Source organism: Hippocampus guttulatus, chromosome 1, assembly GCF_054856545.1.
Source record: "Hippocampus guttulatus isolate MCC_2025c chromosome 1, RoL_Hgut_1.0, whole genome shotgun sequence".
Lineage (NCBI taxonomy): Eukaryota > Metazoa > Chordata > Actinopteri > Syngnathiformes > Syngnathidae > Hippocampus > Hippocampus guttulatus.
In genome coordinates, this window is record NC_141261.1 from 28,587,608 (window position 1) to 28,731,786 (window position 144,179).

The 144,179-nt window shown below is 42.1% G+C and overlaps 3 protein-coding genes and 1 long non-coding RNA gene across 6 annotated transcripts; 3 read left to right on the forward strand and 1 right to left on the reverse strand.

Annotated features, from left to right (window-relative positions):
• Nucleotides 1-4,917: 4,917 nt before the first annotated feature.
• Nucleotides 4,918-62,952, reverse strand: samd10b (sterile alpha motif domain containing 10b). 2 transcript variants are annotated; one of them, XM_086124693.1, is made up of 5 exons: nucleotides 62,762-62,952; nucleotides 37,152-37,336; nucleotides 21,783-21,951; nucleotides 11,851-11,991; nucleotides 4,918-6,379 (listed from the first exon to the last, which is right to left on the reverse strand). In XM_086124693.1, the coding sequence occupies exons 1-5, from the start codon at nucleotides 62,772-62,774 to the stop codon at nucleotides 6,357-6,359; spliced, it is 531 nt and encodes a 176-aa protein (XP_085980819.1). In that variant the 5' UTR covers nucleotides 62,775-62,952; the 3' UTR covers nucleotides 4,918-6,356. The 2 variants fall into 2 exon arrangements, with proteins under 2 accessions (XP_085980819.1, XP_085980811.1); XM_086124685.1 differs by lacking the exon at nucleotides 62,762-62,952 and adding an exon at nucleotides 44,299-44,422.
• A 3,175-nt stretch (nucleotides 62,953-66,127) lies between these two features.
• Nucleotides 66,128-67,473, forward strand: LOC147211265 (uncharacterized). Its single transcript, XR_015102400.1, has 2 exons — nucleotides 66,128-66,199; nucleotides 66,690-67,473. It is a non-coding gene; the product is annotated as an uncharacterized LOC147211265 (long non-coding RNA).
• An 11,444-nt stretch (nucleotides 67,474-78,917) lies between these two features.
• On the forward strand, nucleotides 78,918-88,831 carry prpf6 (PRP6 pre-mRNA processing factor 6 homolog (S. cerevisiae)). Its single transcript, XM_086124714.1, has 21 exons — nucleotides 78,918-79,157; nucleotides 79,713-79,875; nucleotides 79,966-80,084; nucleotides 80,180-80,258; nucleotides 80,371-80,547; nucleotides 80,731-80,859; nucleotides 81,298-81,392; nucleotides 81,485-81,641; nucleotides 81,821-81,983; nucleotides 82,056-82,174; nucleotides 82,259-82,477; nucleotides 82,715-82,837; nucleotides 83,138-83,259; nucleotides 83,346-83,484; nucleotides 83,837-83,956; nucleotides 84,587-84,763; nucleotides 84,832-84,965; nucleotides 85,067-85,158; nucleotides 86,931-87,045; nucleotides 87,125-87,251; nucleotides 88,065-88,831. The coding sequence occupies exons 1-21, from the start codon at nucleotides 78,970-78,972 to the stop codon at nucleotides 88,215-88,217; spliced, it is 2,910 nt and encodes a 969-aa protein (XP_085980840.1). The 5' UTR covers nucleotides 78,918-78,969; the 3' UTR covers nucleotides 88,218-88,831.
• Nucleotides 88,832-100,005: 11,174 nt separating this feature from the next.
• On the forward strand, nucleotides 100,006-105,387 carry aar2 (AAR2 splicing factor). Of its 2 annotated transcripts, XM_086124739.1 has the most exons (4): nucleotides 100,006-101,427; nucleotides 101,507-102,274; nucleotides 103,272-103,501; nucleotides 104,908-105,387. In XM_086124739.1, exons 2-4 carry the CDS (start codon nucleotides 101,509-101,511, stop codon nucleotides 105,073-105,075), a joined length of 1,164 nt encoding a protein of 387 aa, XP_085980865.1. In that variant the 5' UTR covers nucleotides 100,006-101,427; nucleotides 101,507-101,508; the 3' UTR covers nucleotides 105,076-105,387. The 2 variants fall into 2 exon arrangements, with proteins under 2 accessions (XP_085980865.1, XP_085980872.1); XM_086124746.1 differs by having other exon boundaries at nucleotides 100,006-102,274.
• Nucleotides 105,388-144,179: the final 38,792 nt, after the last annotated feature.

Here is a 144,179-nt window from a genome sequence, read left to right on the forward strand (position 1 = left end):
AAGGGCCACGCTGTTCGGTAATTGCAAAAGAGGTTTGTTTGTGTCTTTGATTGGTGCCACTAGTCATGACCTAATACTCCCATGTCCGAATGGGCATCATTTGAGACCATGACGGCAACATTGTTTATAGTGAGCCAGGAGACACTAAATTTTGCACGAGATTTGCTCTCAAGTGAGAAATAAAGGTATTTATTAATTAATCAATATTTGAAAAATATTTTATATCATATACAGGTCACCTGACGCCTCAACAGCATTCACTACTTTGATGTGTTTGCTATTATTTTTAATGTATGGAAATGAACGTTTTATTAACTGTGGTAATAAAATGACAGTTCGTCATCCATTATTGGCCTTCTGGAGATATTTTTCATTTTATTTTTGACTGCAATCCTGTTGTTTTCCTTGTATGCATTAAAATTCCACTAAGGGGCAGTGTTGTCTTGTACAAACAAAACAAAAAAAAAGCAGGAGGCTCTGTTGAAAATGTTGCCACCGTCGCACACTTCACCCACAGTAATGAGCATGTTAAATTAACACCGAACTGACAGTGTCATTAGTACGCTATCCCAAAAGATGATTCTCTGTGACGTGGTCAGAGTTACATTTTCTTTCTTTTAATGACTGAGTGCATTATAATTCATTAATGTTGTTAGTTTTCACTTGTCAAAAATATACTTCTTAATTAGCACTAATTTTACAAATATTACTGCAGCTAAATAGACAGTATTCATTCACTTAGCATATAGGCTCCAAAAAATGCAACATCTAAATTTGTTTTATGATTTATTTCAATCTCCCCTTAATACTGCGACTGTATCTGTTTTTGTTGGTTCTTTGTTTGTTTTGTTTTTTACAAATGTTTATGCATAAAAATTTCTGCAGTGAGGATTTAATTTACCTCACTGCATGAAGTGTCTGCCTCTCTGTGTTATGGCTCCTGACCCGAGCCTTATGTGGGTAGTGACTGTACAGTGCAATAAAATATTGTGTGTGGGGGGGGGGGGGGGGCAAACACATACAACACAGCCTCTTGCTGATATGAGATGCTGGTTGAACTGTGATTTGTTGATTTGGAATCAATTTCCCAATTGCTGTGTCGCACTGTTACACACATTCCCAATCATCATTTTATTGAGTGGAACATCAGGAATGTTCTTATAGATGTCAGACTTGTGTTATTTGATCCAATAAAAAACAAACCAAAAAAGATCTACGTACCACATTCCGTATCGGGAAAAGGTTGAGAGACATAAAGTCCACACACCCCTGTTCAAATGCTAGAATTTTGTAAGATAAAAAAAAAATGCAACCAAGATAAATCGTTTTATGTGATTTATAGCCTGTACAACTCTATTTGTATGAATAAAATGAATTTAAAAAGGGGTTGTGGGGGGGGGGAGTAGGATGATAATGATAATAACCTGTTTTCTAAATATGCTTACCCTTAAACCGAGATTTTCTTGCAGCACCTTTGACTTTTATTGCAGCACTCAGTCTCTTTGGACAGAGATCTGTGGCAACTTTGACCATTCTTCTGTGCAAAAATGTTCCAAATCTGTCAGATTACAAGGGCATCTCTTTGTGCATAACCCTCTTCAGATTACCCCACGGGTGTTGGGTATACCTGTTTTGATTCTCTCCTCCTTGATAAAGTTCCAGCTGAAGGAAAATAGCCCCAAAGGATGATGCTGAACCACCCATAATTCACTGTGGGTATAGTGTTGTTTTGGTAATGAGCTGTGCTGTGTTTACAATTACTGTATGGTCAAAAACTTCAACCTTGTTTTTTTCCCACCATAACACACTTCACATTCCCACGTGACCTAAACAATTTCTTAATACCACAACTATCATGTTGCTAATCTGCTATTTACACAAATGAAATATGACTGTAGCATTACAGAAAGGGAGAGACATTTTGTGTATTTGGAATGAATACTGGACCATTATTACTGAAGTTAGACACAGAGTTAACCCTTTATCTTCCGAACCTCTGGACCAATGATTCCCAACATCTTGCCATGAGAACTGTAACGGCGTACCATGGGAATTTATCAAATTTCCCTTAATTGGTTCTTTACAAATATTGTATCTTTGTCCATTTACCTATGCCAGCAATTTATAGTGAGAGAAAGGAGAAATACATGATCTTCCATTAGATGGAAAATAGTATGAAATTGACAAATGAATGCTCTTTCTGTGACAATTGTGTATGGTGGTGTGCCCTGCAATTATCAAACTTAAAATATGTGCTTTGTCTCAATAAAGGTTGGGAATCACTGCTCTCGACTACAATAACATTTGGAGCAGTTCACAATTAATATAAGATAGGATAAGAAAACCTTTATTAGGCTCGCAATGGAATATGTACCCAATAACACCACGAAAAATATAAAACGTTTAAATAAAATACATCTGAATATTTATAGATCTCAAAATCCATCCTCTTTTTCGCTCCTCGTACAAAGTTGGTTAACCAGCCAACTGCGTAGTCAGAGCGAGGTCGTTTTCACACACATTAAGTGTGAATCTGGAAATCCTTCAGGGGGATAGAGTGTAGAAATGTTCGACTTTTAATGTCATCTAGTGGTAAACTAATAGAATGCAAGTTCTAAGAAGCGCACACACACTACGGTGAGTCAGAGACCACACCTCACCAAGGTCTTTAATAGCGGTGCGAGCAAAAGATCACTACACGAACAACATCAAGTGTTCCGCAAGTGAAGAAGTTAGTGCAGTGCATGATTTAGAAATGCTGCCGTCAGTGGTCAGGCAAATTTTTCATCGGACTATAAAGCAAACTGTAAAGTAAATAGACAGAGAGATAAATAAATAAATCATAGTTAAATAAGTGCTACACTAATAATGTTTATAAAATATTAATAATTATTAACAATAGTGTAATAATAGTTTTAAGTCAACAATATGAAAGTCATACTCTGACATCATCCCACTCATCCTTTCTAAATTCCAGCAGTTGATCTGGCACAGGTATACCACACAGTAAAACGTAATCTGAGCTACAACCGTGCTAACTGTGCACACAAGCTCAAGCAAAAGATTCTCCAAGATTCCAAAGTTGTAAAGAAAATGCATTTGGGGACAACAAAGAGGCACTGTTAAAAGACGTCCTGGCTCCACAGGCAATGGGTGATGTTTTGAAGACCTTAAAATCATCCCTCCCATTCTCCACACAGACAGATGCCTCGAATAAAGGCAACAGGAAGATGTTTCCCCTTGTTGTCCAATACTTCAGTGTAGAGTGTGCCATCAACAGCATATACAGTCTGCTCAAATTCAGGCAATTTAAGTGTTTCCTAATTGTTAAAAGTGTTACACTGCCAATCTTTGTTTAATTTGCAGCACTTTTTAAGAGCCCATAGGCTATGCTCAGGTGCAGGCTACTTCAGTCTATAAGAAATAACAATGCTCATTGCTAATAAAGCACTCAAACTTTAAGTGGCTCTAAAATGCTTCCTTGAATTCTCCTTCCTTACTGACCACCAAATGACTCCAGGGCCCACAAGCTACTATGGCGTATTAAATAATATCAATTAAATCAAAGCATTTTGTTTTTTCATTTTAAAAAATGCATGTTATTCTATGCATTTCAGGGCTTTGGGGAGCCAAACCCTCATAATTTCTTTTGCCCGCTTGGTTTTGACGTGATGGCGTTAGGAGTGCCCCTGATTTCCAGATCTGATTGATGGCAACCTAACATAGCAGAAAGATGGCAGCAAAACATGTCTCCTCTAAGGGAGTAAAATTAGCGATTACCAGACCTACGATTATATAAAAGAATGCATTTTGATGTGAGAGAACATATTTTTGCATATTATTTAAATCAATTGTGGGTTTTAAAAATGAATGAACATTGACAAATGAAAACTTTCCACACACTCAGGCCATACTTTTCTCTCAATGTTCAAGTTTTTTTTCTTTTTTTAAAGCCTGCCTTGAAAATGTATTTTTAATAATGTTCGGTATTGTCATGATTCGGTTTAGGGACCAACAGGTGGCACTGTAGGGCTCCCCCGGCAGCTGCACACCTGTTGGTCATAACTAATTAGGGCTTTAAAAGGACTCCCAGCCCAAACACTCACTGTCGGGTCATTGTTTGCTTATTGCTACTGTCATGTGTGTTGCTGTTTGCTCTTGGCTTCGGTTATGTTTAGTTCATCGTTATGTTTTAGCTTTAGTCATGGTTTTTGTTTGATACTTTGGACTTTGTTTGTTTGGGATTTAGTTTTCTTTGTTTTAAATACAATTATTCAAATACACCCTGCTCCTCCCTCCTGCCTGCTTTTTGGGGTCCACCACCACCTCGCAACGTGACGGGTTTTCATTGTCCTCCATTACCCATTGCCCGACTTGTAAGACTAAATAGCTCTGATCATTCGGTAAGAGGATGGAAACATGCCCATTTCGCGAATGCCAACAGTGGTGAATCTGAAATCTGCTTGATTAAAAACAACAGCCGTTGGTTATAGCGTCTGTGCAGTTTAAAACGGGCCAGCGCTCCTGATTGTGAAGGCCTCGGGTAGATGACACAGCAACACATAGAAGCCTAAATCTATTTGGACAGAAAAATAATAATAATAGAAAACATATACAGTACATTACTGGAAGCTGAAGATAAATGAGATAAAAGACAGCTGGGAACAAATCAATACAATTTCATGTTTGTTGTTAATGTAGGTCAGTACTTCTCAGTGTTTAGGCCAGCAGAGAAAGCCTTGGTAGCCCTGACTGCATACCAATGAACCATCCAACCGAATTTTCATCATTGTTGAATGATCATTATATTTCTTTTTAAATTAATTTATATACTAAAATGTTAAAAAACAATTCAAATAAGAGTGGAGCAAGAGACCAACATTTGTTCTCCAGAGAGAGAGACAGAGAGAGAGAGAGTTCTTTTGACTTGAGTAGTTTATTACAGTTTATTAAAAAAAGTAATCTTTTATTTTCCTTACATCTTTTCTATACCTAAACACACACCAATGATCAGGTACTTCAGCGAACCCACAGCAGGTAATCACCCTTTTAACAGTCAGTCTCTTGCAGTTTGGTGCATCTGGCTCTGAAGCGCCAGATGGAGGGAAGTTGTCTGCAGTGTTATTTGTTGGACGTTTGTCTCTTGATGTATGCAAATATAGCATCCTCATCAACTTACAGAGATATCTGCGCCTAACACTGACGTCAAACGCGCTTACTCGAATCAACTTGGGTATCTGTAGCTGTCACAGTATTACACCATTTTGTAGCTTTTGAAATCACAGTGTCACAATAGGATAGCGGTGTGTTAAAATACATTTGGGCTTTGTTGTATTGTTTGTTAGGGTGATGACTTCCACTAATGCTCCTGAACAACAGTGCAAGGCAGTTAAATGCTGCCTCTATAACGGGCAAAGCATAATTGGCATTCTCCTCAGCACACAGACGACAAAATAACGCCTTTCAATATGTCTTACTTAGCTCTAACAGCTCGTCCTCATGGTGTAATTACATTTAAATTATTGCTTGATCAAGCGTAGACAACGAGATCATCACATTACACTTGGATGTCCTTGGATTTGCCCCATGGGGGGTGGGGGGACAAAAAAAAACCCTGCCAAGCTTCTGTGAGAATACACTTGTTTACTAGTACATTGCATGTTATTTTACAATCCTCAAATGTACTGTATATGCTGTCTGGCTGCACAGTTAATCTACCCTAATTCAATCACAATATAAAACGTCTGATGATAGACTGTAGACGACTGCATCTGCTTTTAGTCATCCACCAGCGATCTCAAATCCTGAGAGGAAAATGTGCACGAGTGATGGATTTGTATATATACACAAAGGTTAAAATTCATTTAAAAAAAAAACACCAACTACAACCTTCACCACACCGCCATGACGATTAAGTAGACATTGCGTTTCAAAATAATGCTCAGTTGTAATTGACACCCTCAAATTATTAGCTGTAAAAGCAGAAGTTTTGATCCAACTCTTGTATTGGATCTCATTTTGAACTGGTGTACCCAATACAGCCCATATTCAAATGTGACAGCCTATACAAGGATGGAATTGCTATTAAGACCTAAACCAGTTTCAGACCTAGATGATCACCTTGTTATTGCAACGGTAAAGTTGCTATCCCGGCCTTGAATGAGGCTTTGTGTCTTATCCGGAGGTCTGGTGAACCAGCGTTGAATGAGAATCCCGGAGATTGGTTGGCATGTCGTCAACAAGCTTTTCCTCGTCTTGATTCTCCATCGCAAATGTGAAGGCAGCATCTCTGTGGTTCCTGGAGTTTTTGTGTTAGGTGCTGAGGGCAAGGGCTGCCAAATGGACCACACGATGAGCTAAGAGAAATTTCCAAAGGAGGCTAAGGGAAAGGAAGAGGAGAGAGACAAGAGGGCAGTACATGATTAGGACTACTCCAGAAGCATCTGTACTTTGAAAAGTATCACCCAATAAAATGCATTTCCTCTCTTTTGTAAAATAAAATAGTCAAATGATGCTGGGTGATGTTTTGTTTGGCTTTTTATTAGTGAATTGTTGAGCTGGGTGCTCAAATCAAGACAAACATTTTTTAAAAATCCTGGAATAATTCTTTGCATTTTGTTCTTGCTTTTGGAAAAATATCAATTTTGGAATGTGCAACTTCGAAAAAAAATGCAGGCTATTTGGTCCAGTTCTGCCAAGTCAAACAAAAGGCAAAAATCCGGGATATACAGAGGATAAAATATGCAGACATAAAATAGAAAAAATACACAAAGAATTTTTTTTTGTGCCGATGCTAGGCTTTAATAAGTGGGGAACAACTTAGATTTCATTTTTAACACAGCAAGCTTTTGCATTTGTGGTTTGTTGCTTGCTACTACGCAAAGCTCGGTTGTGTGACAGCATGACACAACAAGCTTCACTCCACAATGTCGTTAACTTCCTCTCAGAAAACTACAGATGACACCAGCCAGTTTCCCTGGCGATCATCCAACTCCCGACATCAAGGCGTCCCCCGTCATTAGGCGGTCACACTTTCCCCGCCAAAACTGTCTGCATTTTCAACTGGGAGTTCCTCTCTCTCGATAGCCCACAACAACGCGGCACCTGTTTCCCGGGTACGCACAGATGCGAGCGTGGCACTTGAGTGAACCTGAGCCACGACACGCAAGCGGCAGAAGAATGAAGTGGCTGGAGATATGATTTCTCGGATGGATATTTTAAATGAGCTCCCAGAGGAGTCCTCACAGCATAGGTGGCACAGGAGGAAGTGGATGGAATGGGAGGTGCGCAGAACCCCACCGAATGTGTGCAGAGGAGATAATACACGTCCCTTCTTTTACCTTGTGCGTCACACACGTGTAGCTCGTAAGTTCAACTGTGATGCAAACCAAATCAAACTAACCGCAATGGTCGGCAGCATCTTCTTTGTGTTATTGCAATAGAAGGGGTCAAAGGTAGCATTGGGGGGCGGGGGGAGGGGGTGCAACCATCATCTGGCTTCAGCTAATTACCAGTGAGACGCTGAGGCATGGCAGATGGCTGCATGCAAAGAGAGACTTTGATGAAAATTTTATGTGTTGAGACGGAAAGAGGAATTGACAAGTCGTTATAATGATAAACCAACAAGCACGAGATGATGAGGAGGAGGAGGAGGAGGAGGAGAAGGCTTTATAATAATCTTCGTTCTGAACACGGCCCCGAACCTTTCACCCCATCCGCCCAACCCTCCCAGCGCTCTTCGGATGTTACAGTGACCCCTGCAAAGCTTATGCTGCATTGGAAAGCTAAGAGGCTTTGGGCTCGGCATGGAAGACTCCCCTTTACCTCATCCTGCACAGGCGACACAATCCACCATGCTACATGGACCGTGGAAAGTGAAATCTAAAAATACACGCTCATGCTGAAAATGCGCCGAGCAATAGATTTCAAAAATGAAAGGGGTAAAAGTACTGCAGTGAAGGTTGAACTATTTTTATGTATGGTCGCTTACATACATTTGCATTCTACTTTGATGCTCTGATTTAAATTTTCAACACACATAAATTTTCAGCTTGCCAGTGTAGTATATGGCTCATTTAACCGTGACCTGAAAGTTTGCTCAAAGTTTTGTTGAAAAAATAGGATGCTTTGACAGCGATATTTCCTTCTGCAGACTTAACATTTTTATACGCTGCATGGTGAAGTCACTGAAGAGTCAAAGGTCTGTCATTTTCCATGTCCTCGTCCTATAAATGTTTTATGGATTTTCTCAACTTCTCTACCCCTCGTTTCATGTGTAAGCCAAGTACAAGATGAGCTCAGTATAGCCACATCCATCGCTTACAAAGTTCACTTCAGCAACCATTTGACACCGATTATACCAAGTCCACGATGAAAACACATCTCACAAACAGAAACGTCCTTTTTCTTAGCGTAACTCTCTGTGTTGCGCGGTGAATAACATCTTAAACTCCAGTCTGTTGTCTCGCAATTAGTATGGTGACTCAGTATCGACTGTGAAGCGTTATTACGGGGCTTTGAGCACGTGTGTCTGTCGCAGACTGATTAGCACGTAATGGAAGGCATAGACATGCAGCCAGTGAATAAATGTAAAAAAAAATCTCTGTGCACTGCTTCATTATCCTCCGATCTCTCAATTTCGGACGGTCGCGTTTCCTGTCAATTAGCTCAAACAAATCACATGCCTGGCTCCTTTTTTTTTCTGTTCTGCTGCACACGGTATTCAAACGTTATTCCAACACGCTCTGTCCAGGAACAAACTTTCATCACATTAGAGCAAAACACAGTTTAATCCGGGCAGTGCGCCTTGGAAATTTACAGGGCACACAAAACACTCCATGACGTCCCCATTTCTCTCCAAATGTTATAATTTTCCTTTGAACAAATGTATTATAGACCACGGGTGCCCACACTTTTTTTTTTAGCATACAGGCCACTTATCAAATGACAGAGCAAATGACCTACCTACCTTAGCTACAGTATTTATTGATTTATTTATTTGTGAATATACACTACTTTAAATTCTTTATACGCACCATGGTGAGGTATACTACAGGGATATGACTGGCTGCTTTGTAATCAAGTGACAAGTTTCACAACGGATGATAGGAAGGAGTCTCTATTTTTTTTTAAAGTCATTCACTGATGTTGACAGGCAGCTATATCAATAGCACAAAACTTGGAGGGATGGCAGCGATAGAGTTAATGTTATGAGAGCTACCGACACTCCCTTAGATCTGGTTACTCTGCATAATCAATGTAATAAGTAGTGTGTAGCTGAGCTCTGTCTATTAATGTATTAAGGGCCATAATCCCTGTTTTGAGCGGGCCCTGACGCAATGGTACTGAATACCAGCATGTAGGCCTCTAACGTACCGGGACTATTTGTAGACCTCACATGAGCTCACAGTAACATCTCTTGTTCTGTTTCTCTCTTGGTCTTTGTGTAACTCATACGACTACATCAGTAATTCGGGTACCCCCCCCCCCCCAAAAAAAGGAAAGAGGATTTATTTTTCCATCTCCGGTGACAGTCCGGTGTCATTGAGACATCTTAATGAAGCTGCAAACAGACTCACAAGTCATAATATAACACACTACGAACACAAAAGCTAACTTCAAAATAAAGGTTTACCCAAAAATACATTAGCTACAAGCAGTTTGCATAATGGATGGATGGAAATAATACATTGACACCAATGCAACAAACTGAGGAGGCTTTTACTTTGAAGTGTACTGGCATGGTGGCGTGACGGCGAGCTTGACTTGTCTTTTTGACATTTTGCCTTGCCTTAACACAATTATTACATAGATGCTGCCAATATCAACACAGCGTCATCCTATACTCATCTCGAATTGCGAATTTAGGATGGGAAGAAAACAATAGGTAATTACTATGCTACGACCCTTCCGCATGATGGCAACAGAGGAAGGGTCTAACATGGGCGTGAGTAAAAATGCGTCCACTAACAAGGTATGGGCTGTCTAAACAGAAATGAATCAGCACATTCAACTGAATTGGGGACACAATAAGGTTGAAAACTGTTGAACCCACAAAATGGCCCAAAAAGAACCCGAACTGGTGATGTAGCAGGTGATGATGACACATTAATTTTGTAAGTGAAGTGCAGCGAGCTAAGAGTAATGTATGCATTTCTGATTCACTTGTTGCTTGCGATGTCAACAGCATTTGAACAGAACAAGAATGGCCAGAGTGCTGGTCAAATGACCAAATAAGGTATTAATTGAACTTTTTAAAAATTATAAACACAAACAAAAGTTCTCACTTTAACTCAATTCAACTCAATTATAATATAAACGTGCATTTTTGAAACTCAATGAATGACAATTCATTAAAATGTTGATTTACTGTCTGCTTATTTTATGCAAATGAGCGCGCCCAACCATAGTTCCGTTTGAATTGTAATTGCAGTTTTCCCAAAGAGTAATTGTCAATTATTATCAGTAACTGGATCTTATTTGTATCAGCAGCAATTTTAAGTGAATACACAAATCTATAATTCGATCTTAATTAAAACCATTCATTTAAAATGTTAATGTCTTACAAACACGGTGATGTTCTGTGTGTCTCTTGTTCCTTCATCCAAAATGCTTAATCAAGTGTTGCTGATTGGGCTTATTTGTTAATTGTGAAGCCGCTTAATTGGAAAAAGCTTTGCTTCAGTTGGACTGAATTTATATAGCACATTATCTTCATGTATGTACTTATCTCAAAGTTCACTGCTATGAGTGGTTACTGTGGAAAAAAAACCACAGGCGTCAGTAAAAGACAAAAATACAGGACCAAAATACAGTGGCATCTTAAGATAAGAGTTGAATTCATTTGGTATAGCCTTTATTTATTCAGCATTATGCTGTCAAAAAATGAAATGAGATGCACCAGATAATCAAGCGCGGTTTCATAAATCCCCATCAATCTGGGAGCACAATATGTATTTTTTTGACTGTTTTCTGACAGAGTTGAAACAATTTCTGCATGCTGCTGTATATCAGTGCATTGTTACCTTCTGCATGTATTTGTTTTTTTGTTCATTTGAAAATGTTGGTTTGCCTGTCCCCATGCCTGTTGAGTATTCTGCGACAAATAAAGTTTCAGCTCCCCGTCCTGCTCTCTGTGAATTAAGACAAAAATTAATTCTGAGCATCCGTGACACGCTGCTTGTGGATTACTTTGCCCCTGTCCATAATTTCTCACCATCTCGCCGTTTAATCTAACTGCCCTGTCGGGGCTCTGAAGTGACTGGTCGCAGTTGGTATTAAAGTCATCATTAAAAATAATTTCCAACTATTATGGTGGTTTGGCGTGCTGCACTTGCTTCCCATACCACACTTGCATTGTTTCAACGAGTCACGATGAGAATACCCACTAGAAGGAATAGAAGACCCAAAGTGGCATTGAGAGTGGAAGAAAGGTTACTTGTAAAAAATGGTCGTTCTACTAGTGAGAAAATATTCAAAGGGTGTATATCAAAGCAAACAAAAGTATTGTGCTGCCATGTGATCGTAAGCCATGAAATAACAGAAAACAATGGCTGACGACAGTGGAGACAGTATTGCAAGGAAGCCTCTGCTGGATCCAAGCCAGCTTTGAATAACAGCGTCATTTTATTGATGACTGACTGGTGAAAAAGTTGACTGAAGCTGTGACTCTGAGGCAGAGCATCAAATTAAGTGCTGCCGTCAATGAAAGCACATGCTGCCTCTTCGACGTCCATTTCCATCTATGTCACAGCAGGCACACCTGCTCCCAGGCTGTCAATTTAGCCAAAGTTAAATCAAATCTGACCGTTTCTTCTCAGGCAACCCAAGCGTGATGATTTTGTTACTTACTCCGACTGAGGAGCTGAAGGTTGCGGACCTCTTCTCGAACCTGAAGCTGGAGGACCTGTTGGAGGACTTCCTGTCTCAGCGTGTCCTGGATAATTCCCATCCTCTGGAGCTTCTCCCCGTTCAAACGCAGCAAGGCTCGTCCTGTCAAGAGAAGATGGGATTTTCGTTTGAACACCCTCAAGGTAAAGGATGAAAGTGGGTAAATGCTAAATGCAGTTAACGGTCAACTGCACATCCTCAATCGCTCGCTCCCACATACTCAACATGCCAGGCCCTCCTTTTAAAGACACACACACATTGACTGTCACAGAAACTATGGCATAAACTGTGAATATATGAGCCCTAGTGGACAAAAACAATTCCTGCACCTCACATGCATACTGTACATTGGCATTTCAATGCATTAACGGCGATTCTTTGAGGATTTCATTGTTATCAGTGTTATTTCATTGTCATGTATTGCGAGCCTGGTCTTGAGGGGAAAACCTGCGGATTACTGTACTGTATTTTCAATTCATATTTAGCGATTTTATATATCACCAAATACAGAATATAGAAAACCAGTTTTAATAAACAGGATTGAAGTCATTTGTCATGAGAAGGAATGTGGAATGGAGGTGGATTTGCTGCTAGTTAAGGGAAACTTTGTTGAATAAAACTGGTGGGCGTGTTTGTAATTCAGCCTGGAGATTCACAGCCTAATCCACATCCACGCTGCAGATTTCCAATTAGCAGCAGCAAAACGTATGGAATGACCATGAAAGCATTTGTTCTGGGTCAGATTTATTAAAGAGCTGGCATTTAACGTAGGGGAGACACTCATTTAACAAACCATTTGCCATAACAAGCACATTGTATGAGCAGCCTGCATTTGTATCACCAAACAGAAAAGAAAGTGCTTCTAGCAAGAGACAGGCTCACACGCGCACACATGTGCACGCATGCACACACACGCACACACACACACACACACACACACACACACACACACACACACGCACGCACGCACCCACCCACGCACGCACGCACGCACGCACACACGTTAGTACAGGCAGGTATTGTCCTTCACTGCAGAAAGAGAAATTCATCATAGCTGTCGCAGCTCCCAAATTATTAGAGTCATTACTCATAAAGTTGTCATCTCCCTTTTTAAAAACATGCTATCTATCTATCTATCTATTCATCCAATCATCCATCCATCCTAAGCCTGCCTTAGCAAATAGCATGTCACTGTGAAAGGTCATCAGAGACGGAAACAAAAGAAAATGCAGCAAGATCTAACAATCAGTACTTTCTCCACTGCGCCATTATCGACCTGATAAAATAATAGAGAGCTGGCCGTCATATTTTAAATGACAAGCAGAATAAAAGATGGAATCATGTGTTCCCTTCATGGTAATGAAGGCCCAGAACTCCATTATTTGGCTTTAAAAATCATCTGCAAAGGCAAATGAATAGTTTGAGTTTATATTGTTTACTGTTTGCTGACGAGTCCACACGACTACCGCATGCGCATACATCACAATCTATTGAAACCTCCATTTCCCGCTTGAACCCACTCCATTGTTTGTGAACTCTGATGTTGGCATATATTTCAAATGCTAAACAAAATTCAACTCTGAATCCATTCTATGGTGGTGCTTGTGTAAATAAAATGAGGACATCATGCATCGGTTCCTTCTATTACAGTTGCTACTTGGAGGCAAGGAATTTCAATTTCAACTGTGTGTGTGCAGGTGAATTTAGTTCCGAGCATAGAGTAAACCAAGCGATTCTGTGAATAAAATAACAATAATATCCTATTGGTCATATTTTTTTCTGACACAGCTTGGAAAAAAATCGCACCAAACCATCTTCCCCCCACAGCCGTCCTTTATGTGTGCTTGCACCAGTTTGTCCTCGAGACACAATGCCCTTGCTATATGCATGCATAAATGAGACAAAGCAATAGAATGGAATTCAAATCAATTCTCCACAGACGTGCTACGGCTCTCGTTAATTGCATGCAGATTGGGAGAGGAGCGAGCACCGTCAGAAGAGGAGAAAGACAGAAACAAAAGCTGCTCAAAAGAGATCACGACTCACAATTAGGCTTCAAAACAAATTGCATATTAACACTTTCAATGGCAAATGAGCGGCTTTTGCAGCCAGATAGGCACTGTGAAGAGCATGAAAATGAGGGGTATTTTATTTTATTGTTTTTACTCTTCACAAATACTTCACTCGGAAAACGGCCAGTCATGATGAAGCTTTGCTAATGGTGAGTAATATTTTTTAAAATCCGTTTCTCTGCTGGTCCACAATATACTGTGTGTGTGTATTACACACACACACACACACACACACACACACACACACACACACACACACACACACACACACACACACATTATATATATATATATATATATATATATTAGAGCTGTCAGTTTAGAGCATTTTTATCGGCATTAATTTAAATGACTTTTAAAATGATTACATTTTTTCTCACGAGATTAACGAGGCACACGTCATAGTGGATTTTACATTGATCTATAAATAAACCGGAAACAAAACAACAAGCGCGCTGCAGAAGTCCACGCCCATGTCTGTTTTGCCAGCCACGGCAGCGCGAGACACCGAAAACAGATACTTAAAGAGTTTATGAATGGAAAGTTTACTTTTAAAAAGTTGCCAGATTGTTCCACTGACAAGACCAAAGTTACCTGTATGTTTTGCAGTCGTAAACTGAGCTATCATCACAAAGCAGGTAGCCTGTTGAGTACGATGTATGCCACTGACACGGTTGTTATTGTTTGGAACTACAGTATTTTGTGTGGAAGGTTATCATGTTCGGTGTCCATATAAATAAAAGGGGTGGAGCTTCTCTGTGTTCGTCTGACAGCGACGGTGCGCTGAGGCACGTCGAGAGTTCAGCGGTGCAGTGGTAGCGACCTACCGACCACACTGAAAATAAAACGTCTCCAGTGTTGTCATCGAACCAAGTGTAGTTATCCGAAATGATGTCTACACCAAACCATAGAGAGACTTCCGCGCAAGGACCAACAGAATCAACATAGCCTGACTGCTGTGTTCAAAGCAAACTTGAGAAAAACAAAATATGCAACCATGGCTTAAATCCACTATAGGCTGAGTACTAGTTTACCTTAGATGTGCACTTTATCATTTTATATTGCTCTGTTTTGATTCCCTAAAAAGAGCTGTTAAAGGATGCTGTTGTGTGGCAAAATATTTTTTTCACTGTTGTTGATAGACAGTAATATTGTGTTACAGATTATGTGTGAATAACTGCTCCAAGTGAAAAATGTTCATGTAAAATTGAAATTGTTATTTCAGTAAATATTTGCATTTTGCACATAGAAAACTGATTCATGATTCCATGTTGATGAGAGCATTAAAACTGGAAAAAATAGGACAAAAAAATAGAAAAGGAAATTCAGAAAAGATGAAAAATGTGTGAGTAATCCCGATTAATTTTGAGTTAATTATGACATTTGCGTTTTTAATTCGATTAAATATTTTGATCGTTTGACAGCTCTTATATTTAAAAAATATATATATACACTGTATATATATATATACTGTATATATAAATAAAATAAAGCAGGTAAATCTTTAACCTGCGTGGCGCGTGACCTGCATCACCGGCAGTTGTTAGCGCTCAGCAGTCTGGAATTGCAGCTTGTGATCAGAGCTGTTGCGCTATATCTTTTATCGATGTCATTTTTCTCATTCAGAGTTTGTTTCGTGTACAATTCACCGAGGGCACGGGCAAAGAATAGGAAATGATAGAGCCGAGGGAAGCACTTTAAATGGTACATGTGAGCTACGATAGTTAACAGGCTGAAAAGTGTGTCACATGCCTCCGTGTCAGGCTGTCGCTCATCATGGCGTGCTTGTGTATGTGTGTGCGCGGTAATGGGTTGGGTCAACAGGAGGTTGGTTGATTGAAAAGTCGATCTAGAGCAGGGGTGGGCAATTATTTTCCCGGGGGGGGGCCAAATGAGAAGCAGAAAATATTGTGGAGGGCCGGGCCAAAAGTTAGAAATCTACTCCTGATTTTGATTTTATTTCTACATTGAAATAAGTTAATGCCATTGTTTACAGAAGCTGATAAGAGTATGTATTATTTCTAGATAATGAAAGTGCAGTTATTTTACAGAGAAATGATTTCTTCAGTGAAATTATGCAAAACAATTCTAATCGTGTAACACTTGTAACTCTTTTTCAGATGAACACTACAATGCTTTCTGATTTTAAATTTCCCATGAAGATAGCACAATGTCTTTGTATGCCAGTAATAATGTAACAGAACTCACATTTTTTTTGTCCCAACTGCCAAACAATGTAGAAAAAATATAAGCAAGCATGTTTCAGTGTTTTGATTTTTTTTCATGTTCAGAAGAGATCAATCTAGCCCAGGGGTGGGCAAACCTTTTGGCTCGGGTGCCACATTGATTTCGAAATTTGACAGGTGGACCGGGTCAGCACAAGATACGGTACATATAAAAAAATGTACAGTATATGTTGACAGTCCATACCAAACATCAACAGAACAAAAGTATTAAAGTATGACCATACTTTTTTTTTTTTAAATGAGAACAGTGAAACAACTGTGATGAACGTCCAAGTATGTTAACAACATATTGTACATGTGTGACAACACAAGCAACAAAGTGCAAGTCAAGTCAAGTCAACAGTATTTATAGAGCACTTTCAAACAGCCATCGCTGCATACAAAGTGCTGTACATGGAGCAATTTAACATGCACAATAAACAGTAAGACAAATCGGTAGTAAAGGCGGTAGAAAGCACCAAACAGTAAAACCAAGAACAAATCTAAGTCATGCTGAGTCGAATGCCAAAGAATACAAGTGAGTTTTGAGGAGGGTTTTGAAGATGGGCAGCGAGGAGGCTTGCCGAATGTTCAGTGGGAGGTCATTCCAGAGAGAGGGACCAGCAACAGAAAAGGCTCGATCCCCTCTGAGCCTCAGTTTAGTTCTTGGTACTTCTAATAATGTCTGGTCCACAGACCTGAGGCGCCGGGCAGGTGCGTAGGGGCGGATGAGCTCAATATAATGCAACAATATATTGCCCATAAACTGCAGCATACAGTACAGGTATATGACAAAATATAACAAAATTAGGACTATTTTCTCCCAAATGAGACACGTAAAAGACCTGGTGGCTTTCTTTCCACTCACTGTCTCGAACTTGACCTCCCCTCGATCACCACACAAGACAGCGTTGCTCAGCTGATGTCGTGCATCGAACTTTTGAAGCCAGCCACGGGACGCTTCGAAGTCTTCGATGCCCATACCGCTATGGAAATCGATTGCTCTCTTATTAGCGGTCCAGTTTGCGGAAAGTTTTTAGCACGATAACATTCAAACCATTTCAGGAAACGTTTATTTACTCGACTGTCCATCGAGCCGCATACAATTCACCCTGAGCATGGAAACACCCAGAATCGGACTGAGCTTCCTTGTTTTTCAAAGTCTCGTAGATTTGAGTCTTTCAGACTCCAAGCGTCTCTTGAATGTTTCGTACTTTGTAACCCGCTTCGTTTAATCAGATTCACTTCACTTACTGTTCGTCTTCGTTTGGATGCCAAGATCTACAGGACGTAAAAATGTTCGCAATTCCAGTAAAACTCACTGCAATAAAGAGTCACATGCATGTCGTCGTTTTGGAATCAATGGTTGAAAATAGCGGCGCGGACACACTTATTCCGTCGTATCGAGCGGAGTTACTTAATTTAGCGCTACTACTGCGGGCTTCCGTATCCTCTCCCCTTTCCTCCCTGTGCTCTGCAACTTCAAGTAACTGCGCCACCTGGCGTTGAAATGCCTGTCATTACAAGTCCAAATGAAATGAATGCAATCATTTACATCGAACCTTAATTGTGTACTGTGCCAACCATCGGCGGGCTGGATTAAAAAGACCAGCGGGCCTTAATTTGCCCAGGTTTGAATAGAGTATACCTGACCAAGACAAATGTGCGTGTGTGTGTGTGTGTGTGTATATTTTATATATGGTATATCATATATAATATATATACTGTGTATATATATATATATATATATATATATACTCTGAATGAGAATAATGATAACGATAAAATATATCGTGCCACAGCTCTAATCACAAGCTGCAATTGCAGACTGCTGAACGCTAACAACTTCCAGTGACACATGTCACGCGCCACCGCAGGTTAAAGATTTACCTGCTTTATTTCATTTTATTTTGTTAATACTTTCTGTGAAAATTAGACTGATAGGATGATTAGGGTGCAGTGTACATTAACACAAAAAATATGTTATTAACATGCACAAAGACACACAAATGGTTGTGTGTTTTTTTCCTCCTCTACACCCCTCGCGATTGACTTGGTACCAGTCCGCGATCTACCGGTCGATCACCATCGACGTAATGGGCACCCCTGCTCCATGCACCCAACGCTGTGTTTTGTTCTCAGTCCTTTGCACCTCTGGCGGTGACTCTTGCATTTCCAAATAATACTGTGCCATAATGCTGCGTCGTGACGTTTCATATGCCCATTGGCTGCATGAAAGCCGGTATTTCACGCTATAGTCTTGTGTGCAAATAGTGAGAGAAATGAGCATTGATAGTGAGAGGGAGGGAGATCCAAATAGCGGAGATAAAGTCTCATGTAAAATGGAACTTGAAGCTGTGAGAGAGTTCATTGTTATGATGCAGGTCAAGAGTGACTGATACTCACGCCTGAAAGCTGAGGCCCTCTCTGACCCAGTTGTACTCACCTGACATCTAACACTTTGATCCAAGCAAAACCATTGACTTCTGGAAAGCAGTTTGCGCTCACATAGGCCTGAGTTTGTGCGCAAACACCGAATTAAAGGGACTGAGGGTGGCTCCGATTCAGATGGGGGCTCTGAAGAAATCAGTTCAAGAGAGATTTCGACATTTGATTGATTGTTGGCACCTTCAGTGCATTGTTGTTTTTCATGTGTTATACTTTATGCGTTTTTCATGCCACACAATCAAATTGCATTCATAAGCTCTTATTTTCGCCTTAAAAAAATCGACTAGTGGAAATTATGACTGGCTGGTAATTTTAGAGGGTAGTTTCGAACCCTGATCATGACCAACCATCAAAAACAAAGCAACGGGTTCCGTTTGTTAAAAGTATATTTTATGTATTAAAAAAATATATACCGGTCGCAAAAAAAAAATGAATGTACTGTATTGCACATAAAATTTGAAAAAATCTTTACATATACTCTTGTAGATCACTTCAAAACATGGCTTCTTCTGTAAGAACTTGCAATGCGACATCGTTCTTTGTGCAGTTTACCCAGAACAAAAAAGGGATAGAGTTGTGATAAAAGGATTAAATAAAAAGCACACAAAATGATGTCCCCAATGTTCAAGTGCAAATTGAATGGCGACACTGATCTCCTCGGGCAGCTTGTTCCGCTGTGATGGTGCGCTTCCTGAGAGACTGTGAGAGACATGATTATGTGTGGGTCACTGAACAAAAGATGATACCGGCAGAGAATTCATCGCGGGGCCACTGCTTGGATCCGCCACCCTTTGGTGAATGCGCAAATATGACAATTCATACGCAAAACATGTATTGATACTTGCCATATGCATCAGCAACAGCAAACCAAAAAACCCCCAAAAAAGAACACATTCAGACATTGTTTTCATAGTGATACAGGAAAACAATGTGTGTGTGCGCGTGTGTGTTTGTGTATTTGAGAATATCTATAGAAATGTTCAGATCTGCGAATCTATATTTACAATTATGAAGGGCTACAATAGTCTGCTTGTTCCCAGACATTGCAAATAAAATGGAAAACAGTGTGAGAGAGAGAGAGAGAGAGAGAGAGAGAGAGAGAGAGAGAGAGAGAGAGAGAGAGAGAGAGAGAGATTGAGTGTGCGAAAGAGAGTGTCTAGTTCATCAACATTACAAATTTCCTCTCAGGACTAATAAAGGTTATCTTTTCTTAATAATATTTTGTATCGACTTGGCTCAACTTCTTGACTACATTATATTGAACCATCAGTTAAGCACCCTGTAAGGCGAATTCTGAAACTTGATTCTGAATTCATTATCCACATTTGAAGTTAATATTACAGTACTGCCGTACTGAGAAGCCAAGAGGAGCTGAACCTCCACTCCAGCTTATAAGGTCATCTGTCTTATACCACCCCCAGGTGGCCAAGGTGCACACACCAGAATGAGGAGCAAAATTGAATGATAAATCATAACAAAGATGGCTTGATTTAAATTTATTTCTCAGTGGTAAATGGGCCGTCACCCTGCTTTTCTACCTCCAGTACTCAAAGCGCTTTACACTGTTACCACATTCACCTACTGTTGACACTGCATCTGGAGCAACTGGGGGTTCAGTATCTTGCTCAAAGAGAATTCGACAACCACTCTACCACTATTTAAATGTGTAATTCCTGTATTTGCAGCATATTAATAAAGTGCTATTTTTCTCATTAAATAACACATTTTTGGGAGGCTGGAATGTATAAATGGCATTTTCATTCATTTTAATGGGGAAAGATGATTGAAGATAGGAGTGTTTCGAGTAACGAGCTTGGTTAAAGGAACAAATTACACTTGTATCTCAAGGCACCACTGTAGTTTGTATTTAAAAATGTAACTTTTTTTGACACAGCTCGACTGTCTCTGCTTGTGGGAGGCAATTGTTTAAACTCGGAATCATGACTGACTCAACATTTGCCCCCCACACCCCCAGCTTTCTCTACCCAAAATAGTCTGCAGTTCTTTTATGACTACACATGAATGCTTTCTCAATCTCCTTTGGAGAAATTTGGCTGCAAACGTGCTTCCAGTTGAGCAGGCTAAGCTGTGGAGCCACAAACCCAACTAAGCTGTGCGACCTTAAAATAAAACTTGCAAAACCAGATATGCCGAGCCCTTCATTGCACTGATTCACAAAGTCTTGATGAAACAGGAACAGTCAAGCAACCTTTCTGTCCTTCCTAGACATGCCTGCGCTTGAGTTGGCACGAGCTGAGAGCGGAACTAAAGATGCAGTGCATTAGAGGTGTAACAATATGTTTTCTAACTGATACGATAGGTATTAATGTTAGACCTAACGATTCGACAAAAAGCGATATATCGCTTTTTTTTAATGATAGAATTGGACTCGATAAAGGCAATTTCTATACGATATTTTGATACAAAATTATGATTGAGTAACAATGGCTTTTCTCGACATAAACCTATCATCACAGTCCTGTGTAAAACACATATGCCAATTTTTGTGATTAAAAAAAAAAATTAACGTAAACATTTTGAATTTGACAAAAATGGACATATGTGTTTTTCACAGGACAAAGAAAGTAATTCTTTGAGCAGGATGAGAGTCATGATTGGGTTTTTGACTCAATAAGGCAGTAACAGGTTTTTGGTCTGTCCCACTACTTTAACGGAACTCAGTTGCTCTTTGTGACGCTAGTTGAGATGCGTTGACAAATTTTCATGTTCCTGTTACATTTCACAAGGGATTTTCAAAGGCTACACATGGCGACCGTCTTGTCAAAGTGATTATCTTTCTGGCTAAATCCATAACGCATTTCATTGTCTTAAAAATCAGCTCTTCCACGCCACCATGATCTATGTTGCCTGCTTGAAAAAAACTAATAATAGTTGACCAAAAATAACTTTCAAACGTGTATAAAAAATACAGGGGTATTAGGAATTTGGAGTATGAAGTTATTTCTTTAATTATATTACTAATTGAACTTAATCAATGACTTCTAAAAATGATGTGTCAATGTATGGTCAGCATCAATGTAAACAAGTCCACTGCCTATCGATGTTGCCGGATTGTAATCCAGACACATAGAGAGTTGATTAAACAGACGCATTGTTCCATCCCTGCCGTGCATGTTTTGGTGAGTACCTGTGATGGCGTGATGGGAGAAGGCTTCGACATAGGTCAGGTAATTGTGAGGACAGTGTTTCTTGAGCCACTTGCAGACGTCCTGCTGAGTCCACAGCACCACAGGTTTGGACAGACTGGACAACGTCGGGCTTGTGTGATACACAGTGAAGGCTTCACCTGGATGGAGCTGAAAACAAGCAGGCAATTTTGGATGAACAGATTTGTATTGTCTGCATGCTTTGTGGTGCTTTAAGTCATACAGAAATAGCAAGTCAATTAAGCCATTGAATATTTTGGTACCATGATATCCACCTGAAAATTCAATTGAATAATAGGGCATTCGGATAAAAATAAAAAGTCCGGACTTTGACTCGGCCCCTCCAAAACTTTAATTTTGTTTTGGCCATTCAGAGGTGCACTTGTTTCTTGAGATCTTGTAGCCTACCTCACTTTGTCTGACAGATTCTATTTATGTGATTTCTTGAGTCAACGAATGTGGTGCTGGGGTGTTGCTTGTCTACTTTGTGATTTAACATTGGGGGGAGCAATTACTTTTTCACATAGGGACAGGTAGTTTGGGGATTTGTTTTTTTTTTTTGGTGTGTGCGCCTTTCTAAATAAAATTGGCTTTTAGAAAGTGTGTGTGTGTGTGTATATATATATATATATATATGTGTGTGTGTGTGTGTGTGTGTGTGTGTATATATACACACACACACACACACACACACACACACACACACACACACACACACACACACTCACGGCGGCTGGATAGCTCAGTTGGTAAGGCGTCGGTTTGGCATACGGGAGACGGTGGTTCGAATCCCGCTTGGGGCAAAAATGAGCACATAACACCATCCAGTGTGGGTCCTTGGGCAAGATCCTTCACGCTAATGCCTACCTCATACAATGATGAGAGACAATAAAATGAATGACATGCCGGCTCAGACGTCGCCCGGCCAAACAAGGTCTGCGTCAGGCGCTGGGGAACCAGAGCACCTTGATGAAAAATGGGCTACTGGAACAAAGCGGAGATGGGCGAGATGCGATAACATGGCTCTGTTGGAATGCTACTACTCAAGCAACCCTAGTCAGAGGGGTTACATGCAGATGGTTACTTCGAAACCCACAGTCACGGTTGACCACGAAACAACTAGTAGCTCAGTGTTCCAACATCCACAAACGGCAACTGCTGTCACAATTTGAGATTGATACAACTCCAAGCATTCAGTGATCCATGTATGTGGCATCGAGTAATCAATCAATCAGGCTTTCTTGTAATCAATCCAGGCTGTGCACAGGTTGGTGTGTCGGGACCTGCAGTCTTGTGCGACTGTTCTGTCAACCAGGAGCTGATGTTTGGCTCCTCTGGTATCTCTACCAATGCCCTTCTGTGCCATGTGTCCACTTATCTTAGCCGCAATGATGCCTGACATGAGCTTCCATGTTGTGGAGAGACAGGTTATTGGCCGATAGTTGGATGGCCAATAACCTGTACAACGCAGGTTCCATGGTGAAGGGCCCCAGGCTGCCAGATTAGAGGAGGAGGTCATACCAGAGATTGGGAGGCAATGCAGATGATGATATTGGGAGGCCAGCCCCAATGAATGAAATGCTGAGCGAGGCAGCAACTGACCTGAAAGCTAAGATCATGGCGAGAATGAAAGCTGGGCAACCTAGAAACCGATTACAACGGCTATGTGAAGTACCACCTGAAAGTCTCATGGAAAGTGTGAATGCAGCACTGAGGGCGATCCCGACCGTAACGATCACGGAAACCAATGAGCTGATATACGCTTCAGCATCAGTGATCCTAGAAATGCTTGGCTATAAGAGCAACCATGGAAGCCATGAGATACGTTACCCACTATGGAAAAGACGGTTGGAGGCTAAGATCAAGGCGGCTCGGAAAGATGTGAGTCAATTGACGGAGGCCCAGAGAGGTGTGATGAAAAGGCCGATACCCGAGAGGTACATCCAGATGACCATACCTGAAGCACTCGAAACTGCCAAACAAAGGCTCCAAGCCTTGTCCAGCCGCCTAAAGCGGTACACGAAAGAGAATGAGGCCAGACGAATAAACAGGCTGTTCGCAACACAACCTGCGAAGGTGTACGCTCAGTGGCAGGGTCCTAACAACAGAGCTGACCCACCAAGACTGGAAACTGAAAGGTACTGGAAAGGCATATGGGAGAAGGAGGTTGCACATAACAGCAGTGCACAATGGCTGGTGACCCTGAGAGAGGAGCACAGCAACCTCCCTGAACAGAACCCAGTTACCATAACAGTGGCAGACATACAGGAAAGAGTCTCAGATATGAAGAACTGGACAGCACCACGCCCGGACATGGTCCACACCTACTGGCTAAAGAAACTCACAGCACTCCATGAGCGCCTAGCAGCACAAATGAACCAGCTGCTGAGGGATGGGACTCACCCAGGATGGCTAACTGAAGGGCGAACGATCCTGATCATGAAGGATCCCCCAAAGGGTGCAGTCCCATCCAACTATCGGCCAATAACCTGTCTCTCCACAACATGGAAGCTCATGTCAGGCATCATTGCGGCTAAGATAAGTGGACACATGGCACAGAAGGGCATTGGTAGAGATACCAGAGGAGCCAAACATCAGCTCCTGGTTGACAGAACAGTCGCACAAGACTGCAGGTCCCGACACACCAACCTGTGCACAGCCTGGATTGATTACAAGAAAGCCTGATTGATTGATTACTCGATGCCACATACATGGATCACTGAATGCTTGGAGTTGTATAAGGTGAACAGGACCCTAAGAGCCTTCGTTGCAAACTCGAATAGGATGTGGAAAACCACACTTGAAGCCAATGGCAAGCCACTTACCCAAGTGTCCTGCAAATGTGGCATATACCAAGGTGATGCACTCTCCCCACTGCTGTTCTGCATAGGACTGAACCCCCTAAGCCAAGTAATCACCAATACAGGCTATGGATACCGCCTCAGAAATGGAGCTACGATCAGTCACCTCCTCTACATGGATGACATAAAGCTGTATGCTAAGAGCGAAAGGGACATAGACTCCCTGATCCACACAACCAGGATCTACAGCAGCGACATCGGGATGTCATTCGGGCTTGAGAAATGTAGTCGGATGGTGACTAAGAGAGGAAAGGTATTCCGCACTGAAGGGGTCTCACTCCCTGAAGGAACAATAGCAGACATTGAGGACAGCTACAAGTACCTCGGTATACCACAAGCCAATGGCAACCTCGAACTGGCAACAAGGAAAGCGGCTACGGCCAAATACCTCCAGCGAGTGAGGCAAGTCCTAAGAAGCCAGCTCAATGGCAAGAATAAGACCCGGGCAATAAACAGCTATGCCCTGCCAGTGATCAGATACCCTGCATGAATAATAAGGTGGCCAAAGGAAGAGATTCAGACCACGGATGTTAAGACCCGAAAGCTCCTAACCATGCATGGAGGGTTCCATCCCAAATCCAGCACTGAGACTGTGCGCAAGCCGAAAGGAAGGAGGCCGGGGACTAGTGAGTTTAAGAGCCACTGTCCAGGATGAAACATCCAAGTTCCATGAATACATCAAGGAGAAGGCTCCAACGGATGACGTACTCAGAGAATGTCTCAGACAATGGGGAACAGAGGATGAGGTGCTGGAAGAGGGACCATCATGGGAGGACAAGCCCCTACACGGGATGTACCACCGGACCATAACTGAAGTGGCTGATCTCAAGAAGTCCTATCAGTTGCTAGAGAGGGCTGGCCTGAAGGACAGCACAGAGGCACTCATCCTGGCTGCTCAGGAGCAGGCCCTGAGCACCAGAGCCATTGAGGCCCAGATATACCACACCAGACAAGACCCAAGGTGTAGGTTATGCAAAGAGGCACCTGAGACGATCCAACACATAACTGCAGGGTGTAAGATGCTGGCAGGGAAAGCCTACATGGAACGTCATAACCAGGTGGCTGGCATAGTCTACCGAAACATCTGTGCGGAGTATGGACTGGAAACCCCAAGGTCAAAATGGGAAACACCTCCGAAGGTGGTGGAGAATGACAGAGCGAAGATCCTGTGGGACTTCCAGATCCAGACTGACAAGATGGTAATGGCGAACCAACCAGATATCGTGATCATAGATAAAGGGCAGAGGAAAGCCGTTGTAGTGGATGTAGCGGTCCCAAGTGATCGAAACATCAGAAAGAAGGAACATGAGAAACTCGAGAAATACCAAGGGCTCAGAGAGGAGCTGGAGAGAGCCTGGAAGGTAAAGGTGACAGTCGTGCCTGTGGTGGTCGGAGCACTCGGGGCAGTGACCCCCAAACTAGATGAGTGGTTGCAACAGATCCCGGGAACAACATCGGACATCTCAGTCCACAAATGTGCAGTGCTGGGAACAGCAAGGATACTGCGCAGAACCCTCAAGCTTCCTGGCCTCTGGTAGAGGACCCGAGCTGAATGAGGGACGGACACCACCCGAGGGGTGAGAAGAGGATTTAAAAAAAAAACATTTATACAGTATATATGCACACACCGACACACACACACACGCACAGTATTTGATGTTGATTTACTGTTCAGCTGTAGGTGGGTTAAAAACACTCTTGCACTCCATCCATTCATCCATTATCTGATCTGCTTATCCTCACAAGGGTCACGGGCGTGCGGCAGCCTATCCCAGTCAGTAGGTGGGGTACACCCCAAACTGGTAACCAGCCAATCGCAGGGCACACATACCTGTAGATGAACAACCATTTGTGCTCACAATCACACCTCGGGACAATGTCACATTTACAAGACATTTTTACTTGAAAGGGACTTTAACCTCAGGTAATTTGTATACAGTATGTCTCAATTCTTTCCTTTCTCAAAGGGTCAAATTTATTTGGCGAATAAACAGTGAACAGTTACTGCGGGCAGAGAAAACCATCTTTTCACTCTCCTCGTTCATAATGTCGTTCCCTCTCATTTGGACATAAAATCCATGGATTAATGTCCTGAATGAGTCGAGCATAAAACAGGAGAGAGACACAGAGCAGCTGCCAAAATCTCGACTCCACTGCCGAACTACATGTCATGGGGATTATTTATGCAGACATGTCATGCAAACAAGCACAGTGTGCTTGCACTCTTGCGGCTTCATATAAAATGTTGATCTCATAGCCAGTTGCCAGAACATGTTTTCAATACAGTCCATATTAGATGCTGCTTTTATATTACCAGCCAGGATAATTGGAGCTGTGTCTCTGGATGCAAATGACATGCAGAAATATCAAGCTCAACCTGGTCCCCTTAGCTCTGCTGCAATTGATCATTTATAAGTACCAGTACACACATGCATCCATCCATCCATCCAGCCATCACCTCATTCCTCACTGGAATTGAGGTGGGAAGGGTGTTGAAAATTTCCAATGAATGCAGACAAGGGAAGGGAAAAATTATTTCCTTCGGATACTACACTGAAGCTGCAAACATGCAAATGTAGTCTGACCCAATGTTAAAATCCCCATAATGAAGCTTAATCACAGTGATTATTTAAGTGATCGAGGCCTGCAACTGCCTGATAATCATCCGCTATTATCAGCGTAATAAGAATAATACACCATTTACCTTGTTAACCCTTCTCTCTAATTTTGATGGAATCATAAGTGAATTTTACATCGGATATTCAGTATTGAGTATTTGGCAGCACATTGCAACTCAGTTTTACTGTTTATTCAAGATTCTGCTTCATTTCAAGGCACCTTAGGGGAAGAAAGTAACTCAGTTTGGCTCTCTGGATGTCATGAAAGCCGACAAGATGAAAGGTTTGTAGTTGTTTCTTGCCTATGAATATTATTAAAATAAAGATAAACTGTGCATTAACGCTTGAACATGAAGGCTTTAATTTTTATTTAATTGCTTACATCTGTGGGACTGCAAAGTGGCATCAATAAAAGAATGAAGTACACTTCTGAAAAAGGCAGGCAAGAGACAACAACAACAGAATTGTAAGGCAGCCTGCATTAGTCAAAGAAGCCGGCAGAAGGCACAGTGAAAGATAGTTCTGCATCAACCCTCCATTCTGCATCCCCGCCAACCCCACTCCCACCCCTTTGCTCTTGCATGCCTTTACGACCATCCATCAGTGTCTATGTCCTCTGGCCAATTCTGTTTTGATCCAGTTCACACTTTGTCGACTCCCCCACTCTTCCCAAGACCTAATTCTGTCTGATGGGAGGAGCTCCCTCATTCATTACATGCACAGGGAGAGGGGGAGAGATGAGAATGAGGAATGGAAGGCCAAGTTGAAACTCAATATGGAGCTTGGCGTATGAGAGATGGGAGGATGGGTCATATATATTGCAGTTATAGTCTTCCTGTTGTCCATCAAGACAGTAAAGATTTTACGCTGCATAGTTTGGGTTGACAGCACAAAATGAATTTTAACCTCAGTGCCTGCAAGCTTCAAAAAGTCAACCTACTCTGATTTGGCTTTCGCTATGGAAAATGTCAGGAAAGTATTTCTTGGTACTTAGAAAATATACAGTATGTATTGTATTCTATCTGCTCCAGGCTTCTATTTCAATAGTGTGGGATTTTTCATTATAGTTATTGTTTATTTAGTCTTGACTTTTTTTAAACTGACTTGTTTTTTTAATTAGCTTTTAATTTTTATTTTCTCATAAATGCTTCATTTTAGTTGAGTTTTTCTTCATTTTAGTTTTCCTCTTCTTGTGTAATACGGTAAAGTAAACTACAAATCCTATTGAGCATTCGTCCTCTTCTCTATCATAGTGTTACAGAACCGAGAAAACATGATATTGTATGTTTGCGTCAAAGGGATGCAATTCAAATGTTTTCTTCTCTCTTTCTTAAAACCTGACTGTATACGAGAAATATTTAGTTCTTGAACAATTAAACATTTTTCTAGTTGACTGTTATGTGATGAAAGTCAAATTGAAGTCAATGAATCAATGAGATAACAGCTATTTTTTTCAGCACAGTCGAGCGGTCCCAAACCATTTTTGTGTCACCTAATGTTGTCCCATAAAGACATATTTGGTTGTCATTTGCATGTGAACAGTGACAGTGTAAGACGAACTTGCAAAATATATTGCCAAGAGGTCAGATGGAGATGATAAAGAGGAGGGGTCTCTGCGGAACACCAGACCAAACAGGGAACGGATGGGCTTTGAATGATTTCATTTAAACAAATTGGGGATGGCTGAACAGGTAAAAATGAAACACTTGAAGAGGTGTCTGTGTCATGCCAATTTTATTGAGTCTGTTCATACCGATGTGGTTAAAAAGCTCCTCGGTGGCAGGGCCCCAGGGGTGGATGAGATCCGCCCGGAGTTCCTCAGGGCTCTGGATGTTGTGGGGCTGTCCTGGTTGACACGCCTCTGCAACATCGCGTGGTCAACGGGGAGAGTGCCTCTGGATTGGCAGACCGGGGTGGTAGTTCCTCTTTTTAAAAAGGGGGACCGGAGGGTGTGTTCCAACTACAGAGGGATCACACTCCTCAGCCTCCCTGGTAAGGTCTATTCAGGGGTGCTGGAGAGGAGGGTCCGTCAGGAAGTCGAGCCTCAGATTGAGGAGGAGCAGTGTGGTTTTCGTCCCGGCCGTGGAACAGTGGACCAGCTCTACACCCTTAGCAGGGTCCTCGAGGGTATGTGGGAATTCGCCCAACCAGTCTACATGTGTTTTGTGGACTTGGAGAAGGCGTTTGACCGTGTCCCTCGGGGAGTTCTGTGGGGGGTGCTTCGTGGGTATGGGGTACCGAACCCCCTGATACGGGCTATTCGGTCACTATACCACCGATGTCAGAGTTTGGTTCGCATTGCCGGCAGTAAGTCGGAATCGTTTCCAGTGAGGGTAGGACTCCGCCAAGGCTGCCCTTTGTCGCCGATTCTGTTCATAATCTTTATGGACAGAATTTCTAGGCGCAGCCGAAGCGTTGAGGGCGTCCGTTTTGGTGGCCTCAGTATTGCATCCCTGCTTTTTGCAGATGATGTGGTGCTGTTGGCTCCTTCAAACGGGGCTCTCCAACTCTCACTGGAGCGTTTCGCAGCCGAGTGTGAAGCGGTTGGGATGAAAATCAGCACCTCCAAATCTGAAACCATGGTCTCAGTCGGAAAAGGGTGGAGTGCCCCCTCCGGGTCGGGGGAGAGATCTTGCCCCAAGTGGAGGAGTTTAAGTATCTTGGGGTCTTGTTCACGAGTGAGGGCAGGAGGGAGCGAGAGATCGACAGGCGGATCGGTGCAGCGTCTGCTGTGATGCGGACGTTGTATCGGTCTGTCGTGGTGAAGAAGGAGCTGAGCCGAAGGGCGAAGCTCTCAATTTACCGGTCGATCTACGTTCCAACCCTCATCTATGGTCACGAGCTATGGGTCGTGACCGAAAGAACGAGATCCCGGATACAAGCGGCCGAAATGAGTTTTCTCCGCAGGGTGTCCGGGCTCTCCCTTAGAGATAAGGTGAGAAGCTCGGTCATCCGGGAGGGGCTCAGAGTCGAGCCGCTTCTCCTCCACATCGAGAGGAGCCAGATGAGGTGGCTTGGGCATCTGATTCGGATGCCTCCTGAACGCCTCCCTGGTGAGGTGTTCCGGGCATGTCCCACTGGGAGGAGACCCCGAGGAAGACCCAGGACACGCTGGAGTGACTATGTCACCCAGCTGGCCTGGGAACGCCTCGGGATCCCCCGGGGAGAGCTGGAAGAAGTAGCTAGGGAGAGGGAAGTCTGGGCTTCCCTGCTAAAGCTGTTGCCCCCGCGACCCGGCCCCGGATAAGCGGTAGAAGATGGATGGATGGATGGATGGATGTTCAGAAGGTTGTTGTGAGAAATTGTAACAAAGGCTGCAGTCAGATCGAAGAGGATGAGGATCGTGAGTCGGCCAGAGTTGGCAGCCTGGAGGAGGTTGTAGGTGATCTTAAATGAGTGCTGTTTCTGTTCTGTGGAGGGGGCGGAAACCAGACTGAAATTGTTCATCGAGGTTCATGGACGGCTTTCCAATCTCTGTGTGTGTGTGTGTGTGTGTTTTAAAAAATTGGGATGTTGGAGATAGGATGATGGTTACTTTAATTATTTGGATTAGAATTATTTTTTCAGTTTTGGGGGTATGCCCGCTGTTTTGACTGTTAGTAGTGTAGAGAGATGAATGATTTCGGTTAGAAATAAAGGGGGCCAAAGACAGGAGGCAAGCTTGAACCAGAGCAGTAGAAAGGGTATAGAGTTGGCAGGTAGAGGCTTGGAGCAATTCGAGTTTTAGAGATGTCCATGGCAGAAGGCAGAATAAAATTTGAGGGTGTGTGCATGGGTAGGACAGGGGGAAGGAGTGAAGATGGACTAAGAGAGGAGGAGGACGTAAGTTGCTGATGGATCTGTTTGATTTTTGAATCGAAAAAGGAGATAAAATAATTATAGAAAACTGATGAGTACAAGCGGAAGGAGTAGAGTCTGGTGGGTGTGAAATATTGTCAAGTAAGGAGAATAGTGCCTTGGAGTTACCTTCATTTTTACGCATTAAAGTTATGTAATAGCTCATTTTTTTCATGGATTAAGCAGTTTTCTTTGTTGTGAATGAGATGGTGAATGCACATGTCCTTGTGGATGGTTAGTCTGGTTTTCTTATGGTTGACGTCTTTTGAGTTTGAACTGTCACAGAGCAGGAGTGAACTAGAGTGCAGATGTGGTGAGAGCTACTGATCGGGTTTTTAATGGTGCGGTCATCTTGAGGAAATGGTGGAGATTGTTATTGTAGTAAGTAACCAGTTCATCATGGGTAGTGAGAGAGCCTGGCGATAAAAGAGTAGCAGGTAAAAGCTTCCACATAAGAACCGATCAATCACACAGGATTAATGATGGAAATGCAGTGGGAAATAAGCCAGTGAACAGCGGCAGCAGAAAACACCAGCGGGCACTCAACCGGAAGCTGGATTTGAAAGTGAAACCCCAAAAAAGTATACTGACATCAGTGTCATGAAATGACTGTCCTGTTGGACCCCATTTGAAGACTGTGTCGCCTTGCTAACCGGAAATTTTGCTGCTCAAACAAGTGTTGTCATCAGGTGTGAACATAAAGATTTTGGTGTGGTTCTAAGATGAGCTCCAGAGGTTGATCTTTGGGGCTCATTTTTTTTACGGACGGTGCTCTTTTTTTTTTTCCTGACTTAACGACCTCATGGATGAACAGAAAAATGTACATCATATTTGGGCAGAGTAGGGCCCGTTGGCCACATGTGGCCCAGTCACTGCAGCTTTTAGGAATTCAAACCAAAACGTCAAGCATGTGCTGCTTTTATTTTGATGGGTGCATGAGTCAGCAGTGCTGGAATGTATTGTCACTGTCACCAGTGATTTCTCTGACCATTCTCGTAAATATTTAAAAAAAAAAAAAGAATAGCGCTGTCATGATTCGGTTTAGGGACCAACAGGTGGCACTGTAGGGCTCCCCCGGCAGCTGCACACCTGTTGGTCATAACTAATTAGGGCTTTAAAAGGACTCCCAGCCCGAATGCTGTCGGGTCATTGTTTGCTCTTCCTTCTGTCATGTTTGTTTGTTTGTTTGTTTGTTTGCTTGCTTGCTGCTCCTTTGCTGCTGTCATGTTTGTTCTAGTAGTGTTTTGGTTATTGATAGTTTTTGTTTAAGTCATGGTTTTTGTTTGTTCCTTTGGACTTTGTTTTGGATTTAGTTTTCTTGTTTTAAATACAATTCGTCAAGTACACCCTGCTCCTCCCTCCTGCCTGCTTTTTGGGGTCCACCACGCAACGTGACAAGCACCAGCACCAACTGTGGTCCCGCTGTTAGCAACAATTTCGTGTTAGCAGTAATCTTATTTCCTGCACAATGGAGGGAAGAGAGGAATTTGCCCTGGTTTTGGTAGTCAGAACAACAGCTCATACTCTTGTGGTTTGCACTCATGTCAGCACACTATAAAAATATACATATGGTAACAAAAAATATGTACACTGTTGACGTGGCTTTTTTTGTGTGAAAGTTGATTAAGTAGTGATTTAATGTTAGAATGTGGAGATAGATACATTATTTAGATCTGACTGATTTTAATTGTTTTCACCAGTTTTGAATTTTCATTTTCGAACGACCGGTACGTATCTGAAGAGCTTGCTTACAGCTAAATTTAAATCAAAGTGGAATAAAAACATCTCTGCCTTTACCCTTTGAGTCTGCTTGGCAAAGGTAAATTTTCCTTGCGCTTGTTTCTCCTGGAAAAAAAAGAAAAGAAAAATGATGATAGTAAATTCCTAAATAGTACCTGTGCTGTTTCCCCAATTCCCTTGCCTCATCTAAAGGTTCTCCTCCATGCTGTGTGTCACGCAGCATTATGGGGCTACCCACCAAGGCCTCTCCTCGCCTCAGCTGACAAATAATGTGTGCTCTAAGGATGGCACACTGAGTATAAAAACAACACTTTCATTGGAGATATCTGTTTAGTAGATGGGTCAATTTGGAGGCACAGCTGCAGCAATGCACAAACAAATTTGATCCTTTCATGGTGGTTTGCAAAACTGCCTTACCAACACTAAGAGTTACAAAATCCTAAATTATTGTATTCTTGGATGAAATCTACTGTGTGCATGCAGAGTCAAAACTAAATTAAATTAAGAACTTTGGGCAGTAAAATAAATTCTAACTTCTAAAGACATTAGGTGTGCATTCGTTTGACCTCTTTCAACATTAATTTGTGATAGTATTCTTTTTTTTTAAACACCAGAGTATAAGACTGAACATTATTAGGCTTCTTCTTTTCCCTTCCGCTTGTCCCACAGCACGTCATTCTTTTCCAGTAAAGACTATTTTCTGCACTTCTCCTCTCTAAAACCATCTGCCCTCACGTCCTCCACCACTACATCCATCAACCTTTTCTTAGGTCTTCCTCTTGCTCTCTTTTCCCAGCAGCTCCATACTAATGACACTTCGACCCGACATATTCGCTGTCTCTCTTCTGGATGTGTCCAAACCATCTAAGTCAGCTCACTCTAACTTTTTCCACCAAAACATCTAACCTTGGCTGTTCCTGTGATGAGTTCATTTCTAATCCTATCGAACCTGGAGACTCCGAAAGAAAACCTCAACATCTTCATTTCCTCGACCTCCACCTCTGCTTCTTTCTTTAGAACCACTGTCTCCAATCCACACATCATGGCCAGCCTCACCACTGTCTTAGAAAATGTCCCTTTCATCCAAGCCAAACCTCTTCTCTCACATAACACACTTGACACTTTATACTATTATTCAGGCATTCGGGCACATATAGTCTGTCTTACTTCGGCTGATATTCCATTCTTCTCCTTAGCGGTGCATGCCTCCACTTTTCTAAATGTTCCTCAAGCTGCTCCCTGCTTTTACTGCAGATCACAATGTCATCTCACAAACAACTTAAATTCCTCTGTCACACCTACAGAACACCTCACCACCGTTCTGCTACCCTCGTACATGTCCTGTGTGATATGAGTTTTGGAGGGGGTTGCATAGCTTTTTCATCACTATCTCCTTGTCTGGCAAATATCTCAGCTTCTTTACTGTCCACCCTGTTATTCATGACAAAACATATGTCTTGTTTTTTGGCCTTTGCCCCCTCTGCCTTTGCGCCGTCTCATCTCATTTCCTTTGTCAAGTCAAGTCAACAGTATTTATAGAGCACTTTCAAACAGCCATCGCTGCATACAAAGTGCTGTACATGGAGCAATTTAACATGCACAATAAACAGTAAGACAAATCGGTAGTAAAGGCGGTAGAAAGCACCAAACAGTAAAACCAAGAACAAATCTAAGTCATGCTGAGTCGAATGCCAAAGAATACAAGTGGGTTTTGAGGAGGGTTTTGAAGATGGGCAGCGAGGAGGCTTGCCGAATGTTCAGTGGGAGGTCATTCCAGAGAGAGGGACCAGCAACAGAAAAGGCTCGATCCCTTCTGAGCCTCAGTTTAGTTCTTGGTACTTCTAATAAAGTCTGTGCTATGATGTTCATTTTGACTTCTTATGAGTTAAATAGTTTTTTTTTTTCTAGACAATGGTCTTTTTTTCTTTTTTTTTTTTTTCTGTGAACCCGCATCCCACCTCTTCTTCTCTGTCTTCAACCACCAAGAGCTGAATTTCCACTGCTGCCCTGTAGGTTAACATCAAAGATGGCGGTCGTTGTAAAACCATACCGATCTGGTATGGATTTCTTTGGCTGAACCCTCAGAAATGTTCGGCAAAGTTTTAAGGAGGATGCCCTTCCTGATGCAACTTTCTGTATTTACCAGGGCTTAAGACCAGCCTACAGCACTCGTTTGTGCACACAGTTGATCTGAATTTAGATTTTTAAGAACATTAGCATCGCAAGAGCATTTATTATTATTATTAATAATAATAATAATAACAATAACATTATTAAATGAGCAAAAATGGAATCTGTTTTCTACTTTGACACAGAAGAGGGTTGAAATACTCTAGAATATATTGTGATAAGAAGGAAGCATGAGGAAGCTAAATGTACTTAGTCAAAAGTGCAGTCAATGAAATAGGGTGTCGCAAAGGCCACTAATCACTACAGTTTTTGCAAGTATAGTATTCCCTTGCCCTGGAGTGACATGGCAAAATTACTGCCTAGAAAGAAGATTTTCTATTCCAGGCTGCAGTCCAGCACCAGTTTGTCAAGTTTTTTGATCGTGACACTTCCCCCAAAGGAAGTACACGTGTATTGGCTCTGATTGGTGTCTGCTGTGATTTGTGTTTGGATGTGAGTTTGCAGAGTGTACAAGTATACAGGTGTGCTCTATTAACACAGTTAAACTGAGAAGGACGAATCCCAAGGTTGCACCTGAAATCCAACAATGCTAGCGTCACATAACTGCTCCCTCATTAAGGCTGATGTGTACAGTGTAATGGAGAATAATCTAATCATTACTCATGACAAACATGAATGCCAGCACAAGTCTGCACGCTGCGTGCAAGCCAAAAGCCTCCAAAATGCAGGCACAAGCAATGAACGTACAAAGTGTGAATACAGAATCAAGTACACCTCAGAGTTAAGGAGAGCTATTTTTTAATAATGTATGAGGTGGCATGTTGCCACAAGGAAACGGAAGGCCTCATGGTGTAGAAGTTTAATTATCTGTCCGCCGTGTAATCATATGAAAACAGCTTACCACTCGTCTTTTATTAAACCTCTTCGAGTTGTTAAAGCTGAAGGGGCACGCTAATGAATTATTGAACAAACTTGCAGAGAACGTGTACATTGCACAGCCTCCCGCTTGCAAGTTTTCTTAAGGCCGGTGGGAATACTCCTTTGGACGATGGGGCTCGCTTTCATGTGAGCAGCTGGACCCAGAAAAGGAGTCAGCAGTGTCGTGTGCAATTTTGGGTCAAACACGGGGAGGAATGCTCTGATTTTTGTTTTTCTTTTCACACTTTGTTTTGTCCCCCCAATGGATTCTACAGATGGGAATCAATTCTGCACAAAAGTGACATGTGGACATTAGTGGTGCTGAGGCTGCTGTGCTTCATTTTACCTCTGGGACAACAAGCATCGCCAATGACTTTCGATCGCTGCTGCTGAGCATTTAATAAAACACATCAGAACCGTAATTGTAGGACTAGAGAGAACAAGGTCTGAATTTCCAAGTGTTGTTACATCACAAGTAGTGAGGCTCTCCTCTGTTACATAACAGCTTTCTCTCAGGTGAGAGCAGAGAAGCAATTAATGCTTCTGCCACTTCTGAAATTCGATGTGTCACTAACTCTGAGCACACGTTATCTGCTGTGTGTGTGAAACTAACAGACGTTGGACCTTTGGAGTCCAACCTTTAACGTCGGAACAGCTTCATGTAAAGTTCTCACACAGCTACTATGAACACAGCACTTATGAGCTACCAGTGAATACACAAAGCTTTAGTGTTAGTCAATCAAGTCAGTCAAATCTTTGTTTCTTGCATGCATGGTCAATAAATCAGATTCTGATGGACATGGATGGATGTAGAAAACATGACAATCGAGAGCATCTGGTTTAGGTTTGTCATTTTTTTATTGTGTGTGGTGCAAAGAGCAGGAAGCTTATTGCTGCCTCCAGCAAGGCGGAAACAACATTGCAACCAGCCTTTGCAAACGGAAATTTCGAATTGCACCTCCAGCAGTTGTCCCATGGGATTCTTAAAACATAAAACTCGGATCTGAATGGATCCGCGGCATGCTTTTGATATAACATCAAACATCATCAGCAGGAAATCAGTGCGTATGGACTTAAGTACAAAAGAGAGGGAATGCCCCCTGAATCGGAATTGCATTCTATTTCACCTCAGCCAAGATTTAAAAGCAGCTTTACCTTTTGAATACAAGCATATTTTGAATGAGTAACAAAAATGTATTGATTTTAGATTTTAGATTTCAAACAAATTGGCTCCCCGCCTTCGTACCTGGATGCCCTCTGTGCCGGGCTGCTGCAGCAGTTTGACTGTGCGTGTGTGTGCTGTCTTTTGACCGCGGCCATCATGCCAGGTTAGGTTGCTGCCTCCGGAGCGACGTGGCAGCTGGTAGCTCAGCTCCTCAGCCGACAGCGTATGCTCCAGGGAGGCGCGGCAAAAGCTGAAGCTGGACGCCGCTGAGAAACGACATAAGAAGAGGGAAGTGACCCACGGTCATATTACAATGACCTTGAATACCGATTTTCCAAATGAGCAACAAAGGCAGCAATATAAGGAGTGATTATCTTCTGAAGCAGAAAGGGCCACATTCACTCTTGATTTCATGCTTTGTAGATTGAGGGCTGAGAATTTGAGCTACATTATGTAATCAAGCAATTAGTGCTTGGCTAAGCCACGAAATTCCTCTTGAATCACAATTATTTAATTTGCCATAAATTGTGGACAATTCTGTGGTTTGTAGGACAAGTTGAAGGAAGATTCCTGCGTACACCGTCCTCCTAGACGTACTGCACATCATTGTCAGTACACACAGACAGACACACAAACACGCACGCAGGCACGCACGCACAGACACACACACACACACACACACACACACACACACGCCTCCAGTGGTTTTCCGGCCACACCCAGTTCGTTCAAGTTAAATCTTTCAAATCCCATCCATCTCTTTTGGTGTGCCGCAGGGCTCTGTCTCAGGCCCCCTACTCTTTATTGGCTACATTTTACCTCTTGGCAATATTTTCCCTGAATTCAATCTACCCAGTGTGCATCTGATGTCAATTCAACATCAACATGACCTCAAAATTCAATCTTCAACATCATATTGATGTCAAACTGACGTCATGAGCACGCTGGGTCCACTTTCACTGTTACTGATACTCAGCCCTACCTCTCCACTAAAACTCATCGTCACACTTCCTCCTTGCTTGCTAGCTGACTACTTGTTTGGAATCAAACACTGATTCTCCTTCAACATTATACAACTCAAAAGTGATAAATTCTGGTTTTGGGTACCAAGTCTACACTATCCAAAATTGTCAAGCATTCCAATATACTTGACCGTTCACTTACATTTGAAAAAGACATCAACACTCTTATCCGTAAAGTTAAAAACAGATTAGGCTTTCTCTACTGGAATAAATCCTCATTAAAGCAGTTTAGTAAAATGTCACAATGACTCTCCATCCAATCTTGAAGTCATATAGATCTGCTTCAAAAGCCTCCTGGACTTTGTATACCATACTGCCATCCGTTTTGTCACCAGTGCTGTCTTTCACACTCACCACTGAACTATACACCCAAGACAATTTGCCCATTCTTTGCTCACACAGACAAATTCACTGGCCTGTATTTATATGCAAAAACACTCATTGGTAAGGCTCAACCCTATGTTTGCTCTCTGCTCACCATATGCCCACACGCTCCCTTTCAGCAATTTCATTAACCTCTTCTTACCCAAGTCTTCTTTTAAATCATCTATCCCAAATGACTGGAACACTCTGGAAGAAATAAAAAAATGTCACCTCATTTCCCCCAATATCATAATTTAAAAAATGAGTACATCAGGGTCGCCCAACCTGGCCGAAGATCTACTTTTCAAGCAGCTAACCTCCCGCGATCAACCCATTACCACACGTGCATGCATCCACACACACAAACACACACAAATGTACCATGATGAGCAACAGCCGTAACAGACCCCAACATGAACGAAACTGAAAATCAAAATGGAAATTACCGCAGACCAAATTGGGAGACCTATTGTACACCCTTTTGCAGCGTGCTAAGTACAGAAGAACCACCATTGTAGCTCGTGTGTACCGTTTTAAAATGCTGCTCCAGATTCCCTTACTTTGCCAGTGAAATTGATGCATTGCAGATCACACAAACTTTGAATGACACTAAACAGAAAATAGCGATATCTCAATGGATCTGATCATTAGCTGCAATTGCTGATGACTTTATTGTCAACGTGAAACTGATAGGATCCTTCGGGTGGAGAGTACACTAGCGAAAAAAATGTATAAACATATCTGCCCTCCTATATATTGAAAATGTTCTCCGTTTTATTTTGTTTTACGCAAGTAATTTTGTTCACTGCTTTCCCATCTCTCCATTCATCCGTTCAAAAAAATGGAAGGCAAACTAGATGCAAGTTGTCCAAAAGATATATGAAAGAAGAATGAGTAATCGAGCCATTCTATCCAGCAATAAAGGATATTTCTCTACACACCATTGATACCTGATGTGTGATATCATAACTCAGAAGGTTCTTCAGTCAGCAACTGCAAGATCAGAGCTTAGCCATGATGGAGGCAAAACAATAAAAAATTAGAGTGAAGATGAAAATAAGAGTTACAGCCTGCAGGAATTACTGATCTGATTGCCTCACTACTGATTCGCTACTATCTATATACGCGGGTTTTTGTAACTTTATCTGACTTTTCCTTTTTTCCCCCCACTGGATTTTTCTCTGCCTTTTTGTAGTTGGCAGGTCTATTGGGTCATCAGGACAAACTGGAGTAATTACCACCAGCCAGACTGTGACGAAGGAGTCACAGGAGGGAACATGGGAAGCTGAAGTAACTTGCCAGCCTCAAGACCTGCCAATCGGAGAGAAAGAGCCAAACCGAGACAGACAAGAAAGACTGCAAAGCTGGTTATCATTTTCACAATTATGTGACATATTCTGACATGTTGGGATAACAAATTTTCCTTTTGTCTGTCTGATGCATCTAGGATAGCTTTGTGAACCTAAGTCAGCTCAGTTAGCTTCATAGTTTAGCTCACCAATTGCTGGTCAAATACTTAATGTCGCTTCTGCATTTAATTGAGAAACTGAAAAAGCAATAGATTAGACACCACGGAGACTGTAATTTTGAACCTGTAGCATTTAAAACAGCGATCATTATTCGAGTATAGACATCGATAAATAGTCTATACCAAGAGTAGAGTACTTCTCTGTGTCCCTAATACTTGATATTGCTGTTATGCACTTTAAAATCATGCAGCCTCCTGCTTTGATGTCGAACTGCAATCCGTAACATTCTGAAGAAAAGTGGTTGGAAATATCGAGCTGCTAGAAACTTCTTCAAACACAGCGGGCACAGTGGACCAGGGCCAAATCCTGCATCTGGTCATGTTGTTTGGCTAGGACTACAATGGAAGTAAGTAGAAGCCACTCATGTCTCAGAGGTGATTAACATCTTCACTGGTCAACATCATGAGTCATCCGTCACCTTTCTGTCTCAACACTCAGTACTTGATGAGCTTGGACAACTGCCAAATATACTTTGCCCTATTTGTCAGTAACTGATGTTGAATTATCTCTCCCTGTCCTTGACAGCATGCCCTTAACCACTTCCAGAAGGGAGACGTCATTGAATGAAAAATGGCAAAAGGAGGCAGGAAGAATCATGAGGAAGCGTGTTCTGTGTCAAAGACCAAACAAGTATTGGGAGGTGTAATGGATTCCAGGCATCTGGTAAGACTTTTACTCTGTACAATAATTGCCCCACCGGAAGAACACTTGTGAACCAACCTAGCCCGAACCCCACTCTCCTTATTTTCGCCTGTTTCCTCTTCTTTGTGGCCATACGCTTGACAATGTTTTTGTGGTTCATTAAAAATACCACACTATAGTATGTTATAGATGGAGTGTCAAAACCTGATACATAGTCAGTTTTTCCATTGCAACGCACTTGGAGGTGCTCAATCACATGGTGTGTTTTGAAGAAATTCCAACTGTAATACATTTTTTGAAGGACGACTTCGGACATGCTGTCTTGTGTGGGGCCAAAAGGGCTCAAGCTGAATCCATGTAAAATTCACCAATTAAGCACAATCTCAAGCCTTTATCTATGGATGTGGGTGCATTTTTGAAAGCTCCACAAAAATCAGAACTTAGCAAGAAACACAGTTGAGAGGCCTAGTTCAAGGTAAAGAGCACTAAAATTCGACGGCAAAGTCATAGACAGGTGTTTGCGTGTGTGTGTGTGTGTGTGTGTGTGTGTGTGTGTGTCTGGATGTGTGTGCAGACAGACGGTAGAGAGGTCATAGCACCTCCGCCCACTGAAGTGTAACCTCATATCAACTCTTCATGGCAGCAAAGCAAATCTACTATGCAGAGCAGAAGCGAAATCTCAAGGGTGTTTCTTCACAAAAGGTAATTAAGCAGTTTGGCACATCATTGTCGAAGGTCGTTCCGAGCCAAGTCCCACCTTCGATTAACATTACTCATTTGACTCCAAAAGAGAACATTTACCTTGGTCTGTACAGTTTTTGTTGGATTTCTGCATAACCTTGGTACCAGCTTAAAGGATAGAATTGGACAGGATTTTGCAGGCCTCGGTAGAAGAATGCAGAGGTGTATTTTAGCTGCATATTGCCATCGTCTTCATCCCCAACAACTTTCTATTCAACTCAAACATCACATTTCTCTCCATTGCCTGAGTCATCGTCAAAATCACTGTCATTCCACTGTGACTTGAAAGTGTGTGAAACTTCATCACAAGGTGATTTCATGCCTGCAGATAGAGCTGATTCAAAATGTATAGTACAAGCAGAGAAATTCCGTCAATTCCCAAAAAGGCCATGGTACATCTGCAAATGAATAGCATTTGTTTGTGCTCTAATATGTTGGAGGTGAAGCACGGGGTTATCTGTGATGGCTCCACTCTTCAATACCTGGCGCTAAGCCCAGGAATGAGCCATGAAATTACTCAATTTTGAGAACGTGCTTTGGGATAAATATAAAACCCAGAACCCAGGCTTTTACCCATGAAGCATTGCAGTCCATTATCCACTCTGACACGAGACAATGTTGCGGAGGCTGGGTCTGAGGTTTACTTTTCACTAGCTATCACTGTCACTCAGCCAGGCATGTTTGGGCATCCACAATGGAGGCTGATAGAAGATAACAACACACCAACTCTCATCAGGACACAGGCGAGGAAATGCCGACTAAATCTGTGTATAAATGCGTGCGTTAGTCAAAGCTGGCAGGCTCATGCATATGTGAATATGACTCACAGAGACAGCATGGAGACTCAGACAGCCATATATCTGTAGAATTCTCTTCTGTGTTGGTTTGGATCACATGGTCTGAACGAAGTTCGTTGCTCAGACCCCGCAAGCAAGTGTGTGGACGAAAGATGGATTCTGCATTCACTCTGCAGGCAATTGGGGCTCACAGTTCACCGCAAGGTTGAGAACTCAGGTGGATTTGTCATTTCTGTTATGATTCTTTTAGACACCTTTACCCTGAGAGAATTCAGTCTCAGAAAACCAGAGGATGCCCGGTTCATCTGGGGCTCAAAAGGGAAAACTAACAGTGTACGTTCAATGTTCACTTTAAATATGACAGTGTCTATATATCATTACATTATCTGTGACTCTGAGCTTGCGACACATCTACTTGTGCCACTCGCAAAGCTAAATAAAAAACAATTTCACTATTTTTGGAGTTGTGAGAGCTACAATGCTGCGCGAGGGCTGCAACAATTAATCGAATAACTCGAACGATTTGATTACAAAGAAATGCCAAAGGCACTTGGGATCATTTCAGATGGAACAATGAAGATAAAATGCAATGCGCTCCACAACAGCATGTCTGCAATCACCAACTCAAGGCAACATATCGATGTTAGCGGATTTATTATAGCCTACACTCACTAGTTAGAGCAGATAGGAATGGCCCCACAAGTGGTCAAGGACAACTCACAGTATATTTTCAATTACTTTATTGAACAAGTAGGAAGAAATCAAACACAAAATAAGCACATTAATTCACAAGCTGTCAATAGCCATAACTCAAGAGGTGCAATCAACACGCAGCCTATCAGCCAATCGACTCTACACTCTCATCTCTTGACACCCATTTCACTCGCCAAACCAGACCCCACCTTTTAGTTGCGGATACAGTACTACAGTTGAATGTGAGCATAAACCCCAACTGGACTAAAATAATACATGCACATGTTTTGTTTAATAAAGCACCATCGATTTTTATTCGATTGTTCGATTCACCCATGGGGCGATCAATAGAAAACACAATGCTAAAAACATACAATAGTTGCAGCAATGCGCGTGTTTGCATGTATGCTTGTGTAACTTGCAATCTGTCCATCTTGGACTGCAGTGACATTGGCTGATTTAAATCAGATTTTTAGTCAAGCCTGATTCAGATCGAAGAAAACAATACCGTTGGATACAAACTATTCCACTCATTTGATGTAATTCACTCATTCTAAACCACCACGTTGTTGCGCATGCACTCAAGGTCAATTCTGCCTTGAGTGAATTTGCATAAGGCAACAACTCAATTTGTCTCATTCTATTTTGAGATTTGATCAACTTCATTTGGAACTAATCAAATCACCCGTTTTTATATGCGACCACTGTGCATGCATGACCCAGTAGCCACGTTAAATCTTCTCATTTGTCAAATCCATACAAATTAGCCACAGACAGTGCATGTACCGTGGAAAAAGACATTATAAGCGTGTATCAGCCAGAGCAGAACTGTTAACGATATTGGAAAGGTCAGGCTAACTTATACTAAATGCAGGTGGTTGAATAGTTCTGACATGCACCATTCACATCAAGGACAATCATTTTCATTAGGTATTTCATTAGCGATGCCACCTAAAAAGAGCTGACCTTATTTTCCAGCTTTCAAATTACAACAATGAGATATGATCACATTTTTGTTGGAAAAAAAAAATTCCATGTTCTCCATCCATCCATCCATCCATCCTCGACAGCGCTTATCCTATTCAGGGTCACGGGGTGCTGGAGCCTATCCCAACTGACTTTGGGTGAAAGGCGGTCTCCATCCTGAACTGGTCACCAGTCAGTTGCAGGGAACAGATGGAGACGAACCACCATTTCCACTCACATCCACACCGAGTCGGAACTGACCTCATGTTGCCTGCACACTCAGGCGAGTGTACTGCCACACCATTCACAAGACCAGATACACTCTCTGTGTAAATTAATATCTACATTGCAACAACATTAAAGAAAGTTCCAGACGGTATTTGGGGAGTACACAATTAATCACCAAACATGCTGATAGATTAAGTCATCAAGATATCAACTATATTACCAAAGCACACGTTAAGAGTAAAAATACCTTCAGTTAGAGCCTGCCAGGTAGCCAACACACTCAGTCTGGTAACCATTGAGAAACCAACAACGTACACGATCATGTGATTTCGTGTTAAGAGTCCAAAACAGATGATTGTCCTGTGCAGAGCTTAAACTTGCCAGAAAGAAGTGACCGCTTTTGAGCATTCCACTTTCATAGACTTCTCTTCCAAAGGATTTGTCACATGTGGTCTATAAATCATTTGGCCGCACTGATGATGTGGCCTGCTGAGTGATTGGCATGCAGTTGGGTGCACGGATCGATATTATATTGAGTGTCCTTAGCCAACGCCGACCACACAAGCATGCCACGCCATTGATGCATACGTGTCACAGACCGAGGTGACAAATGAGAAGAAATGTCTGAGTGATGTAGCGTGTCTAAAAAAACACCCAGTCAATAACGCTAAATGTAGCAGCGCACACAGACGCGCCCGCTCGCACAAATACAAATGCAATCGATCATTGTGGGGTTTGCAAACAAAGACGTGAATAAATGGGCATTGTTAGAGTTCGTTGATGAACTGGTCAATGCTTTACCGGCATCCACATAGAGACACGCTAAAAGGAATATAAAAAGACGCCATTCGCGCTTTAAAATAGCTTTGTAATAATTTTGGTGGAATTATTTTTTTTTCCATTTTACTTTTTAAAAATAAGAACAGGGTCTATCAATTGAACATCTAGTTTCATGGGTTGTAATGCCGACAAAGCAATCCATAAACCTGTCATGATTTTAGCATTGCGCTGTAGTTGACACAGGGGTTCATCCACTTCCAGTCACGAACGATCTCGGCGGAAGGTGGTCTCCAAGTCACCACTTCACAGATCAAGATTGAGAAAGTACGTGGTGCTCCATGAAAATAGAACCCGTAATGTCAACATTTAAAAGTGTGCTACCTGCATATGCCATACGCTTGGTTTCAGTCTGGACAAACAAAATAAATATACTGAAAGTGCTTCGAAAACAAATCACTTTCCCGTTTCTTCTCTAACAAAAGCTCGCTGAAGGAGCACAACAGGGAGTGGTGGAAAATGTGCCGATTCGGGTGACGTTGAGCTAGACTGTCCCAGTGAAACGGGCAAGCAGAGTTCATCATTCCATTCACATAAGACCCACGAAACAGCAGCTTTGGTGTCAGTGGTGCTTGTTCTCCACTAAGGGTGCAGAATATAACTTGAAGCTTTGAAGTTGCCTTGAGTTTGTTGTGCTCCTGAGTGACTGGATGCAAGTGGCTCTAATCTTTCCCAGAGGGGGAGGCAACAGACAGACTGAAAGACCAAAGAGGAAGAGATGCAGAAGGTGGCGCATTGGACCACACAGCAAATGTGAGGCAGTACTGCTGACACAGGTGAGTGGAGAAATGCGGCAATGGCCACTGGCAAAAAAAAAAAAAAAAGCACAGACATACAGCTTGTTTTCATGCAAACTGTCCAAGAATTGTATGTACAATATAACAAAGGCAAACTGTCACCATTTTGTTTTGTTACCGCTCTGGATTTTTGGTTTCTCCCTTTGCAATTTCCATGGAGAGTGTTGGTGGGCGCAGTCTCCTGTGTTACATCTGTAGGCAATTGTCATCAGCACAGTAAGTAAATGCAGTAAAGATGGAGGGAGGATGCTGTTATTGTTCTTTGCTTGTCGTCAATGTATTTTGCTACTTTCATGCTTGTCCCTCACCAGTTCCATTCGTGGTTACTTTTCGTCAGACGTTTTGCTAACAAGTCCTCCTCTGATTTTATCTTTTATATTGTTGCCTAGCAGAGGTTTTTGGTTTTGTGGAAATATGCAAAAACAGATTTGTTGTCATTATTTGCTTTTGGATTCTCAATCAGTGTTCTTACATAAACAGGTATGACTGGGCTGACAGAGAGCAAATCACGCAACTTTAGTTCGTGTGTTATTCCCTAATTTCTGTGTAACTCGTCTTCCCCTTCAAATAAGAAAAAAAGTCTTACTCTTCTGCTGGGATTTCATGCAAACCTTTGTGCAAACCCCTATTTGAGCTTGTTCTGTGTAATTTAATCTTAATATTAGATGACATATTATGAAATGTAGATATCTTTCCTTAATTTGACATTGCATTTTCAATGCAAATTTTGCATTTTAAGATTGTTTTTTTTTTTGTTTGGCAAAAAATGGTGAAAAAAAACATTTCTTAGAAACAAGTGCTTTGTTTGCAGTATACAACCCAAGGCATGTCTATGGGTACACTTACGACTGGCTCATTAGTCAAATTATTGGGTCAGACTGTTTGTTTGTTTTTTTCTTCAATAAAAAAACTTAGGCTTGTCAAAACAAAATGACTCTTCCGTGAGCCAATGTTTTGTTTCGTGTTTCAACTTCATAAGTGACACACACTTCAACGTGGTTTTTCGCTTCACCTTTTCTGTGCATGCTTTGGAAGTGACCAAAAAAACCTTTACGGTTAATGATTATAGCACAATTTGAATGTGGATGAATGGTAGTGGGAGATTTATTGAAGCACCAAGGGGTTTTGTCTCTCTCGACTTAAATGCCATGTTGTCAGCTGTACACCTGCTTTGCCTCCTCATCGAGCCAGTTCATTCAGATTGACAGGCACCTCCTCGCCCACTCACAAGCATCCTGTCAGGTTGAAAAAGAGACAGCTGCTTGAAAAAAAAAACAGTTTAAGAAGAAATAGATCAAGCAATTCAACCTCGTTTGGAGTACTTCTGCACCCTTGCAGACAAATACACGTATCAATAGATGCAAAGTGCTGAAAGGAGCTTCTTTTTCAAGGCCAAACGATCCAGAGGGAACGGCTGTACCCCCACGCAGTGAGACATCTCCTTCAGATCAGGTATTGTCTAATTAAGTCTCTCTGTGAATATCATCGCAGTACATTTCACTTAAATTGCCTGGCGAACATCCCCTTCATTAAAAGCGAATGTTGAAAAAATAAATGAGATGATTTATTGATTTTCCCGACCGATTTTCTCTTTGCCTTGCAGTCAAGTGAGCGTTGACTGTTTTCACACCACGACTGTACAGTGTAACCTCATTTCCACTAAGAAGTCAGTCCAGTTTAGAATAGTCAATCTGCACTTTGTCACACCAGTTTACAGCGCTTGGTAATGACAGATGATGTGCAGTTCTAAGTGTCTAATACAAAAGTTGCCACGCTATGAGTCCATCATTCTCCTAAGCAAGTTTTAATAAACAAATGCTTTGACATGACAACAGTCATACTCTTATTGCAACTTTTACCTTAAAGTATGTTTCCTGTAAAAGAATGTAAGTTGATTGAATTTACAGAATGCAAAATTTAAGATTAAAACCTATTTACTGGATGTGTAGGCATTATGAGAAGATACCCCTCCCCTGAAGCTTTTTAGACCGTGGACACTATATGTGATTTGTGTCACTTTTCCCAAACTGAAAAGCATTCTCTTTGTCACAGGCAGCCCTGCAGTGCGAATGTATTACTAAAATGTAGTTATACTTTGCACATGTGCTCGTATATGCATGTGCGTGTGCGTATGCATGGGTGTGGACGTATTCTCTTGCAGCGCAACGGTGACCTGGAACGTAGGGCGAGATGGCGAATTGACAGCATATAGTCTGCCGTGTAACTCTGACTGACGGTTTTGTGACCTCAGCAACCTCCCACTACACTCTGGTCATGCATTTGTGTTAACAGCTGTCATTTCTAGCTAAATCCAACAACATGTATTCAACCTAACTGCATACAATTAACCACAGACTGATGGAAAAGAGAGAAAATGGTGACTCGAGATTGATTTTAAAAGAATATGTCGGTTGCTTGATTTTAAAACTCAAAAGTCTCAAAGGCCCTCCGTTAACTTTGTTTCACAGATTATAAAAGGATCTTTTTTTTTTCTTTTCGTCCCATTGCAGCTCGTTGGAGACTCACTCTCTCCCACTCTTATGGAACAAATCCCTACTAATCTAAGGATAAGGGACAGCAGCCACATATCATAATGGCTTTCTACAAAATCAGGTCAAAAGGGTGCAGACAAGCAAAAGAGCATGATTGTACATGGAGTACGCAGGGTACACCGAGGCACAGGCATTCGAGTCACAGACCAAAGCTTGTAAAATCTTTAAAACAATGTAGACAAAAGACAAGTGACATCAAAGGATGGACTGAGGTATTATTTTCTAAATGGCCAAGCATGTGCACACACAGCAGTATAATGGTAAGTCTCTGAAAATGGTCCTTCTTTTTTTCCATGTCCCACACATACTGCTCTTCTACAAACCCAATCTAATCAAGTTGCGACCTTGTGTTAAACATAAATAAAACCAGAACACTCCTTTTTTGCAAATAATCATTAATTTAGAATTTTATGGCTGTAACACATTCCAAAAAAGATGAAACAGGGTCATGTTTACCACTGTGTTATATCACCTTGTCTTTGAACAACATTCAATAAACATTTGGGAACTGAGGACACTAATTGTTGAAGCTTTGTAGGTGGAATTCATTCGCATTCTTGCTTAATGTACACTTCAGCTGTTCAACTGTCTGGGATATCCATTGTCGTATTTTGACCGACATATCGCGCCACATACTTTCAATGGGAGACAGGTCGGCAAGTCTAGTACCAGTACTGGTTCACTAGGAAGCCACCCTGTTGTAGCATGTGCAGAATGTGGTTTGGCATTGTCTTACTGAAGTAAGCAGGAGCATCCATGAAAAAAAACCAAAAACGTTAGGACGGCAGCATATGTTTCTCCAAAACCTATATGTACCTTTCAGCATGAATAGCATCTTCACAGATGTTAAGTTACCGATGCCACTGGCACTAACAGAGCCACATAGTATCTCAGATGCTGGCTTTGACCTTTGGCATCTATAATGTTTCTTTTCCTCTCTGCCCGGAGGACAGAACATCCACAATTTCCAAAAACGATTTCAAATGTGGACTCGTCAGACCACAGAACACTTTGCAACAGGTCATCTGAGATGAGCTCGGGCCCAGAGAAGACAGAAACTGTCGACTTCAAGCCACATTGTCAGTGAATGACAGGACTGGCACAGAGAGAAAGAGAACCATCACATGGTAACTGTATGTTATTTACTGGATCTGACAATCATCATCTCTAGGGTAAAAGCATATCAAATATTGTTTGTGTGTGCGTGCGTGTGTGTGTGTGTGTGTGTGTGTGTGTGTGTGTGTGTGTGTGTGTGTGTGTGTGTGTGTGTGTGTGTGTGAGAGAGAGAGAGAGAGGAGAGTAGTTAGAACTGCATTTAAATCTCCCGAGTCCGACCTCAACCGCATAGCTGACACGCAGACACTTTGTCGCCCGTTGAAATAATTGAGGGCTCATTTGAGTGCCACTGGGACAGTCAAAGCAGTATTTTCGTCATTCATCACTGCCCCGCGCACCAGGCTGCTGGATAGCATGAGGTGAGGAAGGTAACTAGCAGGAAGCAATTAGAAGAGGAGCAGAAAGAAAGATCGTTCTAAACTGCCTCTCACAACCATGGCAAGAACCACATATCATGTTGTTAAGCTTGTGAGAGCCAATTGCAATTGCTTTTCAAGTGCATGAATGTGACTTGTGCTCCCTGAGTCATGAGAACTGAAACCGAAGCCAATAGCCATTTGGTCTAATGGGCAATCTGCAGCACAGACTGCAGTGACCCCCAGCACTGAGTAGGAGGAGAAGGCGAACCTATTAACAACGAGTGGGAAGCTCCAGGCCCACCCTATCACACAAGGCCGCACTTAATTAGACTGTTTGTTTAGCAGGCACTAATGGGAAGATTGCAAATGGTGGGGAAATGGCGGATGCCAATTGCTCTCCTTGAAACCTGTCAGCTGAAAGTCATGTGGCCAAGGATGAGGCTGAAATGTGTGTTTGGGGCTTTAATGTTCTGGTCATGGTAGTTGCTGAGGAGCTGGACAGATGGTAGTTGCTGAAGAGCAAAGGATTAAACTCAATAAAAGGGGAAAGTGAGTAACAATGTGCAAACAATGCACAAACAAGCGCATCCATCCTTAAATTAAGATACAGACATTTGAGGTTCCTGGAGGTTGAGTTGGCAAATAGATGGAGGTTGCCAATTTAATTCTCCCCCCCCCCCTCCATTGTGGGGGTTATGTTCAAGTGGAATCTTTAATATAGAAATACTTGATCTAAATAATCTTTAGGCATGTTTTTATCCACCCGAAGTCTGAGGGCTCTGATGTAGAAACATTTATGTGCGTGACCTCCTCTAAGACACCGAAAGTTTCAGGGAGCCATTTGTCCAAGTGGCTTACGTTTCACAGAGCCGTTTATTTAAAGGTTTGTTACACCCCCACACTCCCACTCCCCTGTTTCTAAATGATCATAAGCCCTGATGGCATTTAAAAATGTCTTGCACAGCTAAGGAATTTGTTGAGCTGTTGGTGGTTTTACAAGCAACCAAAAGTTGAATCCGTGGCTACAAGAGCAATGTTTTGAACGTGCACCCAGGACGAGGAGAAAATGTTGTGATCATTGGTATAGTTTCCAGCGCCTACCGATATTTCAAAAGAGAACCTCAACGTTGTACCTGTGCTCCTTTGATTTAGGTACAACATAAGAGGCGCATCGAACTTTTTGCTTGCATTACGACAAAACACTGGATGTCATTACAATGTATTTGTTTTAAAGTACAATACGGAGTCCATTTTTTTTCCTTTCATTTGGGGAGGCTGGAATGCATGAATGGTATTTCAATTCATTTCAATGATGACGTTAAAGTATTGAAAATAATTTGAAATATGAGTGTTTTTAGTTAAGACTGTGCTCGCAGAACCAATTCAACTCATCTCAAGGCACTGCTGTAGTTGGTAAAGTCAGTATCAATAGTGTGGTTCATCAAGATTATAATACTCACATGAAATTTTACCCAATTAGAAATACCTTCAAAAATATGGCACCCATTTTTACCATCAAACCGACACCTATTCAGACCCTTTCTCCCGTCTCCTTAATTAAAGGGGAGAAATTGGATACGGACCTACGAGCACAATTCAGAGAGAAGGAACCGGGGTGTGAGTTGTTGGACTTAAATATTCTGGCACTGAATATGAGAAGTGAGGCCTTGTCACTTGAAGAAATGTTGGAGGATGCCAAGGTTAGCAGTGAGGTCAGACTGGATGAGACAGTTGAAGTGTGACCAACGGAATCCAAAATCCAGCATGTGCGCTGGGGCTAATCCGCTGCTGATTTTTATTGAACACTGCTCTTTCCTCCTCCTCCTCATCACACCTGAAAGGCCGAAGCGTGTGGATGTTTATCCACTGATTCATTTATTCATCTGTCGTGCCACAGGTCAGAGGCACGTTTCATAAATGGATCTTTTGCATAACACAGCAAATTGAGAACTTTTTGGATGAAGAAGCAGCAGTTAATGATAATAATAATAATAATAATAATAATAATAATAAAAAGAAATACAGGAGACTTCACAGTTTAATTTGTTCCACAACTACACAACAACCCAAAACACAGATTTCTCAAATCATCTTTTCCCACAGGAATGAATGGAAAAAACATGAATGAAATAAAGTGAATCAGCACTCATAACATTGTACTTTAGGGGAAAAAAATCTTACAGTAATGACATACAGTATTTAAATACAGTTAAAAACAATAAAGCATTTTTTTCCAATAACACATCAGTTAAATGGCAGTTGAAGACAGATGGTCATAATGTTTATTGAGACTTCTCAACACCTCTCAACTCATCAGGAGGAACTATTAGTCGTTCCTCACAGATGATAAAGAATACTAAATATGTGTGTACTGTTATATTGTAGAAGTGTTGCTGCAATCTGTGACCTGTTGCCTAAATAAATTGGTAATGTACCGGTAGTGAGTGTTCTTTTCAATTACTGTACTTAAGATTTTTAAGATTTTTTTTTTGCAGTTTTTGATTTTATTCAAAATTAAGACACCGATTTATATTTAAGAACGTAGGACACTTTATGTTGATTATTTTTATGTGCATAAATATTTATTCATAAGTAAAGTTAGCTATTTCTTTCTTTTTTAAATTAGCCTTTTATTTCCAAATAGTTCTAAAGATATCATGATGGTATCAATGGAGTTCCAAAGTTGAATAAACCAGACACTGATAGCACATCACTCTGTTTTAAAGGGGCCACCACCTGAGATGGCTAAAAACTGGAAGATTTTACTGCTTAACTCATATTCCACACAACACAACATTAATCAGAATGCTGACTTTAGACTAGTCGGGCTGTATGGAAATCATTATTGTAAACACAATGTTTGTGTTGACTGCCCTTTAAGTCTTATTGTTTTAATATTTTTCATCCAAAATGCTTTGCGCTGGTTATGGAGTACTTGGATGGAAAAAAAAATATTTCACAAGGGATACATCATTGAAAAAGGGTTGAGTATCAGTGGATTAAATTGTTCCATATAACACCGCATCATTGATGAAACACGATAAACAGTTGGGTTCTTTCATTAACTCAATGTTTGGATTGTTTGTGTTGGGTCAAAATTCTGGTTTATTTCTTTTGGAAAATAACCAAATAGTTGGTTCAAATTAAACATTTATTGGGTTATCTGCCTGTAATGTTTTCGTTGGGTCAAAAATCAACCAATCAAGTCTGACTGGTGGCCATGACACCCATCTACACGCTCAGTACTGTGTTCAATTCAAGACTTTTGGCATTTGGATTTCTTCATTTATCGCTGTTTTGGTAAGTACACGTTTTAATTTTTTCAAACCATCACACTGCCTTGTAACTGCATGTATGTTGGACAAGGCGTGTGCAGGAATCATAAAAAAACGCCTCGTGACGCTAAGGCATTGTGAGCTGGGTGAAAATTCAATGACCCAATTTTTTTTTGGGCTCAAATTGACCCAAGTGTGAGTCGGTCCTTTTTTAACACAGAAAGTGGCTCAAATTTCACCCCAAATTACTTATTAGTGACCCAAGTGTTTTTAAAGTGTTACATTTAATATGCCCATTGACTGTGCAAATGACGACATTTAAAAATACAGTCTAGAGTGCAGCCAGGGCAAGAAACAAAGCTTTTTTGAGTTATCTAGATAAACACAGGTGAGCTGAAGTTTAAAATAAATGGCAAGTGCATATTCTATTTGGCTCGTATCTTTCTAGAGTCACCAGGCAATGTGGATTTAAAAAAAAAGTTAATTTACAACCCTGATGCAAAAACATATGTATTTGAGGTTCCTCTTAAACAATCTTCATTAGCGAAGCCTACACAAGCCCAAACAAATCTTTTCTCAATCGTCGATCTTTTTGTCTGCGGTGTCATTATCCTACTCTGGCCAGAATACTGGCTCAAGCTAGGTGGGCCAGCTGTGCCAATCAGAATGGCATGTGCATGCATGTGTGTGGCTTCAACAGGCTTCTCCATCTCCAAACATTAAACAGAGTGACATATCGTGTGCTGCGAGGATGTGGAGGTGGGCGGATGGTTGGTCACTAGCTCGCACGCTCTTTAAAAAGCATGCAAGAGATCCTGCAAGTGGGCTTCTTGACAGATTTCCAGCATATTACGATTGACAACCGAGGCCAAAAGGTGGTTTGCCATCAGCGCGGGGTCAGCCAAATGGAGGTTATTCCCGGCAGGCGATGTAACACACGCCTGGAAGGCAACAAAGGGTGTGTTTGTCTGCTAAACTAACAGCCCCACAACAACACCTACCCTCGTCCTCACACCCACTGGGGGTGCTGGCTGCCCTTCTGCTTCATCTGCATGTTCACACAAACACACGCGAGCCGCAATGCACACAACCACATGACATGCACATTCAAGAGCTGCGGCATATCGAGAAAGTCTCACTGGGGGAGGCACAGTATCACGCAGGCTGAATGAGCAAAAAGCTATGTGACACAATCACGAATTTATTAGATGTATTTTGTTTCAACATAACCTTGGATGCAATTCCTCCTGACAAATAAAAGAAATCCATTTCGAAAAATGTGAATAATGTGGGTTGTAACCAACTTGAGTCCTTTACTGCGAAAACTGTTTACCTAATCGCTAAAGTATTTTTTTAGTACTTGTACCCAATAACCAATTAATCAACTGATCAGTTTAAAAAAAATCACATATATATATATACATATATATATATACTGTATATATGTGTGTGTACACACACACACACATATATACCTGTAATGACAAGAAAACAGACCCAATGATTCCACCTTTTTGTGCAAAAGTCTATTATTATTTGTGGTTTTGGTTAGATTGGGTGTAAATGTCATGTATAACAAAGAATACTTCCTATCCTGTATAATTCTTGCTTTATTCTTATTCAAAGAAAAAACATGATTAACAGTAATAGGATTATTCATTATAAACATTTTGCAATATCCTTGTTTATGTCACTAACTAATCTTTTTTTACACGCTTAAGCACTATCGATACAAGTTCCTGAAGGTAAAAAATGTCATCTATCAGACATAATGTTAAAATAAAAGCCCTACAAATGGCCGACAATGACCCACAACCATGTACCACCATACGCCATGGCTGACAAAGTTCAAAATACCAAAATTGGAGCATCACAAACTGCAGTGCATTAAATCAACAGGTGATAATGTAAACTTTTACACAGCGTGTGTTTTCGTCTCATTGACAGTGAAGCTAGGTCAGCAGAACTGGAGATAAATAGATGGTTCGCTTTTGTGCTTCGATGCAGCTCTGTGCTTGGCTCCATGCTGCTCGGGCTGATGTACTGTATATGTGCGTGTGTCATACATATGTCTTGTGCAAATGGATGGAAGCAAGCCAACATGCATTGTAAGGAATAGTAGAGGTCTTGGAAAGCCTGCATGCAGAGCTTGGCCACGCGCACATATTGTGAGTGAATACACGTTCACAACGACACATTCACAAACGTATAATCCTGCTGGAAATGAGGGATGGAGCTCTCCTCTGAAACAAAAGATCCAGTACAGTGCACAGACTTGGCATTGACCACAATGTGTCTGGTGGCATTGTACATACTGTTGTGGCACTGCATGCCAGTTTTCCTGAGCAAAAAAAAAAAAAAAAAAAAGGCATGATGAATTACACCATCTCTGGCGTGTGGCTATGAATCAACCATAAAGACACTGAATGTAAGCAGGCAGTAATGTCTCTCATTAATTTAGAAGTAAAGCACATGTCAACTGTAAATTCATCACTTTGCTGTATGTTGTATCAGCCCCACCAAACAAAGAAAGTGCATCCTTCTCACAAATAGAAATCAATGCATTTGGGGTGCTCTGATCGATCGGTGGTCGATAATTATTGGTCGATATTTGTGGGAAAAGTGCATGAGCGGTGAAACCAGTCAAAGCCTCTGAAGGTCGGTGGATCACCCTACGTATATAATTGTACAGTACTGCTAAGAGACACACAATTTTTAAAAAAAAGTGAGACATGTTAGCATTTAAATATGACACACCTTCAGCTCCTGGTAACAGAAGCACAAATAACTTTATAAATGAAATGTATTGCCTCTCGCAATGCTTTCTGGGAATCGAGTGGCTAAATCATATGACACGCCTGTGCAGTGTTGCTGCGTTCTGTTCATTGGCGTCACAAAAACAAAAGGAAAAACAAACAAACAAGGACGTATGCTCTGTATTGATAGCACGGGTTTTGGTCTGGACACAAAAGTCAGTCTTGTAAAAAGTCCTTGAGAAATGAGCAGGCTGTGTCTTATTTGCAATCCACATGCATAAGCTTTGCCTTCTCTTGGAACAAGCGTCACCACCGGCAGAAGGCAACCATTAGCAATCGCATCTCGCTTCGTTTCGCTCGTCTCAAACCTTCAATGGCCGCAAAGAGTTTGAGAATGGGTGGCAGTTGCTGGCTGGATTTGTTGAGTTTGATCGTTGCAGTAATCTCAATAGTCAGTCTCATATTTATCTATTGCCGTATTTACAGTGTAGCAGAACACTCATGATATGACGGCACGACAGATTTCTTCTTCTTCAAGGTTACGTCGGTGTGATCCAGTGTTCACTTGGAAACCTAACTTGAAGTTAGTTACTTGAAGCACTGTCATCTTCCTTCGACAACTTTTAGTCTACTTAATGAAATTAATTATTAATTATCCATTTCATACTCCAGCAGATTTGGCAACAGGAATATAACACCCATTTAAACCCAAATGAAATTTCATTGTATTCTGTAATTTGGTTTAATTCTAACTGGAATACAAGGCTCTATGTAGACACGTGAGTCATGGTTATTTTTGGGTTTAATCTGGATCAGACATTTGCAAACAGCTGCTTTAACTTGGGAATGAGAACATTTCCCGCTTTTTTTCTGACATGTTACAGATCATCATGGTAACTGAATCATCATTTGTGCATTTTATGCAACGTCTATATGAAGCAACGTCTTGTTTTTGAATAAAAGCAGGATGGAAATTTGACAATGTTTTTTAATCCGATGAATCAATTTAAAAAACAAAAAACTGACGAATCTATTATTTAAGAAAAATCAGTAGTTGTAACTCTAAAATTTAAACCGAATCCACTTGACCAGCATTGGTATTGGTAGCTCACACACAGGGATGATCGGTAGCAGCAGCTTAAAACCTGGGTCAGAACATCCCTGCAATGCTTAAGAAAAGAGAAAACTGTGTGCAAAACATCTCTTGTGTATAAGAAAACGAAGATATCAAGTTTTTCATAAACAAATTGGGGCAAAACTGTAACCAATGCTGCTCTTCAATGCATCACCTAAAGAGACTACACACAAATCTAAACGGATGCTCGTCAGCAACTTGTAAATAAACTTCTTCAATCTTTTTGGACAACCCCCCCCTTTCATCTTTAAATAGAACAACACACTGTAAAAGGGTTTCAGGAGTACCGAGGGCACTCAATCAATGATGCATAAGCAAACTATGGATTAATTAAAAACGAGCCCCGTGTTTGACTAAGCGAGCAGACTTGTGTGTGTGTGTGTGTGTGTGTGTGTGTGTGTGTGTGTGTGTGTGTGTGTGTGTGTGTGTGTGTGTGTGTGTGTGTGTGTGTGTGTGTGTGTGTGTGTGTGCCATCTGTAGTAGGAATGAACCTTCAGTTGACAAGAAAGACACAGTAAAAATATCATGCACAGAGGGAGGCTTTAATTCGGCCTCACTCGCCTGTAGCAAACACAAGCTAGCTAGCCTAGCACAAGCATGACAACAAATTGATAAATAAGAGCACCCAGGAAGCACGTTCTGTGCCTCCACCAAGATACCTCTAAAATCAATGCAGAAATGGCCACCACTGTGAGCTTGGTATAGAGCAGGGGTGGGCAAACCTTTTGGCTCTGGGGCCGCATTGACTTTTAAAATTTGACAGAAGGGCCAGGTCAGCACGAGCATTGGTACATTAAAAAAAAAAACTGCATTTGTTGACAGTCCAAATCAAACATCAACAGAACCAAAGCATGAAAGTACGGTATTAATATACTTTTTTTAAATGACAAAAGTGTTGTTGATGACCTATTTTAGCCTGTGCATCGCTGCAGATGGGTTGTGATCAGACCAGTAGAAGTAGAGCGATACAGAGGTACTAGGTGGTCGAAAAGATTGCCCCGCCCCCCCGTGTTCTGCAACTTCAAGTCAATGCGCCACCTGGCGGTGAAATGCCTGTCGTTACAAGTCCAATTGAAATGAATGCAATCATTCACATCGAACCTTAATTGTGGACCAACCTTCGGCGGACCGGATTAAAAAGACCAACGGGCCGGATTCGGCCCGCGGGCCGTAGTTTGCCCACCACTGGTATAGAGTGTTAAATTGGTAAGTTGCGATCAATACCAGGGCCGTGTATGTGTAGACTAAAGCAAACAAACAAACACTTGTTAAATTCTTTTCCATTTTATATCTGTTCAGTGCTTTCGGTTGATTTTCTTTTTCAATCCAATTATGCCAATTATTTGCTCATTAAAATTAATAAATTGGGTGCTTATTTCCTGTTCACATACACGGGCGGGAAGGAAACAGAGGCGTAGCACTTTCAGTGCCTCCAACAAGCATGTGCACATTCATTGTCGCAGGCAGTTATAGGCATCGCTGCTGTTTCTCATATCGTCAATATATGCGTTTTATCATGTACTCCACATGCTGACATTCAATAGTCTGTCCAATATGTTTAATGAACGTGAGGGACCTATTCACTCTTTCTGACTGGCCAGAAAAGTGACTGAAAATGCATGGTGGAGTCAAGAAGGGGCCGTGCTGTGCTCCATTGGCGTAATGCGTAGAAGAAGTGCGGTGCTCTTTTCAGAGAGAGATATACTGCATAACCACTACAGGAAGCCTCGGCAGGTCGAGGACATCCAGACCTAGCCATCATTCTGAACCGGAGGTCGCCAGCGATCTCTTCCTTGCACTTGCGGTAACTGTGTTTGGCTCCAGTAAATTAATCACACTCTAACTAGTCCAATTCTTGACTGATTTTGACATGGATTGCTTTGTCAGAAACATCAGGCATGCAGTTATGATACATGGGTATTTTTATAATTAAGACTTCCATAATAGTAGAGATAAAGGCAACACCAAATGCTTTTTAATTTAAAAAAAAAGGGGGTCAGTAAAAAAGAACAACAGCAGTGAACTTAGAGTAAAGATCCATCCATCCATTTTCCGAACCGCTTGATCCTCACAAGGGTCGCGGGGGGTGCTGGAGCCTATCCCAGCCATCTCCGGGCAGTAGGCGGGGGACACCCTGAATCAGTTGCCAGCCAATCGCAGGGCACACAGAGACGAACAACCATCCACGCCCACACTCACACCTAGGGACAATTTAGAGCGTCCAATTAGCCTGACATGCATGTTTTTTGGAATGTGGGAGGAAACCGGAGCCCGGGGAGAACATGCAAACTCCACACAGGGAGGCCGGAGCTGGAATCGAACCCGGTACCTCTGCACTGTGAAGCCGACGTGCTAACCACTGGACTACCGGGCCGCCCTCTTAGAGTAAAGATGCTTTTGTTTTTTCTTGCTATCACATTATGGAACAGTGTGGCATTGAGTGAAGCTTTGAAAACACTTACGGTCAAAATTGAAACCAAGGCTAATCTTCTCTTCTAGACTGGTATTTTTATATCCAACTCCAGAGGAAACAGTGCCTCACCCACGTTCATCTTTTTGCTATGGCTATCCGTGTCAATGCAAAACAAACAATGAGTATTCAATTTAATTGTGTTCTGTCACATTTTTCAAATCTGATTCGAAATTTGAAGATTTTGGTGATCGTGTGATGTAAGAATTAAACTTTTTTTTCCATTGCTACTCAAAATATGTGTAGCCACCGCCGTGACCAGGTGCCCAAATTTACTGAGCAATTTGACCTACAGCAGGGAAAACATGAATAAATCAAGCAAAGGTTTCTGAAGAAAAGAGAACATTTAATGTGACATGCTGTAGTAACTATACAGCAGGGGTGGCCAACCAGTCAGAGACGAAGAGCCAATTTTTTTACCGTGTTAATGCAAAGAGCCACACACACACACACACACACACACATACGACCATCACAGATTCTTGCACGCCACGACGAGCAACAGCCTGAGTGCCCGAACATAAATGAAAGCTAAAGACACAAACACACAAAGCCCCCCCCCCCCTCCCCGCCCCATTTCCTCCTCCCACCGCTCGCGGTCAACTTGGGACCAGTCTGCTGACTCTTGATCGATTGCGATCGACGTATTGGGGCACCCCTGCCTTAAAAACAGAGGTAATTCGCTGATTAGCTAAGCACTTAGCGCCATTGTCTGCGCATGAGCGGTGATTCAGTCCTCTTATTGGTTGCCCTCTATGTCAATCAAGTAACGGGATTGGTGATAGGCTGACGTAGTACATTCTATGTATTAAGCACCGTTGTTTTCATGGCAGCGCCATCGCCGAGGCGTTTTCGACAATTGTCGTTTGAAAGCCCGGGAGCCGCATTGAACCAGCCAAAGAGCCGCATGCGGCTCGCGAGCCGCGGGCTGGCCACCACTGCTATACAGCATTAAACACTCACACCTCACATTTTGTGTTTGTGTGAGGGTGAAGGTGGTGTCTTACGGCCCTGACATGTTGACGCTCTGCGCTCACGTTCAGGAGCAAAAATCACAGTAACCAGGTAAAATCAATCTTTGAGTTGCCTGTTATTTTGCAAATTTACAGTATTCACTGTGACTGTGAGTAGAATAGCATTTTTTAGCCAGACGGAAAGCTGACATGGAATAAAATCATGTAAAACAGAAGGAGACAGAAGTTTTGGTTTCACATTTTTGCTTCTCTGCAGGTGGATAATTTAGCATTGTTAATAATATGAGCACTCAAATAGACATTTACTACTTTATTTGAAAGTAAGCCTCAACTAAACATCTTTTTTTCCTGAGTTTTTGTCACATGCAGGAATAAACCTTTGCACCCGCTGTACTGAGTTCATTAAAACACGAGAGCTTCTAACCATACAAGTCAAGGTTTAAAAAAAAAAAAAACGACAGCTGCGGCGTTTTCCTCACCTCGGATGTCAAAAGGGTTTTGTGGCTCCTGGTGTTTGTTTGTTTTTTTGTTGTTTGTTTGCTTTCTGTGGGAGATGGTCCAAGTGGCTCTTGAAGTACTCAAGGTTGCCAACCCCTGGTTTGTAGTAAAGACTATTGATTCTCATGTAAGATCATTCTGTGTGCTGCGAGAACGTTTTCAAACTTTACTGACAGTAATTGGTCTAAAAATTATAATTCATTCATTACAAATAATATGTCTTTGTTTTTCAAACTATACAAGTGATGTAGAGATGCACCGATTTGTTTTAAACCAAGTATGATTACAAGTGTTTACATCTGAGTACATGTCGATAAGTACCGATATTTGATCAAGCCATTACATCTTGAAAACGTGTTGGCTTTCAGCAAATATTGTTCAAAAACGCAAAACACAAACTTTTCTCAAACATGCCAGATTTCAACACAAAAGAAAACAACATTACTGGCATTTTTATATCCGAATGCATGTTTTTCTAATAGTCTGGCCACTCATTTCACTCACAGTAAAGTAAGCCTGTAACACAAGGTATTTCAGCGATGTTCTTTTTCCCGTCTCAACAGTAGGGCACACGACATGAAAGGAGTAGAATCAAGAATAAAGAGAGAAACTCGGAGAGGAAGAAGAATGTAGAGTCTGGTAGATGTAAACCAATAGGAATAGGGAGTCCACAAAACCTGTGTGTTAACCACCGAATGAACTGAGTAAAAAGAAATGTAAGACTAGTTCCTTCGAATTCCTCGGCTAAAAGTGTTGCCATTTGTGTTCAGATGAAGCTACTAAGTATTGGTGCATCGCTGCGTGATGGATTATGACAGGCAGAACAATTAAACGCTCTTCTACTGGCACCAGATCATCATTATTTCATTTTGTTTGGTGGTGCACTGTGGAATTTAGAATCTGTGCCTTGGCTCAATAAAAAAGCACGCAAAGGACTGGATTCGACAATGGTATTGACTCACATTAGTGCTAACAATGCATGAGCAGTGTTCGGAAGGGTCGACCAATTTTCAATCGATCCAGGGTTACCATTCAATTGTCCTTACTGCAAGAAAGTGTAATATTAAAATGAATTCTGAGCCTATCCCACCTGATTTCGGGAGGGAGGCAGACTACAATCTGGACTGGTCACCAGTCAGTCATAGGGCACACACTGAATGTATGTCTGCCTCTACAGGACACACAAACACGCTAGCTCTCTCTCTCTCTCTCTCTCTCTCTCTCTCTCTCTCTCTCACTCATGTTCACCATCACCGTGTAGGAACCGAACCCACACTGCTTGGACCCCAATCAGGCGAATGTAACACAGCACCATCAGTGACTTGCTTTCTGAAATATTCAGTAGAAAAAAAAAACTGTACACAGTTTTTTTTTCTCAATTTCAAGTGAATTCAAGTTCATGCTTCACATTTAACTTCATACTTTGAAAAAAATGAACACGAAAGAAAGCCCTCTCTGCTATGAGCTCATTCATACAGAAGAGAAGACGTGTTTATACTGTTTGATCTCTATTTATAGCCAAACAAAAGAATGGAGAGCAAATAAAAGCCAGCTCATTACTGCATCCCTCGAATACTGGCTGCCAACTATTCAGCTGAGGGAGGTGTAGAATTCTGGTGATACTTTATTCTGATAATGCTGACAAAAGGCCTACTTCACCAAAATCATGTAAAAACAACAAAGTTCATACATTAAAAAAAATAGGAAACTTGCTTTTTGATTAAGTGATGATGCTACACAGTTTTGAGTGAATATTTTCAAGAAAAAAAAGTGCTGTCAAATGATGCACTGTTACAAGCAAATATATGAGACTCCCACGAATTTTAGGAAAAGCCAACCCGCTTTCCCTCTTCTTCTAGCGTCAAAACGGCATCCCTGCCATCCGTGTGAAAGAAGAAAAAGTGCCGCTGACCCGGTTACGTCAAGACAAAGCGCGCCTACCGTCAACGGCCATGCTCGGTCTCAGCGTGGGTCTCTCCGTGATGCTGTCAGCAGGGTTCTTCCATTCTGCTGCCGGCAATGTTCGGAGGGTGTGGAAGTTGAAGAAGGAGGAGAAGGAGAAGCGCTTTCAGCCGGACGACACTCTTCGCTTGCCGCGACCATTTGTTGTCACAGAAGCCGGCAGCCCGCACACACGAGACGGCGAGGGCTGAAGCTCCGCCCACTCCCCCCGCACCTGACAGCCCTGTGCTTGAAAGGTCACGACCGGACGGACACTCTGCGCTCGTTTCTGTCTTTCCATCACTCATTTTTAGTACTGTACTCAATATGGGGGGCTGTTGAGTTGTCATACTTTACATTGATGTCTTATATGAAATAATTTATCTCTTTGGTCACGTGCCTGTATTTTTTTTATTTTTTGCATTGGAGCACATAGAACAAGAGTTTGAAAGAATTTACAACCCAGGTGTCAAACTCAAGGCCTGGGGCGAGATCCTTTCACCACATCATTTTAGGTGGCCTGCAAAAGCAAATAATGTGTATCGACTGCATGATTCTTTACTGAAATACAAAATTGCAAATTGTCTTCAACATTGAGAAGTTGCAAACATTTTGTTACCAAAGATGTATGTACTTCTCTGTTGTGGAACGATGATACATTTAAAAGGTTAAATTATGATTTGTTCAATAAACAGCTGAAAGTGGATCGTTTTTGTCGGTTAAGGCACCCCTCTCTCCAAAAGTCATCTGGGATACGCCTCAGATCACTGACAACTCTAAGAGGTATGGAAATGAATGGACATACACATACTAATTCTAGTCCCACAATGGACAAAATAGCGAGCATCCAGCCCTGCACATCTCCCCAGAATGTAAATATAATTTCCCCTTTGCATGAAAATTACAGGACAGTCATTATGATCATTTCTCTGCCTTCATGTGTCAGCTCTGCAATTGACTGTGACTGTCACCATGATGAATGCGATGGAAAAGGGATGGCGAGTCATTTCAGAGCAGTGGTTCTTAACCTTCTTAAAGGTACCGAACCCAACCAGTTAAAATGCACATTCACCGAACCTTTCATTAGTGAAAAACAAAAATGTGACTTTTTAAAAATTCAAGATATTAAAAAAAGGCATTTATTAAAAACTGAAAAAAGTTAATAAAATTTCAAGACATAAGTATACTTTTTTCTTTTCTTTTTTTAATTGTATGACATACTATCACGACAGTCACACTTGACAACTAAGCAAATTTCCCACAGCACCGATTGGACAAACAGTGTAATGTAATCATCTGTAGTCAGTGATGGCCAAGCGTATGGCAAGCCATTTGAGCATTTATTCCAAATCCCTGATATCAAACATACGTGTGTTACACTAGTTCGATCTCTTTCAGCACTAGTTCGACACTCGGCCACACTAGTGACACACTTTGTCGAACTAGTTGCATACAAACTCCAACTAGTCATTCATTTTCAGGAACATGTCAACTTGTCAATCATGGATTATTCTAACATGTGAATTTGTGACCCGTGATTTCCTGCGCGAGTAAACAAGTGCGAGCTGAAATACTCACTAGTTTACTAGTGGCGGATAAAACAGTAGCTAGTTTACTAGTTAAAGCCCCTTGACGCCTTGATATCTAACTAGTGAGTGTCAAAAATGTTACTTGTTCACTGGTGATGCCCCAAATATTTACTAGTTGCACTAGTGTGACATTTAATGTCGCACTAGTTCAACTAGTGAGGTCTAAAATGTTCACTAGTAGAACTAGTGGATGCCAACCTGCTCACTAGTAAGCTAGTTGCACAAAATATAATGAGGAGGTGGGGCAGAAATGTGGCTGCAGGATTCCTATTGGATCTGCAGTTAAAATACACCAATCGGGATTCAGATTTTGTCATAATCACACCCACTTCATTTGCATGTTTTACACTAGTTTACAAGTTGTCCTGAGGATTTGCAGCTAGTTCACTAGAGGATGCCCATTATTGGTTACATGTCGACGAGTGAATCCAGAAATCCAAACTAGTAAACTAGGTGCAATCGATTTGACCTTACATGTTAACTAGACGGTTTCAAAATGTGAACATGTTCACAAGTCAATGTAGAGATATCCACTAGTTACACTCGTTGGGCTCATTTTCACTGTACTTGTTAACTAGTGATACACATGTTTCCTCACTAGTAAACTAGTTGGGTTCAGTGTGACATACTAGTGAGCTAGTGACACAGATTTTCATATCACTAGTTAACTAGTGGAACGTATTTTGTCTCACTTGTCAGGCTCAATGCTGAACATGTATAGACTTTGACTGAACATGTTTGACAAAACTGGGCACTAGGTGACATGTGCACACATCTAGTTTACTAGTGAAATAATCACATTTGGCTAGTTTACGTGTTTGGCAGTTACAAAACTTTACAAGTTCACTAGTTGTGCACACATGTCAACTAGTAAGCAATTTTATTTAGCTAGTGCGATGTGCATGCCAGCTAGTATGCCAAAAACATGAGCTAGTGCAACAAAAATCCCTACATGTTAGATATTTGTTGCACTCGTTGTGCACAGTCGCTCACAAGTGCTGATTAACACCAACAAGTGAAAAGAAAAGCCCAACATGTAGGAAAAATGTCAAAAATGTTCAGTCAAACCTTGCACAAGTTCATTTCTTGGTCTGACTAGTGAGACAAAATGCCTCCCACTAGTTAACTAGTTGAATAAACACGAGCGTCTCTAGTGAACTAGTGGGCGTTTTGTGGCTTACATGTCAACTAGTAAGCCTCAAAATGATCTTACTAGTGAACTAGTGGGCGTTTTGTGGCTTACATGTCAACTAGTAAGCCTCAAAATGAGCTTACTAGTGAACTAGTGGGCGTTTTGTGGCTTACATGTCAACTAGTAAGCCTCACAATGATCTTACTAGTGAACTAGTGGGCGTTTTGGGGCATACATGTCAACTAGTAAGCATCAAAATGATCTTACTAGTGAACTAGTGGGCGTTTTGCGGCTTACATGTCAACTAGTAAGCTTCAAAATGATCTTACTAGTGAACTAGTGGGCACATTTATGGCCTTACATGTTCACTAGTAAGCGTCAAGATGATCTTACTAGTGAACTAGTGGGCACATTTATGGCCTTACATGTTCACTAGTAAGCGTCAAAATGATCTTACTAGTGAACTAGTGGGCGTTTTGTGGCTTACATGTTCACTAGTAAGCGTCAAAATGATCTTACTAGTGAACAAGTGGGCAATATGGAATAAATACTCAAAGGGCTTGCCCGGCAAGCCCTTTGAGTATTTATTCATCCGTGTTGTATTGTAGACCAATGAGAGCACGTCCGACAGACACGTGGACTTCGGGCAGCCAATCATGATGCATTTCGAGCCAAGAACGGAAGAGAAAACTTTCAGACGCATTGAAAGCTTTTCGGGTAAATATTACTCTTGTTGTTACACACAATGTTGTTTTACGATTATTTTAGGCGGTAAAGTTATGGTGTAAATGTCAAATATGTGGTCAATTTATCAAGATGAAGCCTGTTTAAAAATTTGCTCCAACGATTTCGGAGATGTGTCTGACTTTGACAGCAATGGCGGCAGTTCAACGCTGACAGTCGCAGTCGGGTGCAGATTTATTTCGGCAGGACTTTCTCAAATCTGCCGTTTGCTCTGACAGTTCTCTGTCCGACAGTCACATTTTGTCTTATTACTCACAAGCTAATTGACATTTAAAAAAGAGTTAAAGTTAATGTTTGGAACATGATTTTGCTCTTACTGTTTGCTGCCTTAGTTCGTTTGAATTATTCGCTGCCCGCATTACATGAAGTACATTTTTTAATATTCACAAGACTGTAACTGTGCATTATAAATAATGTAACATTTGCACTATGTTTTACTGGATCTACAACTAAACTAAACTAGGTCCTCGTTTCTGGGAGAGTCCACAGCACCTCCTGCATCACAACCATTCTGCCGGCACACCTTCAGCAGCACGATGTTTCTAACGGGAGCTGGAGGGTGATCAGCTTCATTGAAGAACAGGAGGAGGAGAGGCACAACGTTTGTCATCTGTGATATGTTTTTAGACTTTTCTCCTCATTAAAAAAAAACGGTGTATGTTTTGTTAATTTCTTGATATAGTTCTTGTATTTAAATATTTTAACAATCAAATATTTTTCAACTGTGTTTTGGATATGAATTGTATGAAATAAATCAGTGAAGCCCCAATCAAATTCTACTCCATCTAATCTGCTCGATCACACTGCTGTCAAGATGCTGTAAATAATGCCTTCATTCATGATTGTAGAAACCCCAGAACGGTAAACATGTGATTATTTTATTTTAAAATACAAGAAGCCTATGTTTTTCAATTGTGCTCATTTTCGTTGTATTGCACGACAAATATAATAGATGAGCCGGTTTGGGGACATCATCAACCAAGCTGCTGCTCCAATTGCAATGCGATGTCCTGCTCTCCTAGATTCGCATCTACACCACAAATGATAGCATCCTAACTGATTTAGCAACAACTGAAAATTCACATCATTATTTAGGGAGAATATGTTGCAGAACTGCTGCATTATATGGTGCCGTATTAATTTTATTTAGTATAGCATACATATATAAAAGTGGAAAGATACTGTAGAGCTGTACCATTACTCTTTATCTCCGTGTACATAATAAATAAACATCACCTACAGATACATTGACTGGTAAAAATTGCTTGATTCCTTCTGTATACTGCAGATATTACGCAAATGGCGGTAAATAATTGTGAAAGCTCAGAATCAGGTTTTAAAGGGTTAATTTTTTGCTGGGTGGTGCTCTTATCGTGGAGCCAATAGGAGGTGTTCACTTCTGGCACTGTCCTGCCTCCTGATTAGCATTTAGCGTAACTAGTGTGACCAGTGAGCCATTAGTGTTTCACATGTTGTACAAGTGAACATTTTGCCATCACTAGTTAACTAGTTAAATCAAACGACCATTTAACTAGTTGACTAGTGAGTAGGGTGACATCCACTAGTGCGACATTTTGACTTCACTAGTCGAACTAGTGAAGTCAAAATGTCGCACTAGTGGATCTTTGTGGCATCACTGGTGAGCAAGTAACATTTTTGGACTCACTAGTTGGATATCAAGGCTTTAACGGTCTTAAACTAGTGCACTATCAACGTTTTATCCTCCACTAGTTAACTAATGGATATTTCAGCTCCCACTAGTTAACTAGTGCAGGAAATCATAGGCCACTAGTTAACATGTTAGAACAATCCACGTTTCACTAGTTAACACTTTTTAAACCTTACTAGTAAACTAGTAAGACTTTGAACCTCACTAGTTTGGTCTAGTGGGCCACTAGGGCATAAAAAAGCTGACTAGCTGGGAAGTTCCCTCTGCTTGTGTGCTTCCAGGTGTCACTAGTTAGAATTTTGTCAGCACTAGTTGGACAAAAGTGGCACTAGTTGCCAAAAATGAGTGGCTAGTGAGGATTTCTGTGCAACTAGTTCGACATTCGGTGTCACTAGTGTGGCCGAGTGTCGAACTAGTGCTGAAAGAGATCGAACTAGTGTAACACACTTATTTTTGATATCAGGGATTTGGAATAAATGCTCAAATGGCTTGCCATACAAGCGGGCTTGTCAGAATTAATTGACATCTTGAGTCGGGTGTGTCTTAGCCTCCATGGCAGAGGCGAAGTCGAACCCATGAGACCGATCGAACCCAGGTTAAGAACCACTGTTTTAGAGTGAGTTACATTTTGTCAGTGCACTACTCTTACTTTCATCCAATATGGAATCAATAAAGTCTCTTTCTCTCTCTCTCTCTGTCTGTCTCTCTCTCTCTCTCTCACTCTCTCTCTCACACATTATGGAGAGTATTTTATCAAAGGCAAAAATACTATTTTGGAAAAAACTGCAGAAATAGCAACTGAATTTAATGAGTATTTTGTCAACATCGGCAGTAACCTAGCAAAACAAATTCCTGATCCAACAAACTTGTTTGAAATAGATAGATATGTAGAAAAAAACTCCTCCACGATGTTCCTTACTGCTGTAAAACAAGAAGAAGTATCAAATATTATAAAAACTTTTAAAAATAAAAAGTCAACTGATTGCTTTAATATTGACATGACAATAATAAAGCAGATTATAGAATATGTAGTGCGACCTTTCACGCACATATGCAACCTGTCATTCAAAGCTGGTATCTTTCCATCAAAAATGAAAATTGCTAAAGTTATTCCAATCTATAAAAGTGGAGAAAGACATCGGTTTACAAATTATAGACCAATATCACTACTACCACAATTTTCAAAAATATTAGAAAAACTATTTTCTCGCAGACTTGATAGCTTTATACAAAAGCATGCGCTGTTAAGTGAGAATCAATATGGCTTCAGGGAAAAACGGACCACCTCAATGGCAGTTATGGAGTTTGTGGAAGCAATAGCCACTAATATAGACAACAAAGAATTTACTGTTGGGGTTTTCCTAGATCTAAAAAAAGCTTTTGACACAATAGATCACAGTATATTATTGAAAAAACTAGAAAGATATGGCATTAGAGGTGTAGCTTATAAATGGATAAAAAGTTATTTAGAAAACAGATATCAGTACGTGCAACTCAACAATAAAAAAACGAATCAACTAAAAATCACTCACGGAGTTCCTCAGGGGTCAGTGCTTGGTCCAAAACTATTCATCTTATATATAAATGATATCTGCAAGGTCTCAAAACAATTTAAATGTGTCCTATTTGCTGATGATACAACTTTCTACTGTTCTGGAATAAATCTGAAACAGCTCCTGACAACCGTAGAAAACGAATTAAACAAATTAAAAAACTGGTTCGACAGAAATAAATTGTCACTTAACCTGAGAAAATCATGGCACAAGACCAATCAAACACCAAGCTAAAATTATGGTAAACTCAATTGAGATAGAAAGAGCGTATGAAACCAAGTTTCTCGGATTAGTAATAGACTCAACACTATGTTGGAAGCCACATATCGATAACGTAAAAAGAAAAATAGCCAAAACCGTAGGGATCCTCTACAAAACCAAGGAAGTGCTAAATAAGAGATCTTTGTACACATTATACACTTCATTATTATTACCATATATGACCTACTGTGTGGAAATATGGGGAAATGCCTGCAAAACAAACACACTCCCTATTCTCAACCTACAAAAAAAAGCAATTCGAATTATTAATAGATCAAAATATACGGAACCCACAAATCCACTATTTATCAAATTAAATACGATGAAATTTTATGACCTGGTTGACTTTAAAATCGCCCAATTAATGTACAAAGCACACAATAACCTGCTCTGCCAAAACATTCAGAAGTTTTTCGAAATTCGAGAAAGCAGCTATGATTTAAGAGGTACCAATTTATTCAAAAAACTCAAAACAAGAACAAACATCAAGCAAAGAAGTGTATCTATCAAAGGTGTTAATCTGTGGAATAATCTCGAAACTGACCTGAAAATGAGTAAATCGCTTGCTGAGTTCAAAAACAAATTCAAGAAAATAGTACAAACAACCTACATCAATCAGAGTTAAAATGATAAATTCAAAACATTAAATATAATGATAAATCAGAACTAAGTTGATAAATAGAGAAAGCTATATAAATATCCATTATGAATACAAGAGAAAATTGACACAAGAGTGTCAGGGTGTGGAAGTATATAATCCCGATACAAACCAAAAGTTGTAAAAATATCACGGTTAAGGGTAAAGTATGAGCCTTAATGGAGACTTCTTTCTTCTTACTTTTTTCTTTTCTGATTGATATAAAAATGATTTATTAGATACAATCACATAACGGGGTAGGACTAGATAAGTTTTTTACTTCTTCCTACTCCCTTGAACATAATAACTGTGTTGTATGAAGATTGATTTCTTTCTTTTTTTATCTACCTTATTTTCTGTCAAATTATTACTGTATATATGTTTTATGTTCAATAAACAAACAAAACAAACAAACAAACAAACAAACACATACACACACACACGCACACACACGCACACACACACACACACACACACTGTTGAAAAGACAGCACAATAATGATATAATTATGAGTTCTGTGATAATTAGTTACCGGTACATTTCCAGAAGCAGATTTGGTAATGAAAATGCAGATGTAAAAACAGCTTTGATGAGTGTCAGGGCTTTGGGAGTTCATCAGAACTTTATTCCAATTGAAGTACTGCTGTTAGTCACATTTTTTGCTCGTTATAATTAAATTACAGACATAAAGAGGTTCCCTCAAATCCTCCAATTACTTGACTACTTCTTGGAAGCTAAAATCAATCAGTTATTTTTACAGGCTGCAGTTTCGTACAAACAGGTTAAATTATGGGTGTCCAAACTACAGGCTGTCTTCCATTTTTTTAGCAGCCCACAGCATATACCAAAATGCACAAATTCGATTCATATCACCCTGATGAATGAAGAGAATTCATTGAGAGCAGCAAATAGTCCATCAATTCATCCGTCCATTTTCTAATGTGCCTATCCTGACAAGGGTCATGGACATGCTGGAGCCAATCTATCTCAGCTGCCTTCGGTCAGTCGGCCGGGTACACCCTGAACTGGTTGCCAACCAGTCACAGGGCACACATACACGAACAACCATTCGCGTTCACATTCACAACTAGGGACAATTTGGAGTGTCCCTTTAACCTGCCATGCATATTTATTTTTAATGTGGGAGGAAACCCGAGTACCCCGAGAAATCCACGCAGGCCCGGGGAGAACATGCAAACTCCACACATTGAGGCCAGAGCTGGAATTGAGCCCGATATCTCTGCACTGTGAGGACAACGCGCTAACCTCATAGTGGGGAGGTGCAGGGTTCGTTTCCGGCTCCAGCCTTCCTGTGTGTTGATTGCATGTTCTCCCCGTGCCTGCGTGGGTTTTCTCCGGGTACTCCGGCTTCCTCCCACATTCCAAAAACATGCTTGGCAGGTCAATGGAACACTCTCAATTGTCCCTAGCTGTGATTGCGAGTGTGTAATGGTTGTTCGTCTATGTGTGCCCCACCTGCTGCCCAAGCAGCAGGTGGGGCACACATAGACCCCCTCCCCGCGACCCTTGTGAGGATAGGCGGAACAGAAAATGGATGGATGGGAGTCTGCATTACTTCTTTTAACCAAACATGTCCTTGTTTAGATAAGATATTTATTTGGGGACAATATGTTAATATGTCATTGTGAGAATCCAAAATCAAATTCACAATTACATCGCATTTGATTACATTTTTTTGCACAGGCTCCTGAAAATACATCATTTTATAGAGGTCTGTTTTTGTAGACATGTTCATGTGCACTAGGTGTAAAAACTGGCACATCTTCTCTTTAAAAGAATCGTTTTTTTCAGCGTTGAAATAAAAAGGTTTTGTTGAATAGACAGCAGGCCCCACAAAACCATTCCATCTAGCCAAATGAATATAGTGCCATTCATTGACCCATAGATGATTTATTGGTTTGGAAAATCAAGGCAGAGAGAAATCCCAACATTCAAGCATGTATGGTACCACAAATTCCTGCAATGCAATTGTTTACATTTTACTTTCCCTTGTTGGATGTCATAATTCCTTAGATTTTACATTCATCATCCTCCTGTTGTGACATAACATAACCCAATTTGAGGGAACTTGATTATGACTTTCGGGTTGAGTGAACGCTGGCGCGTTTTGGCTGCCGCTGCTCAACCCGTATTGTTTTGTGTTTTTTGTTATTGTAAAGTGTCCTTGGGTGTCTTGAAAGGCGCTTATAAATAAAATATATTATTATATTATTATTATTATTATTATTATTATTTCATTGACTCCATTACCCCCAGGAAATCCATCATAAGAGCTACGGAATATTCCATACTTCATATTATCCCTTTAGGAATAATAATCTCTACTGTATCTCTGCGTGCGTGTTACACATGCTGTGTACACTCGATCAGTTCCACTCACATCACAACATGATCCGACAGTACATGTGTCCTAATGGGCAGAGTGAGGTACACTCCACAAACATATCACGTCAGAGAGTCATTTGCCTTGATTATGTGGGTCTTGTCGGGGCGCAAGGTATGTCAACTCATCCAACACCACTGCGACATTGTTAACATTTTATTGATCGGGCTGCTGCTTCACTGTCGTTTACGGAAAACAAATGTGTGTACTGCGGACGATAACATCCATGCACACATTTGACCATCATGAATGAGAATTAGTTTCCTGCAAAAAGGACTAAACCAATCAATCCAGCCAGCAGATGCCATGGTCAGCCAGCATGTTCCAACAGGCACTTCAAAGAGGATCATTCGGGAGCAAATGCAGATTGCGTCTTTGTTACTATAATCTCACCATATCCCTGGCTAACCATCTCCAGCATTCAGAGGCTGCTTGGCACCAGTTCACCAAAATTCCTGTCCCCAAAAGACCTTCAAGAGGAGAGAATGGGAGCACATGCAATTTTAGAACGCAAATGTTTTGCTTTGCACCCCTCCCTTGGATATTGTGCGGGAAACAGTGGAAGTCTTCACACCCTGTTCAAACTCCAGGTTATTGTGATACTAAAATTATCTAAAAAAAAATTCCCACCATAAGTCAAAGTCATGCAACTCGCTTGACATTGTTTTTTTTGTTTGTTTGTTTTTTTAAAGACGAGAACTTCGTTTATTTTCCTACGCTAAGTAAAATGATTAAAATCCGTGAGTCATCTTGTCTGATCTGAAGCGAGTTGAGAGGATTAATAAAAATAATGCGTCACAAAAATAACCTCATATAACTGACTCTAAACTCATGTTAAATGGGATCTGCAAACATCTGTCACAAATAGTCGATTCACCCCGGCTCTGGCAACCCACACAGCTGACTGTAGCCACTGTCTTTATTTTTCACTCACTCACTCACTCGCTCGCTCATTCACCATCCCCTAGAGACGCACACATTTGCAAACGTGTTTAATCTCAGAGACAGATCTTAATTTAGAAGTGTGCTCATGTACGCCTGAAAGGACATTTGATCCTGTCTAACAGCGAGCAGTCAAAGCATGTATCTTTAATTCAGATGATGGTCAGCCCTGTGAATAATGAAGTAGACTTCAGCGGATTGCCGGGAATCTCGTTGTGCCAACCGGACGGCAAAGTCAGCAGCACGAATGCATGTGATGTTCCCTCTGAGTTTGTTCTAACACCCATACCGTCCTTATATTCTTGAAGCAACAGGTGACACCATGTATTTTATCCTGTTCATTTCATAGCACTACAAATAGGCTATCTTCTTCTTGCCAAGAGGGTGTTTGATATGACCACACAGAATACAGAATCAACTCAAGCACCCAATTTCACGATAACACCTTATATGTGGGTTGTAGTATGCTTGTGCTCAAACGGACTATTGTGGTCTTATAGCGGAAAGAAAACGGGAGCTTAATGGGCTCTAGCACCATTCAAGGAGAGAGGAGCCCTTTCTGAAAAGACACAGAGAAGCTATTGATGCTTGGAGTGTGGCATCAGCCTTCCCAAAGCTGGTGTCAGGGTGAATGGCTGTCTTTTAGTGGGCACTGAGAAATCACGGTGGCCAAATACAACACAACGGGGAAAGAAAAGCGGCCAAAAGGAAAAAAAAAAACCCTGGAAGGTGAATTTAAGCACACAGAAAGTGAAGTTTGAAAGAAGTGAGAGCTCAATGGAGCTTCTTAATCTGATATGAAAGGGGTGGCTCTTTCAGGTGAAAGTGAAAGAAATCCACTAAATTCCCAAAGGGAGCTGCTTTCACTGCTGAGTGCAAATGATTGAGAGGAAGTCATTTAATGTTGTCAGGTTGTGCTCCTGAGCTGTTTTCCTCATCAGTGAGCTGGGGGGAGATCTTGTTCTTCTCATGTCGACAGGCCCTTCTCTGTAACAATGCCATATCTCCTCTCATTTGTTTCAAATGGAGAGCAGAAGGTGACAGAACCTATTTGAGGAAATCCATTTGCTATCTTCTGATCATCTTTCCATGCCCCATTTGCGGCTGTCATGCGTGTGTGCATGCTTCCATAGGTACAGGACCGGTAGTGTATTTGTACTGTATACACAAACAAGCGGTGAGATGCATATCACCATGGAGCATATGTCTTTGCCCTTCCATACACATCCCTCTGCTTTGTGCACTGCAACAACACAGGCTGAAAAAATCGGCCTCCGGGCAGGAAACAATTGAAGTGAAACTCCAAGAGACATAGCAAAAAGAAGAAAGGAAGGGGGAAGAGAGGATGTAAGATTTGCACCATCGCTCATCATCTTTTCTCATCTTGAGTTTCATCTTTGAAAGTCAGTGGTGTTCATTCCGGTGGTCACTCCACCTCTGCCCACATTGACAATTGCGCTGGCCTTGTTACGTTTCAGTGAGGGCTTATTTTCTTCAGAATTTAGCTTTGTTCACTGAACATATAGTTTCTTCATTTTAGGGGGTATTTTATTGCTTTGGAAAAATCATTAAAATAATCATCTATCTGTTTTGGCTTTTTTTTGTTTATCTCCCCTATGCCTTTCTTTCTTCATGACATACATACGCTGATAATCTGTTAAATGTGGACAGTTCTTCTTACATGATTTTTAAAATCTGTGTAAAGCGAAATGTCTAGATTTGACACCATGGAGAACAGTGTTGTTGACAACCCTGCCAAATGGAATGATTAAATAAAAAAACAAAAAACAAAAAACCTAATCACAAGGTACCTTGAGATACAAGTAACACGAAACACACGTTTTTCATGATATGAGGCATTGTTCGGGCAATTTTTGGTTGGAGACTTGAGATACGACTGTTGTATGGTGGCTGTGAATTCAACCCAAATCACTCACTTTAGAATAAGCAGCTAAGAGTTTCATGCAAAGACTAAATAGCATCAATGTTGCAATGCTAAAACCACATAACTCAATTAATACCAAACTTTAAAAATACGTTTGCAAAAACCCAATCATTTAGTGCCAAAAAATACAACTACGTTTTGTGTGTGTTATTTTTTAATATTAATAAAGGACTTCGCACACCTCCTCAGTCAGTGTATTACTGTATATGTTTTATGTTCAATAAACAAACGAAACGAAACGAAAGTGTTGAGGCTGTGGGAATGATTTAAGTATGATGAATCACCACTAGACAGCAGGAGATCTTGGCCGCACGCAGTGTGAGTGGGTGTGCGGTGTGGTGCGTCGGCGAGGTGTCGTGCGGAAGCAGTGCGGTGTTGCGAAAATACCGGTATCTACACCGGTATACACCGGTAGCTACACACACACACACACACACACACACACACACACACACACACACACACACGCATGCACACAGATCAATATTCATGAAAATCTTAGATGTGTGGTTTTTAAACTGGGGTTCGATTGAACCCCAGGGGTCGACTCAACATGTCATTTAGTTATGACACGTCCGCTTGGCCATAGCTGGCTGCAAATGATCACATTACGTTGCTTGTCCAATCAGTGCTGCGGGAAATTTAGTTTGCTCAGTAGTCAAAGTGTGACTGTCGTGATTGTACCTTGTGTGATTTTTTTTTTTTTAATGTTTTAACACGTGCTATGTTGAGCAATGTATGAACAACCTGGATTCACATGCATCACAGAACGTGATGGGACTCAGCGTCCTATCTGCATGATTTGTCATGCCAAATTGAGCAACTCTAATCTCGCACCGGCAAAACTGAAGGAACACTTCTTGAATCTTTTTTTTTTTTTTTTTTTTACTAAAGGTTCGGTGGATGCGCATGTGAACTGGTTGGGTTCGGTACCTCTAACAAGGTTACCTTGCTTTTGATATTTTCTGTATCATAAATACAAAACAAAAAATTGTATCAAAAGCTGTGCTTGAAATGCATCCTTTCACAAAAAAAGCTCTTTTTCTCAGATTTTATTCTTGGAAACGAATACTTTCAAGAAACTTAAACTGCTGTTTACTAAAGAATGGTAAAAGGTAGAAATGTACTTTTTTTCGAATGAAAGAAGAGGGTTAAAGCTTTCTTTTGGTAGGTTCCATACTTACGTAGCTAGAAACATTTTCTGTAGGCCTTCAAAAATTTGTCAAAATGGTCAAAAATGGATGGCACCAGTGCTCCCAATTTGAGAAAAACGGCTGGCACAGGATGAAACACAAATGGTGCAGCAACACATTTCGAAATCCGAAGAAAAGTTGCCAACTGTAATTTCTTTGCAATGCTCAATTTCAGCCTCTTTTGGCCACACTCGGTGTGTGTCGGGGCTCGGTGACTCGCAATTGCGGCTGTTACCAACTGATGCAAACGAAAGGAGTGACTCATACCCGAACCAAAGTGTTCCCTAGGCATAATTTTAGCCACGTCCCAGCATAAATAAATACATACATACATACATACATAAATAACTAAAGAATGAAAGAAAGAAATCAGGAAACTTGAAATATTGAAAAACTGTTTAACCGGAGATCTCCACAAATCAGCGTGATGTAGTTTTCAGTCTTTGCACATGTTTTCAGCAATTATCCTCTAACATGTAAATTGTATTTTGTAACAACAACCTAAATTCGCTTGACTAAGTGGTGGACTCCCCACAGCAAGGTACTTAAATTCAGTTGTCAGCATAATAGCAAAATTACAAGTTTGTGTCTGCCATTCCCTTACTATTTGCTTCTAAAGCTCACTAATCTCTTTTAGTTTCTCCCCATGTCTTCCACTTTCCTCCACTTGTGTTTAGCAGCCATTAACTGCATGTGTTATAAGACACTCATCTCCTTTCAAAAGAAAACAATGCAAACCGCTGGCATGGCTTCAAATAACAGCCTCGGTCAATAATGTAATCTTTAGGCTCAGCATCAGGAAAACAAGTCGACCCTTCTCAGGCTCCGGCTCATGCAAGCTTGTGGACTTTTGATGTGAAATGTCCTAAAGGCTCACTAGACACTGTTTTGAACATAAGAATGAATAGACTTACATAATAGCAGTACATTTATTAAATCTATGCATCTTCTCTTCTTCCACACTGTGTTGAAAGGGACTGGAAACACATATGACTGATTTTCATAGGCATCCCCATCAGTTTGAGTTGTATATATTCAAAAGGCTTTCTATAGTATTTACTCAAGTGCACTTGCTACTACAAAAAGCAAAGGCGTTCAGTTTGTTTACATGGCTATGAGCCGAATTAATCATAACCAATATGAGTGACCCATAATTCACAAATGTCTTCAACACATTCCTATTCGAAAACATAGACTCATCCTTTGTCGCCTTGGAACATGTGTCAGTTTCGAGGCTGGTTGTTTGTCTGTGTGTGTGCTCTGCAATTGGCTGGCAACCGGTTCAGGTTACTGCCCGAAGACAGCTGGGATAGGCTCCAGCATGCCCCGCACCCCTTGTGAGGATAAAGTGGATCGGAAAATGGATGGATGGATGATGTAGTGGTTCACTTACCTGATTTGTGTGCAGGGAGTGTGGGATCGGTTCCTACTCAGTGACATGTGGATGTGAATGGTTGACTTTTGATGGATGGATGATAAAAACAATATGTGCAGTGCAGTTGGCTAGCAACCAGTCAAGGGCGTAACCTGCCTCTCAAACAAAGTCAGCTGGAATAGGCGCCAGCTCACCCATTACCCTAGCAGTGTGGAAAATGAATGGATGGAAAAATAATGTGCATAACACCAGAAAAATAACATGCTCCAACGAATGTTGAAAATTAATAACCAAACATGATTTATGTACGCTATTGTGTATTTTTTAATATTCAGTCGAAATAGTTAATTATACTAATTTAATTCTGATCCGTACAGCCCTAAAACAGCAAAGTTCCTACAATAAGAGCATATTAACACAACCACAACCTAAGGCAGTAGTCAGAAAATAGCGCCCTTCTGTGGCTATCTGTTTTATGACATTCAAAATTAGCACAAATTTGCTCCAGTTATACCAAGTAGCACCTTCGTTCCTGATATTTCAAATGAAAACTATGTTATCGACTCAAAGGCAGAGACTTTAAATATGAAAATTGTGCGTCTGCTCCGTTACAATATCTTGACAACAGGTACCCTCCTTTCCAGTGGGGGCGCTCTGGTACTTACGACGTTTTTAGTCTTAACATAGGCGGATGTGTCTGTATTGTTTTTCCGGTATTGTGCCGCCTCGTCGTCGTGTGTGTCTCTGTGAATGTGTTGTAAAGATGTCCGCCAGTGTGGCTAAACAGCCGTCTAAAAATGCTCCTAAAACCAACGCAGGAGCCACCGGAGCAGCGGGGGCAACCGGTGGGCCCCCAGTTATTCCTCTCGCCTCTCCGCTGATGGGGAAAAAGAAGAAACCTTTTTTAGGGATGCCCGCCCCGCTGGGCTACGTTCCCGGTTTGGGCAGAGGGTAAGCTAACTTTTTCGCCAGCTACAAACATGTCCATGAATGAAATATATTTTACGTTTAACGCTTCCATTTGCTGGATATGTTTGAGGGTAACTTGTGGATTTTCTGCAGTACAATAAAAATAACATGAATAAATAATGCTGCTTCTCTCACGTTTGCCGAAGCGAATCAGTGGAACCTAACACGAATATGAGCTCAATCATGTGTACGTGTAAAAATTCAAAGATTAACTTATTTACCTGAGGCCAGCATTAACAGATAGCTTTTTTAAAAGACGATTCCACGATTTAAAAAAATATTATAGAGCGCCAATTGCCCGGGTTTACAAATACATTACAAAATAATAGTCACGAAGCGAACAGAGTTGTGATTTAAACTCGGATACGTGTTCTTTGGTAATGATTCAAAGTGGTTGTCTCAAACGGCTTCACAGACCCACCGTTGACAGAGATCAGTGACACTAATTAAGCCAATAGTCAACTCCACTTGTATAGTTGTGTGACAGGTCCTAGTGTTGTGTGCAGTATTACATTTACCTTGATTGTTTTCCTTCAGGGCTACTGGTTTCACTACCCGATCTGATATCGGTCCAGCTCGTGATGCCAACGATCCAGTTGATGACCGACATGCACCCCCGGGGAAGAGGACAGTTGGGGACCAAATGAAGAAGAACCAGGATGATGACGATGAAGATCTAAATGACACTAATTATGATGAGGTGTCTTGTTGTTTACATTTCAGGATCAGCCACTCCTCTTATTGTTGCTTATTGTATACTTGAAAATATGTCATCCTAAATTTCTTGCAGTTTAACGGCTATGCCGGAAGCTTGTTCTCCAGTGGACCGTATGAAAAGGATGATGAAGAAGCAGATGCAATATATGCGGCTCTGGATAAAAGGATGGATGAAAGACGCAAAGAAAGAAGGTTGATCAAAAAGCACAGCTGTTATAAACTGAAATAATTTCAGAATCTGACAGGTTAAGATTGAGGTTTTCCTTTTTTAATTTTTTTTTTTTAAGGGAGCTGAGAGAAAAAGAAGAGATAGAGAAATACCGTATGGAGCGACCCAAAATTCAGCAGCAGTTTTCCGATTTAAAGGTACAAATTAGAGCAACTCTACAAATGTATTAATCTCTTCCCGCAATGTGCTGCTTTTGTCCTCTCGTTGCTACATCAGATTTTTTTGCCGCTTCTCTTCTTCTCCTCACAGAGGAAATTGGCGGAGGTCTCAGAGGAAGAGTGGCTTAGCATTCCTGAAGTGGGAGACGCCAGGAATAAGCGCCAGAGAAACCCACGCTATGAGAAACTCACTCCTGTACCAGATAGCTTTTTCTCCAAGCACCTTCAAACGGGAGAGAACCACACCAGTGTTGACCCTCTCAAGGGGGTCAGTATACATTCAAATACATATCCAATGTGAATGAAAAATGTGGTTCTGTTTTTTGCCGTAGATATGGTGGAGAGGGGGGTGACATTTAAGATTTCCAGTATTGTGAAACAGTGGTGAAGTGTTCAATCTCGCCGTGGAGGAAAGCCCCACTCAGATGTCATTGCCTTTTCTCTCCATTAGCTTGGTGGTCTTAACACACCGTACCCAGGAAGTATGACGCCAGGCCTGATGACGCCGGGGACAGGAGACCTGGACATGAGAAAAATTGGTCAGGCCAGGAACACACTCATGGATATGAGACTCAGTCAGGTAATCATTTTTGGCCCAGATGTTGTGGATTTCTTTTCCTTCCATGTCACCTAGGGGCTGCTCTGTACACGGGACGTTTTTGAGCGTTTTGGCTTCTCCTTTCAATATTTGGCAGCTTGATACAGCCCCAAATATTTGAATCCATTAAGTAATTTCCAGCATCTTGTTGGCGCACATGAAGCCTCACACATCATCAGCATTTGATCACGGAGATTTGATCCAGATTTTTGATGCACTGCTCTGAGTAGTCAGTCACTCGGCTGATACGGGCTCCGGAGTCTCAGTATTAAATATCCTATCTCTTTAAATTGGTTCAAAAAGTATTTAATCACTGAAACCCTAATTAACACCAATGTTAACAATAGAAGAGGCAGGATACAGTCGTCTCGTTCAGTTGATGAGTCTGTTTGTCAAGTGTTTGCCTCTCTCTTATACCAGGTGTCTGACTCGGTCAGCGGTCAGACGGTGGTGGATCCCAAAGGCTACCTGACGGACCTCAACTCGATGATCCCCACACACGGAGGAGACATCAGGTAGAGGCGAATGTGTGGCAACACAGAAGGTTCATGTGGTTTGTTTGCGCCTAATGCGTTTGATCAATTCCTTTTGGCTCCATATTTTCCAGTGACATTAAAAAGGCTCGTCTGCTGCTGAAATCTGTGAGGGAGACGAACCCTCATCACCCGCCTGCCTGGATTGCCTCGGCTAGGCTGGAAGAAGTGACTGGCAAGCTGCAGGTGGCCCGTAACCTCATCATGAAAGGCACAGAGATGTGTCCAAAGGTAAAGGAGGAAAACGCCTGAACAGAGCGCATAGGCGTAAGTGTGTGTGTGTGTTTGTATGTATGTACAATACACTACATCTTTATTCATATAGCACTTTCACAACAGCTGCTTGGATTTGCTTGTCAGGTTTTAGCTTGCCATTCAGGAAAGCAATCATTGTTGTCTGTGCCCATCAGAGCGAGGATGTGTGGCTGGAGGCAGCCAGGCTACAGCCCGGCGACACGGCCAAAGCTGTTGTAGCTCAAGCTGTCCGGCACATGCCGCAGTCGGTCCGAATCTACATCAGAGCCGCCGAGTTGGAAACGGATGTCAGAGCCAAGAAAAGAGTCCTCAGGAAAGGTAAGGTTCAAGTTTAATGCTCACCACTTTGTTTTCTGGTCTTTTAAAAAACAGTTCTTGATGTTCACGCAGCCTTGGAAAACGTGTCCAAGTCAGTCCGTCTGTGGAAGACAGCTGTTGAACTCGAGGAGCCAGAAGATGCCAGAATCATGCTGAGCAGAGCTGTGGAGTGTTGCCCTACAAGTGTGGAGGTACTTGATGAACCCGTGCTGCAGTTTGACTGTCTAGTGCAAGACATCCATTAGTGCTGTACTGTTTCTGCCCGTCATTTTCAGCTGTGGCTGGCTTTAGCTCGACTAGAGACGTATGAGAACGCCCGACGTGTCCTGAACAAGGCCCGTGAGAACATCCCCACCGATCGCCATATTTGGATCACCGCCGCAAAGTTGGAGGAAGCCAATGGCAACACACAGATGGTGGACAAGATCATCGAGAGAGCCATCACCTCGTTGCGTGCCAACGGCGTGGAGATTAACAGAGAGCAGTGGATACAGGTGTGTTTGTGTAAATCCCAAAATATTTCTGTCGAGGACAGGCTTCCCAGCTGTGGCTTGAAAAGTGACGTTTTAGCAGGCAGTCTCATTTGTGGTCCAGGTCGTAGTTTAACAGTCAATTTAAGACTTTACCTTTGAAAGTGATAGCTGGGATGTTCATGCTTGGATCATTGTGCAACGGATAAACAGATGAATGTACAGTAGATGCCCTCTGTGATGCTTCGTCTTTCCTGGCAGGATGCAGAGGAGTGCGACAAAGCTGGCAGCGTGGCCACCTGCCAGGCCATAATCAGAGCAGTCATCGGGATCGGGATCGAAGAGGAAGACTGCAAGCACACATGGATGGAGGACTCTGATAGTGTGCGTGCAGACAGTTGTATTCACAAGTTTACATACTCTTGCACCATAAAAAACACGCCCACACATAAAACCCCTTCATTTTATTTTAAATGGGGTGCACATTGAACTATAAATCATTTCAGAATATCACAAAGTAATGAGCTGTCATCGTGTCATATTTTTCCTAAAACTGCTAATATTTCAATTCTGCCGTGTTATGTACATTTATAATCCCTACTCTAAATTAAAAATGAGATATGCTTAGTCCCTGACATCTGCGCGGCTACTTGTCTCATAATATTACTGTGTTTTGTGTTTCAGTGTGTGGCCCATGGAGCATTGGAGTGTGCCAGGGCCATCTATGCTCATGCTCTGCAGGTGTTCCCCAGTAAGAAAAGTGTGTGGCTTCGAGCTGCCTACTTTGAAAAGAACAACGGAACCAGGTAGACAATAGCTCCCTCCAAAGGGGACCTTTTCTATTTAATGATCTGGTTCAAATTGTATCGTGTTTCCTGCATGTACCTGTCAGGGAGTCTTTGGAGACCCTGCTCCAGAAAGCTGTGGCTCACTGTCCAAAGGCGGAGGTACTCTGGCTCATGGGAGCCAAATCCAAATGGCTCGCTGAAGACGTGCCCGCCGCCAGAAGCATCCTCGCTCTGGCTTTTCAGGTAATAGAGCTGCTCCTCCAAATCGAGTAGTCTCTTCCACAGCACCTTTTACACTTGAATATTTATTGATCCATTTGATCCAACGCGCAATTTTCCAAGTGCCCTCGCCTCTGTTTGGATTAAATTCCAGATTTTAGATTTGGCTGTGCCTGTTGTCTAGTGAATGGTGTCTAGTCGGTCATGTTTGCAACATCGCGTTGGACATGTTTGTGTATGCACGAGACAAATCTCTTTTTCCAAAGGTGAACTACGAACTGAACTAGTTCATTAAGATTTGTGAACTGAACTCGGAACTAGTTTGTGTAGAAAATTAACTTTCCCGCCAGTGACTCCAATGCATACCCTTCCACAGGCTAACCCCAACAGTGAGGAGATCTGGCTGGCTGCTGTCAAGCTGGAGTCCGAGAATAACGAGTATGAGAGAGCCCGTCGGCTGCTAGCCAAAGCTCGGAGCAGCGCCCCCACAGCCAGAGTGAGTTCTCCCTTCCCGCATTGCTCTTCATCTCCAAATCCTTCAACCCGCCAGCTAGCATGTCTCCCCCAGTGTCCAAAACCTCTTCAACCCCTCTGTGGACACTAGCTTTTAGTATACAGTATTTGCAACGGACACAAAATAACACCTTTAAACGGGCATGTTTAGATACTTGCCGTTGTTTTCTGATCCATTATCACATTGCGAATATTTGCAGTGTCCAGTGTCATTGTCCACTTTAAAAGTCATGTTTTTGATAACATAGAGTGTAAGTGCAGAGTGTCTTGGGCATCAAGTTAGGGCTTGCTAGATTCTCAAACCTCAGTTTGTGCTGACGGATGCTGACAACACTGCACTTCAACTTTCACTTTTACTCTTGGGTGATCTGAGAATTTTTTTTGTGTTTGCTGACAAATAACGTTTGGTGAGTCTTCATTGTCATTTGACTGTGCTGACTGCTCGGTCAGAAAACATTATGATACGGAATTAATAATACACTTAAGCTATGCAGTCAGAAAGTGTTATTCGCTTCATGTCAGCCCTATTAACTTGGTGGCATTGTAAAATGAAGTCCAAGTTGTCTTGTGCTGTATTCGCATTTCCAGTTTGAAATGGGTGTTGTCTTGAAAGGTTTTCATGAAGTCCGTCAAGTTGGAGTGGGTGTTAGGGAACATTGAAGCCGCTCAGGAGCTGTGCACAGAGGCCCTCAAACACTATGAGGACTTTCCCAAACTCTGGATGATGAGAGGCCAGATTGAAGAGCAATGTGACAACATGGATAAAGCCAGAGAGGCCTACAACCAGGGGGTGAGCTACGTATTAAAACGCTCTTGTTTTGACCTCTTCAGTGGCTAATGTCCCGTATTTTCACACAGTTGAAAAAGTGTCCCAACTCCGTGGCCCTGTGGCTGCTGACTTCTCGTCTGGAAGAGCGAGTGGGACAGTTGACCAGAGCCAGAGCCATCCTGGAGAAGTCGCGACTGAAGAACCCGCAGAGTCCCGAGTTGTGGTGAGAAAACGCACACCACACAGAACAAAGAGAGAAACATGAAAAAAAAACAAAGGCTCTCGTCACTGGACTTGTCACTCATGTGTCTCCTGGTTAACCAGGTTGGAATCAGTCCGATTAGAATTCCGCTCAGGACTAAAGAACATTGCAAATACGCTGATGGCCAAAGCTCTGCAGGAATGTCCCAATTCAGGTGAGAGTATGACCAACGCACAGCGCTGTTCAAAATAATAGCAGTGCAATGTGACGAACCAGAATATCCCTGGTTTTTAGTACATTTTTTATTGTTACATGCCAGACAAGTTACCAGTAGGTGCAGTAGATTCTCAGAAAACAAACAAGACCCAGCATTCATAATCGGCACGCTCCGAAGGCTGTGCAATTGGGCAAATAGTTCAAAGGGGTGTGTTAAAAAAATAGCAGTGTTGCAACCGATCTCTGAGTTCATCAATTTTGGGGAAGAAAAAAAACAAAAACAGGGGTGAATCAGGTGCGAATCAGGTGGCGCCTACTTAACTCATTCAGTACCAGCCAATTCTGGACCAAGTCTGAAAAGACGTTTAAAAACGTCTTTGGGAGTGAATGAGTTAAGGGTGATGACACCAGCACAGGTTGAACATGCATTTGAGGAAAACGGGTCGTTCAAGATACTGCTCCGAAGAACGGCGTTCTTTGATTAAAAAGTTGATTGGAGAGGGAAGAACCTATAAAGAGGTGCAAAAAATTGTTGGCTGTTCAGCTGAAATGATCTCCAATGCCTTAAAATGGGTAGAAAAGCCAGAGACACGTGGAAGAAAACGGAAGACAACTATTAAAATGGACCGGAGAATAACTAGAATGGCAAAGGCTCAGCCAATGATCAGCTCCAGGATGATCAAACACAGTCTGCAGTTACCTGTAAATGCTGTGACAGTTAGAAGACGTCTGTGTGAAGCAAATGTATTTAAGAATCCCACGCAAAGTCCCTCTGTTCCAAAAAAGGCACCAGCAGAAGAGGTTACAATTCGCCAAAGAACACATCAACTGGCCTAAAGAAAAATGGAGGAGCATTTTGTGGGCTGATGAAAGTAAAATTGTCCTTTTTGGGTCCAGGGGCCACAGACCGTGTGTGAGACGACCCCCAAACTCGGAATTCAAACCTCAGTACACATTGAAGACAGTGAAGCATGGTGGTGCAAGTATCATGGTCTGGGCATGTTTCTCCTACTCTGATTTTGGGCCCATTTATCGCATACCAGGGATCATGGATCAGTTTGTGTATGTCAAGATACTTGAAGAGGTTATGCTGCCTCATGCTGAAGAGGACATGCCTTTGAAATGGGTGTTTCAACAAGACAATGGCCCAAAACACACCAGTAGACGAGCAAAGTCTTGGTTCCAAACCAATCAAATTAATGATATGGAGTGGCCAGCCCAATCCCCAGATCTCAATCCAATCGAGAACTTGTGGGGTGATATCAAAAATACTGTTTGTGAAGCAAAACCAAGAAATGTTAATGAATTGTGGAATGTTGTTAAGCAATCATGGAGTGAAATAACAACTGAAAGCTGCCACAAGTTGGTTGACTCTATGCCACACAGATGTGAAGCAGTTATAAAAAGCTGTGGTCATGCAACTAAATATTAGGATTGTTAAATCCTACCTTTTTTTTTGGAAATATAAAATAGTTTTGTACAGTCAACAGCAGACACTGCTATTTTTTTGAACACACCCCTTTGAACTATTTGCCCAATTGCACAGCCTTCGGAGCGTGCCGATTATAAATGCTGGGTCTTGTTTGTTTTCTGAGAATCTACTGCACCTACTGGTAACTTGTCTGGCATCTAACAATTTTTTTTTTTACTAAAAACCAGGGATATTCTGGTTCGTCGCATTGCACTGCTATTATTTTGAACAGCACTGTAGAAGGAAGCCATTCCTTTCATTCAATGCAGTAATTGAGCTCCAATTCTGCTTTGCTCAAGGCATCCTGTGGGCCGAGGCAGTGTTTTTGGAGGCCAGGCCTCAGAGGAAGACCAAGAGTGTGGATGCTTTGAAGAAGTGTGAACATGATCCACACGTGTTGCTCGCTGTCGCCAAGTATGACCACATCTTTTGATATTTTCTATGAGAGAATCCTCATGAGTTCTGGTTTCCCAATGCATATGTATCATCTTAGGTTGTTCTGGAGTGAGCGTAAGATCACCAAAGCCAGAGAATGGTTCCTCCGCACCGTGAAGATAGAGCCTGACCTGGGAGATGCCTGGGCTCTCTTCTACAAGTTTGAACTGCAGCATGGAACAGAAGTAAGTTCCTTTTCCCTCTACTATGGATAGTCCAGACCGGCCTTTCTGGAGTTTGTCTTGAAGCCAAAAAATAGGAGGTGACCATTTCAACTTTGTTGAAAGGGGAACTCGAGTTAAACATTTTCCTTGCAATAAAATGTTCTGTGTGCCCCCAACAGTCTGAACACGGTATTCAGATTAATGTTTCATTTGTGGACTATTATTTAAGATGCAAAATCCACTCGTTTTATCCATCTCGGGGTGGCCATTTTGCCACTTTTTGTCAACTGAAAATGGGCTCGGCTTGCGAACTTGACCAAACCCAGAAAACAGGTGAGTCGTGATCAGTCCTTGGGCACAGATTTTTTTTCTTTCATTAATTCATCATTTGTTTTCAGTTGCCAGCAAGCACAAAAAAGGACCACCTCTTGACATCAATATAAATGCATGGATGTTGCTAATTCATTCATATTCCATGTGTTCAGACTTCTCCTCTAAGCCGATTTATCTACCTGTTTTCAGCCATCTCAGGAAGGTAGCATTTTGTCCAGCAGCGCCTCCTGCTGTCAACAGAAATTGACTTCTAAGTCACCCTGGGCTCACATTGCGAGCGTCACAGCTCAACTGTTTTCTGAGTCCGGTCATGTGACGTACACGATGCAAGTGTCACAAATAAAATGAATATGTTCATTCTGGGTTATATATATATTTTTTAATAATTTGCTGATTCATTGGGTATTGGACCTGTGTATTGCCAAAAAATGGAATTGGCATCAGTCTCAAAAAATCCACATTGATCAGACCCCAGCACTAATACTCACTGTCTTCTATTAGGAACAGCAGGAAGAAGTGCGCAAACGCTGTGAGAATGCCGAGCCGCGTCACGGCGAGTTGTGGTGCGCTGAGTCCAAACACGTCCTGAACTGGCAGAAGAAGACAGTAGAGATTCTTGCACAAGTTGCAAGCAAGATCAAAAACACGTTCTGAGACTGAGGAGCTGCATTCAACACATGTCGCAAAACCTCAGTCAAATCACCAGGATGGACTTTCACAGATCAGCTTCGTTGCACGCTTGCATCAGACACAATGTCAATTCAGTACATCTAGCGTTGGGATTAAGTGTGGAATTAGGCTTTCATAACAATTTTTAAATAGAAGTTGCAGCCTATCGTGTGGGCTTGACTGTTTTTTTTAGCCCGTGACTGCTTGATGACACAATGGTGATTGAGTCTTAATCCGTGTGTGCAGCTACTTCTGTAAAAGATAATCGAAAGTGTTCCAGATTGTGCATTTATTTAGTTTATGAATACAATGTCTTTGTTGCTTGTGTTTTAACCTAACCTCTTTTTGCAGCAGTGAAGCATCCTGCACTCCAGAAAAACACCACCATAAAAAATAAAATGACAAAACACCTTTGAAACCAGCGTGAGAGAGAAAGAAATTGAGAAATGCATCTTTTGGTGCCATCCTAATTGTTTGAATTGAGCTAAGGAGTTAGGCTCATTATTTAGTTTTTATCTCATCCCTTCTTCTGTTGTAGTCTTCGTTTGGTAATTTGCTTGAATTGTATTTGCAATCCACCCATAAATTCTTGCACCACCTCCCCTTGCTGCTTTCCGTGTGCGTTTGTCAGTGGTGAGCGTACAATTTGCGTCTCTTGGCGCGCCAACGAAAGTGAAACAATGACTGAATGATCGATTGCATTGTTTTCGTTGACTTCGCACGACCGTGTTAAGGAGAAGCCAAGAGGAGGCCATCCATGACTGCGAATGGAATTACAGCTGCGGTGACCTTGGCTAAGGAAAGTAGGTTTCACCGTAGCCTTTTTTGGCAGCTTTTGCGCTGCAAGGTGAGGTTTGGATACAACATATCCTGCCGAAGTGTTAACTGTTCAAATGGCAGTTTGTTCATCTGAGGATCTGGCGGTAGAACATGGTATAAATGGTGAGTGTGCTTGAAAGTTGGTTTTGCAAACGATTGTATGGTTTGGGGTTGCGTTTTGTTGCAAAGGCGACTTTGTTTATAAGTGATAAGTAACCATACCGAAGTTTAACTGCTGTTAAACGTTCTGTCAATCTTATTCACTGTACTCCACTTTGCCCTTCCCAATATTATGATATACGGTGTATGACAACGTCATCAACTTCGATCTGCATAATATAAAGGTATACATTCATACTCAGCGGCCACTCTCGAGTCATCCGTCCCTCCACTCTCGCGGTCTTCTGGAGCGATAACATTTGACTTTAAACCAGAATCAGGCTACACACTGGACTGGTGGTCAGCATGGTACATATCGGCAATATTCAAACTCCCCACCACATCTACTGTACTTCTCAAGCCAGCTGAGATTGGCAACCCTGTTGAGGATAAGTGGAAGGCCAATAGAAAATGGATGGATGGATCGTGACCATACACAGTTTTCCTGGTGTTAAATTGAGGTGTTAAACTCAGGTCAGACACACCAATAACACTGAACCAACCCTCCTCTATTCTGACTGCATTCAGGTCATCATCAAACCCCACAATTATAACATTTATGGTGAAAAAGAAATGCCTTGTCTTCATGATGATGTTACTGATTTTCCTGAAGTAAGGGAATTCATTTTTTGTACCCACACATATAAACATTCTTGCATTCAGTTCCATACTTTTTCGCACAGGAGGCAATGGGAAGACTTCAATTTAAATATTTGACAAGACCCCAACACCTAGTCTGAAGAGTTTAGCATCTCACTGTGCATAAACGTTGCCTTCATTTTGACACTTTGACAACTGGCTGGTTCGCCAAATGTTACACAGTACATTTTGTAGAACACTCGAAAAAGACTACATTTGGTCCAAGTCTAAACCGAGTAAACTTTACTCTTGGAAGTGAGTAAAATATTGAGAATATAAATTACACTGGAAAGAAAGTTTTTTTTTTTGTTTGTTTTTTAATTCAGAGATTCTAAGTCAATTGTAAAAGAAGAGTTCTTGAAGAAATTTTACTTGGATAATATGAGTTAATTTTAAAAAAAAGTCACTCAAAGGTTGACATTATTGACATGCATTCATCACCTGATGGCAGTTGAATGGTCTCTTACACTTTTTGGGCAACCTTCAAAATCACATAGCAGCAAAACAGAGAAGAATATGGCCATTAAGTAATTGACATTACACACTGATGTCTATTTCCTGTACGTCTACATGGCCAAATGAGAAAACCCTCGAGATTTGTGCAATTCAATATTTACACAAGTAGTTGTTGAGGCTTTGTTTTCCAGACTGGTGAAGAGAGTGACACTTTGGTGAACATAGATCATGCCTACATGAAGTGGAGACCCTTATACGTATCAGCAGATTATAAATAATCATTGGTGGGCACATCAATCCGTCAGTCATCATGTTGCCATTATTTCTGGCTGGCCCATTTTGTCCGAGTCGACGGCGACAATCAGTGTCGAGACTTTACTTCGCGGCGCTGTGTAAGCAGAGACGCATCCAAAATAAAGGAAAAAAAATACGATAAAACAGAACAGTGTTGTTTAACTTTCGTTCCCACAGACCGCAATAACTTTGTCCCATATTGTTTTTATTTCAGCAGTCACCATGCTGTTTGCATGTTTGTTTGGTCCTGTTGGTTTTATTTATTTATTTTTTCTTTATTTGGCTGTGTGTCTGCTTGCATGTTGGCAGATTTGGGTGCAGTAGAAGCCTCCTACAAGTTACCCCAAAAACAGGATTTAATATGAACCGTAATTCAAGCAGAGTGAAAATAAAAGTCACGTAAATAAGCTTGAATAAACGTGCAGTTTTTCACTGCAGCTGCCTAGCCCTTGTTGAATCAAAACATAACATTTACCACGATAACGCCCGCGAATGGCCGTGCAGCTCATGACATCACCGGAACTCCAACTAGGTTAGGCCGAGTGGCCCACATGATCGACACATTGCCGAACTGAGAAACGGCAGAAATTTGTGGACAACACGCAAGCTGAGCAGGATCTGTCACCAGGGTGACAAACATCTAATGGTTTTTGAACATTTATGAATCATGACCATATTGTCACTTGTAGCATTGCAAAGCATCTGAAAATCGACATTTCCATACACTTTAGTCATTTCTATGCTTCAAAGTGCCGTTACTGTGCAATGTGTACATGATATGCAATCCCAGTGATTGTCTAATTAATGTTTAATCCATATGAAACAGAAAAGTCAAACTGAAAAGTTATGAGGCAACATTTTTTTTCATGAAATATGTGAGAGTTTTGCCGACCTTAGCAGGAAAATTTGATTCCGCCTTGCAAGCGAGTCGGCAAATGATGCTGAAGAAAATTGTCTGGAGTCTAACCAGTGAACTTTAATCATTCCGAAAGGAAATGGTTTCAATTTCAATTGGACATGAAGGGTGACTTCTGCTCATATTTAGTCTAGTGAAACATCTGCCGTGGTCTTTTGTGTTTCTCATCAATATTTGATTAAAATAGAGCAATGATGTGTGTCTTCCGCCATATTTAGTCGAGCCTGTATAACATTCTCATGCCCGCAGTAAACCAGGCGCATCCTTGGAGCCACCTGTTAGCCTTGATACGCTGCTTACTGGAGACTTTGTGGAGACGGCTTGATGTAAGCTAAGAATCGGTTTAGGGGACACTGAAGTCCCGAGTTCGCACCATAGTCTCGGTACCGCCCTTCTGATGTAATAAATATGTTGTGTGCCCATGGTGTGGGTGCACTCGTGATCCGCAGCCATTGTCTGTAAACCATGGGTGCCCGGAATATTCTGCAAATAAAACCTTTGAAGGTCCTGTTCATCGCCTGTATTTGGATAACCAACATCCTCACCATGCGAAATTCAACAAACACGCGGAGGAAAGAAGGCCACTCTCCTCCAACAGACACCAATCAGGGTCGAATCCAGTGGACACCCCATTTCAACGTCAAATCAGTGTGACATCTGAGACCACACACGCTATTTTATTACTGTGTGGTGTAAATGCAACCCGGACATTCTGTTTTAACTGTTTTTAACCGTGCATTCTCCCGTTTTTTCCTCTTTCTGTCTCAAAGTGTCAACCTGGAAAGCTACTGCACAGTGTCCTGGCACTTCTCCTATTGGTCACCATCTGTGGAAAGCGTAGATGTAACTATCAAGAAATACTGGGCTCATACAGCGAGGTCATCTTGGTGGAGTTACAGAATCTGGTAATCAGGGTCACTGGTCTCAACATGTTTTGTGTCATCAGTCCAAACATTTGTCTTGCTTTGTAGAATTTGACAGATTCAAGTGATACACCCAAAGGGAGAGACAGCTGTCCAGGAAAGGTAAATAAAAGGTGGACATGTTACATAATACCACGGACAAGGCAGTGGGCAATATGAACTTGAATATGCTGTGTAATTTTACACTTATTTGTGCCGTCATTGATGCATTACCTCACTGTACGATTATATCAATGGCAGGCTCATCATATCCTACGCTCCATCTTTGTAATGACTCAGCGGACACGCTGTCAGCGCAGTGGCAGTCGCCCTTCGGACCTGGATCGGCCCCTTGAGAACATGGAGCAAGTCATTGTTCTCAACTGCAGTCCAGGTTACTTGGTGAGGTGCCATGCGCTTGCGTTTTTGATTGACTATAATGATTTATTTTATTAATTCACATTCACAAAGCATCAAAATAAACAAACAAGGTTTACGTACAACTTGAAAATGACAATGTCAAAGTTCAATTAAAGGTCACATTTTGTTGAATGATTACAGCTTTCCTCCATTATTTCAGGGCAAGGCAGTTTCTTGTTCAGATGTCAAGAAAATTCAAGGAAAGAAGAGAATTAGGATCAGGTCAATTAAAGCTATTAAAGCACTGATAACCTGTTGGCAGAAACTTCTGAGTGTCTCTTTGCACAACATGTAGACGTAAGATGTAACACGATTCCGTTTGTAAGAGCCCGCCCAGGACATGTCAAACCACCTTTTTTTTCAACACTGGCTAGCTTCTAAATTTGTGAATAAATGTATGTAAACTGTATTGGTTGTAAGCACAGTGAAAATGCAATATTATGGGTGTGCATATACCGGTACTTTTTATTGTTCGCATTGATTTTGATAGCTATTATAAGTACCGTATTTTCTGCACTGTAGGGCGCATCCCATTTTCTCAAAAGCCGACAGTGCACCCTATAAACCGATGCGCCTTATATATTACGATTATATATATATATATATATATATATATATAGGCGGCCCGGTAGTCCAGTGGTTAGCACATCGACTTCACAGCGCAGAGGTACCGGGTTCAATTCCAGCTCCGACCTCCCTGTGTGGAGTTTGCATTTTGTCCCCGGGCCTGCGTGGGTTTTCTCCGGGTACTCCGGTTTCCTCCCACGTTCCAAAAACATGCATGGCAGGCTGATTGAACACGCTAAATTGTCCCTTGGTGTGAGTGTGAGTGCGCATGGTTGTTCGTCTCTGTGTGCCCTGTGATTGGCTGGCAACCGGTTCAGGGTGCCCCCCGCCTACTGCCCGAAGACGGCTGGGATAGGCTCCAGCACCCCCCACGACCCTAGTGAGGATTAAGCGGTTCGGAAAATGAATGAATGAATATATATATATATATATAGGGCGGCCCGGTAGTCCAGTGGTTAGCACGTCGGCTTCACAGTGCAGAGGTACCAGGTTAGATTCCAGCTCCGGCCTCCCTGTGTGGAGTTTGCATGTTGTCCCCGGGCCTGCGTGGGTTTTCTCCGGGTACTCCGGTTTCCTCCCACATTCCAAAAACATGCATGGCAGGTTGGTTGGACGCTCTAAATTGTCCCTAGGTGTGAGTGTGGGCGTGGATGGTTGTTCGTCTCTGTGTGCCCTGCGATTGGCTGGCAACTGATTCAGGGTGTCCCCCGCCTACTGACGCCCGAAGACGGCTGGGATAGGCTCCAGCACCCCCCGCGACCCTAGTGAGGATCAAGCAGTTCGGAAAATGGATGGATGGAGATATATATATATATATATTTTTTTATATATATATATATATATATATATATCCTATATATAAGATCCTTCACGCTAATGCCTACCTCATACAATGATGAGAGACAGTAAAATGAATGACGTGCCGGCTCAGACGTCGCCCGGCCAAACAAGGTCTGCGTCAGGTGCTGGGGAACCAGAGCACCTTGATGAAAAATGGGCTACTGGAACAAAGCGGAGATGGGCGAGATGCGATAACATGGCTCTGTTGGAATGCTACTACTCAAGCAACCCTAGTCAGAGGGGTTGCATGCAGAGAATGTGGGCTAAGTGGTTACTTCGAAACCCACAGTCACGGTTGACCACGAAACAACTAGTAGCTCAGTGTTCCAACATCCACAAACGGCAACTGCTGTCACAACTTGAGATTGATGAGGTACAACGCAGGTTCCATGGTGAAGGGCCCCAGGCTGCCAGATCAGAGGAGGAGGTCATACCAGAGATTGGGAGGCAAGCCCCAATGAATGCAGATGATGAGATTGGGAGGCCAGCCCCAATGAATGAAATGCTGAGCGAGGCAGCAACTGACCTGAAAGCTAAGATCATGGCGAGAATGAAAGCTGGGCAACCTAGAAACCGATTACAACGGCTATGTGAAGTACCACCTGAAAGTCTCATGGAAAGTGTGAATGCAGCACTGAGGGCTACCTACCGTAACGATCACGGAAACCAATGAGCTGATATACGCTTCAGCATTAGTGATCCTTGAGATGCTTGGCTATAAGAGCAACCATGGAAGCCATGAGATACGTTACCCACCATGGAAAAGACGGTTGGAGGCTAAGATCAAGGCGGCTCGGAAAGACGTGAGTCAATTGACGGAGGCCAAGAGAGGTGTGATGAAAAGGCCGATACCCGAGAGGTACATCCAGATGACCATACCTGAAGCACTTGAAACTGCCAAACAAAGGCTCCAAGCCTTGTCCAGCCGCCTAAAGCGGTACACGAAAGAGAATGAGGCCAGACGAATAAACAGGCTGTTCGCAACACAACCTGCGAAAGTGTACGCTCAGTGGCAGGGTCCTAACAACAGAGCTGACCCACCAAGACTGGAAACTGAAAGGTACTGGAAAGGCATATGGGAGAAGGAGGTTGCGCGTAACAGCAGTGCACAATGGCTGGTGACCCTAAGAGAGGAGCACAGCAACCTCCCTGAACAGAACCCAGTTACCATAACAGTGGCAGACATACAGGAAAGAGTCTCAGATATGAAGAACTGGACAGCACCAGGCCCGGACATGGTCCACACCTAGTGGCTAAAGAAACTCACAGCACTTCATGAGTGCCTAGCAGCACAAATGAACCAGCTGCTGAGGGATGGGACTCACCCAGGATGGCTAACCGAAGGGCGAACGATCCTGATCATGAAGGATCCCTCAAATGGTGCAGTCCCACCCAACTATCGGCCAATAACCTGTCTATCCACAACATGGAAGCTCATGTCAGGCATCATTGCGGCTAAGATAAGTGGACACATGGATCAATACATGAGCGAAGCACAGAAGGGCATTGGTAGAGATACCAGAGGAGCCAAACATCAGCTCCTGGTTGACAGAACAGTCGCACAAGACTGCAGGTCCCGATGTACCAACCTGTGCACAGCCTGGATTGATTACAAGAAAGCCTATGACTCGATGCCACATACATGGATCACTGAATGCTTGGAGTTGTATAAGGTGAACAGGACCCTAAGAGCCTTCGTTGCGAACTCGATGAGGATGTGGAAAACCACACTTGAAGCCAATGGCAAGCTACTTACCCAAGTGTCCATCAAATGTGGCATATACCAAGGTGATGCACTCTCCCCACTACTGTTCTGCATAGGACTGAACCCCCTAAGCCAAGTAATCACCAAGACAGGCTATGGATACCGCCTCAGAAATGGAGCTACAATCAGTCACCTCCTCTACATGGATGACATAAAGCTGTATGCTAAGAGCGAAAGGGACATAGACTCCCTGATCCACACAACCAGGAGCTACAGCAGCGACATCGGGATGTCATTCGGGCTTGAGAAATGTAGTCGGATGGTGACTAAGAGAGGAAAGGTAGTCCGCACTGAAGGGGTCTCACTCCCTGAAGGAACAATAGCAGACATTGAGGACAGCTACAAGTACCTCGGTATACCACAAGCCAATGGCAACCTCGAACTGGCAACAAGGAAAGCGGCTACGGCCAAATACCTCCAGCGAGTGAGGCAAGTCCTAAGAAGCCAGCTCAATGGCAAGAACAAGACCCGGGCAATAAACAGCTATGCCCTGCCAGTGATCAGATACCCTGCAGGAATAATAAGGTGGCCAAAGGAAGAGATTCAGACCACGGACGTTAAGACCCGAAAGCTCCTAACCATGCATAGAGGGTTCCATCCCAAATCCAGCACCCTGAGACTGTACGCAAGCCGAAAGGAAGGAGGCCGGGGACTAGTGAGTGTGAGAGCCACTGTCCAGGATGAAACATCCAAGCTCCATGAATACATCAAGGAGAAGGCTCCAACGGATGACGTACTCAGAGAATGTCTCAGACAATGGGGAACAGAAGATGAGGCGCTGGAAGAGGGACCATCATGGGAGGACAAGCCCCTACACGGGATGTACCACCGGACCATAACTGAAGTGGCCAATCTCAAGAAGTCCTATCAGTGGCTAGAGAGGGCTGACCTGAAGGACAGCACAGAGGCACTCATCCTAGCTGCTCAGGAGCAGGCCCTGAGCACCAGAGCCATTGAGGCCCAGATATACCACACCAGACAAGACCCAAGGTGTAGGTTGTGCAAAGAGGCACCTGAGACGATCCAACACATAACTGCAGGGTGTAAGATGCTGGCAGGGAAAGCCTACATGGAACGCCATAACCAGGTGGCTGGCATAGTCTACCGAAACATCTGTGCGGAGTATGGACTGGAAACCCCAAGGTCAAAATGGGAAACACCTCCGAAGGTGGTGGAGAATGACAGAGCGAAGATCCTGTGGGACTTCCAGATCCAGACTTACAAGATGGTAATGGCGAACCAACCAGATATCATGATCATAGATAAAGGGCAGAGGAAAGCCGTTGTAGTGGATGTAGCGGTCCCAAGTGATGGAAACATCAGAAAGAAGGAACACGAGAAACTCGAGAAATACCAAGGGCTCAGAGAGGAGCTGGAGAGAGCCTGGAAGGTAAAGGTGACAGTCGTGCCTGTGGTGGTCGGAGCACTCGGGGCAGTGACCCCCAAACTAGATGAGTGGTTGCAACAGATCCCGGGAACAACATCGGACATCTCAGTCCAGAAATGTGCAGTGCTGGGAACAGCAAGGATACTGCGCAGAACCCCCAAGCTTCCTGGCCTCTGGTAGAGGACCCGAGCTGAATGAGGGACGGACACCACCCGAGGGGGGGGGGGGGGGTGAGACGAGGAATTTTATTTTTATTACTTATATATGGAGTCACAGTCTCTTTATATTCCCCATTGAGTTGTTTCCCTGTTAGTGTTCAAATGCCAAAGCATGGTGATTATTAGCAGGAACCAATTGTAACCTAAAAGGGTTCTGTCCGACACGAATTGACATGTGCACTCAAACAGACAACTACTTTGTCAAGTCAAGTCAAGTCAACAGTATTTATAGAGCACTTTCAAACAGCCATCGCTGCATACAAAGTGCTGTACATGGAGCAATTTAACATGCACAATAAACAGTAAGACAAATCGGTAATAAAGGCGGTAGAAAGCACCAAACAGTAAAACCAAGAACAAATCTAAGTCATGCTGAGTCGAATGCCAAAGAATACAAGTGAGTTTTGAGGAGGGTTTTGAAGATGGGCAGCGAGGAGGCTTGCCGAATGTTCAGTGGGAGGTCATTCCAGAGAGAGGGACCAGCAACAGAAAAGGCTCGATCCCCTCTGAGCCTCAGTTTAGTTCTTGGTACTTCTAATAAAGTCTGGTCCACAGACCTGAGGCGCCGGGCAGGTGTGTAGGGGCAGATGAGCTCAGAGAGGTAAGGTGGCGCGAGATTATTCAGAGATTTGAAAACAAATAAGAGGATCTTGAAAATAACTCTAAAATGAATGGGGAGCGGGCGGCCCGGTAGTCCAGTGGTTAGCACGTCAGCTTCACAGTGCAGAGGTACCGGGTTCAATTCCAGCTCCGGCCTCCCTGTGTGGAGTTTGCATGTTCTCCCCGGGCCTGCGTGGGTTTTCTCCGGGTGCTCCGGTTTCCTCCCACATTCCAAAAAAAATATGCGTGGCAGGCTGATTGAACACTCTATATTGTCCCTAGGTGTGAGTGTGAGCGTGGATGGTTGTTCGTCTCTGTGTGCCCTGCGATTGGCTGGCAACTGATTCAGGGTGTCCCCCGCCTACTGCCCGGAGACAGCTGGGATAGGCTCCAGCACCCCCCGCGACCCTAGTGAGGATCAAGCGGTTCGGAAGATGAATGAATGATTGAATGAATGGGGAGCCAGTGAAGGGATGCCAGAGTAGGAGTTATGTGCTCCCTCTTACGAGTACCAGTCAAGAGGCGAGCAGCGGCATTCTGGACCAGCTGAAGGCGCTTAATGGAGGACTGGCTGACTCCAAAGTAAAGGGCATTGCAGTAATCGAGCCGGGATGTGACAAAGGCATGAATTACTGTCTCAAAGTGTTCATGTGAGAGGAGAGGTTTTATTTTGGCCAGCTGTCTAAGGTGAAAGAAGCTGGATTTAACAACGGCACCAATTTGCCGATCGAATTTGTGGTCTCTGCGCAGCCATTATGAAACGAAGATAATACCACAAGTATAGTTAACTGCGGCGGCCCGGTAGTCCAGTGGTTAGCACGTCGACTTCACAGTGCAGAGGTACCGGGTTCGATTCCAGCTCCGGCCTCCCTGTGTGGAGTTTGCATGTTCTCCCCGGGCCTGCGTGGGTTTTCTCCGGGTTCTCCGGTTTCCTCCTACATTCCAAAAACATGCATGGCAGGCTGATTGAACGCTCTAAATTGCCCCTAGGTGTGAATGTGAGCATGGATGGTTGTTCGTCTCTGTGTGCCCTGCGATTGGCTGGCAACCGATTCAGGGTGTCCCCCGCCTACTGCCCGAAGACAGCAGGGATAGGCTCCAGCACCCCCGCGACCCTAGTGAGGATCAAGCGGTTCGGAAAATGGATGGATGGATAGTTAACTACTGACTAAAGGGAGGATGGAGACAAGCAAGACTTCAAAGGATATTTAGCCCCTTGTGGATGTGGCCCACAAGGTTTGTGTGCTTTTTTGTTGAATCAGGTGTCTTCATAACGTTTGTCTTTCATTTATTGTTTTGTAATGCCATTTGTATTTATGTTTCATGTCCGTGTTTCTGACCAGTTCTCATAGCTTTGTTACAGCTGCAGCAGTTGTGAATGCTCTACCTAACGAAAGCTGTATTCTATTTAGCGTAGCACCATCTAGTGGATGCATAGTGCAACCGCAGCCACTATTGTAGCTTCTATTCTATGCACCTTATAATGCAGTGCGCCCTATATATGAAAACTGTTTTAAAATCCGGAGTGCCTTATTGTGGAGAAAATACGGTATGTGTCAATTTTACAAGATGTCGCTTCTTGTAAAATTGTGAGATATGTGAGCAGCCATTCCTGTTAACCATACGTGTTTTGGGCCAAATGTGTCAATTAAAAAGAATTTTAAAAATGCAATTGTCCTTGAAACTGTGAAACCATCACTACTAGGTTATAACAGCAATTTCATTTGTAAAAATGTTATTTAATCCAATCGGAATCACTTACGGTATTTTGTTTAATTTGGAGCGTTGTTGTAGAAAAATTCTTGCCAAATTTTTACAGCTGATTCAAAGAATAATAAGAGCGTAAAAAATCATTTGTGTTGGACTGTATGTCATGACAGATTTCAATGTAAACTTCAAGGTACAGACTTCTTTCTAATAATTTATTGCAGTCGTGATTACTCTACAGTGGACTGACTGAGCATAACAGGTTATACAATACAATACATGCTGATTTATATAGCGCTTTCACAACAGCGGCAGCTGTAACAAAGCGCTTAACAAAACAGTTAACATAAAGTAAAATAATAAACACAACACATAACATAAAACACGGACAGTCGTGCAGTCCTAACCACTTTTCCGTCACGCGCTTTGTAGTTTGAAGCAGTTTGAGATGAAAGAGGAGAGAATCAAAGTGTCCTTTAACCAGTGGATCAGAGACGTCATATAACAGGTTGTCATCTGCTCTGATTCACTGTTAGCATTACTGTCACTAAAGTCCATGGTGTCACAAGTAGGATTATTATTTTATTTTTTTTAATGTTTGAAACATGGAATAGGTTGAACAGAAGTGGGACAAGAGTTGTATATATGTGGGTTCCGGCACATAAAAAGTATAAAGGGGAATGAAAGAGGGCATGGTTGCACTTGCTAAATGATCAATGGCTGGTAGTATCTCTCGGTATGGGTGAGGCCAAGGCCTGTATAAAGAATGTAGTTAAAGTTGAATGCCAGTCATTTTGGAGCGGACGGCGCACATAATGTCATGCATATAATATTAAAAAAAAGGGTGGCATGAACGTAGTGAATAGAAATAGATGATAATAAACAGGACATCCTGCATTTTGTGGGTCGTTGCATTTGATTGTTAAACATTAATCTGTTTTTGTGAACGTGGAAAAGAGAGAGAAAGTGTTGTACCTGTTATTTGTTTGTTTGCTATGAGAGCACCAGGGAAAAACAATGTGAAGAGTTAAGAAAAAGAGTTATGATGTTTAACCTTAGAAATGTGCTGAGGACTAAAGAAGATCAGTTTGAAGCTCAACTTCAGTTTTTAAAAGAAACAGTGTTCAGAAAGATAATTTAGTGTTTCTTTGATTTTATTTGTTCCCTAGAATTGTGCTTTGGGAACAAGCGTACTTTATTCACACTCCAGCACAGTAGGTGTCGGTAATGCACCACGTTCGACAGGGAAAAAGTGGAACTTCCTTGCCAAGACAATTGTTCCTGCTCGGGATCAAATAACAGAAGGACATGTCCGTTTGCGAAAAAACATACGTTAGAAACATTTTGTTACTGTTGCAACAATTAACAATTCTCACGAACAGTCTGTTATAAATACAATACTGTATTGGTAAATTACATCTTGCATCGAAGTCGCATTTCAGGGTACTTTGCTAAGCATCGTGCCAACTGTGTTGAATACGGGTTGAAGAAATCCATTCAAGAAACGTAAGTATAAATATACGCTGTTATGTAAATGCTGGGAAATAGGATTGCTTCAGTCTAGACAGCTGAAATTTGATTCCAGAAATGGCTAGCAGTCGCAGTGTAGACATGGATCCTGACGTTGCTCGGAGGCTGTTTCATGAGGGGGCCACCCTGGTGCTGCTGGGAGTCCCTCAGGGCACAGAATTTGGCATTGACTGCAAGTGTTGGAAGGTTGGCCCCCGCTTTAGGGGTGTGAAGATGATTCCCCCAGGACTGCACTTTCTCCACTACTGCTCTGTCAATCCACCGAGCTGTGGAGGAGAAGTTGGCCCAAAGACCGGCTTGTTCCTCAGTCTCAAACCCAGAGACATCCTGTTAGCTAACTGGAACCCTAAAGAAGAGGATCTGGACTTCTCTGCCTCCCAGAACGAGGAGGAAGTGAGCAGAATCAGAGCGAACCTGCAGGACCTGGACCCATACCTCGGACCTTATCCCTATGAGGTGATGAGGAAGTGGGTGTCCCTCACGAACCGACTGAACGAGGAGGTGGCCAACAACTTGCAGCCGCTCTCGGGCCGGGTCTGTGCCTTCAGCGACGTTATCCCCGAGACCAATTTCCGACATACCAAGGACCGAGCCGAGCAGCCGAGGAACGACACGGCCTGCCAGACCATGAGGGAGGGACTGGACAGGCTTCCCAAGATGAAGCTGAGGGAGGGGACACAATTGCGCTTCTCTGTCATCCCAGAGAAGACTTACCCACCTGGGGCCACGCCCGCCCAGATAACACAGTGCAGCCTGGACCTCACCTACGCCCTGGAGACTCTGCTCGACAAGAATTACCAGCAGACGCCTCTCGACCTGCTCGGTGAGTGTTCTCCTGGCTCATTACGACACACAACTCGACGGTCTTTGTACAATTGTTTACATTTGGCATTGGTAGGCCTCAAAGGATGAATCGAGTAACTTGAAGAATTCAGTGACCTTCATTTAAAAAAAAAAAAAGTCTAAGTAAAATCCCTGCTTCGAATTGATGTTACTGTACACAAGAGGTGCAACAATTACTCAATTAATCAGCAACTAAGTGATTATTAAATTAATAAGTAAGTATTTTGATAATCCATTAATCGTTTATAAACATTGTTTAACTTAAAATTGTCCAATTCTCGTAATTTCATTCTTTCAACAGTAAATTATATTGGAATTCTCTTGTCCAAGCAAGCAGATTGATTCTCTGTGTCGAATCAAAATAAGACATTCGCAATAATATGTTGCTTTTAATTTGGAAAACAATTATCATGTTTGCCAGTTTTCTTTTGTATTACAGACCAAACCAGAAACGGAATCAAAATCAATTTACGTCTGTGCATTTTATGCACAGAAATAATGTCCTGTTTTTGAATAAGGGGATCACAATACAAAATGCTTTTTTTTTTTTTTTTTTTTTTTTTTTTTACCGCTTCATCAATTGTTTGAAAAGAAAGGACAGATTAATAAAGGACTCATTGTTTGCAGCTCTACTTCTATCACATCTTGGTTCGATTTGGAATCTATAGCGACTGTGTTTGTGTGTGGGGCTTAGTCGAGTGAATGGTTAGCACCTCTGGTCTGCCTCACGGTTTTGAGATTTGGGATTTGAGTCTCGGCTCCAGACTTCCTGTGAGGAGCTCGCATGTTGTCCCTATACTTGCGGCGAGACTCCGACGTCACCCCACATTCCAAAATTGAAGACTGTAAATTGTCCTTTATGTATGAATGTGTTACGAACAAGCAGTATAGAAAAGGAATGGTGAATGGAGAGATTGTCGAAAAACGTTGACGTTTTCTCCACCGAATTTGACCTGACAACAAAACTCCTTTCCCAGGTGAGCTGCAGTTTGCCTTTGTCTGCTTCGTGATCGGAAACGTGTACGAGGGCTTTGAGCATTGGAAACGTCTTCTGAGCCTGCTGTGTCGAGCGGAGGCGGCCATGCAGAGGCACAAGGAGCTCTACCTGGAGCTCATTGCGGTGCTCTACCACCAGCTGGGAGAAATCCCTCCTGACTTCTTTGTGGACATTGTGTCTCAGAACAACTTCCTCACTTCCACGCTGCAGGTACCAGCTTCATGGGGCAAAACCCACCCAATGGTTTTATCTTACTCATGAGGCAAGGCAGCTTTATTTATATAGCGCATCTCATACACAATGCAACTCAATGTGCTTCACACAAGCAGTTACCCATTTACAAGCATTTACAAACACAACAGGTAACTACATTCAGAAGCAAAGTAGAGAAAACAAATGTAGCTGACAAAAATTGCTAAAGGAATGGGCATTAACAGCAATTAAACTTTAAAAACATTTAAAAGTAAAGTAAAGAAATGAGAGTAGATTTCTAAAATAACGAAAAGGAAAACAATGATTTCAAGTGTTTTAGAAAATTTAATCAAAGTATGGGTGGGGGGGGGGGGGGATCTTTAACCGAGACTTGAAAGCATTTACACTTGGGACTGACTTCACTAATGTTAATAGCTTATTCCATTTGTGTGCAGCATAACAGCTAATTGCAACTTCACCATGTTTATGTTGAACTCTGGGCTCCACTACTTGATCCAAGTCTGCAGCTCTCAGAGCCCCACTGGGTTTATATTCACTCAGCATTTCTTTAATTTATTTAGGGCTCAAACCGCTAAATGATTTATACACCAGTTGCAGAATTTTAAAATCTATTCTACAGCTGATTGCCAGGCAGTGTAAAGCCTTTATGACTGGAGTAATATGTTCTGATCTCTTTGTTGTGGTCAGAACCTAAGCTGCAGCATTCTGAATAAGATGCAGCTGTGTGATGCTCTTTGAGCGAGTCCAGTATGAAGAGCATCTAATTAATCAAGTCTACTGGAGATAAAAGCATGAATAAATTTCTCCTGGTCTGCTTGGTTTCTGCAACCCTTCAGTCTGGATATGTTTTTCAGCTGGTAAAAGGCTGTTTTTGTGATTGATTTGTTATAATTGCTGAAAATCAGCACCCCAAGATTGTCCAAAACAATTTCCTCCGTTTTGTTTTGGTTTAGCTGATGGAAGTTTTGGTTCATTGGTTCAGTTGTTAATTTCCTCAAGACAGTGATGAGCTGGTCATCTGAATCAGGTGTGTTGCCCCTGGGAGAGCTGTAAAAAGCTCTCTTTGATTATGCAATGGCATTGGTTGAAAAACTTTTTTTGTTTTTTTTTGGCCTCTTGAAGAGTGATGATTGTGGAGGTACATGCACAGGAATTCAGCCCAACGCCAACAATTTCCAATACCAAGCAAAAAGAAAAGCAAATTGAATTACATATACAGTTAGTATTACAAATGATACAATCTGATGTACACGAAACAAAGCGTAAAACATATCCCCTCCCCCCCCAAAAAAATGCTGCTGCTGAAGATACAGTCATAAATAACCAAGCCCCCAAAAATGGGTGTGTTCATGTTGTTTTTCCCATGCAGTCTTGAGAGTGACTTTGGCTTTTTTTTCTGGCAGGACTTCTTCCAGTTGGCCACTGGGCCCAGCGTGGACGGATCGCTACGCAAGAGAGCAGAGAAGTTCAAAGCCCACCTTACCAAGAAGTTTTCCTGGGATTTCGATGCAGACTTGGACGAGTGCGCGCCTGTGGTGGTGGATCTTCCCGAGGGTTTTACTGTGGACTGATTTGACGCTCACTGGAAGATTAGGCAAGTTTGAGCTTCCATGTCAGATAGGTGTCCCTCACCAAAGGCTGGTGTGGAAACCTGTACATTGTCGTGGTCATTTATCTTTCATCTTGTACACAACATCGGTGCTCGGTGGTGGGTTACAGGTGTTGTCAGCAGTGTTTTTAAGGTCTCATAAGAAACATGTTATCATCTTTGCAACTTCATGTCTATAGATCTGGAATTTCCAGAGAGTCTGTATGCTTTCAAAGACGTTTCATGTACATCTAAAAATAAAAAGAAATAACAATAAACCAAGCTTTGCCTAGAAGATGGGTGAACTACTATGTCCTATAAGTAATGGTTAAAACAAATTGGGAATAGTGACGCTGCACATAAAACAGTACAACAGTGTAAAGTGATGGTGCTGCATCTGTACACATAGACCTAAACAATTGAGAAAAGGAAGAACCATTTCAAGACAAAAGGAGCACTTGTTTATTGGTTGTGAACAAATCATTTTTCTGTTTATGGTCTACAAAAACGGTTAAGAAATTTATGATGGAAGGGTTGTTGTCATATCATGCCTCTGGCACTAGATGGCATAATTGGGCTTTCAAGATCAAATTGAAGTTTTTCAAATTTAAACAGTGCTGTGCAGATTGATTGAAGTGTTCAGTGCATTTGAAGTAAAATAAAAAAACATTCAATGTTATTTTGTTGAACTACTGCATCAATGCATTCAATCAATCAGCAACAATGTCCTGTGTTTATTCCATGGTCTGAATACCTTACAATATAGAGTGGAAGCAAAATCCTTATCTGAATGAAAACGTGATTGTTGACGTACTGTAGCTCAAATTGTTCTTACTCACACTGCATCAACAGTACAGCTGATGCTGTGTATCAGACCACAGAAACAATGTGTGAGTTATTTCACTCTCGTATGTAACTGAAAGGCGTGACTGGTTTGGATCACATCGTGGAAGCAACAGAGGAAATGTATAATCAAATGTGCTATGTGACCTCTCAACACCCCTCTCCCTCCCAACTGAGCTTGAAATCGGAAGTTGTCAATGCATCCAGTCTTGGTGCGGAATGACTCCCTTAGGTCATTATTGGAGTCTGAACCGCTATTTTTGTGATGGCATTGGAGTGTACAAGGGTCAAAAGTGCTCACCCCTACCTGCTTTCATTCACAACCTCTCTTCCATCAGAAATGCATTTGACTTTGTGACTAAGCAGTTTTATCATCATTATCCGTGACTGAACATATGAGGTGTTTCACCATGGGTGTATAATATCAATCAATTATTAATCAACTGTGGAGTTTGCATGTTCTCCCCGGGCCTGCGTGGGTTTTCTCCGGGTGCTCCGGTTTCCTCCCACATTCCAAAAACATGCATGGCAGGCTGATTGGACGCTCTAAATTGTCCCTAGGTGTGAGTGTGGGCGTGGATGGTTGTTCGTCTCTGTGTGCCCTGCGATTGGCTGGCAACTGATTCAGGGTGTCCCCCGCCTACTGCCCGAAGATGGCTGGGATAGGCTCCAGCACCCCCCGTGACCCTAGTGAGGATCAAGCGGTTCGGAAAATGGATGGATGGATATTAATCAACTGATGGTTTTTGATCACTCATGCATTGGATACGGGCGGCCCGGTAGTCCAGTGGTTAGCACGTCAGCTTCACAGTGCAGAGGTACCGGGTTCGATTCCAGCTCCGGCCTCCCTGTGTGGAGTTTGCATGTTCTCCCCGGGCCTGCGTGGGTTTTCTCCGGGTGCTCCGGTTTCCTCCCACATTCCAAAAACATGCATGGCAGGCTGATTGGACGCTCTAAATTGTCCCTAGGTGTGAGTGTGGGCGTGGATGTTTGTTCGTCTCTGTGTGCCCTGCGATTGGCTGGCAACTGATTCAGGGTGTCCCCCGCCTACTGCCCGAAGATGGCTGGGATAGGCTCCAGCACCCCCCGTGACCCTAGTGAGGATCAAGCGGTTCGGAAAATGGATGGATGGATATTAATCAACTGATGGTTTTTGATCACTCATGCATTGGATACGGGCGGCCCGGTAGTCCAGTGGTTAGCACGTCAGCTTCACAGTGCAGAGGTACCGGGTTCGATTCCAGCTCCGGCCTCCCTGTGTGGAGTTTGCATGTTCTCCCCGGGCCTGCGTGGGTTTTCTCCGGGTGCTCCGGTTTCCTCCCACATTCCAAAAACATGCATGGCAGGCTGATTGGACGCTCTAAATTGTCCCTAGGTGTGAGTGTGGGCGTGGATGGTTGTTCGTCTCTGTGTGCCCTGCGATTGGCTGGCAACTGATTCAGGGTGTCCCCCGCCTACTGCCCGGAGACAGCAGGGATAGGCTCCAGCACCCCCCGCGACCCTAGTGAGGATCAAGCGGTTCGGAAAATGGATGGATGGATGCATTGGATACACATTGGCATTGTGCCCTGATGCAGACAGCAGGTATTCTTGATTGTTAAAACGGCCACATGCTCACCTTCTTGTTACGCTCGACACAAAATGGCTGAAACCAAGCAATCGAAGGAGGGTTAGGGTAAGTCACACACATTGACATCTTTGAAGTAGCATATCGATTACATAAAGCAGATTTTAAAAGTCTATACAACACTGTTCGAATTAAGCCCAGCTGTTCTAGTTGGCTTTTGTAGTCACTTTCAAAGCACACCGCATGGTCCACAGAGAGCTCATTATTCAAAGGTATTAGTTAGGGCCGGCGGCCCGGTGGTCCAGTGGTTAGCACGTCGGCTTCACAGTGCAGAGGTACCGGGTTCGATTCCAGCTCCGGCCTCCCTGTGTGGAGTTTGCATGTTCTCCCCGGGCCTGCGTGGGTTTTCTCCGGGTGCTCCGGTTTCCTCCCACATTCCAAAAACATGCATGGCAGGCTGATTGGATGCTCTAAATTGTCCCTAGGTGTGAGTGTGGGTGTGGCTGGTTGTTCGTCTCTGTGTGCCCTGCGATTGGCTGGCAACTGATTCAGGGTGTCCCCCGCCTACTGCCCGGAGACGGCTGGGATAGGCTCCAGCACCCCCCGCGACCCTAGTGAGGATCAAGCGGTTCGGAAAATGGATGGATGGATGGATAGTTAGGGCCTGGGCAGGGTATACAATAATTCCCTAGGCATCGAGTACATCATGGACAACGGAAAAGACGCTCATTATCAAGTGGAGAAAATATTGCGCAACAGTGACACGACCAAGAATTGGACATCACTCCAAAATTTATGATTGGGGGGCGGGGGGGGGTCTGCTGAGAGGCCAACAGCAACATTGAAGAAGCTGCAGGACTTTCTGGTAAGTTGACTGTTTGGTTAACGTGACAACAATCACCCGTCTTCTTCATATGTCTGGGCTTTGGGTTGGAGGGCATGACAGAAGCCTTACCTACCAAAGAAGAACATCCAACCAAGCTTGACGATATTTTGGAAAAACACATGTGAAATCACCCAAATGCATGAGGGAAAATCTATTCAGGGTCCAATGAAATCAAGGTTATACCTTTTGGCCATAATTACAAAGACTATGTTTGACACAAACAATAGTCATCACTCAAGCAACACCATACTTACATGGTGGTAGCAGCATAATTGACAGGGTCTGTTTTTCTTCAGCTGGAACTGTGAACTTAGGAAAGGTGGAGGCAATTATGAACCGTTCCAAACATGTGCTCACACAAAACATTCAGACTTCTGCTTGAAAGAGGGGAAAAAAGTGTCAGAAAAAAGTCCACTAGAACACCTCAACTTTCTGAGGGGTTAATCAGTGGCATTTGAAATGGTGGCAGGTGTGCGCTGACTCCCATTAAACCTGAGTTTGAATGGGATTGGTTAACTCATAACACAGCCGCATTCACAATTTTCAAAGGTATGCACACTTGAGCAAGCACATGATCTAAGTTGTTTGTGTTTACTTCCTTTTTTGAAAACGTTTTTTTTTTTCAATTGCATTGCACAGGTTAAAAGTTACATGTCTGCCTCAAATTTTTTAGAACTCTGGTTGTCAGATGAACAAAATAACTTTGGTTTTCAAGAAAAAATGCATCCAAATGTGTTTTGCTTACACCGGTTGGTTTTATTAAAGCATGTTTATAAGAGCTCGCTGGACATATTGGTCCAAGACGCCATGGCAACTAACCCGTGCAGACAGACTGGCTCCTTCTTTGCCTGCAGGTAGCGGAGGCATTGACGTGGCTACTGCTGGCAGTACCCCCTCGCCCTGGATTCTGGTCTTTGGAAAAGCTATCATGGTGGAAGGCATAGCATATGGATGTCTCAATAACAAGCAAAAAAAAACCCAAAACAAAGATAAGCACAACTTTTGCATACCGAAACCTGTTAATGCAGAACCTAAATTGATCACAGAAAGGTGGCTGCATCACTTGTATCGCTCAATCACAACTGGTGGGTGCGAGGGAAAGCCCATGCGTTAAAACTAACCAAGAAGTTTAGGTGGATGGGGGTGCACTCAAAGCAGAGCTGGACGATGGTTAAAAATCTCTCCTGGAAATGTCATACACACCGGAGTGTGTGAACACTCTGGTTCTGTTTGAATGATCTGCTCAAGTGATTAGCGGCGGGAGCTGAAACTGAAGCGGGAGACTTTAGAGGCATCTGTGGTCGTGGTCATGCACAGCGAGCTTGCAAACGCATTTCCCGGGTGGACTCATTGACTAAGTGAAGGCATTTCAAGGAGGGGGGGGGGCAGCGAAAACAGTGATAACGCGCAATACCATGTTTCACTGGCCTCTTCAAATTGTCTGCAGTCAAGAGCTAAATCTTCCATTGGAGCTTCTCTAAACCTCGGGCAAGTCCAATTTTAGTCAAGCTGGATTGAGACAAGTCCTTTCCTGGCCCCGATTTCTCCTGGAGTCCATCAGATAGCTGTTGCTCTCCCCACACCTGCCCATCACATGACTGATCGCTAACTTCCATTTTACTGACTGTTGTCTTTGGCAGTGACGCCCCGAGCTGAGCGTGAACTCTGGCAGACCTTGTCATAGCATACAGGATTTGAATACCCGGCCGGCAACCACCCAGACCCACATACCAACTCTGCTTATTTTTTCACCCTGCCTCTATTTTCTTCTTCTGAGTGAAGGGGTTGAGGTGGCACATCTCGCAATGCCCCGTAGGCGGACCTCTTGTCAATAGATCTGAAGATAAAGTGCAATGCAGTTAAAAGCCCCTCCATCGTATTTGCAGTGCTGCTTTTTTTAATTGATACAATTAATACCTCTGTTTTGGTCAAACTTTTATTCATCGTGGGTGTAATTTTAGTATCAAAAAGTAGATGGCGGCCCACTGTTTTGGTTTGTAACTGAAAGCAAAAGAGCAAAACAGGATTTCAGTAGTTTTTGTTGAAAATTATTGTTTGTTTGTTTATTGAACATAAAACATATATACAGTAATAATTTGACAGAAAATAAGGTAGATAAAAAAAGAAAGAAATCAATCTTCATTCAACACAGTTATTATGTTCAAGGGAGTAGGAAGAAGTAAAAAACTTATCTAGTCCTACCCCGTTATGTGATTATATCTAACAAATCATTTTTATATCAATCAGAAAAGAAAAAAGTAAGAAGAAAGAAGTCTCCATTAAGGCTCATACTTTACCCTTTACCGTGATATTTTTACAACTTTTGGTTTGTATCGGGATTATATACTTCCACACCCTGACACTCTTGTGTCAATTTTCTCTTGTATTCATAATGGATATTTATATAGCTTTCTCTATTTATCAACTTAGTTCTGATTTATCATTATATTTAATGTTTTGAATTTATCATTTTAACTCTGATTGATGTAGGTTGTTTGTACTATTTTTTTGAATTTGTTTTTGAACTCAGCAAGCGATTTACTCATTTTCAGGTCCGTTTCGAGATTATTCCACAGATTAACACCTTTGATAGATACACTTCTTTGCTTGATGTTTGTTCTTGTTTTGAGTTTTTTGAATAAGTTGGTACCTCTTAAATCATAGCTGCTTTCTCGAATTTCGAAAAACTTCTGAATGTTTTGGCAGAGCAGGTTATTGTGTGCTTTGTACATTAATTGGGCGATTTTAAAGTCAACCAGGTCATAAAATTTCATCGTATTTAATTTGATAAATAGTGGATTTGTGGGTTCCGTATATTTTGATCTATTAATAATTCGAATTGCTTTTTTTATTGAACGTCATCTTCTATAATCCTGCTTTTTATGCCTACAGAAAGTGACGGCTGTAGCATAATTTTATTATCTACATCTTTGGTTATGTTAACCGATGTACTGTATATTGCGAGATGATCATTTTGTTAGTTTGGAAAAAGAAATGTTTATTGTAAGCACACACAGAGACAGTACACTGATACACAGATTTTGTAGTATTTTATCCTGGGCGACATAGCATGAAGCCTTCGAGTGGTCGCCAATCAGCCGCAGGGCACAGGTGCTGGATAATGTCGCGACCTCATCCAGTATAAAGAGGACTTGGGCTCTAATCTTTGCTCTCGGCTCGCTTTTAAATAATTCACACTTTCCTAATGTATTATTCAGACATTTCTCCCTTGTAGTCACTGCTTTGTCAACTCTTATTTCCACCCTCTGCATCTTGTTAATGACCACAAACAAATCAGATGCATGCAAGACAACCTAATGAGAGTCTATACAAGAAATGTGGAAAGAAAGCAGCTGTGCCATTTGTGCCTTTTCTATCTCATATCCTGTTCAGCATTGGAGGTGAGGCGGAATCTCTCAGATGACTCTGTGCGAAGGGCGGGGTAAACTGGCCACCAATTGCGAAACACACATATTCACTCTGTCCAAAACCCAATTTGTACTTTTATGTGGTGAGGTAGCTCAGTGCTATCGTTCATGTTTGGCATATTCAATTCCTCAACTCAACTGTATTCATAGAGCACCTTAAAACAACCACCGCTCTCTACAAAGTGCTTGTACATGGAGCAAAAATCAGATATAAAACAACAAACAATAAATTAATAACAAAGACAGGAGAAAGCACGAAAACAAGTAAAACTAAATAAAGCAAAAGAATAAAAAATTATTTGGATTCCTAGCGTCTCCGTGTTTTGCTTGCTCAATCGGAATAGATTGGCTGTCGCATTTCAGGTTGGAAAAGTGAAAAACAGCCATGGACAAAGGTGAGGTGGCATTTGTTCCTTTCCCCAGTATCTTCTCGCTCTTCCACCGCAGCCGCTCGCCATTCAAGCAATTCTTGGGCTCAAGTTCGCAGTCAATCTTCTTTTCACAAATGTTCTGCCCCAAACAGCTGGAATATTTGGCTACAAAGAATAAAACTCAGCTCTTTTATTCCAATATAATTGTTCAAAAAGTTAATGAGGGCGACTGTCTAAGCTCACTGCACATGTTTTAGCCTGTTATGAATCTTTTATTTTCTACGTGTAATTATCACATCACATCATTTGTTGTACAGTGTTTGTTCCCTTGCTAGTTCATGCTCTTTTATTGCGGACATCTGGAATTACATTTATGACCATAACCAATTTGACATTTTTATTTTGGCATGTTTTCTTGGAATTTTTTTTTTCATCATAAATTGGATGGGTCAAAAAAATAAAGCAAAAAGGGGCATTTTATATAAGCTGCGGCACAGTGGTCGACTGGTTAGCACGTCTGCCTCAACAGTTCAGGGTGCACCCCAACGAATGCCCAAAGACAGCTGGTATAGGCTCCAGCACGCCCACAACCCTCGTGAGGATAAAGCGGATTAGAAAATGGATGGATAAAGCGAGGCCATAAAAATTAGACAGCTCATCACCTATAATCATCAGCTCGGCACTGTATGCATGCCCTACAGTGTTGTACTTTTACATAAATTGATGAAAATGTTATCCGGGATATTACATCGGGTAAAATATACTTGACGTTAATGATGGTGTTAATAATTGTAATGTTTGTGTTCTGGGGAGTTGCAAAACCCACCAAAATAAGATAAAGAAAAAGAAAAAGAAAAAAACAGTCAGACTCTACATCACGGAAATTCACTTATTGCCGAGGTGGGGTGGTAGGAACATCTCACCTGTGAAAAGTGAAGGAACACTACATTTGCTATTATTTTGCTCTGTTTTACTCTGTCAGCAGTGATGTCGGCATTGTATAAGCCCCTCTGCTCTCAATCGCCCTCACTGGAAAATACATGGCAAGAAATGAATTCAAATAAATAAATGCAGTAACCCCAATTAAATGCAATTAATAGCTCTCTTGGGAAAGAGGGACTTGAATCATAATAATAATAATAATAAATGCTCTTGCGATGCGGAGGCCCAGTCTCATTCGGCTGGGTCGTCACAGTGCGTAGAGCCGGTCAGCTTCACCAGGGCCGCCAATGGCCACGGTCATGAGCCAGGTCTGCTGCATCCTCCAGGGTAAGGCCCTGGTGCTTGAGATCATCCCTGACGACATCAAGTCATCTCACACACCCAACTCGTGCCATCTTCTCATTCGATCCAGCGACAGCCGGCTGGAAAAGGCCACGCGGCAGACCCCACACCAGATGGCTTGATGAATCATAAAGAGGTCCCAATGTGGACATTTTAGATTCCAGAATCGATTTTTAGATCATATACTAAGTGCAACATGTTTCATGATGTGTAGATTTGCTTTAGCTCAAAAGAGAGTGCAATGTCTACCGTCCCGTACTGTACATGACGGAGTTTACGCATTTTTATTGAAAGTTTATTAATATGTCAGTTGGTGGCATATTAAGCATTCACACAGTCCGAGAAAAACCTCAGCAAGCCATTTCCACAGTTCCCACACCTGACTCGTACAACAGTAAATCTACCCTTTTCCTGTCTGCCTTGTATACTTTGACCCCCTCATACACTCTTTCGCTGTCGTATCCCACATCCTCTTCCCTGCGTCCTGGCTCATGTTGAGTTACGGGACCGTCATCCAAAATAACAGCGGGAAGTTCTGATTTGATCTTCCTTCTCTTCTCCATCCTGCTTCCACGCCTTACTGGAGCAAATGTACCCCAGCTCTGCGGAGTTCTTTGTTAATCATGAGCAGATCCCTTAAAGAACATTCATTCTCATCAAGGTGTGTTTATTGTGGATTGCAAATCTTTCAATTAACATTTTCTTTTCGTCGTGCTGGCCAGAAATCCCGATTATGCCTGCTTCACCACTGCAGGCAAAATCGCCTCAATCGGAGATGTTTCTGGAACATGTGACCGTGTGGTGCTCCATGTCGTGGCCCGTCTTACTCGAACCAGGTGGCCAAGTGTTTGGCTCACAGGAAACCATTTTTCTTCTGTTCAACCACAGGGAACAGACACAGTCCTAAGATGCACACGCTAAATAGTTTGGGGCAAAATAAGTGAGAGCAGATGCACTCGAAGATTGAGGAATATCTGACTAATTTTGCTGGCTAAAGTTTTCATGCGGCCACAACTAAAGGGGTGAGTGCAGGGTCTCGTTACAGACAAAGCGGGCTTAATGTAACATCGTGAAACCTCTGAAATAAAGTGTTCTCGGGGTCAAACAATGAAGAAATCAACTCAAAACGACGCCACTGAAGTACAAGTTCGGCTGCCACGAAAGCCCTCAGCTCAGCAAGCGTTAATGGACTAACTTGGCACGACTTTCGTTTGTTCCGATGGCTTTTTGCAACATTTCTTTTGAAAGACGGAACCACCTGAAGAAGTGGTGCTAAGGAGGTATGCTCATGAAGAACAGTATTGTTAAAGCTGATGGCATAATAATGAAAGGCATTTTTGAACATTTTCGGGAAACTAGAAAACTAGAACAAAAAGTGTTGTCTTGCCTCACTGTAGCCTTTGGGGATGAAGCTCCACAGACACAAAGAGAAAACGACATTTCTAGCAAGCACATTGGTATGTTTTTGTTGACATTTTGTCAGTCACTTAAAAAGGACTTGGGCAAAGTCAGAATGAAGTCAAATTGTTTTGGCATTTTTACATTTCACATGGATAAATTGAACTTTTTTTCAATTGTGTAACAAAACTTTCCTTGGCTATAACTGTTTTGGAAGTTGACAAGCCCTGGAACGTATACATTATCTTGGACCTGAGATGTTCCACTGGAAAGAACAATCTTTACTGACATGATAGAAAGTGATATTATGTTTGTATAACAGATTTAAAAAAAAAAAGACAACATGCAATATTCATTCATTCATTTTCCGATCCGCTTTATCCTCACAAGGGTCATGGGGGGTGCTGGAGCCTATCCCAGCTGTCTTCGTGCAGTAGGCGGGGGGACACTTCGAACCGGTTGCTAGCCAATCGCAGGGCACACAGAGATGAACAATCATCCGCGCTCACACTCACACCTAGGGACAGTTTGGAGTGTTCAATCAGCCTGCCATGCATGTCTTTGGAATGTGGGAGGAAACCAGAGTACCCTGACAAAAAACCACGCAGGCCCGGGGAGAACATGCAAACTCCACACAGGGATGCCGGAGCTGGAATTGAACCCGGTACCTCTGCACTGTGAGGTCGACGCGCGAGCCAGTGGACCACCGGGTTGCCCCAAAATACAATAGAAAAAAGAAATATGACATTCCATTTGATCTGATTCATTTCTCGGCATGTGCTCTCTGGAGACACCCATTTATCAAGCACCGACCCTGCAAGATGAGTTTTAGATACTGCAACTTTGTTCAATGCGTCATGTCTGACATCTTCAGGGAACTGACTTGATGTGAAATCGCTATAACAGTCACACTGCATTTCCCCTTCTTGGAAAGGTCCTGCAATATTTAGGCATGCTAGTCTAAAGTTGGACTTTAGTTGTTGGAGAAATTCTCTCTGGAATGACCTCCCACTGAACATTCGGCAAGCCTCCTCGCTGCCCATCTTCAAAACCCTCCTCAAAACTCACTTGTATTCTTTGGCATTCGACTCAGCATGACTTAGATTTGTTCTTGGTTTTACTGTTTGGTGCTTTCTACCGCCTTTATTACCGATTTGTCTTACTCTTTATTGTGCATGTTAAATTGCTCCATGTACAGCAATTTGTATGCAGCGATGGCTGTTTGAAAGTGCTCTATAAATACTGTTGACTTGACTTGACTTAAAGTCTTTGTCCCGGGCCAGAATGTACGCACAATGAAGTGAAACAATGAAATAATATTACGCCACAAAACAACGATTTTAGAGCTCTCAAAAACATGTACTGTACCGGTATTTCTTTTCCTGGTCACTCTCCTGATGCAGTTGGTGTGTTTGAAAAGATGCCGTTGCGACATGGCCAGGTTCGTGTACATTTCCCACAGATGTCCTCACGACATTCACACACTTTTTAGATGTCAAAAGATTTTAGATGCATCTTAAATGGGTGAGTGAGCATGGACTTTTTTTGCACGTCTGCGTTTATGATCACGAGTTGAATCAAAACTTCCTGCTGCCATTTGGTATCGAAACTGCCTCCAAGATGCTTGAGAAGTGAAACACTGCCTTCAAGACCAAGCTTATCAACGAGGCCAAACACCTGACTTAGTCAATTCGACTTCGAAGAGCTGCCCAGAAACTTGCAGAGGATGACGATGATGGCATGCTTCATGAACAGGCTTGTTTCTTGATTAAAAATGTCTACAGCTCTTTTTGTATGGATACGATTGACTCTATTTGCCATGTCATTTCTCCTGGTTAGACTGATACATTGATGTGGCTTCTCTGCTGCTCCTTCTCCATCTCTTACTACCTACAGAAATTAATGCTAAAAAAAAATGAAAGAAAATAACACTTTTTAGTGTTAAAAGTATCATCAGAAATGTGAGGATTTAAAGGAAGTGTTAAAACAACACAGACAGTATGAGAAATTACCATTAAAAAATGAAATAAAACTTTGAAGTGTAAAAAATTTACTTGTGTTGTAAATTACTCGACCAAAGATTTAAAATGTTACACTTTCGAAAGTGTACATTTGACTCGGAGTGGGTGAAAGCAATATAAACTCAGGGAAAGTGTTAAATATAACACTATGACAGTTAAATTTACACTTACGATTCTACCTTGATGGCCAACTACATTTCCTCCCCAACATTTCGTATTTACTGTGCTTGTATAATTTTGCATGCCATAGAAACAGTTCGGTAAAGGTATCACCAAAGAACATGCATTGTTTGCACAGTATTCCTGACAGAGGCTTTTTTGACTTACCGGTAATTCTTTTTATGTATGTATGCATTTATTTCTGTTTTAGTCGACAGCATCGGCAAGCCATCTTTCAAAAGTACGTATACTCCATGTTGTACAGTATGTATGCAACAAAACAGCAGTTGAGCTCCTGTTCCCTACTGACGCCAGCATGCATCAAATGGATTCAAGGCTTATCCCATGGAATTCCTGACTGGCCATAATGGGAATTCCATCATGATCATACCATTTCAGTCGTCATGGTGGGTAGACAGGCTGTTGTGCCTCAAGTTAAACATCTCGGTCTTTGATGCTAATACCCTTGCCTCAACATCTAATAGCGTGAGAGAACGCAAGAGGAGACTGGCACGCCAACCTTGCTTCATCATTCTCTCTCTCTCGCTCTCTCCGTTTCTCCCTCTCATTTTTGGCTGTCACAAGTTTTGTGATTGTTGGGCATATGCATACATTTCATATCCGGTCCCACTTGGAGCAGGGATTTGTTTGTCTTTCAGATTCCTGGATGAGAGTTTATATCTATACCATAGCTGCACTGGGAGGTACCTATGCTAAGCCTTCTCAGAAAAAACAAAAACAAAAACAAATAGGAACATCTTCATAATCGCAAAATAAAGGGAAAAAAACTCTGTTTTTGTGATCATCCCGAAACATCCAGTGATACCTGCAATGATCTCTGCGAGTGTTGCTCTGCTGGCGCAAAGGAGGTTCTGCCTGGAAAGCATCATCCTGTAGCCGACCTCTCTTTAATCAATGTTGTTCGAAAAGCATGATTCATGAAGGAAGCCCTGGGTCAAGGACAGGGTCGAACACCCTCATTTTTATTTCTGCAAGTGATGGATTGACCATGTGAACAGTGTGGCAAATCTTGTAAATTCAATTTTGATGGGTCTGTAATTTTGAAAGTTCATTTTTCACCAGATCCAGTCCAGCAGGTGCAACTGTCTAGTTGACTAGTTTGCCCCCCTGGTTGCATATTTCATCATTAACTCATAATTGGCCGTGTACGTTTCTATTCGTCACCTGGAATCCAACTGTTTACTACCACCCCCACGGACGTGTATAAATGCCTCAATGACCCTTTTCAATGTCCCTGAAATTCAGATTTGTCATAACACTGTAATTACTACCAGATCCCCGTAGATGGTGACGCATTGGTTTGAATCTTTGGGTACAAGACAATGATTAGGGAGTGAACTGTGGCTTGTCTCATGATGAGGGAGAATAATGTCAGCGCGCTTGAAGATGGATACATTTTGGCACCTCACACTGGAAGAAGTTTATACACAGAATTATAAACCAGACTATCTAAAATAGTACAGTAGACACTATGGAGGACACAATACTTTTGAGGCTTTGGATTCTTAAGTTGTTCCGATTTTGAAAGCATGCATACAGAATGAATCAGTTCTCTGGTTCAAACCGCCCTTGTGTCCCTGATTCAAACCTTCAACTTGGTCAATGACTCTTGAGCAAACTTGTGCACATCACACCCAACGGGGTTTAGGGCAGGATTCCAATTTTGTTTAAAATGGAAGATTTGCTTGTATGTATTATTCATGGATTGCTTTGCCAGACCGAGGGTGTGTCTAAACCTGTGTTCATATTGTAGCTGTGATGCTTTGTACAGTTCTTTATGGATTTATTGACACAACAATCAACTCAGTGATTACATTCCAAGCTGTATTAAGGCAAGAATATTTCCACTGAAAGACTTGATAGCTCTCCTGAAATAGATAAATATGCAAACATGCATAGCTTACATTTTACAGGACATGGTGAACAAAATAAATAAAATTCAGCGCGGGGAAGGGGCGATTCAATTCAGAGCAAAAATACTCCCGCACTGCTGTGTCATATTGAGGGTGCAATGATATTGAAATGAATATAAAAGCATGTGACTGGACCCCCGAACCCAGCCCACCCCACCTCATCCATCCACTTTGATGCACGCCGGCTGTTGTGAAGCCGTGAAATGAGATGATTATGAGTAAAAGGTAGATTCCTCTCCCCCGTTATGAGCCCGGCTTGACAAACTCAGGGTAAAAACCACTTGGTGTTAGCTAAGCACAAGTTGATGCTGGACTGAGCACGTACGGTTCTGCGCTAACATCTTCCACGTCATCACGCGTCGCAGGTCTGCCGGAGCCTGAAGAAGAGAACATAATCGGGTCAGACGTCAAGGTGAAGTCAAGTCTGTGGCATCTGCGCCCCTCCCGTCATAAGAGATTCCAGGTTCAGCAGAACATTCGGCAAGCGCGTTCAACGATTGCATTCCCTGCATACCGGCGCCCTCCACTGACAAGGGCGCATGCACAGGTCACCAGGCCACAACAGGGAGTGGATTTATGTGTATTAAGCCAAATCCCAGATGACACCATCTTTTCCCATTAATCGTGGATTCATCTTTTCCCGCAGAAGGAATATGGGTCAACACGCTGAGTTTAAGGGAGCCCGGACATAAGGGCTGCATGTATTTGGGTGAGAAGTTTCAAGCCTACTGTGCTTCGACCTTTGACCCACTGAGGTAAACCTCAAGCAAGCTCAGCGGGGACTGACCTCTTCTGACAGGCTAATCAGCGTGAACAATAATGTACAATCTGTTCTGGTTGCTTGAGCTTGAATTTATCTAATAAGGCGTTGGACAAGCGGCTGAGTGAAGACGCCTGCTTGGGGGATGATATGCTCTTTGATGTTCTGATCACACGCACCTCACCCTTCTCAGCTCACTGACTCTTTGATTGCCACATGCACTACTCATCATGATGGAAGCTCAGGCCAATGCGGCAGCCAAATATTTCATGTTCACTGCTCACTCGCTACTCTGCAGTTCAATTATGGCAACTTCAGTCTATCGCGGGGTTTTCATTTCAGTCTTTGGGAACTTTGCTTGCTATTTTTTTCCTTCCAAGTTGGTCCAGTCAACAAATGTCACTTAGAATTTTTTAAGAAAGTTAACTGCAATCCCCCCAAAAACGTTTAACCTTCTTTCTTTGGGATAGGCATACAGCAATAGCAAAATAAACATTTTAAATGAACTCCGAAAGCTCATGTCGAGTAGTACTTGACGAAATCAAAGGACATATCTGCTATAAAGTTAGTAAATTATTTAGGTCCTGGTAGCTAGTTAGTTTGGATGTTGTCCTGTTGTTTGGGGATAGATCAAATAGAAGTTCTGGACAATGGCAAGCATGTTGTCACATTTAAGCTAAGCAAGACAACAGCCGTTGACTTCACAGTCTTGTGCGATAACTGTTTTGTGTAATTCATTGCACTTGGTCTCTGGATGGATGGCGCAATTCCATGAGATTTAGCACCTCTGTTTTGATAGCCGGTCGATCTACGTTTCACACACGTTTCTACGTTTGTACCCTTTAAACCAGGGTGTCAAACATACGGCCCGTGGGCCGGATCCGGCTCGCAAAGGAGTTTAATCCAGCCCGCGAGATGATTATGTAAAGCGGTGGTGTCAAACATATGGCCCGCGGGCCGGAACCGGCCCGCAAGGAGGTTCAATCAGGCCTGCAGGATAATTTAAAAGTGAAAAAAATGCATAAAAGACACAGAATGAATATTTTTAATAAGGTGCAACTCATTGAGTATCCGCTAGGGGACACTGTTTTGATCAGATCAGAAGACAACAGTAGACTCAGTCAGTCACTGAGACAGACCCATGACAGCAGGGTCAGTAGCACTCTCACATTTACACATTTAATAGCACTCTCCTTAGTTTGTAAGGTGTAGGCAGGGATTACATTTAGATTTTACATGCACGTGTAAATGGTTTAAAACTTCCTTTCTTTATAAATCTCGTTTAATCTTAAAGTGCATGACTATATTTTTCAATACCAATTACTTGTTAAAGTTTGTACAATCAGTGGGATCAGTTGCAATGCATATATGTGAATGATAAAAGTAAATTGCACATTTGTCGAAGGAAATGTAATGTGCTTCATGAAATGTTTTGTAAAAGATATGTTCATTAAATTTCAACATTTTCCTAATGTTCTTGCGTTTCTTTATACCAAAACAAAGGAAAGACATATTGTTTTGGTTATTTATAGCAAAGTATGGTATAATTTTAATGGTCCGGCCCACTTGACATCTACCGAGGCCGTATGTGGCCCACAATGTGAAATTAGTTTGACACCCCTGCTTTAAACAGAAGATAGCCGTATCCGCAAAAGGACATTTTAGTTCACTTCCCAATTAATAATGACTTGTAATGATGTGATAACATACACACACGCACAAGCACACACACATGTACATTTGGCCTCCAGGGGACAGTTTATTATCATTTATCATTAGTCCGTTTATTTCTTAAGCTGCAGGTTGATTGCAACTCTCCCATGTGTTCGCTGACTTCAGCATTATTAGCGGATTCAAGTGGACTCAAGACCCCTGCAAAGCAACACCCCCTGGACCATTCGTTTGTTTCGGTTTGTCCATCGTGTCTTCCTTTCCAACTCTCTCTCTCTCTCTCTCTCTCCCCCATTCATTACTGGATGCAACATACGAGTGCGTCCGTTGCATAACTTGGATTTAAACAACTACTGCTATGAAAATAAGGACAGAATTCTACATTGGCATACAGAGATACAATTAACTGAAAGCATTGTGAGAATATGAAAATGAAAATATATGGATAAATTGATCAAGATTGGCTCAACATTAATAAGCACACATTATGTATCTCACACACGTAGGTACACACGTATGAAAAAAAAATGGAATACTGAGCACATTCATTTGTAAGTTTCATAGGCTTCGGGCTACAAGACTAAAGTGGCCTCTGATTGCTTTTCCCAAGTGTACTTGATAATTCACTGCTCAAGTACAGTCCGCTCAATTAAGTTCCAGCCAGGTCATTCAGTACAATTCATAAAACAACGTCTAATCACTGTGAGATTGATTATGTGCGTTAGCATTACTCCTCTGCCAGGAGAGGAGAGGTGAAGGCAAGCATCTCTTAGCTCTGATTGGTGAGGCTGAAATAATTTCCATTCCACCACACCATCAATTAAGTTCAGTGAGAGCAAACCCATCTGTTTTCGGTTACGCCGCACTGCTAAAAAGATTCTTTTTATTTTGAAGCCAAATGGGCTTTGTTATGACCAGAGCTCTCGGTGGTTTGGCCTTTAAAATACCATTGCAAACAATACGCATTTGTATGTGTGTGTGTGTGTGTGTGTGTGTGTGTACACACACATGTGAGCTCATTACTGAACATGGACTCCCCTTCATCTGGCAGCGCAAAAGGAAACTTCCAGCACCGCATGAGATTTCAAGAGTTGTTTATGATACTTGACTTACACAAAGCACATTCAGTCGTTTGGATCCAGTCAGAAGAATTCAGTGTGTCAGTGTGTGAAGTGGAACAAAATAAATGAAGTTGACGCAAGCAGAAGGAAGTCTGTGTTTTACAAAGGGACAATGCATTGAACGACTTCCTCCAAAGCTTTCACTGTAGATTGACCTTGGAGTTACACATTCACAACAGAAAACAGTCTTCCCATTTTCAGATTTGCATCAGAAGATATCGACCTTTTTCACCACAGTGCATCCAACGTTTATAGTCGAAGTGAAGGGACAATAAATGTCCTCTAAATGTGACACACGGCAGAGAAGTGTCTTGTAACAATTGTACCAGATTTGAATCAATTTAAAAAAAAGGATAACATGACGCTTAAAAAATTGTGGAAAGCAAGCCATTGTCTCCACTCTAGACCACGGTGGGCAGGTCAGCAAATTGCATGTAATTAGGTCCCGCTGAAAAATGTATGCTACTTTGTTAAAAATGACCCCAGGGCTTGGTTTATTTGTTTTTTAAAGAATATGTTGTTGTTGTTTTAAATCTTTTAATCTTCAATGGAGTCCTCAAATAGGATGTATTTGACGTGAGGCTATTTTGATTTGGATTGTTATTGTTCTTGCAACTTTTGGTTTTTATCAACTGTGACTGTCAGATATACATTAAGTGTTGATTCACATATCGAATCCGAGCACTCTGACCACCCTGAAGGTCATTTTTCCAATTTCAGGACAGTATATGCACGCATTATCAGCACGTTTATACCTCGTTACTGTTATCAAATACAAACTACTTTGTACTTAGCAACACTAGCCAACTTAAACTAACACAAGCTAACGCGAACACCATTGCTTTTACTGTGTAGAGAAACAGACTCTTACTATTCTAAAATACAACCCATTTGGTGGCCTCTTACAGGCCTACGACTATTAATTATTCAGTGATATAAGCGTGTGTCTGTCACATGTACAGTATGCTTTTGCATGCGAGGCGTGGCACACGTTGATCCATAGTTTTGTGTGCCTATCAACAACATCTTTTATGTTTTCTTCCAGAACTACATCGTTGCTGGGATTCCTTGAGCACTTGTTGCACGAATGGTCCTGATAAAGGAAGGGGTAGGGACAATTATGGGGTTCGATTTGGGATTTGACATCTCAGATGATGAAAACCAAGACTTTAGCGCACATGGAGTTGTCAGGCCCTTTAGAAATGTAAGAACACGTTGAAATCAAGCCCCTCCCCTTGATTAACAATATCAGTGTGACACAAATGAGTCTTCCGTCCAGGGGTCGAACTCCAAGCTTCTTTTGTGATAAAATGTAATAAGTCATCAATGAACATGCCGTAGAAGAAAGAATCAAAATATAAGAAAAATCATCCTCGTCCACTGAAATGAGTGCCATCTCTTCATGTTTACAGCATAAAACCTACAGTAATCATTGAATTGGGGTCTCTTTTTTTAGCCCTACTAATGGAATGTAGGTCATGCATGTAAGGGTTAATTAAGTATTTAGATTTTGCCCTGGTTGCCTTATTGTGTTTATAACAAAAAAATCCTTTCATACTTCCCTGTGCTGGGGTCCTCCACATTTGCCTCCATCACCCAAAAATCCCACAAGCTTTTCGAGTGCCTGCAAGTGGAATGTTTCATGATAACACTGTACTTTGGACTCTATTTTAAACTCGAAATATATTTTGGTCTGTGAAATAAATGTTGTAAAGCACTGAACTTTTTTTTCCCACCTTCATTGTTTTTGGCCCACAGCCATCGCATGGCCGCATACGTTTTTAGTATGGCACACGCATCCTCTCAGTCGCTCGTCCTTCATGTTGAAGTCACAAAAGGACGAAGAGGAGCGCAGGTGTTATGTTCTAATTTGCTTATCCAGGCGTCTGATTTCAAGATCACGTGCTTCTTTTGGTGACATTTTCATGCTGTTACAGAAGTTATGTAACAGCCTGGCCAGCATGTGCTCTTACGTCAGCAAGCACGGGACACTTGTGTCCTTGGAGTGGAAAGCGGGGTTGAAGTATTCCAAGCGGCATCGGTTGTGGCATCACAGAGGCCAAACACAACCTGAAAGACAGCCAATCGACTGGAGGGGATTTAAGTGTGAACATTCCATAGGTCGGCTTTGCGACCCGTCTGCTTGTCACAATGGAAAGTAACATTCCTTGAAATGTTGGAATGTCGGATTAATAAATAATGCCAGGAAATGAATGGGAAGCCATGTTCACATCTGGCTTTTGTTGGACCTGCAGGACACAAAGCTCATTTCTTAGACTAAACCAGTTTATCGTCAATAAATGGGATTTTTTTTTTCTTCTCTAGGGTAATGTGTGTTTCGTTTGGGTTTAGCTTTACAAACGGAGACAACCCTGCTTAACCTTGCAGGGATAAGATGACACTTGAACTCAGATTTATGCAGGGAAGCATTATCTTGACCTGGAAGAGTGAAAAGTGATGTCGGGGTGCATGACTTGGTTGTTGATCAGAGTCTGCAAGGCACTTTTTATTCGATTATTCTTTGTTCATAATATGCAACTGTTAAGAACTCAATAAAGGCATGTAAACATTTATTTTTACACATGTACTTTACGTCCCTCTTTCTTGAGAAAATTCCAATCCAGTTCTGATTTAACTTTGAGCTGGGTCGGGCTGCCATTGGTGGCAAACTTTCAGTGACTTTTAGCACAGAGAAGCCTGCCCAATCTTCTGAAAGCGTGCTGATCGGTTCACAGTCTGGTCATGTTTGTTTTAGTATTGGCAAAATGGATTACATTCTTGTATTCTGGCCCGTCCAGCTACTCCTCAGAGTTCATGTAAATTTGGCCAATTTTGAAGATCCTATCTCGTTATCTTTTCATATATCATGCCCGTGGTGCAAATGGGTGTCCACAGGGTGTATTTAAAGATCCCAATTCTGCTAGTCAGCCAGTTCCCCTTTCAAACATGATGAATAGGGCTTCAAAAAAAGGTTTTGTTAGTTATTTGCTGCCAAACACAGCATTCGAATCGAGCAATGTTTCCCAAACTTTAACAAGCCAATGTCCATACTCCACAATGGGAAAATAAAAAATCACACTCCACACTATTGCACAAAATGTCACAAAAGGTGTGTACACCAGTGATTTGAGCTATGAGTTGAATTTGTTTTCCCATGACCACACATGTAAACACAAAACATGAGCTCAAATCAGCTTTCCAAATTGAAATGAATGGAAATGCCATTACATCCATTTTGCACATAGATAAATAGAATGTAAAGAATTAAAGTGGTTTTGTGTGTGTGTGTGTGTGTGTGTTCATGATACTACAGTCATATACTGACTCAATAGCCTGGTGTGTTATTACCGGTAGTCATTTTTCTCAAACTCATAAGTCAGGTCATTTGTATTTACCATTTTACCGTTACTCTTCTGCTTGAATGCTCTCCCTCCATCTACCCATGTGTATGCGACACAGTCTGCACAACACAACATCCTGTCCCCACTTGTACCAGCAGCCAGGCAATTCCTGCTGGGTTCATTTGGAATCACTCCCTCCTGGCAAGAAGCCACACAGACACATGATGTCTGCGACTTGGATTTTGAAAAAAAAAAATAATAATAAAAAGCGTTCACAAATTCCCATACAAAAACAAAATGGCAATTATTTTGGCCCTTGCTCATATTTGTGGGGCACTAAAACATGTCATCATGCATTAGCCAGTCAGTCAGTAAGAAACGAATGCATGATGTTGCACTGGTAAATAAGAGTCTGGCAGGTGGAAAGAAATAGCTTCATGGGTCATATGTTGTTTGTGAGTCAGTGAACTGTGTGACAGTGAGACTAACAGCTCCACTGCAGGGCACATCTCCATCTGAGATGTTCGTAGAGCGGAGCTGCAATCACTTGTGGCCCGAAAGAGCGAGAGAGGAGTACTATGAAAATGAATGAAGTGGAAATATTTCCACAGGTGAAAGGGAAGCCGTTTAGGATTCTTGAATTTCAGACACCCCACTGTGGCCTGAAAGCCACCAGAATGAGATCATGTGAAAGTGAAGGATGGCCATTTTATGGGGTGGGGCTGTGCAGGATGCTGGCTTGAGTGACATTTCATTCCTATTTTATTTAAAGAGTGGCTAATGAAAGCAAGAGTCACCTTAAGGCATTTCCCCCCCCTTTTTTTTTTTTTATCAGAACCAAGTTTGGCACTATGCTCTTCATCCATTCAAAAAGACACAATACATTGTCACATGAGCAAACGCTTTTGGGCCAAAGTAGCAAAGGAAAAACACATTTAACAGGAATAAACTTTGAGCCAGACTTACTGCAGGGTGGCATTCGGCCTCAAAGCACTCCAGTAGAAAGGGATGATGGCAGAGCACAGTACAATACAATAACAATATAAACAGTATACTCTATGGTGTTAATAGTCATTGCAATGGAGTAGGAACAGAGTGACCCCCCTACTCATAATTTCAGAATCCTCTGCTTTTGTGGCAATTCAAACTTTCAATTGCAGTTTCAACATGTAGCGACGTTGCAGATTACAGCCCATCCAAATATACATGAGCTTACAAAGGTGAAATAAAAAATACATTTCCCAGTTTTAAGAGCGCGAGACCCACTGGAGAAACTTAAAAACTTTCCGTTACCGGAACAGACGCAAGCGATTTAGTACGTATGGTGCCGGGTACATTCAAGTGAATGAGAGCAAGCTTCGCCTTTCAGTGTACGTATCCCCATTCTGCTCTTTATTCTCACCCATGTCCTCTCTCCGTATCAACCCTTCACTTCGTTAATTGTCACTCTGGCTTTTTATGGTGTAATAAAGTTACTGTCTGTGCAGTTTCAAAAGCCTATACAGGTTCACCATTCAATGTTGCAGGAGCGTCCATGCAGTACATCACCACACATCGCTCAACGTGTGGTGTTGGGTCGCCAGCTTACTTTTTTTAACGATGGCGTCGCACAGTGCTCAGCAGGAGTTGGAAATGCAGAGGCAAATATTCTTCTCACAAGCAGACACAGCTATAATGGGTACTGTATTTGCAATGCATTTGCCTTGTATTTTTTTCAATCAAAAAAAAAAGGAATTTAGTAAATCGGTCCTGACATTTGCTGCAATTGTACATTGAGGAAAAGCAGAGGCTAAAAAACAACTGCCGACCGCGGGACCTCTTGAAAGAAGATAAAACCTTTGGGTGGGATAAAACAAGATTTCTTGTGCTCAGTTGCATGCAAGAACATAATTCAAATAAATATCCAATCCAAGACTTGAAATAGAATGGGTCCCACAATGACAACAAATACTACAAGAAATAATGCCGAATTCATCCCGAAGAGATTTAGCTGAAGTTTGTCCCAAAACAATCAAAATCCATCATGTTGCAAACTCACACAAAATGACTCACGCTTTGTCTGTTGATGCGTGTGACACCATTTTGTCTACATGCACACTAAATCACTGCTTTGGGCAACATTGTCAGGAAGATTTATTGTAATTATCCGCTGACATTTTACTTTGAAGATAACATGATACGTCAATATACTTTGGCAAGCGACAACCGGGAACAGTGGAAAACTGGTCCGACCACACAGCCTGCTCAGTCACCACAACATAGAAGTCGGGTTTCACAGAATAAGAAATAAAAACACCTTCAACGTTGGGTGGCACGGTGGTGCTTGTGCTCAGTGCCTTATAGTTCGGCAGTGCCAGCCCAAATTTTGGCTCGTGTCAATTTTGTATATAATCCTCTTTGCGTTCGTGGGTGTTCTTCGGCTTCGCTGGATTCCTTCTTCATTCCAAAACATGCACAATAGCTTCATTAAATACTCTAAATTGCCGGTAGGTGTGAATGTTCGTACAGTGGTACGTTGAAATAAGAGTTTAATGTCTTCCATGATCACGCTTGTGATTCAAAACACTTGTCTCTTAAGCAATCTTTCCCTACTGAAATGAATGGAAATGCCATTAATCCATTGCAGAGTTCCCAAACAACAAAGCACAATGACAAAAATAGCAGTCCATAATATTGTGCAAAAAATACAGTAATCACAGTATAATGTGATGAATTGTTGAATTACAGTATACAGTATTTTCAAAAAACTGTTTTGTTCAGACTGCATCAATTGATTGACCATTGTGCTGCTTTATTTGGTGTACCTGGCTCGGCCACCTGGGGGAAGTATAAGGCAGAAAGACGGATATACGGCTCATTGAGATGTCTGAACTAGTCTCACTGCTACAGATATTAGCCTTTCTTTGCAGAAGAGAAAGAATACATGACCAAGTATTGTGATATTGTCTATCTTCATGTGTTGTTTCACTATGTGTGCAATCTATTGCACACAGGGTGATAGCAATGCAACTCATATGCTAAATACCATTAGCATTAAGCTAGTACACTAAAAGGCTCAGCTATGTGGTTGTTCAAAATATATTTAAAGCACATGTATTATGTATTTTTTATATTTTGAACATATTTCATGACTGTACAGTAGACATTTTAGATATTCACATCAGACCTATATTGACTGAACCCTGAACAACCGGCAGGTTAAAGAGGCTGATACATTGAGTACCGGTACATACATTCCAGAATGGCTTGAGTCACTCTTGGAGCATGTGGAAGCAACATGTGAAAGAATGTTTTTTTGGACACACATGAAAGAGAATTCGACAGGAGGGATGAAATCTTAAAAGACAAAAGGGCAGTAAATTGTGACAGGGTATCATGGACGAACACGCAGTGTGGCGGGGACCTTTTTCACTCGTGACGCTTATTCTCGGACTTACCAAAGATGTTTTCCAAATGAGATTTATGAGGGTGCATTGCATGTCACACAGCAGCAAAAACAATGTGCCAGATATCATGATGCCGAATTCAACTGTGTATGTGTGTGCGCGTGCGTGTGCATGTGCGCGCGTGCGTGTGTGTCTGTGTGTGCGTGTGTGTGTGTGTGTGTAGGTGGGAGGGGCTATCTGTGTGGGAATGTGTGTTAGCTCACCGTTCCCTGGGTGGGACCTCATGTCTGGCAGCGAAGCTCAATATTTTTCTCCTAAAAACACCAAAGCACAATAATACATTGTCTGACCTCCAACATCTCCTCAAAGATGAGTACCGTCCACGTGAGATCACGTTTTATGGACCACGAAGAAACGGGCGTGTTTGGTGTTTCGCGGCTCAACATCTGCCAAAGGGCTGAAGGGATGCGAAAATCTTATTCACTCATTTTATTTCCCACATGGAAATTTTGAACACAGGGTAATGACATGCTCGAAGAGTCTAATAATCAGGTTATGCTCCAGGTGTCAAGCTCCATTAAGAACAGCACCCCCACCCACCAAGCAGCAAACACTTCTGTCTATCTGCATTAGGGTCCGTGTGTAACCTCAGGCCTCACCTGGCTTCTTATCTGTTGGGCCAGAATCTCATTCTGTTGCCATACTTCATATGCCCGGGAGCCAGATCACAACCAATCATCCTTTGACCCTAAGAGCTGGCCACGATCACCACTAAAGTGGATTGTAGAGTGCCATTAAGCTGCAAAATATTTAGATAAACTGTCTGTAAAAGGAAAAGAAAATATTGAAACGGTCATGCAGTTGCCAGTAGCTCATAACAAATCATTTAAACCAGATTGCCGTGTGTATTCGCTTTTCATATTATTTCATTTTTATTTGTGTTAGCATCCTGGCATGGTAACACAGGCCTGTTTACGTTCTGATTTGTACAGTAATGTTCATCCAGTTCTCTCTCCCCGTCAAATACTATTCACAACTAATCAATAGAGTGAAGAAAACATGTCTCTCAGAAGAAGTAAAAAAAAGCAATGAACCCAGGAGACAAAGTTGCTCCCAAAGTCTGGTTCCTCCTTAACCTCGACCAGACCCCCTTCCCCTTACAGTCACATAAAACTGTTGCTTAAGCTGCAAAACCTGCAACACACAAACATTCACTGGCATCACTTTCATCTAGAATAATTTATCAATGTGTCTACCACACCTTTATATTGCTCTTTTGGGAATGACACCTAATACACAATGCATTCAATATTTTCACTCGTTTAATTTATTGCACCAGGTACATGAACATGTCTCCGTCTACCGAATCCCTTGAGAAACGGTGGAAGTGTTTAAATCGCGTGTGTGTGTGTGTGTGCGTTTGTGTGTGTGCATGTGCACGTGTGTACGTCAGTGTGCATTCCTGCATAAGTGTGCATAGAAGGGAGTACAGTGTCAAAATGAATGCATTTACCACCAAAGTCAGTTTCCGCTTGCTCTTCTTGGGCCACCAGGATAGGATAACATACATTCATTCAGGTCTGGGCTGACCAAAGTCAACATTATGAGCACAATGTAATATCCAATACAAGAGTCCAGCTCTGTCGCTTTGTTATAATCTTATAAATCATGGTTATTTGAATACTAGTTAGCAATACTTGTAGACAGACACTATAATATCCATCCAATTTCCGAACGGCTTAAACCTCTCTAGGGTCGCGGGGGGTGCTGGAGCTTATCCCAGCAGTCTTCGGGCAGTAGGCGGGGGACACCCTGAACCGGTTGCCAGCCAATCGCAGGGCATACAGAGACGAACAACCAAGCACACTCACACACACACCTAGGGACAATTTAGTGTGTTCAATCAGCCTGCCAAGCATGTTTTTGGAACGTGGGAGGAAACCGCAGTACCCGGAGAAAACCCACGCAGGCCGGGGAGAACATGCAAACTCCACACAGGGAGGCCGGAGCTGGAATTGAACCTGGTACCTCTGCACTCTGAAGTCGACGTGCTAACCACTGGACTACCGGGCAGCCAACGACACTATAATACTTAAAGCTAAATGCTTTTCTTGATCGAGCCATCCATTATCTAAATTGTTCATCCTCACAAGGGTCGCAGGCATGCTGGAGCCTATCGCAGCTGTCTTTATCCTCTGAGAAAAACAACATATTACGACTGTTTATAGACTGAGCCACTTAGATGTGAAACTCTTCTTCATTTGTGTGCTTATGTTATACATATAACAATACACCTGGCGGCCCAGTGAAGCAATGAACCCAGGAGACAAAGTCCCAGAGAAGCTATAATGCGAATTCTGTTGCAGCCTTCCATTGCCAAGGTCACCATGGGTCACGACCTGTCTGGGACGTTGCTCTTTGTCGAATGCTTTTCTCATTCGTGTAGCATGACCTTACTACTATTTACTCTTCTGAAATCCCACTGTGACTAACAGCTGGATGCAATGAACTTCTATGATATTGTAACTTGTGTCAGTGAGGAAACAAAAAAAAAAAAAGACATTGTTGGATGAACAGTGATGGGGAGTGTCAGCTCAGAGAAACACAAACAGTGAGGAAAGAAGAGAAGGGAGGAGGAATGTAGAGGAATGTTTTGTGATGTACAGATTCCTGAGATCACATGTAGCTGTAAGCATTGGGTGCATGTGTGAAAGAGCTCTTTGTCCATGGCTCAGGTTCTTGGGTTCAGCTAATCAAGTGGATTAGAGGCAGCTTTGAATGTCCACCCATCGGAATTGGCCATCCGCAGAAAAACAAACACACTGAAGCAGTCCACTTTCACTAAGGTGCACTTTTGTGTTTCGCGTTTGTATGTGTGCGCGCCCATGTGTGTATGTGTGCGAATGAGTGGCTGCATGCCAGTGCATTGGACTGTATTTGACTGTTTGTTTTCAATTTTGGAAACTTCAAAATCATACACATCAAATATCACGAGAGATTAGAATATGTTTGTGACATCTCCCAAAGAAATGGAGATAATCAAATGTTTCTTACCTTCTACAACTTGGCCCCTGAACAATTATGGAATATGGGTGCCAATATATGCATCACTGGATATAAAAAGTCTACAAATGCCAACTTTTTGTGATATAACCATTAAACACAAAACAAAATCTCTTCAACACAATTCAAAATGTATTATGGACAGCTGGAACAAAAGTTAAACTGCTTGGCCATTGCAGTATTCAAGAGGTATATTTGAGGCAAGCAGAACACTTACAATTATGCATGGCATCATGTTTTACGGCTATTATTCTTTCGCTGGAACTTGAGCTTTATACAGTACTGTATATTGTGAAATGACTTATGAACAACTTGAAATAGAGCAATTTGTTGAAACCCGAAACCTTCAGGCTAATGCTACAAACAAAAATAAAATGTCAGCAATGTCCATCCATCCATCCATCCATCCATCTAACCATCCATTCTCTACCACCTATCCAGGGTCGGGTTGCGGGCGCAACAGCCTGAGCTGGGGCGCCGAGACGTCCCTCTCCCTAGCCACTTCTTCCACCTCTTCCTGGGGGATCCCAAGGCGTTCCCAGGCCAGCCGTGAGGCACACTCTCTCCAGTGTGTCCTGGGTCGTCCCCGGGGTCTCCTGCCGGTAGAACATGCCCAGAACACCTCACCAGGGCGGCATCCAGGAGGCATCCTAATCAGATGCCCAAGCCACATCATCTGACTCCTCTTGATGTATAGGAGAAGCGACTCGACTCTGAGCCCCTCCCGGATAACCCAGTTTCTCACCTTGTCTGTATGGGAGAGTCCGGACACCCTGCGGAGGAAATCCATTTTGGCCGCTTGTATCTGGGATCTCATCCTTTCGGTCACCACTCACAGCTTGTGACCATAGGTGAGGGTTGGAACGTAGATCGTCCGGTAAATTGAGAGTTTCGCCTTTTGGCTCAGTTTCCTCTTCACCACAACAAATCGACGAAATGTCCACATGCTGCACCGATCCGCCTGTCGATCTCCTGCTCCAGACACCCTTCCCTTGTGAAAACGACCCCAATATATTTAAACTCCTCAACTTAGGGCAAGATCTCATCCTTTTCCAACTTGGGACCATTGTTTCAGATTTGCAGGTGCTGATTTTCATCCTAACCGCTTCACACTTGGCCGTGAAATGCTCCAGTGAGAGTTGGAGAGTCTAGCTTGAAGGAGCCAACAGTATCACATCTGAAAAAAAAAAGAGATGCAAAAATGAGGCCACCAAACTACACCCCCTTAACGCCTCGGTTGCGCCTAGAAATTCTGTCCATTAAGGTTTTGGAACAGAAACTGTCATGATTTGGTTTGGGACCAACAGGTGGCACTGTAGGGCTCTCCCTGCAGCTGCACACCTGTTGGTCATTACGTAATTATTAGTTGTATAAAAGGACTCCTGCCCGAACACTTAGTGTCGGGTCATTGTTTGCGCTTGCTACTGTCATGTTCGTTTGTTTGCTGTTCCTTTGCTGCTGTCATGTTTGTTCTGGTAGTGTTTTGGTTATTGATAGTTTTTGTTTAAGTCATGGGTTTTGTTTGTTACTTTGGACTTTGTTTTGGATTTAGTTTTCTTTGTTTTAAATACAATTCGTCAAGTTCACCCTGCTCCTCCCTCCTGCCTGCTTTTTGGGGTCCACCACCACCTCGCAACGTGACAGAAACGGTGACAAAGGGCAGCCTTGGTGGAGTCCAACCCTCACTGTAAATGAATCGGATGTATGTTAACTAAACTCTGACATCAGTAGAATAGGGACTGAACAGCACATATCAGGAGGTTCCGTACCCCATACTCTCGAAGCACCCCCCACAGAACTTCCCAAGGGACATGGTTGAACGTCTTCTCCAAGTCCACAAAGCACATGTAGACCGTTGGGCAAATTCCCATGCACCCTCAAGGTCCCGGCCAACAGTGTAGAGCTGGTCTACTGTTCCACATCCAGGACGAAAACCACACTGCTCCTCCTGAATCTGAAATTCGACTTCCTGATGGACCCTCCTCCTCCTCTCCAGCGCCGCAAAATAAACCTTGCCAGGGAGGCTGAGGAGTGTGATCCCCCGTAGTCGCAACACAACCTCCGGTCCACCTTCTTAAAAAGAGGGACCACCACCCCGGTCTGCCAATCCAGAGGCATTGTCCCCAATGACCACACAATGTTGAGGCGTGTCAACAGGACAGCCTCACAGGATTCAGAACTATCACCGGATCTCAACGACTCCCGGGGCTTTGACACCCAGAAGCTTTTTAACCGCCTCGGTGATTTCAACCCCAGATATGTCAGTTGGAACTTCTCTGCCTCGCATACCAGCTCGGGCTCCTTCCCTGAAAGAGAGGTGACATTCCATGTCGGTAGAGCTAGCTTCTGCAGCCGGGGATCGGACCGCCAAGGTCCCCACGTTTTGCCACCGCCCAGTTCACTTCTCAACACACCCCTTTGGCCCCTCCCATAGGTGGTGAGCCCATAGCGACGTATATTCTGTGAAAGATTTGGTATTTACATGATTTACGGTACTTTGGTCTCATTTTCTATGTCATGGAAACCTGGCATTTGAAAAGGGGTGGGTAGACTTTTTATATCCACTGTATGATGTGTAACTAATCATTGTATTAATCACCTATCTGTTGTAATAGAATCTTAACATGGGAGCTGGTTTGTCATTAATCACAAATGGTCAGTGACAATAGTGGCAGCCATGATGCCTCTCATGTTGCAGTTGCACCTGGGTAATGCAATTCCATACAACTTGATCGAATGAATGGGGGCAGGAACTTAAGAAATGCAAAATCCCATCCAGACAGCAGAAAGACTCTAAGAAAATTCAAGCGCCTTTTAATGATATGCCCTTAAGCATGCGACTCTGCTTTGGGTCTGATAAGTATAGATAAATGCAGACAGTAGATTAACCAAAAATATTTACTAAACTGTTACACTAAACTAGCATGAATCCAACACAATATTAAAAGTATGTCTGTACAAAAGTAACTCACACAAGTGTCTAGAACAGGGGTGGACAACCCGCGGCTCGCGAGCTGCATGCGGCTCTTTGGCTGGTTCAATGCGGCTCCCGGGCTTTCACACGACAATTGTCGAAAACACCTCGGCGATGGCGCTGCCATTCAAACAACGGTGCTTAATACACAGAACGTACTACGTCAGCCTATCATCAATCCCATTACTTGATTGACATAGAGGGCAACCAATCAGATGACCGAATCACCACTCATGCACAGACAACGGCGCTAAGTGTTGTTTTTAAGGCAGGGGTGCCCAACACGTCGCAATCGACCAAGAGCCAGCAGACTGGTCCCAAGTCGACCGCGAGCGGTGGGAGGAGGAAATGGGGGGGGGGGGGGTTGTGTGTTTGTGTCTTTTGGTTTCATTTATGTTCGGGCGCTCCGTCTTTTGCTCGTCATGGCGTGCATGCATATGTGATGGTCGTGTGTGTGTGTGTGTTCATATGCTTGCATGTGTGCGATCGGGTCGATCGTGGGAGGTTGCTTGCTCCAAAAGTCAATCTTTGGGCAAAAAAGTGTGTGTGTGTGTGTGTGTGTGTGTGTGTGTGTGTGTGTGTGTGTGTGTGTGCGTCTGCGCGCACACCTGTGTGTGTGTGTGTGGCTCTTTGGAGTAACACAGTAAAAAAATTGGTTCTTAGTCTCTGACTGGTTGGCACTCCCGGCCTAGAAATTTCTGAATTAGTAAAAAGAGAATACCATACTACATTTGGCTTCAGTGGTTATTTAAAAAATATTGTATTAGCTGATTGATTTATGAAACCATCCAAAACATGATCAAGTTCAGCTGTGATGCATGAAGCACTCAGCTCTGACAATAAAGTGAACATTTCTATTGTTTTAGGACATGCTTCGGGGAAATCTGCAGATAAGTAGCATTTTGTTACAAGTCCACAGTGACTAAAGAGGTCAGATCATGATGATGTGCGCTGAAGAGGTGTCTGTCTTATCAGTGAGGATGCAGACACCATGTGGAGGTTTCGTTTCCCAGTGCTCCCGAACTCATATGGTCCTACAACTCCATCTACCCCTAGGCATCCATGTGTTTTTCCATCCCACTGTGTTGACGAGTTTCCACTCAGCTTTTGCTCAGTTCAAACTGCTTCGACTCTGGCTTCCGTGTTCATGAAATTCCAACTTGTTCTCAGTGGAGCTTTTACTGTTCGTGCTGGTATGCACAAACAGCATTCAACGCTGTGACCTCCCAGGCGGTCACCCGACTGCCTGGAAGTGACAACCTAAGCAGGCCCCTGAGTGGACATTGTTACTTCTGTCCCTAAATCTGTCAAGTCCCTTAAAAAAAAACATGGCTGTCCATCCATTTTCTCAATTCCACTTGTCGCAGTGATTCCTAACCACCAGACTGTGTTCTGTGGGCCATTTCGTACCGGGCCCACAGAAAGACTAAAAAAGTAAATAAATAATCAAATAAATATTGCTCCTCAATCTGAAAGAAGTTGTATTTCTGTCCATTGTCTGTCATCATTTTAAACAAACTAGGAATGTGTGTATATAATGTGTCACTGTACATTACAACGCAGATTGGGAATGTAGGAGTCACAGCTAGGGGTACAAATAACCGAGAATAAAACAAAACATAAAGTACATCTGACCGTCACATTTGCCTCATGCATCACCGGCCAAACTGGCAAGTTTTTATCCACACCTGCCCAAATGAATTTTAACCTGCATTTGGCGGATTGGTGGGTATGAATGTGGAACTCTGCTTACGATAGGGCACTGGGCGACTGAAGAATGATGCATACTGTTAATATGCATGTAGATCTGCTGCATCAAAATGCGATTTGGACAAATTTACATATCTCAATATTTTTGTCAGATATCTCATAACTACACAATAATAACGATATTACGATGGGTTCAGTGGAAACTAAGCATTGTTTTTAAGATAGGACGCGGAAAATGCACCCTCCCCCCAGAACTTACCGACAGCTGTCAACATGAACAAAGTCAACAATAAAAAAAATCACATTGTACTGCAAGTGTGCGTTAATGATAAATAACAATTCATGCAACAAAAGAAGTATGTGTTGTGTCTGTTGCGTGCGTGTGTTAACTACATCAGCGTGTGTGTTGCTCTTTACCAATTTGTGCATTTTTTTGGGCTTGATGTATTATTACATTGCTTGAGCAGAGGGCAAAAAGCCTGCGACCCAAATCGGACTCCGGGGAAAAAATCATTTGGCAACTCACCCGATGTCATGTGTGGATTCCCAGGTATGTGAAAATGCCGTGTTTTATTTTATTTGTAATTTTTTCGATAGTAGTGGTCAAGGTAGACATGCCTTGCCACAGAAATATGACGTGAGCGATAATCATGAGTAAAATGTGGATATTTTCAAAGGTGAGAATGGACTGGCGGACTGCTCTTAAGTGCGACAAGTTTAGCTATTTTATCCACCACTACATGTTAAATGCTATTTAAATGGTCACATAATGTTGTAAAGCACAATATACCTGCACAATATATCCTGTATTTTTTAGGTTTAATGCAACCAGCTGTCTCACAACTCACACTGATTGAGAAGTGCATTTCTGGCATGTGTGTGACCATCGTTCCTTCCCTCCCCACACAAGATTATTGTCATTGGCTGAATTTAGCCGTCGATCAACACCAAACTTGAAAAGAGGTCCGTGGTTGGTTGGACCAAGCTTTACATGGAACGCCAGCGTGACAAGTTCATATGACTGAGATCATCTCGATTTCAATGTTAATATCTTCAATTTCATATCTCAATTTCGATACGATATTAGGGTTGCTGTTTGTTTTATAAATCCAATCCGTTCCTCCTGTGCTGTGTTTGCTCACATTTTATGGTTTGGTCATAGACTTTCCCCATATGTGCTATGCTTCTCTTTCATAAATTAAGGGATGAACTTGTGTTGTGATGTACTAAATAGTGAAATTTATCTTGCCTGACAGGGAGCTCAACTGACCTAAACCTCTGATCCTAGAATTGCCTGTGGATTTCATTAAGATAACTGAGATAGGCCCCAGCACACCTGCGACCCGAGTGAGAATAAGCGGTATGGGAGAGAGATGGATGGTCATCAGTGAAGAATTTTAAGCTGCACCAAGATGTATGCAAAGTGCTATAAAAATAGAGAGTGATTGACTGACCGATAGGATGACTGACAAAGTGACCCCTTTTTTACTTCAACAGTCCGCACATCTAAAAGCATATGTCAAAATAAAAGCAGACTGGTGACACATGAGTACTGTCTGACTGTCTCCTTGGAGACATAAAAGTGAAATCAAATAGTTGCAAGCCCATGTCACCAATAGTCAATGTAAACCTTTGCATCTGCGTGGACTTTGCATTGCGGGTTTCGTTACTCGTTAGTGACTGATGTGGCTGTGTCTAATTAAGTCTACTGAGCTTTGCACAATGGGATTGTTTGTGGCAGAACACAACTCATTGTTTACTGCCGTGTTTCGTTCAAACATGCGATGCACGATGTGCATAATGAAACCCTGCAGGCTCGACGGGATCAGCCTTTCGCCTGTTTTCGTTTTCACTTTCTGTGTGCAGGGGGAATTGCGTTGGGATATTTAACAAGTCACCCTGCCCTTCTCCTTGATATCGTCGGGTGTTTACTTGAAGCGGTTCTGGAAAGCAGATGTGAATATTTGTTGGTGTTGCTTTATTTGCATGGTTTTGCAATGTCAATCAGTCTGACTGAATGCAGAGCTCAGGATACTCAGCACACTGTTTCTTTCTTTTTCTTCTTCTACCATTTCTTTGTCTACTGTCTTTTGGCAGTTTGCAAATACTTTTTTAATTGGCTATGAAAGGATGGTATGCTGGTTTGTGACAATGAGGAGAAAGTTTGACTTGTTATCCAATGAGGACTGTTGATTACCTGATTGAAGTCATCCTCAATGGTGTCCACAAAGTCTGGGTCCATAGGAGATTTCATGTTCACCAGACCTTGCTCCCCTTGACTTCTTTTTCTGGGGTATGCTGAAAGAGAAAGTGTACTCGATGAAGATTACCGATTTAAACCACATGAGAGAATGCATTACCAGTTAATGTGTTTGAATCGATGGCAATTAAGACCTCTCCCATCAAGCTGTACTTTCAAAAGCACACCAAATTATGCATTGAACATTATGGAAATCATGTTGAAAATATTATTCATCAACAGCGCACAGCTCAGCGAACCAAAGACTTATTGTCATTTGCGGTGATGATCAGACTCAATTGGGGTTCTTGTGAATTAGTGACTTTTAATCTAGTTTTTTTCTTTCATTAGCGTGCACTTATTTTGGGAAAAAGCTAATAAAATAACAATAATTTATGAGGAAAAAAAATTGTGGGCACATTTACAAATCTCAATTGCAATCAACAGCCCACCAAAATTGTCTTACAGTGGTGCCTTGAGATACGAGTGACCTTCCCAAAGTGTTTTCAAGATAAAAGCCTTTCATTGATCCCCTGAATAATTTTTTTAGTAATTGCTTTGATGAGCGCAAACTTCAGATATGTACACTCTATGGTGGTAGGTGACTCAACTGCGCAGAAGTGATAGTTTGACAGGCGCATTATATTCATTAAACACTCTGGAAAAAAAAAGATTTCTTGCCACTCTCAGCTGAGGGTTACTGTCAAACTAAACATAAAATAAGGAGAAATCCATGTTGCAACCAGATGGCCTCTGCTACCTGAATGCTAAGATTAAGAAAACCTTTATAAGTCTCGCAATGGAGAAATTCACAATTCACAGCAGCAAAGTTATGAAAGGAAGAGGTAGAACAACAAAATATAGGAGCTGCTGGAAAGGCAGCCACTCTCGCAGCGCCATTTTGAAGTCAAAATAACAAAAATAACACAACACAACACATAGGACACAGACAGTCGTGCAATCTTCACCACTTTTCTGCATACACTTTGTTGTCTGAAGCAGTTATGGATGAAAGAGGAGAGGATCAAAGTGTCCTTTCACCAGTGGATCAGAGACGTCATGCTGAAAATGTGCACACGTCTGCTACAAGCTAAGTTTTGAAAGCAAACACGAAGCTGTAGCGTCCATTGACGAAAAGAGATGAGTTCACTTCTCCTGTCCCACGTAATCAGCTTCAAACTCCAAGCCGCGACTCCCAGTTCCAAATCCGCATCGGCGCTCCGCGCTAACGCTCCTTTCTTCTCATCGTCGGCTCCTCAAGACTTACATCCATCCAGCCGCAGACCGTTCAACAGCACCGATGTCTCCGCTGAACAAAGCGGGGCTGAGAAAAATGCTGCCCATTACAGGCGCAAGACACAAGCGCCCCAGGACTGTCCAGCAACGACAGTCAAATGGCGCCGACATTCCTCCCTCCCAGTCAAAAACAGTGCTGGTATACCCATGCTGCCGAGAGGGCGCAACCACCAAGCACAGAGTCTCCTCCTTGATGAATGTCGTGGCCAAAAAATGCTGAAAAAAGTCCACATCAGGTCCACACGACGTAACAACAAACACAAAGTGACAAAACAAATACAAAAACAACAAAAAAAGCATGGCTCATGAGAGCACTTGCTGACGGCTGCCTACTCGGGCGCCATCTTGACTTCTAACACACAATAGGAAACTCCATAGGTACACAAGCTAAGAATTAAAATGTGTGGTATTGTTACCCTAAAGGCAACAGATATCTAAACACAAATGGTTCAGCAATTTACAGATGCAGCCAATAGGTCCTAGGGATTACTTTTTTAATCAACCCCCCAAATTCTTTCAAAAGCAGGGATATACTGCCGACACGTATTACTAGATAGAAAAAAAAGTTGCCAATAGGTGCTGAGCTGCAAATATGACAAGTTCCGTTGTTTTTGTTTTTTGGAGGCTGGAACGGATTAATGGCACTTCAATTCATTTCAATGGGGAAAGATGATTTGAAATACAAAGCTTTTCAAGTTATGAGCATAGTCAAGGAACCAGTTAAACATGCATCTCAGGGCACTACTGTCTAGTTTTCCATTGGATTCCATCAAATCAAGGTTTGCAGAAGTTGAGGAAGAAGACTTGTGGGATAAGCCAAAAGCAAAAGAAGACGCCAATACAACTGGTGATGTTTTTTTTTTAACACAGTGGCAACAGGCTAGAACTTCAGGGTGAGACATGGAGTCGAGGGAATGCAGGCACAGTATTCCATTCCTGCTTCACGATTAGAACACAATCAAATGTTGCAATATAGTGCTCATGCTGTTTGAAAAATAGCAACAAAGCACCTTTCAAGAGCCAGTATGACAAATACACAATATGCACGTCTTGCACAAGCTGGCATGCAAACACAAACTCCCTTTTCACACACACCAACACAACTGCATTGAATAATTGCTGAGATTTAGGGGGACTTTGGAGGTGGCAGATGGAACAATTTGCTCGAAAGTCAGGTAATCTGTGGAGGGATTCAGAGATGCTGATACAGCTTTGCTGGTGAAAGCAAAAACCTATTATCAGCGCTGATACACTGATGTGGGTTCTGATTGTACTCCAGATAGACTTGAGTGAACATGTTTTCTTTTTGTCATCACACTGCATTGTCCTCATTTATTTTCATCACACTGAAAAAAATCCTACCAAAGTCATCCTTTTCTTTTCTGCGTCTTTGGCGCCAGCTATCAAAGTCACCAATCCTGTAGATAGTTTACAGATCCCCAGCTCCTAATTCTACTCACGCTTGGAGTAGATAGTATGTTCCTTGTTGGTCTCTGGCTCGCGCCCCTCTGCGTCCCGTGGCCTCCAGGGCCATGAAGCGGCAAGCTGGCATGATTGAGGGAACAGGGGCAGCTGGACCTTGACCGGCTGGGATTAAAGCAAACCACTCACTATCATCAGTAGCCAATCAAGACAATGGCTTTTCCACTTGAAACCACTCGAAAATGCTTCCAAGTTTCCAGCCGCTAGTGCAGTTAGTGGGTCATACTTGGACATGAAGTAAACAAATGACAAATCCTTGCTTACTCTACCTACTGTACTCTCTCAACCGCGGATGCGGTGAGAATACGGTGACATCATTTATCTGTCCAGTTTCGACTCTGAGAAAGTTTGAACATCCAAATCTGCAGCTACGTTCTGCATGTAATGCAATGTGATCACAGTGTGCCTGTGCAGCATACTGAGAGCCCATAAAAGCCTTGCAGCAGATAGAATTAAGCACTTCTTCATGAGTTAACCATCCATATTATTATTATCAGTAGTAGTACTACTCCTACTACTACTACTACTCCGACTACTACTACTACTACAACTACCGGTACTAATATGGATAAGAATAGAGCATTTATTTCGAACATGTAAAAATCAGGTATAGTGCAAATTCATTTGTCTCTTTAACTAGAACAAAATATTAAAGCAACAATTAAAAAAAGGCATAATCATGTACTGTATATTCAAAAGAGTGAGAAGCTGTGATTACTGAATCCCTCCCCATCTCCACAATCATTAATAAAATCACTTGTCCCACTTTCTTAATTCCCCACCGTGTTAAAAAAAGTTGAAAAGAACAACCAAAGCGATAGATTAAGTGAAAGAAATATATATATAGTATTTCTGGACTGAGATGTCCGATGTTGTTCCCGGGATCTGTTGCAACCACTCATCTAGTTTGGGGGTCACTGCCCCGAGTGCTCCGACCACCACAGGCACGACTGTCACCTTTACCTTCCAGGCTCTCTCCAGCTCCTCTCTGAGCCCTTGGTATTTCTCGAGTTTCTCGTGTTCCTTCTTTCTGATGTTTCCATCACTTGGGACCGCTACATCCACTACAACGGCTTTCCTCTGCCCTTTATCTTTGATCACGATATCTGGTTGGTTCGCCATTACCATCTTGTCAGTCTGGATCTGGAAGTCCCACAGGATCTTCGCTCTGTCATTCTCCACCACCTTCGGAGGTGTTTCCCATTTTGACCTTGGGGTTTCCAGTCCATACTCCGCACAGATGTTTCGGTAGACTATGCCAGCCACCTGGTTATGGCGTTCCATGTAGGCTTTCCCTGCCAGCATCTTACACCCTGCAGTTATGTGTTGGATCGTCTCAAGTGCCTATATGTATATATACATATATATGTATATATACATATATATATATAAATATATATATATATATATATATACAGTATATATATATATATATATATATATATATATATATACAGTATATATATATATATATATATATATATATATATATATATACAGTATATATATATATATATATACATATACAATATATATATACACTGTATATATTTTGCACATTTGTTCACAAAAATCAATTTATTCAAAGATTTAATATTATAGTAATACTTGGTTTATCCTGCATATCATTCCAAATTTGCAGAAAAATGTTTGGCCTTCTCAAATTTTAACATAGGAAAGTATAAGACCTAGTGTAAGTGCAACTAAAACATCGCTCTCAGTAAGCAGTGACATTCCGATTAAAAACTTTATTTGACCTCTGCAAATATTCACAATTTTGCACCTGTGGAATTGCACATTCATGGATTTATTTTCTTTCTTTTCAATATTTTTTTCATATTTTGGAATGTTCTTGCTTTTTTTGGGGGGGGGTGATGTGAAAGAAAACACTTTGTTGGGTTTCTCTATGTACAGTAGTGTGTCTGCACGCTGGTTGTGATGTACTGTCTAGAATAGTCTGCACAAGTTTACAAGAGTGTCTGGCGACACTTACTGTATGTTTTACAAGCCTTTCGATAGCATAAGGCTGTGACAAATAAAACAATCTTGAGTTTCACTCATCTGAACTGATTTTATCTTTAAATACATTGTCCATTGTGTGTCAAAATAAAAGATTGGTGCATAAAAGACGAAAGAGATGATGTCGAAAAAAG

Coding starts and splice junctions, on each gene's coding strand:
- prpf6 (XM_086124714.1), top strand. CDS start 78,970: ATGTCCGCCAGTGTGGCTAAACAGCCGTCTAAAAATGCTCCTAAAACC. Junction 82,478..82,714: donor ACAGAGAGCAGTGGATACAG/GTGTGTTTGTGT, acceptor CTTTCCTGGCAG/GATGCAGAGGAGTGCGACAA. Junction 83,485..83,836: donor TCCTCGCTCTGGCTTTTCAG/GTAATAGAGCTG, acceptor ACCCTTCCACAG/GCTAACCCCAACAGTGAGGA.
- samd10b (XM_086124685.1), bottom strand. CDS start 44,374: ATGATCGTGTACGTTGTTGGTTTCTCAATGGTTACCAGACTGAGTGTG. Junction 37,337..44,298: donor CTGGCAGGCTCTAACTGAAG/GTATTTTTACTC, acceptor GTCGTTTCTCAG/CGGCGTCCAGCTTCAGCTTT. Junction 6,380..11,850: donor CCTTCAGCTCCTCAGTCGGA/GTAAGTAACAAA, acceptor CCTTTCCCTTAG/CCTCCTTTGGAAATTTCTCT.
- aar2 (XM_086124746.1), top strand. CDS start 101,509: ATGGCTAGCAGTCGCAGTGTAGACATGGATCCTGACGTTGCTCGGAGG. Junction 102,275..103,271: donor GACGCCTCTCGACCTGCTCG/GTGAGTGTTCTC, acceptor CTCCTTTCCCAG/GTGAGCTGCAGTTTGCCTTT. Junction 103,502..104,907: donor TCCTCACTTCCACGCTGCAG/GTACCAGCTTCA, acceptor TTTTTCTGGCAG/GACTTCTTCCAGTTGGCCAC.